This window comes from Lissotriton helveticus, chromosome 8 (genome assembly GCF_964261635.1).
Source record: "Lissotriton helveticus chromosome 8, aLisHel1.1, whole genome shotgun sequence".
In the NCBI taxonomy this organism is placed as follows: Eukaryota; Metazoa; Chordata; class Amphibia; order Caudata; family Salamandridae; genus Lissotriton; species Lissotriton helveticus.
Genome location: NC_136069.1, coordinates 70,504,019 through 70,648,197, shown reverse-complemented (window position 1 = coordinate 70,648,197; position 144,179 = coordinate 70,504,019). Strand labels below are relative to the sequence as shown.

The window sequence follows — 144,179 nt, the reverse complement described above, 5'->3', positions numbered from 1 at the left end:
CTTCTGGGTACAGATGAGGAAGACTCTAGGTGCGGGATACCAGCCCTTGCCCTGCCCCCCATTAGGAGATGGTCCCAAGTGGTGGTCTAAATTAATTCATTAACTATGGAATTTGGTCTTAGGGCTGCCAATGGCAGGACGGCCTCTGATTCCTCTGGAGCCCATACATATAACCGAGTTAACCATACGTCAAGGATAGACTACATCCTTCTTGACGCAAAGTTATGGAGCTTCATGCGGGATATGGAGGTCATCCCACTGTAGAGAGTGACCACAATCCTCTCTCTCTTGCCCTGCTTCCATTATGGACTAGGGACCAGGGGGTGAATATGCCCCGTATTGCACCTCTCCTCCCTGAATCGCACCCCTCCAATTGTGGTAGACGAATGAAGTGGAGTAAGCTTATCCTAGATAAAGAGAAGGTGTCTGCTATTGGGTTATTATTATCCTCAGCCCAGTCCAAAGTGGACCTATTGATTACTTTACCTGGGGAAGTTGCCGAGCTTTTCACTAAAACGACGAATGCCTTGAGTGATCTTCTTACTCTTCCTAGTAAGACTTCTAGAGCAGGCAAGAACAAGAACCAAATGAAACCCCTGGGCTGGTTTACTAAGAAATGTAGGGAAAAGAAGAGTGCCCTAATTAGCGCTGTTAAAAGCAAATCTCCGGCTGCAGTAAGGTTTGCTAGGAAAGAGTATAACCAGACAACTATTGCAGCAAAGAAAGAATGGGAGGATAGTTTCTGGTCGGACCTTATTGAAGCGAGTGTAGGCAGAGATGCTAGAGGGTTCTGGAATCGCATATGCGCAAGGGACAGGCCAGACAGTACTCTGATGACATGCAACATCACTGCCCAGAGCTGGTACAATCATTTTCTGGCCCTTTATACTGCCAATGAGGTGTCGCCACCTTTATCATCTTATGCCACCAACCTACTAGCTGACTGCTTAGGTGATCTAGAGGGAGACCCCTTCACTCCTAAAGAAGTGGAGGGTGTTATTAAGTCTCTAGTGCAATTAAAGGCAGCTGGGCCGGACGGGATTCCGGGTGATTTGATAGGTGCTAATCCGAAAGAGTGGGGAAAATTGGTTTCAGCATTGTTAAATGCCATCCGGAGGGGCGCGTCCGTTCCCGAGTCCTGGAAGGGGGCCGAGGTTGTCCCAATATTCAAAAAAGGGTGTCGGGACAGCCCCACCAACTATAGGCCCATTAGCCTTATAGATTATACCCAGAAGGTGGCGGGGAAGTTGATCCTGGGAAGGGTGCTTCAGTGGGTGGACGATAATAACATTCTATCGGACCTGCAAGCGGGTTTCCGTTCTGGCACTGGGACCATCGAACAGGCCTTTAGATTGGCCCTTCTGTACTGGAAGGTTGTGGTGCTAGGCAAGGGCAGCCTTTATTTAGCATTTATAGATCTTAAGACTGCCTTTGACCTGGTTCCAAGGGAGGGGCTGTGGAAGCTCTTGTCCGAATTAGGGATGCCTCCATACATCCTATCCCTTCTAATGAGACTTCACGCCAGTAATTTTGCGAAGGTGAGATGGGGTATGAACGGGGAAAAACCAGATAAAATCCCGGTGGGAAGAGGTGTCCGCCAGGGTTGTGTGCTAGCTCCCACTCTGTTCTCACTTTATGTGAACGGAGTGGTTGAGCATCTGCTAAGAACTCCTGCAGATGCTCCGTCTCTGGCGGGCAAACGGATCCCCACCCTGCTATTTGCAGACGATACCCTTCTCATCTCAAAAACCCCTATGGGTCTGCAAAGCCTCCTGAACAGCTTTCAGGAGTTTTGCACTCTAAGGGGTTTGGTTATCAATACTGATAAAACCAAGTACCTGATTATGAATCCCCCAAAGAAACCTGGGCGCCCCCCAGCCCTGAATCATGTTCAATTGGAGAGGGTGGCTGAGTTTGACTATTTGGGTATCCGGCTCAATGATACTCTGAGTTGGAATCAAGAAGATGCTCCTAACACACAAAAGGGTGGGGGGTGTTCTTCTTAGGGAACAACGCTCCTCCACAACCAAACCTATTGCCCCAGTAGTAGAAATATACAAAGCTAGAGGAGTAAGTGCAGCGTTGTATGGGGCAGAATTGTGGGGATCCTGTAACCTGGACTTACTAGCAAAAGCGGAGAGCAAATTTCTGAAAGACCTGATGGCTCTCCCATTGAGTACACCTACAGTCCCTGTGCTCCTAGATCTAGGTTGTAGGTCGATTGTGGATCAAGCCCAGTTGCGCCCCCTGCTACTCTGGACACGTCTATGGCGTGTTCCAGAGCTAGCTTCTTATGCAGAGGCGCTCCGAGAGGTTATGGAATTAGAGGGCTGGTCTAAGATCAAATGGCTGAGGGAGGTTAAAAGGTTGTTGGCGGAGCTCGGGCTTGGTGATGCGTGGATCGCGAGATCTGCCCCCCTAAAGCCACCTTAAAAAAACTATATTGGAGTTGGGTTCATACTAAACTTATACCCAAAACCAATCATTGTAACTCCACTGTGGCTTTTGTGAGGGTTAAAGACATGGTAGCCTACGAGCCATATCTGGATATGATTTCCATCCCTTTCGATCAGGCTCTGTACTTTAAGTTCAGATTGGGGATTTTACCAGTAGGCGAACTGACTTCCAGATGGAAATCCTCTCACCAGCTTTCACCCTTTTGTGCACTCTGCCCCAATCGAATTGAGTCTGTAGCCCACATTTTCTTTGAATGTCCCGATTATCAGGCACCTAGGAGGCGTTGACTTAGACCTCTATGCAGACGGCTGGGAACACGCCAGCATACTGTTGCACTTCGTATTTTAATGTCTGACACATCATCCTTGATTGTTTGTGGTGTGTCCAAATTTTATAAGTGGTTCTGGTTGATTCGATTAAGAAGGCTTTCATTGGCAATTTAATCCTTGTTTTATCTAGCCTTATTTTAACATTTGTAATATATTGTGATTGTTGTAAATATTGCTCTTTTTTAGGATCATATATTTGTATTGTGATTGTTGTAAATATTGTGTCTTTTTTAAGTAATATGTAAAGCTTTTATGATATTTTTATATATCGAAATAAAGTCTATCAATCAATCAATCAATCAATCAAATACCCCGCCGCATGGCGCTGGCTTTGCGCTGCCCCTGCGTCACAGAAGTGCTTCTGCAGCCCATTCATGTTTAAATGCCAAAATAGGCAGATAATAGCACAGAACCTGTTGCATAATTTACCTTTTGTTAAATAATATGCGGTATGATTTGCCTTTCCTTGCAGCATAATTTATCCACTGGGGCTGCATAATCTGGTCCTCCCTTGCCGCATAATACCATATCATCAGGTTGACCCTTTCTTGTCCTTCCACATACACCCACATGACGTCATGGCATTCCAACCCCCCCACAATGCCACAGTGTGCCACAAAAATTAATATAACATATAACATAATCAACCCGAAATGGGGTGGTTTTAGGAACTTAGCTTTCATTTTAGACCAGGAGGCTCCTGCGGCTTCCCAAATCCAGCACCAGAAGAAGGACCAGTAGCGTCAAGGTGGAAAAGTATTTTTTAAATTCTTTTTTAATAATGAGACAGAGGGAAGAAAACAAAACGAGTAAAAAGGAATCTGAGAAACCGTATGTAATAACTGACTAGCATATCCACCACTCAAATTTCTTTCATATTTCACTATACTAATTCACCACTAATCATTTATTGGTTCCAGAGTAGCGTGCTACTCTCCGAAAAAGGGCTTCAACACCTCATCAGGGGTACCAAGCGCTAGATAAATGCAAACCTTTTCCCTCTTCTATCCCTCCACTCTCCTTCTGAATCCAAATAACTGACTAACATATCCATCACTCAAATTACTTTTATATTTCTCTATACTAATTCACCTCGAATCCTTTATGGGTTCCGAAGTAGTGTGCTACTCGCCAAAAAATCTCTTTGACGCCTCGTCAGTGGTAGTAAGCGCTATATAAATGCAATTACAGTACAATTCAATTACAATGTCTCAGCAGTGGTGCAGCAAGATGGTAAGTCTTGTTTTCAGTGTGAATAAGTTAGCCGGCAGACCTCAGAGCCATTCACGTGGTAGGATCAGAAATACCAGATCTAGAAAAAAGGACCGTCAAGCACTTGAGTTTAAAGTCATATTTTCTTGTAAATTGGCTAGCCAGGTGGACGTCAAGGCTATTGAGACAGTAAGCTCGGAAATACTGATGGTTCTGAAAACAGGGGGGCGGGGGTTTGGCCTTAAATGTCAAAGCCTTGGTTCCTTTAAGACCAAGCTCGACAGGTGATGCTAAGGTCATTAAACGGGCCGGCTCAAAAACCCCAGTAGATCCAAGAAGAAAGAGGCCATGGATGCTCCAATTTTATGTTTTTTGTGAACAGGCTATCCAGGTGGATGTCAAGGCTGCTGAGACAGAGGGCTGAGAAATACCAGTAGATCTGAAACGATGGACCGACAGGTATTGGATGTCACAGCCTTATTTCTTGTAAGAAAAGGCTAGCCAGGCGGACGTCCAGTTCATTGAATCTATAGGCTAAGAAATATCACCAGACCCCAGAAGAGGACCAGTAGGCCATGGATGTTGAGGCCTTGTTTCCAGTTTCCAGCATGGACAGGATCAGCGGGAAGCCTCAAGGCCATTGAGATGGGAGGTTCTGAACTACTGGTAGCTCATAAAAGGGCTGTAGGCCCCGGATGGCGACGCTTTGTGCCTATTGCAGACAGATCTCTCTTAAGGCTGTGAACATGTTGGGCCAGTAAGTCGTTATAGTAGTAGTAATTGTTTATTTGTTGATTAATTAAAATCATTACAAAAAGAAAAAGTACATATCAAGCACAAAGTCTGATTGAACATATGTGAATACAATGCCAAAAAATAAATTTGTCAACAATTGATTAACCATTTTCCAGTTAGGGATTAAAGTGCATGATGCTAGCAGCAAATATTATCCCATTTTTGATAGCAATCTACAAGATCTAGATAAAGTGCAATAAGCTCACATAGCAAGAACTAAGGTGCAATGTGCTAGCAGCAAATATTCGATAACAGTTAGCAGCAGAGTAAAAGAACAATTTTGCAGATTATCTAAAACTATTAGCGGCAAAAGTACAAAAGCATTTTCAAGATCAATACTAAAGTCACGGTAAGTCACCAAGGATCGGTAGCTCCAGGATTGGAAAGAAATGCAGGTAGGACCAGGAAGAAGGCTGAAGGAGGAACGGTAGGTCCAGGAAAGGAGCGAAGGGCTGGTAGGTCCAGGATGGAGAGGAGGGCCGAGAGGGTCAGGGGATTGGTTTGAAGGAGTTTTCTTCAACCAGTAGATTGAAAAGAAGGATTTGTGTGGAGGTGGGAAAGCAGGCAGGTTTATACCTTCAGGAGGACTGCTCTGGAAGAGGGACGAAGAGGGACTCCTATGCCCATGAGGGTTTGAATTAGGAGGGTCGAGGCTCAGCATTTGTATGCATCATTTTGCCACTGAGGAAAGTTTGGTAAAGGGACAAGAAATCGTAACAATCTTTGTTCCCGTAAAACTGTCAGTTCAGTTCATAAACTTTATTCGGGTACCTTGGTACCCATAAAAGCACAAAGTCATGACAAATACAAACAACAGCCTGGAAGTTTAAGAACACATGACAATATAAGAATATACAACAATATTACATGATATTTAAAATTTGAATCTGCCTATTAAAAGTGATTGCATTGGGAAAAATATAGCTAAAACCATTAAAATGTTTTACAATTATACCAGGAGTCTGTCACTTTTTGAAGGTCCCTTTACACTCACTCTAGGTGCCGGTGTTAATCTGTCGAATTGTGTGACACGCTTCTAATTTTAATTCCTTTGACCTGCATTAAAGTACATTTTGTCAAAATCAATGCCATGTCTGGTCCTGTATTGTTCATTGCCCGTGCAGCGCCCTGACGCCCGTCTGTGTTCACAACACGTAGAGACCTGGGTGTCATCAGTAGGACACAGGACACAGTCCCACTAAAAGAGATTAGTGAGTTAAATGCTCCCACTGATGGAATCTGTATCTTATCTGCTATTGACAAATCAAAATCTAAGTAAAATAGCTCAGTGGGTTAATGCACTCACTTCACAGACCTGTGTGCTGTCACTGGATCACAGGTGAGTTAAATAAACCCAAGCGTGCTCATCCTTTTATCCTTCCAATCAGTCCCTTATATGAGATCTGTCAGCTAATACCTTTAGCAAAGTTTAATTGTTTTCATCGCACTCAGGAGTCTGCCCCGTAAAAGGAATGTTAAATATTGCTTTCACCAAAGGGATGTATTACCCCCTGCACGGAAGGGGCTTTGCGTACTTATGTGATTCGCTTTATGGTTTTATGGTCCATATTTCCATCCATGTGCAGATGGCCCGAGGGCCCACTCCCCTCAGAATTGTCCATAGCTCCGTTTGCAGCGCTCCACTTTTTCTTTTTAATTGCATGGCCAAACCCTGCCTGTTTGACCGACAGGCTCAGCAGGACGCCCAGCCCCGGTTGCCATGGCAGCAGCGGTAGCGTTTTCTTCTGACCTGGATATACACGTGGAACCAGCCTCCCTGGGTACCTTCCTCGTCGCCACTGTAATATACACGCCTGGCCCCACTGGCCCTTCTATGATTCCTGCCCATTGTGCTCCGGGAACCCACGCGCGCCTGGAATGTCACGGGGCCTTCTGTGCCAGCAGGACTCTGGCATCACCGCCGTGCCACCCACTCCATCAACGTCATGAATATCTAACGTATCCGTCTGTGAGGGCCAAAAACAGACCGAGGCAGGGCACAGGGTGGGTCACCTGCCCCGGTATGGCGGCACCGGTGCCCCCTTGGATCAGCAGGTGCCATTGTTACGAATGGGTCACGAGTGGTAATGGCCTGCGATCCATGACCTTGTATGCCATACAGGAGGCAGACGCCATTAGGAGCTCATCCAGGGTTCATTAACAGCCCCCACAGTGGGTGCATTGTAACAGGCACCACGGAGAGCTCTGTATATAACCATAGTGTGCACAGTTTGTTGCCTGGTACGTGTCAACAATTTAGGTATTTGCCTACCTAATGTCAGCAGTATGGATACATGCAGGAGCCTAGATATTGGCCTTATTATACGATGTATTTTCAAGGTCTGGCCTAGAGACGTCTTTAGCTGTCGTTTGTGTGTATATATACATACACACATATATTGTCTCAACTGGGAAGGCATAGTTAGGATTGCTTTTCTATAGAAAATGCGTTTTTTGGTTTGCTAATAACTTTGGCGCCGTTTGACGAATCTTCAAGAAACTTTCCCAAAAAAAAGCAAATTCACTTTAGCTCCTTCTTAGAAAAGGCTCCAGCGTCCCCAAAGGCTCAAGGGAGGCAAATGGAAGAACCAAAAAGTAGGTAAAAATTCAACATTGTCTCATGGAGGGAAGGAATAATACTTGCCACCATGTGTTTTATAAAATCTAGAGAGAAAGATAGGAGAACAATGAAAAAGAGAAAAAGAAGGGATGATAAAGAACCTGCTAGAAGGAGATAAACAGATATGAAGTGTAGGGTGGTGGAATCGATAGCCTAGAGTGGCCGTATCTGTTTCGGGTTTTGAGGGCTTTTGGCTTAGGCGAGGGATTTGTGGCATGGGCGAAGATTCTGTACGCTCGCTCGACAGCCAGGGCCCGGACGAGGGGGGGGGGGGCGATTTCTGCAGCTTGTGACGTCGGCAGGGGGACGAGGCAGGGCTGCCCGCTGTCTCCCCTCCTGTTCGCCCTGGCAATGGAGCCTATGGTGGTTCGCGCACGGACAGGGAGACACTACAGGGGCCTAGAGGGGATGGGACAGGTACACTCCATTGCACTATATGCCGATGATCTGTTAATGTTCCTTGCCAATGCTACTGATGAGCTGTTGGGAGCCCGGGACTTGCTGGAGAGGCTGGGCCGAGTGGCAGGACTCAAAGTTAACTGGGCCAAGACCTGTATCTTTATGGTGCGTGGGGGCGAGGAGATCCTCCAGAGGGGCTTGATGTACGATGGGAAGGTAGATTTCTGCCTTATTTGGGGGTCCGCATCTATCATGAGGCTGCTGACTTGTTTGAGGGTAATGTAGGGCGGGCCCTGAGAACTACCAAGGGCAATCTTGACTTCTTTGGATCGCTACCGTTATCGGTTGCGGGGCGAGTGGCGTTTCTAAAAATGATAACCTTGCCCCGTTTACTTTATTACTTTGTTACGTTGCCGCTATGGGTCCCTGGGAAGTGCTTTGCCCAACTAAATTCAATGGTTTCGAGCTTCCTATGGGGATCAGGGAGGCGTAGAGTAGCGTTGAATACTATGATGCGTCACAGACAAGAAGGGGGCTTTGCAGTGCCTGATTTCGAGGCTTACTACCATGCGGCCCAGTTCCAATGGTTCGCATGGTGGAGAAACTGGGAATCGAAGTGGATCAGAAAGGGAGGGATCTGGGGCTTCGTCATCTGACTCGGATACTGTTCCAGCTCCCGGTGCACGAAAGAGAGGTGCCCAGAGATCTCTGGGTGCTACGACAGTGCTGGAATAGGGCACTGCGACAAACTAAAATGAGCCCTGCATATGCGCCTGAGATTCCGGTGTGGTTCTGCAAGGAGCTGCTTCATGGAGGGGACTGGCAGCGACTGCAGGAATGGGGGGAGCTGGGGATCTCCTCCATTGGGACCTATACGAAGACAGTACACTCTTACCATTTCAGGATCTTATGGAAAGGCACGATCTGCCTCCTCAAGACTTCCTTCTGCATGCGGCAGTGACGGCTGCTGTGTGCAAGCACTGGAAGAAAGGGATGGAGGAACCACTGGTCTTTCTACCATGTCAATACGTGGTCACCTCCGCGGGTAAAATCAAAGCGGTCACGTGTCTATACCGGAGACTGACGCAGGGCATAAGGGCTCCTCTGGAGGAACTGCGCATTAAGTGGGAGGCTGACTTGGGAACGCCTATAGAGGCAAGGCCGTGGGAGATGCTCCAGGAACGTGCTTTGAAATGCTCTCGAAATGCGAGATTCCAGCTCATACAATTTTATTTGTTTCATCGGGCGTACCTCACTCCTTACAAAATCAATGAGTTTTTCGGCTCCCACACAGCCTGCCCGCACTGCAGACTGGAAGACGCAGCGTTTATGCACATGCTTTGGGATTGTCCTGTGCTCCATGGGTACTGGGGGGAGGTCCTCACCAAGTTGACAGAGGTGACGGAAAGGGAGCTGCAGCCCACTCCAGGGGTCTGCCTGTTACACTGGTTCCCTCACACAGCCCGCAACAAAACCACCAGTAAACTCCTGGACCTGGGGTTAGTCCTAGCCAAATGAGAAATTACTAGTCATTGGAAGGCGTTCGCGGCCCCCAGAGTGGAGCGCTGGCTGCGGGAATTTATAAAGTGGGCGAACTGCGAGGGGACGCTCAGACTCCAACTGGCTCGGAGAACTGACAATGACAGAATGTGGGACACGGCGAGAGCCTGGGTGGCGATGGTGGATCTTCTTAAAAACCCGACTGATGACGATGACTGAGCCCCCGGGGTATGGGGGGTCACCCATTCCTACATGAGAACGCAACCATAGGCCGCAGGCTGAGAAGATAGATGAGGAGAAGTCTAATGTGGGTGCATCCCCCTAGGTGGAATATGGACCACTTCCACAGGGATTCCAACGAACTGTGAGGAATAAATAATGGGCAATCAGTGCGCCATTAGAGAAAGCGACATGTCTGAGAGGGGAGGTGGGGTTACTGGGAGAGGGCTAGGGAAGGGGGGTATGAATGGGGGGATGGGGGTAGTGTTCTCTGTTATCTGTTGGGATGAACAAATGTCGGCAGTGCTTATATCCTTTAGGGGTCACACGATTTAGTCCGGCAAGGCCACAAAACGAGTAGGGTGGGGTATGACTCCCGAAATGCTGGACTACTATCCTTATGACGGTGAGGGCGACGTGCTGGAAGAGCTAATGGGACTCGGGGCTATGTCTTGATGGGGACACAATTGTGTGCTGAGTTGCGCGCTTCTAATGTGTTTTACAAGATCACCTGAGTATTGCATTTAAGTGGAATGTGGAAAATGAATAAAGTTTGTTTAAAAATAAAATGAAGGGTAGGGTGGTGGAAGAAAGGGGCATGAGGTGGAAGAAAGACGAGGCAGCCTCGGTATTCATGAGATAAATGGACAGGAAGTGTACGGTGGTGAAAGAAAGGGTCATAAGGTTGAATCAAGACTGAGCAACGTTGATATTCATGAGATAAAGAGAAAGGAAGTGTAGGGTGGGGGATGAAAGAAACATGATGGAATGAAGCTTAGGCAGCCTCGGTGTTTATGAGATAAAGAGACATAGTTGGAGAGTGGTGGATGAAAGAAGTATGGGGTTGAATCAAGACAAGAGACCCTCAATATTCTGCACCCCAGGCATTCAGCAGAGCCAGTAGAAAATCTGTGAGCTCCTGCAAATATGTTTTTTAATTAGGCGCTGGATACCCATACTCAAGGCAGGCATATGGCTTGTTTATTTTATTTTAAGGATGATATTGTAGTATTAGACCAAATGAGCGAAGAAATCAGACCAGGGTCCGACAGGGACAATAAATAGGCCCGGACACCAAATTAAAGGTGGCCCCATTAGCGAACCAAAAAGCTAAAAAAAGTGGGCCACATTTCCAAATGGGGCCAGTTTTGAACTTGTAAAGACATGGTGTATGAGTGTTTTGCAAGGTAGGAGAGACTGCATGTATTTGTGTTTGCCGCAGGCAATATTTGTGGTAAAATCAGGGAAGTCAACAGTAAAAACCGGCCCACCTTTCATTAAAACAGGCCCACAAACTGCAAGAAAACCAGCCCACACACTGAACTGCCAGAGCAGCCCATCGGGCACTGCCTGATTACCCCATAGGCCAGTCCAACCCTTGATCAGATTATATTTGGCAACAGATTCAATCTACTTGAAGAGGGAGTATTTGGGGCGTGAAATGTAATGCTCGTGCAACTGGGGACATCAAAAGAGATCCAAGCTCCAATATGTTACCTGATCTCTGTGCCTATAGACTTAATCATAGTTTTCTGTCTATCAGACTTATCTTTAGACATGTGAGTGCTTATTTTCTATTAAATAAAACAATGTGTTTACATCGTCTTCCATCTTGTTTCAAAGTCATCCTATGTTACGTGATATTATCGATTCCAGTTCTAAAAAAAAAACTTTAATAGTTTAACACAAGTCAGCAGAAAATGTTCTCAGAGAAAGTTTCCTAAATGTACTAAGTGACGGACAAATCTTGCTCATCCTACTTCTGTTAACATTGTATCAGTTAAACTGTATAGCCAAAACTGTGGTATAATCGAACCAAAGTGTATTAGTGGTGGGAAAATCACCAAATATTTTCTATGTAGAAATGTTTCTTTAGACTGTTTCCTATTTGTTTAAACTTAATGAATCATGTATTCCCACCAAATGTATGAAGCCCATTGTCTAAAGCCCTACATAAGAGTATATACGAGTGTGCATTTATCTCATGAGGAGATTCCTCCACTTTCATTCTTAGAATGCGGATCTATGGCGGATTTCATATTGAACTGTACAGAGTTCTTCTATTTGTGATTTATATGCTTTGCTACTAATTTACCAATGGCATATTCTGTATTTTGACTTTAAAACGTACATACAACATTGGAAAAAGATCTATTGTCTGTCCTTCGTATGAGACTGTTTCAGAAGTAGTTCATGGGCCCTTTTGATTAAAGTGACAGTTCCGTTCAGGGAGTACCGAAGTCTGAGCTACAGGGACTACACCGCTCCGAAGATTGAAACACTGGTGCACAAACTTATGAACGCGCAGATGGACACAGACAGAGCTGGGAACAAAGAAACATTGGAATGTTGGAGCTCCAGGCGTATACCAGCCATTATAAGCCCGGGGCACTCCATTGTTTTCAATTGAGCTCCCAACATTCCAATGTTCTAATACTATTTCCAATAGGTACTAATATTTCCAATAGGTACTAATGAGTGCATAATCGGACTATGGGTCCTGTCAAAAAGCAAAGATGTTATTGGAAACCCATGTGATATGTATTTGCTCATTTTCAAGGAAGACGCAGTTAAAACCACCTGTCACGTAAGAGTTTTCAAGAGGCTGCTATTACGTCCTACTGTATTCCCTGCAAGATCAGCCTTTTGGTGTCCTGTGGCCAAACAAAAGTCTTCATGTACAGAGACATATTCGAAATAAAAGGACAGAAGGAAACAGAAAGTTTGAAGTGGAAACTTCTAATTCAATTTTATGACTAAGGCAGAAAGTGGTAGGAGGATGCTCCAAAAAATGTGCCAATGACAGACCTGAGGGATACAGTGCAAAGTTACCAGATAACCCAAACTAAAGGGGGTGGGAGCAGGTAGTGCAGGGCCACCGAGGGCAGATACATGAGATAGAAGGGAGAGGACAGGAGAAGGAGTAAGGAAGAGGGCACTCACTCCAAATGTAAAAAATTACATAAAACATAACAAATCATAATGCAGCTTGAAAAGGGTACCAGGAATGCAACATTTCAAATTAATTGTTTCTGTCAATTCGTTTTTCAGCTTAGTTATTCAGAATGTATACATGCTATTTGCTTGTATGCTGAAGTGCTGTAGAACCATAATGTAAAGGACAGGTTGCCTGGAGCATAGGTAGGTAGGCAGGTGTCTCATCCCTCTGTCTTCACATCACTGCCATGGCCAGTATTCATGTAAGAAACCAATTGGAATCCACTGCTACTCACATAAGAATCAGTAGGGTACAAAAGTGAAGGAAGCCGCAGGTACTTTTCATTTAATCTTGGTGTTTTTTAGAGTGTAAAAGTCACCTTGTCGCTATTAGCGAGAGGTCGTTCACCAGGTGGGAGCTGAGCGTGTGAAGTTGGGTTCTCCCCTTGGCGGGAAAGCTCCCAGTCACACCATCCAGCGAGAGAAGGTTATGTCTCAGTTCACCCGTCTACCTGGTAGTGCTTAGAGGCGGACCCTACTACCAGTATCAGGGTAATAGGAGACAAAGCAGTTTCCTAATTTCAACAGGTAGGTGCTAGATATGCCTTCCCTTCCCTTCCCTTCCCAGTCCTTGCATCATGCTCGCTCTGGCAGATGGAAAGGAGGCCTGGTTAGGGCTCTGGTCAAGTGCAGAAAGATGTTTCCAAACTTCCTAGGTCTAGAAGCCCAACAACGCCCAGGAGCACTTTGGTTTGGCACAAAAACCCAGATGCACTCTTCAGCACAAGCAAAACAGACTGTGAGAAGCACGAGGCCTGCGGAGAAGGAGCCAAGTGCTTGGAGCTCGCTCAATGGAACCATCAAGGCTGGGTGAGGGTCGCCATCTCGGACTCCATGCATTGGCGGTGGAAGGTTGGACATCATGCCATGTCATGCTATGCCATTGCCTTGTCGTCGGTCACAAATTCCCGCCCTCGGTACGAATAACTGTGAATGGTAGGATTACACAGTCTGTGTTCAGGCAGTGGAGCGCGTGCCTTTTGAAAGGAGAGCCTCAAATGTTTGTTAAAAGATGGCCGCCTTCTGTATCCGCTGTCAGCCTCTTGGGTTGCCCGCACAGCAGGTGGCCTGTCCTGCCCCGCCATGAGCAGCATTCGGTTACAGGCTAGTGAATAATTGAACGCGTGCCTGTAAATAAGGCCGGTGACGGCCAGCCTCTTACCTGTGCATCTGAAAGGCGATACGTTGAATGAAGGATTAGCTTTCAGTCGCCACTCGGCCCTGGTCATACTTCAATTATCACTGTACTCCTAATACAAGCCTTCATTTCTTCAAAATAGAGGTAATAGCTACAATGGAGGTAAGGCTGATATCAAATCAAAACACGACCCTTGACCCTTCTTGGTATGTAGATATGGGTAGGTGTAGAGTGCAAACCTACCTGGAGAGCAGCGAAGAGATGCAAGGGGGTAAAGAGCAGGGATGCCATGCAAATATCCTTCACTCGAGGCGAAAAACTAGGTGCACAGCGGTTTCAATCGTTTCCTGATGCCATCTTGAGAGGGCTCTTCAAGTCCCTTCTGAACTCCAGGAGGGTTATTTTTCATATTAAAGGTTTTGCATTTATATCAACCTTAACATGTAACCACACAAATGCAATACTTGTGTATTATTCACCTGTATTTTGACCATAGCTAAGGTAGGCTGGTGTTTACAATGGCCAACATCTGGTTGCCATCTTGTTTCGTATCACGTGTATACTTTCATTTCTAGGAGAGCTGAGCTCCTTATTAACAAACGCAATGGTGATGTTGCTTAGATTCAATGTTAGAACATGGAGTGTTTAGTCCGTAGATTCTATTAGTGTCAGTTGGCTGCAAAAGCCCTGTGTATCTTAAGGACTTTATAAGAAAATAGTTCTTTATGACATTAATTTTTGTATTTTAGTGTTGCTTAGTTATTTAGGAGGGAAAATGGTGTGAGGAAAGTATTTATAGTTTATATTCACCGTATTTTAACCCCTTCCATGCTGCCGTCGACCATTGGCCGACAGCAGCACTACCTACCCAGTGCTGCCGTCGGCCAATGGCCGACGCGGCCCCGCCCGTTTCACAGAAGTGCCGCACTTCCGCAAAATCACGGGCGCAGGAAACGGGTTAATAGTGGTAGTAATTACTTTGTATCATTTATTTTTCATTTTGTTATGTGATGTTGCTTAGATTCCATGTTAGAACATGGAGTGTTTAGCCCGTAGATTCTATTACTGTCAGTTGGCTGAAGTCCTCCTTGGATGGGGTCTTATTAATAAAGACTTGCCATTATCTTAACATTTCCAGTGTTATCTATCCTTACTACACAATGTGTCCTTGTTTTCTTTCTCATGTGAAATGTTTTTGTTTGCATGATAACTGCAGGGTGTTTTAATGGGCTGCTACAGTACACCTGCAGAGCACAGGCTGGTCCCAGGTGTATCATTTGTTGCAGATAACTGGAAGTTTGAAGGCTGCTTAGAGAAGCCTCATTGTGTAGGAGCCTGAGAAACGAATGAGCCTTAGACTGTGTGAGCATGCTTTCACCTGATTGGAGCGTTTTATGGTAACCATATGTAGGTGTAGCAAATGTTAGAATTGTGTGAATTGAGCTAGTGGAATGTTGACGAGAATTCAGAAGCTTACGACTTAACCAGGGCCGGGCAGGCCGTAGCAGGCACCAGGCGTTGCCCCGCTGGGCTGCCAGGGTAGGGGCCGGTTTTGCACCCCTGGGAGGTCGGTTTGCACCCCTGGGGGGCCGTTTGTGTTACCGGGCCGGTTTTGTAGCAGAGCTGCAATATCAGCCCCTGTAACAAAATCGGCTGAAACCTGCCCTGGCACACTGCTCGGCTGTACCCCCAAACTCCTATGGGGGGGGAAGCACTTTGCCAGGGTCGGTTTTGGTTCCCAGTCCAGCCCTGGACTTAACAGAGTAGAATGATATATTAATTTGCCTTCCTGCTCAAATGATTTTGATTGATTTGAATTTCATAACTACTAAATGCATACATGTATCGAATGTTGGTTGACACCAATTAGATGATTTTAAATTTGTAAAACCTTTAATAATCCTTTATGATTTGAAATCTTAACCGCTCTCCGTTCTCCTTGTACAGCCATACGTGTATCATGTTATTTACATGTATTAGTTTGGTGGCTAGCCTCAGTGGTGGATTCCGAATCATCGGATAGTGCTTGATGAGACCTTAATTTGCACAACAAAAGGGCCAACAATGGTCCTTCAGTTGTGATGATAACAGGATGTTGTTCCAGATCCCGGAAGCATAGTTGGAGAATGCCTACCTTATGGCTATTTGTGTTTTGGTTTCAGTCTGATGGTGTCGCGGCTTCTGGTACGGGGCTGTCCTCCTTTGGTGGTTATTATCACAGAGAGAAATCTCCTTTACAGCCATCAGTTCTATTCCCCAGAGACAAAACCCTTGCTTACTCCCTTTCACATTTATGAAGCATAACAACAAACATTGCTAGCATGGAATAATCACAACACCGACGTGCTAACACATTCTCTACAGCACAAAGCACCTTTGACTTTGCATGCTCTGGAAATGTAGGGGCATATTAGCAAGAACCTCGTTAAAATTATCGCCGTTTTAGCGGCAGGAAACTAAACTGCCGCTAAAACGGCGATAATGGGCTTGCTAATATGCGTGATAGAATTCCAATAGAAGCCCAGGTTAGATGTCCTGCACATCAAACATGATCTTCGATTGGAATTCTATAACGCATATTAGCAAGCTTATTATCGCCGTTTTAGCTGCAGTTTCCTGCCGCTAAAACGGCGATAATTTTAACGAGGTTCTTGCTAATATGCCTCGTACTTATCTATTTCTCCTCCACCATGGATGCCAATTCACCAACATTGAACCAACAAGGGGCTTGACCCCTTGCCCCACCCTGGGCCTCTTGACCGCCTCCTAACACCAATGGGTGGACGGCAAGAACAGGGCACTCGTGGGGCCCTGTCAGACAATGTTTGTTGGCGCCCCCATGGGCACCCCCTACAAATTCCCTCACTACCACCCTTTAACAGTGACCCCTCAAGTTCACAAAACCACTCTCTCTCAGATGTATTTAATTCGTTATAAAGCGCCACCTATACTAGTGTAGGGTGTCAGAGCATGTCATCACGCCCACAACACAGAGACAATCAAGCATATGTGTGTAAATCAGTGTATAGGAAACAGTCACTCATCAATAGAACACTATCATATCCACTCATACACCTATACAGACACTCACATGCTGACACTCATCCACAAAGTTACTCAAACACCTAGTCAGTTATGCAAAGAATCAATCACACTCCCATTTCATCAACTACAAAGTTATACACACTAAACCTTATTTATTCAAACATATACTAACACATACTTACTCTCTTTTACATTCACTGATACAAGTACATATTGATCCATACAGTCACTTACGAAATCACAGGCTCTCAGGTTTAGTCATTTATATATGCCAACTCTCACATGCACTGTGTTTTACATATGCACTTACTTGGACATGGAGCACTGAGATAGCTATTCACTCCCCAACACACCCATGCAGACAGTCAACCACCCATACAGTTCTTTCCACATGCACTGTTGAAAACATATACCAAGTGAATCAACTGCTCACACATCTATGCACAGAGTCACACACCTCCCAGCCAATCACACACTCACCCTCACATACAAATACTTGGACAACCAATCAATAACCCATATAGCCACTCATATAGCTACTGATCAACACATGCAGCAGCTTACACAACAACAGACATATTGATGCACACATTCAGACAGTTCAGTCACTAACCCATGCATTCAGTAAGACACATTTAATCTCCAACTCATACAGTCAGTCACGCACCTACTAAATCCATTATCCAAACACTCATACATACACTCATTCTACAATATGTTAAACACATTTTTAATTTTTAATTTACAGGAACACACATTTACTGGATGATGTCATCAGTGATGTCACTGACCATGTCATGAATGATGTAATATGTGACATCATCAGTAGTGAATTGCGGGCGCGCAAGTTATAGTGAGTCCAACTAACTATAACGTGGGAATTTCAATGGTTTTGTATGAGTAAAATGTTCAGCTAACTATAACATGTGTGAAACCTATGGTTTTTTCAGTGAATTTGAAAGGTTTTTTAAATGCTAATTCCTAACTATAACGAGTGTGAAACCTATGGTTTTTTCAGTGAATTTCAATGGTTTTTTAAATGCTAATTCCTAACTATAACGAGTGTGAAACCTATGGTTTTTTCAGTGAATTTCAATGTATTTTTAAATGCTAATTCCGAACTACAACAATTGTGAAACCTATGGTTTTTTCAGTGAATTTCATAGTTTTTTTAAAAGCTAATTCCTTTGTATATCGACTTTGTAACCTACGATGATTTTTTTTTATTAGCTGTTTTTTACAATAATTAATTATATATTTTTTTTAAAAAAATTATTTGTTCAATGTATATATATTTTTTTAACATTTTTTCATGGTGCGCTCAGGGTGCGCGCACCGGTAAGCTCTCCCGAGAGCGCTATTTCTGCGTTCGTAAAAAAAAATACGTATGAAAAGTAAATAATAATGCAAGATATTTAGTACCATACTTATAAAAGCAGTATTTTTGATTTACGAAATGAAAATGATTTTGCATTTCCGTAAAGCTCTCAAAACGTCACTCAGGCGCGCCGAAAAAGCGCCCCCGGAAGCGCCTACATTCGCGCCGCGTAAGCGCCCCCGGAAGCGCTCCGGTGCGCGCAGCGTAAGCGCGTCAAGTCATGTGACCTTAAAATAACTCTTTTCATTGGTTGCTAACAGTTTTTTTTACAAAGAATGAAATCCCCACCCATTTCCTTCACTTCTTCTTTCACTTTTTTTTTTTTTTTTTGGGTTAAAAACTTTTATTGAGCAATCAGATAAAAAGTACAGAGATGGGCCTACAACCACACGGGCTGGCCGCTAGTTCGCAAATCACGTACCATGTAGTAAACATTAATCTCCGTGGCCAGGCTCAAATCACAGATGAAATATTGCACAAAGCATATGACAGGACACAACAGTTTTTTTTCGTAAACAATAAAATAACAAACCAAAACAAGGCGAATGTAGCAATCACGTCAGCTCAGATGAGAGAGGGGAAGTCCACTAATCAGGAAGATAAAGGTAAATCAATGAGACTCGGCAAGGCCGGGGGGGGGGGGCAGCAGGGAGGACAGGAAAATCTTAAAAAAGGAATGAAAGATTTCGGGAACGTCAGCCTAGGGAGACAGGGTAACATCGGCTGTGTCAACCAAGGGAGGGGTACAAATGTCTCCACGATATGCATTCCACTGACCCCAAATTTTAGTCCACGCCCTGGGTCTGCCCCTAGCCACATAGACGGTCTTTTCTCGAAACATGGACCAGTCCATGTTATCCTCCCACACCGAAACGTCCGGAGGTCTGGATGCGCCCCAAAGTTGCGCAATGTCCCGCTTCGCGACCATGTACCCCAAGGTTGCCCATCTGGTCTGGGCCACAGAATAATCGGTGGGTTCCCACACATTAACAGGCATCGTCGGGCCTCAGGCCGCAGGGCAACACCAGTCACGACAGTCATCACATCAAGTACATCAATCCAGTAGGCCGCCACCAACGGACATTCCCAAAGTATATGCATAAAGGTAGCACTCATCCCACAGCCACGCTTACATAAGCCATCCGGGGAAAAACCCATTACAACCAGGCGCGGACCAGTTACGTACACGCGGTGGAGGATCTTAAGTTGCACCAAACGAAGACGGGCGGGAATGGCTACCTCCTTAGGAGAAGAGAGTGCTGACTGCCAATCCTCGTCATCTAATTCCAATCCGTCACCGACCCACAGCTCCCTCAGGCGGACCAACAGGTCGGCGCGACTATGAATCAATTTTTTATAAATAAGGGAGATAGTACTGTCAGGCAGGTGTCCATCCAGTATACGATCTTCAAGGGGGGAAGACTCGGGCAGGGTCACACCAGGAGTTAGAACTGAGGCCAGGGCATGCCGGACCTGCAGATACCGAAAAAACTCTCTATCACTCAAGTCGTATTCTGCCTTAAGGGTCTGGAACGACTTCACGCTACCTTACGCACAGACATCACCCACCTTACATATCCCAATCATATCCCAGCGGTCGAATCCCTTAGTAGACCAGAGACACCCCAAACGTTCAGAGGCATAAAGCGGCGTCGCCAATGTCAATCGATTCTCCCAGCCCAAACTCACATGCGCGGCGCGCCACACAGTGACTGCGATCCTGGACGGGCCCACAAGATGGCGCCCGGCCGATCTAGAATAAAGCGCTCTATTAAAGTCCCCTCCCGGCAGCTGGAGTCTATCCATCTCAAAGGCCGGATCCCGACCCGGTGAATACATCGCGTGGTTGATGGCAGACAGCTGGGCAGCCCAGTAATATCTCGTGATGTCGGGGAGCGCCATGCCCCCGTCATACCAAGGGATGGTGAGTTTCGCAAGGGCAATACGTGGACGCCCGTCCCAGATCAGTTGTCTTTGAAGACTCTTGATCTCTCGGAAATAGGTAGCGGGAACGTCGTCATAAGAATTCTGAAGTGCGTAGAGGAACCGCGGCAGGGACATCATTTTAAAAAGGGCTGCCCTGCCCAGAGGAGACAGGGGCAGCTTACGCCAACGGGTCACATCTAGTCGCAATCTAAGAAGCGGGGGGAGAAGATTGCGCTCAAATCGGAGTGAGGAGTCCAGCGTAATAAAGATCCCCAAATACTGGAAGCCAGACTGGACCACCTGGATAGGAAATCTGTCCGGCAATGGGGGCAAAACACCCGAAAGAACATACACGCAGGACTTAGCCCAATTAATAACTAGGCCCGAATTAGCTCCAAACGAGGTAAGAACATCAAATAAAACATTTAGAGATTTACGCGGGGAAGTAAGATATAAAAGAATGTCATCCGCGTAAAGTGAGACGCGGTCCTCAAAGTCCGGTGACCAACGGATCCCTTTGAGTGAAGGCTCCCATCGAAGCCACGCAGCTAACGGTTCCAGGGCGAGCGCAAAAAGCAACGGAGACAAGGGGCAACCTTGACGGGTCCCCCTACCAAGGCAGAAGGGGACAGAAACTCTACCGTTCACCACTACCTGCGCTAAGGGTTCAGCATATAACAACTTCACCCAACCGATAAACTCAGGACCAAAACCAAATTTTTCAAGAGCAGCCCAAAGATAGGGCCACTCCACAGTATCAAAAGCCATCGAGGCATCCAACGAGGCCAAAATGGCCGGTTCCGTCAGAAGCCCCGCCCTCGCAACAGCACCGTGGAGACGACATAGGTTAAGAGCCGTGTTGCGATGTGGGATAAATCCGGATTGATCCGTATGAACCAAGTCACTAATGACCGTCAAGAGGCGGGTCGCCAGGAGCTTAGCCAGGACCTTGGGCTCAACGTTTAACAAGGAAATGGGCCTATAAGACGAACAAAGGTCCCGCGGTTTACCGTCCTTGGGAATTACGACTATCGTAGCCAGACGCTGATCATATGGGAGAACACCCCGTTCCCGGGACTCCAAAAACATGTCGCGAAGATAGGGCGCCACCTTATCAGGACGTAGCTTGTACAGTTCAATAGGCAACCCGTTCGGGCCTAAGGCTTTGCCCGAACGGAGTGAGCGAATGGCAGTAGCTATCTCGTCAGTAGTAAAAGGGGACTCCAACGATTTACAGTCTAAATCGGAGACACTGGGCAAAGCTATATCGCGCAACAGAAGGCGAGAGTCAGCAACATCCCGTCCAGACACAGGGGTATAAACCACACGAAAATACTCAGCAAAACATGCAACTATTCCAATCGGGTCCGTCACTCTCACACCATTCGACGATTGAATCACGGGCACCACACGATTCGCCCTCTCCTTCTTATCCAACCACGCCAATAATTTGCCCGCTTTGTCCCCCACATCATACAGACGACCCTGTTGCTCCCGGAACATCTGTTTGGCCGCATCCGTGACCAAAGACTTATAAGCAAATTGTTTCAGACCCAGGGCATGGAGTTTATCAGGTGTGACTTCCGACTCTAAGGCAGCTTCCCTTTCAGCAATCTCCCTCTCGAGGTCCACCACCTCCCGATCCCTCGCCCTCTTGGATTCAACAATAAGGGAAAGGGCCTGTCCACGAATCACTGTCTTAAAGGCCTCCCACAGGGATATCGCAGAGGAAACGGATCCCTCGTTGTCTAAAAAATAGGCGTCCAAAGACTTAGTCAAAAGGTTGCGGGTGTCGGGGGAGGTAAGATACCATGGGTTGATAGGAGCAACCCGGCCCGCCGCCTCCACCCCCATCTCAAAACAAAGCCAGAGCGGAGAATGATCGGAAATGCCCCGGGGGAGGTGTCTAATCTCACGCACCGCCGGCGACTGGGCCGCAGGCATCAGGAAATAGTCCAGTCTAGACAAACTCCCATGGGCCCCAGAGTGGAAAGTGTATTGAAGCTGAGTAGGATGCATAAGCCTCCAGCAATCCACCAAGCCAAACGTGTCCAGAAACCCACCCAGCCACTGTTGGGCCGAAGGAGTATCCCTAGGGGGGTGGCGATCGTGTAGACCGGAGAACACAGAATTAAAGTCACCTGCAATGAAGAGAGTACTACTAGGGAGGTCCAACAATACACGGCCCAAATCGGAAAAGGTAGAAGTCTGCAGGCCGGGGGGCACATAAACAGCAAATAAGGAGAGGGTACGACCCTCATAACGACCCACGAGGACAGCATATCGCCCCCGATCATCAAGGATCACATCATCAATAGCTAGGGGGAGGGAAGCCCGAACAAGGATACCCACCCCCCTGGAACCCGTGGTAAACCCCGAATGTGCGGCAAGGCGATAGCCCCACCTATTCATCGCACGACAAGTATTGCCCACCAAATGAGTCTCCTGCAGAAAAACAATATCTGGAGATAAACGTCGTAAACATTTCAACACCACACTCCGCTTAATACGATCCCCCAGACCATTAACATTCCACGAAACAAACCTCAACCCGCTACCCCCCATCCCACACAGCAACGCCGAAACCCCTCCTCCATGAGCATGACATAAAAACCATCAGTAGCAAGATAAAGTCGCCTTGAGAACATAACACACAAACATCAAACTTCCCAACCACCCACCCCCCAACAATCAAGAAAACACCCCCCACCCTGCACCCCTGCAAAATGCTAAAAAGCCACCCCAACATGCAGTGTGCCTGTCGCCCAAGAACCCCCATTCTACAAAAAGACCCCGGAGGAGGAAAGGCTCTGGCCCACCCGCCACCCCGATCAAGACAGATAACGAGGAAAACACACAAACAGTAGAGGCACTTAGGCATGGAATCCCGGAAGAGTTTACTCTATACGAGGGCCCAGGCGTAGAAGAATTGTTCAGCTCTCCACACCACCCTCAGCACCACCCGGGTGGGCGTCGGACTCAGTCGCAGGAGGTCGGCCAGGCAGAGAGTCCAGCCAGTCATTCACAGAATCTGGCCGATCAAAGAAAAAGGTTCGGTCATTGTATTCCACTCGCAGCCTGGTCGGAAACAGCATAGCGTAGCGTAACTCCATGTCCCGAAGATGCTTCTTGACACCACGGAAGCCCATACGCTGTTTCTGGACCTGTTGAGAAAAGTCCGGATAAAAGTTCACTGTGGCGTTCTCAAAGGCCACCGGGCCCTTCACACGTGATGCTTGCAGGATAGCGTCCCGATCCCTATAATGGAAGAGTTTCGCAACAATAGGCCTCGGCGGGGCACCTGGCTTACCCTGGCCCCCCGGAACTCGATGGGCACGCTCTACTGCGAAAAATTTACTCAGTCCAGACGGAGAGAGATAGTTTTGGATCAGGTCCTCAACCAGGAGATCAACAGAGTGAGGTTCTGGATTCTCCGGAACGCCAACCACGCGCACATTACAGCGACGTGCCCTGTTCTCAAAGTCCTCCAGTCGCCGGGTCATGAAATCGTTCACCCTACGGAGATTACCAATCTCCGTCTGTATCTCCGAGACGTCCGCCGTGAGGCTGGATGACTTGAGATCCAATGATTTCACCTTCTCATTGGTTTTCGAGAGGTCGGCTCGAATCAAGTTCACATCAATGGCCACGTGTCGATTTTGTGGGCCAAGGCCTCATATTGTTGGCCTATCGTCTCCCTCATGCCAGAAATGGCGCCCATGATGTCCTGCAAGGACGGCTCCGTTGACGCGTCCACGATGTGATCAGCAGCACTTGGACCGGGCAGGGCGGCTCCGGGGGACCCCTTCGAGTGGGTGTAACGGTCCATAACGTTAGACTGGACCGGGCCCCCGCGCAGGGGTGTCTTGGTCTTCCGTGTCTCACGGTCCCCTCTGCCCGCCATGTTGGAAACTGCGTCACAAAGAGATTCACCAGGCTCGATGGAATGGGCACAGGAAAATAAGGCTTCGGGATCAAGGAGCCGCCGAAAGGGTACCACCAGGATAGAGCCAATCAGATAGGAGAAGAAGCCAGCAAAGGCCCGACAGCCGTCTCGTGCCCCGGACCCAGCCCAGGCCAGACTCCCCTGCCAGATGTCTCAGTCTGCGGCAGAATCGAAACCGAAACTTAAGAGGGGGACCCACAAGTCCAATCCCCCTGCCGCTGTTGTTCAACTCCAAGACGGCCACAGAGCCTCACCCAGTCCCGGGCGTACCTCAAGGGCGGATCCCAAAAGTTCGAATCACCGTAACTCCGGCACCCCGGGTCAGAATCAAATTCCGAAAGTTCCAGGAAGATCAGCCCAGCTTCCTCTACACAAATCCTCGTGAAAAGTCAGGATATGTTCAGGATATCATGCCGGGAGTGGTGGGGGTCCGGAGAGCGCTGTGCTCACGCAGCCATCTCGGATGCCCGCCAAGCTCCTCCTCCCTCTTCTTTCACTTTTGTGACTGCAAGACCTGTCTTTTTGCTCTTGGATCTTTGTTGGATTACCATGGCTGCCAGACCATCCAGCAGCGATGATGACACAGAGGGATTTATTGATGAAGAGGTTCCTCAGCCCAGGATAAAAGAACACTTCATATGGAAGTTTTTTTCCATTCCAGATGATCAAAAAAAAGTAAATGCTCCAAAGGTGGAGTGCAGGATTTGTCACACTGTGCTGTCACGGGGTGACACCACCAAAAAATATTAATTTGGAAACTCCACAATGATTCGCCACGTCGAGAGGAGGCACCCCCAGAACTATCCCCGGGAGAGTGTCAGGGCTCTGGCAAGAGAGGCTCCCAGGGATGGTGCCTCTACTTCAACCAGAGGACCAACTACATCAGTGAGGGGGCGATCGCAAGAGCTGATCCCTAACATTCAGCCTGCTTTTAATGTGTAGGTATGCTCAGATGTGAGTCCCTTGCTCACTGCACCATCAGGATTCAAGCAAGCCGGGCCGAAGACGGCTGTAATGCCAGAAACCGGTCCCCGGAAGCTTGTTTCCTTTCCAGTAAAGAATTGGCTTGGTAGTTTGGTCTGCCTTGTTCCCATGATGCACTGGGCCAGGGTCAGACTAATTTGCATGTAGCCAGGTTCTGAGCTGGGATGGTGCAGTGAGCTAAAAAACGGTGATGGATCAAGCCCTGATCTTTTGACTGGGTAGGAGTGTTCTGCTTAATTCAGATACTCTGTCCATCACCACCCCCTTTATGAATCATGCTTTTAATAGAGGCGTAATTAAATGCAGAGATTGTGATCAGCTACTTTGCTATGGGGAACAAAGTGTTCTGCTCATGGTTCGAGCATTAGACAACCAACGCTGCCGTCCCCAGCCCTAATTTTATTTTTACTTTTTTGCTCCTGTTGAGCAGTTTCCCATTCCCTGTTTTTGTTCAAAAAAAAGGAAAAAAGAAGAAGAAAAAAAAAGTTCTTTTCAGAACTACCTCCAATTCTCATCAAAGAGCTATATTCTTAAAAAAATGAAAAAGAGTAACTGAAGTGGAGTGCAGTGAGAGAGGAGAGGAAAATGAGTGAGAAAGCAAAGAAAGGGACAAGAGGGGATGGGAAGTGAAGTAGGGGGACTGAAAGAAGGTGAGTGTGGGGAAGGAGAGTGAGGAGAAGGAGAGTGAGCATGGGGAATGTGGATGAGTGAAGAAAATGTAGTAAAGGAACGGGGGTGTGTAAGGGTAAGAAAAGAGCAGTGATGTTTAGGAAAGAGTGGAGATACAGACTGGATAAAGACAAGTGAGTGTGAGACAAGGTGAGTAAGGGAGTGAAGAGACAGAGAAAGTGAAAGAAAAAGTAAGAGTAGAAGACTGAAGGCCTCATTTATGCACCTGCCTCACAGCAGGCGTAAGACTGACGCAGGCCCTTTCACATGGGCCTGGTCCCATGTGAAAAGATGCATTGCTGGAGTTGCGTCTCTTTTGTGACACACTCCAGCAATGCGTCACTTTTGCGCTTACAGATACGTCAGAAATACTGACGTATCTGTAACTCCTTGCGACATAATACGTCATACATTAAATATGACCCATGAGTAGAAGACTGAAGGCCTCATTTATGAGGCCATGCGTTACTTTTACGCCACCGGTGCGTCACTTTTTGTGACGCACCAGTGTTGTAAAAAATGCACCTTGTTGAGTCATATTTACAAAATGACGCATCTAGGTAGATGCGTCACTTTGTAAACCCCTGCGCCACATTATACCTGCGTCAGGTATAATGTATGCAAAGGGGGCGTATTGCCGCAAGAAAGGGTCGTAGAGGTGACGCAGTGAAATCTATGAGATTTCACTGCGTCACTTTTAGGACACCATTGCGTCAAAATCTTGTGCCTGCCTCACAGCAGGCATAAGACTGACGCAGGCCCTTTCACATGGGACTGGCCCCATGTGAAAGGATGCATTGCTGGAGTTGCATCATTTTTGTGACACACTCCAGCAATGTATCACTTTCCTCTAAACACTCTAATTTATTTTTTTACTCTATTTTTTTACACTGTTTTTCCCCATGGTGCGCTCAGGGTGCGCTCAGGGTGCGCGTACCGGAGAGCGCACCCAGCGCTTACCCCGTGAAAATTAAAAAAAAAAATTTTTTGCCCTTCAGGGTCCTTCTAGGACCCCCTCAGAAAACCTAGGGGGTCAGAGGGTGTCTACTCTGCCCCCTTTTAATTATTTCCCCCTTTCTTTTTCACCTCTTGTGTCTCGATTCTACCGAGACACAAGATGGCGGACTCTCCGGACTGTTTAGAATGTTGACAGACACCCGACAGCCAATCAGATTTCCGCACGCGCACTCCCGTAGCGCGGCGGGTGCGCTCCCGTAGCGCGGCGGGTGCGCTCCCCGGTACGCGTACCGGTGAGCGCTCGGAGCACGCCTATAGATATATATGTGTTTTTGAAGTTAATTTTAGTAAAAACCACTGGAGCAATTTTCACCAAACATAGCAAAGGCACATCTGCGTACCAGTCCCTACAATTTTGCCAAGTTTGGCGTAATTCCGTTCAGCGGTTCGGGCTGTAGACTTGTCAGACCGTCCTATGGAAATTAACATGGGGAAAACACGTTGTGGGACCCCCCTTTTTTCTCAGCCCCCTCTCCACAAAACCCCCCGAAACTTCCAGGGAAGGAGCAGAGCTGGCCAAACTTTTGGAAAATTACACACAAATTCCTCAACCAGCGCCAGAGTTATTCCCAATAGAATGTTGCGGATTTCCTATGGTAGCCAATCCTAACTATAACTACCTACTGGCGACTGCCAGTAGGTAATAAATAAATAAATAAATATATATATATATATATATATATATATATATATATATATATATATATATATATATTTCAACACGTGCCCGGAAGCTTGGCAGAGCTTACGGCAGGCAGTAGACTATGCAGACTTCATTACTGGCTCTCTTTGGCATCGCGGTAAACTGTAGTCTGACGCGTTTCGATGATTGACATCTTACTCATAGGCTTGCTCTGAAAGACATAACAGAAGAAGCTCTCTTTTATTTTCACTCTTTTGCATACTTGATTAGTTCATTGCCGGGCAATTGTTAGAACCTATTAGGACACGGCAGCCCTGCCGTGGAGGGGTGCACCATCTTGAATGAAAAAGAGGCTGGGGCTTGGAATTATGTCGGAGCCTCATCAGCACAGCGAGCCAAAAAGATTGTTGCCCCGAAACTCGACTTCTACTATGGAATTGAACTATGCTTTTAATGTTGGCGCATTGAACCTACTCAAGGTATTAATTGTTTTTCTCTAAGGCCACATGGCCTCGCAGGCATCCTGTTTGGAAGCACACTCAGCGCGGCCCACTGGGGGCCATCAGCCAATTAAATGTGTGCATGAATAGAGATGTCAAAGCGTCATGTGTATAATAAGCCAGCCCCTGATGAAGAGGCGGCCTGCCTTGAAACACGTTGGGCTAAAGAAACATTTAGAGATGCAGAAAATGAACACTGGGTTACAGGCGAGCTTGTTGAGTACCCCCTCGTAGCTTTGGGCAATTGTTAGAAAAAAAATATATTTAATTTTTTAATTTTTTTGTTATGCGTTCTCCCCCTGCTAAATCCATAGGGATTTTTCATTTTTTGAACACGACAACAGCCTGAACTGCTGGAAGGAATTAGACCAAATTTGGAAAAAAAAAAGCTAGATGTTGGTCCAGAAAACATGCTTTTTGTGCTTTGGTGTAAATCTGTTAAGTAGTTTTTAAGATATCTATCTTAAAAAAATATACATATCTGGGGTCGCGAGCCCTTGCAGTGAACTCGCACATCCTATTAAAATTTGATCGGCTGCCAACACTTCAACCAGGAAGTCAAGTCTCAGAAAAAAAGCTTAAAGAAAAGGGGGCAGGGTAGAAATACACTGACACCCAAATATGGTGGGGGGCAGTCCCTCAGGGACATCGCTAGGAGTAAAAAGCATTTTTCTTTTTAATTTTAAAGCAAATCCGTGGTAATATTAAAAAAAAGCAAGCGCAGACTACTGTGCATACTTTAAAATAACCCCCTGGGTAGGCCAGGTCCCAGGGGCATATATATGCCAATTATTGGAGGGGCGCACGGGCCCCCCCCCCTCCTCCCAGGGTTTATCAAAGCCCCGGGGACCATCATCTCCCCAGGGCTATTTTCATTATGAATGCGGGCTGGCCCACTGGACACTCCCCCACAGCCCCCCCCCCACAGCCCCAGGGACCACCAACTCCCTGATACGTGGGGCCTCGCAGACCCTTCCTGCCCCAGGAACTGCCACCTCCCCGGGGATAAACTCAATAACAACAGGGGGCCCCCCTGAGAACCACCTCCTCCCGGGCGCTAATTTCAATAGTAAGGGTGGGCCTCGCATACAACCCTGCCCTAGGAACCCCCAACTCCCCGGGGCATGCTGTGTCAAGTGGGGAGGCCATTAGGCCTCCCCGCTGCCATGGGAACGGTCACCTCCCCAGGGCACAAATACATTAATGAAAGGGGACCATTGCAGACCCACGGCCCTAGGCACCACCACCGCCGTGGTGCAAATTTGAATATGGGAGGAGGGCCGCATGACCCCCTCCTGGAGCCCTTGATGGCCCTGGTGACAGCCAGCCCCCAGGCCTGCTTCAGCAATGTCCTGGTGTGCCCCCCCACGAGACATTGCAGTTTGCTATGGCATGGCGGGAGATGCCATAGCAAACAGTGTTGTCTCTCTTGGTCAAAGTGGAGCACTTTACTATTACACATAGGAAGCTGTATGTCAGCAGCTCCCTGTGTGTAAAAGCAATACCGGCTTCCGCAAGTGGCGGGAAGCCGGCGGGACTGCAGGGGCCTTAAGGCTCACCCCACAATCTCCAACTAATACACAGGCCACGGGGGATGGGGGCCCGGGCCGAAAATGGCCTGGTAGGGGGCTGCTAGGCCCCCCCTCCCATTAAAGAAAAAAGAAAGGCCTGGCCCCGGGGGATGGTGTGCCCATGGCTGAAATCGATTCGGGAGGAAGGCCGTGAGGCACCCTCCCATAGTTTTTATTTTAAAAAAATCATAAAAGGGTCAGGCCCGGGGGGATGGGGTCTCCGGTTCCCAAAATGGGACCAGGTAAGAGGGGCCAGGCGACCCCCGTTCCTTAAAAAAAAAAAAAAGCCAGCAACTCGCCAGAGGCCCCGCCCCTTCTCCACTACTCTGCAAACACACCTCGTGGCATGCTCCTGGTTGGGGGATCAAGTCCCTTTTACTGCTGAGGGTCCTTAGGGGCTAGCATGACCTCCTATTACCTCCAGTAAGCCCCACACAGTGGGATTTGTTGAGAGGTGGTTGGAGGCCATGCCCCCTTCCTCCACCACTCTGCAAACGCACCTCTCAGCGCACTGCTGGTAGGAAGATGAAGTGCCCCTTGCTCCTGAGAGCCTCAAGACTAAAGTGGACTTCTTATTCCAACGAGTAGTGTGCCTGGAGACGCATTTGCAGAGTGGTAGAGAAAGGGGGCGGGCCACTGTACGTTTGTTCAAGATTATAGATAGATTAAAGGAACTGGGCCACAGTGGACCATCCAGGACGAAACCCATATTGAACGTCCGATAGCATAGCATGTTCCTCTGCCCAATAAGACAGTCTTTCCAGGAGTACTCGACCTACCACCTTTACTACCGAACCCAGCAGTGAGATTGGTCTATAGCAGTGGGAGGTATCTCGTTGCACTTTTTAAAGATAGGCACTATTGTAGAAATAGCCCCTGGTTCAGGGAAACCTGTCCCTACTGCAGCATTCATAACTGCCGTATGGGCTGGTGCCCAAAAGGTTGGGTCTGATTTGTAAAGATCTGGGGGAATACTGTCAGGACCCGGGGCTTTGTAGCTCGACAGCCCAACAATGCCATCTTTAACCTCATCTATGTTAAAAACTAATTTGGTACAGGCTACTCTCAGAACCACTCCAGACGAAGGCCATATCCTGCACTTATCGTAAATTATGCAACAATTTGCCCAACTCATTCCAGGCCATACGGGATAAGTGGGAGGTGGACGTGGGTGACTTAGACGATGACGACTGGAGGTCAGCACTGATGTCCCCCAGGGAAACGGCGATAAACCACCGTTTCAGACGGATGCAATTGAAAATCTTACCCAGAACATATATGTCTGCCCCCCTCTTGGCCAAGTTGGGAAGACGCCCAGATGAGATGGGTCTTCGCGGCTGCGGCTCCTTTTACCATGTTCTATGGGAATGTCCAGTTATCCAACAGTTTTGGGACAGGGCGGTTCGTAAAATGATGGAGGCGGTAGGAAAGCCCATCCCTCTCTCCCCTAGGGAAGGAATTCTTAATGTATGGGGTCCCACAGACCTTACGGAGGTAGAGCTCCAGTGGGTGGCCTTGGGATTCTTGTTGGTTAAGCGCGCAATAGCAATGCATTGGGGCGCCCCCCAGAGGCCTCTCCTGGTGTGCTGGGTGGCTGAAATGGATAGGTGCATGCTAGCCGAGAAATCAGTATTTAAGGTTAGAGGGTGCCCCAAGAAGTGGGATAGAAAGTGGGGACATTGGAACGTGTTTAGAGGAGAGATCTGTACCTCCCCCTCTGTGGAAATGGCATTAGATAAGGCTGGATCAGGACGTTGTGATGGTCCTTAAGTTTTTGTTCCTTGTACTTGCATGACATATGTCATTTTGCTTCGTACTACTTGATCAACTGTATGATGACTCTGCTGTTGTTTTTCTCAATAAAATGTTACATAAAAAAAAAACGAATTTGATGGTATCTACATCGCAACCTGAGAGGTAAATTAAGCCAGGGGAACACTGGAACATAGTTTCAAAATGAAGAACCCAATACTTCTTTCCTCATTATTCAAGAGAGGGTTATTAATTGTTCGCCAGAACCTGGAACTGTCCCTCATCGTACTAGCCTCGAGTAACTCCCTCCAAACTTCCTCCTTTAACATGGACTTTTGTCCTTCCATTTCCCACTTATACTCCCTTCGGCCGATTCGGACTAAAGTCAAATCTCTTGGGCTCTTGTTCAGAGCTTCCCTCAGCCTCCTAGCAGCCCGGGAGCAATTTGAATCAAACCACCTGGGTTTCTGGATAGCTATTCGCCGATCCGGGCACTTAAAAAGTCACTACATTTTGACAGAAATGATATCAAAGGCACTAATCACCTCTCCCGGGTCTGTTGACGGGGTAGTGCACAAGGCTAACTCTTTAGTGAATGTTGAGACTACAGAATCATAAAATGCATCTGGGGATATCTGGGCCCATTTGAGCCACCTCCCACCATCTGTTGGTCTCACCACCCCACTCTGCCCGGCCCCTCCTCTATGTGACAGTGGAGGTCCACAAAGTTGTACGCGCAAAGGGTTATGGTCACTCTATACACTAGCACGAATGTTAAATCCTTAAAAGAATTCAAGTAAAGGTGTCGATACCAATATGAAATCAATAAATGACCCCCCTCCTTGCCCGTTAAAAGATGGTATGGGGCCTTACTGCGGGGACCAATTAAGCACATGAGGGACGATAAATCATAATCATGTAAGACCACATTCAGCGTGTCAACTTGTAATGGAGAAGCGTGGCTCAATGGTTAGAGCGGCAGACCCTGATGCAGAGGTCTGGCTCGGACCAGCGTTCAATTCCCGCCTCGGCGGCTCTTGGACTCAATTTCCCCGCACCTGATAATTCTCGCCTCGGTGCCTATTCTAATCATGGGTCCCACTCTGTGACTCTGGGCAATAGCTTGCTTAATCTCCACAACGGCCCCAGCAGCGCTTGGATGCCTGGCTTCACCTTTGGGGAAGTCAGGATGGGTTCCACAGCGGTATGAATACGAGGCCGCTGGGTAGAAGGTGCGCTATATAAATTCGGAAGCTTCTGGAAACACATCTATTTCCTATGTGATGTGACTGATTTGGTTCTGTGGTTATTGTTGCTGCCTGGACAAGCGCTGGGATGCCCGAGGGTAACGACGCGCTATATAAAATTCCAAATAAAATAAATATTATACATTTACATAATGTGTGTTCAAAATGAATTCCCCTCACACATGGACAACCCAGATCTGCCAGACTAGAGATCCTAGGATCACCACACGGATCAATGTTGCAATCATGAAATTATTAAAGGTAACTTTACAATGTTTTCCTAAAAAAGAGCCCAACAGGGAGATATTACACACACCCTTTGCACAGGACGGTGAATTATAAAAGTTGATAACACCCAGTTTATGGCACCCCTTACTCAATACCAAGGATTGTAAACATGGGTTCTCTGTCAACAGGACCGATATTTTGCACTCTACAGCCAAGGAGATGTAGATAACAAGGCCTCCTCTTGATCTACCTGCGGGCGAGGGAGAAGCCGGAACAGAAGAGCATTTATAACCCTCCAATGGTACGCTGCTTTCAGAAAACCATGTTTCCTGCAAGCAAATCACACTATACTGCTTTATAAATGAAATACACAAGGGGTCCACAGACTTGTTAATTAGACCTGCTATGTTCCATGATATAGGTATAATCAGTATCTCCCATAGTCCCATTATTTTGCCGCATGATTTCATGCTGAGTAATGAATGTCACAGAATCCTTGGAGATAGGCCCTCTAAGTCAATCACACATGTCCATAGTGTCCAGGGGTGCAAAACAGGTTGAAAACTCCATAAGGGGTAAAACTGGCTGCTGCCCATCTTGTGCTGCCCAATGCGTATGTTTGGAATTAAAATTTATGTTTGTATACCTGGGAGATAAATAAGCGGAGTACAGTGAAATCTGCCTGTTCGACATGGCTCTGATATTATAGCAAAAAGGAATACGCCCAAAAATCTCAGGTTTATAGAAGAAACCAACAGATAGAGCCATGATGGACGACTGTTGAGTCTTATAAAAAATAAAATAAAAAGGTACATCGTGTAGGAGAGAAGGGTCTGCTTTCCTATGGTCACCACACTCTTTGCTTTTTGCTTCACTGGTTTTCGACTTAGATGTGGCTGTGGGCCTGCTAATCAGACCCACAGCCCTGCTGTTCTCTCTCTAAATTCACACCATGTACTTTAGGTACATCACCAATTGGGAAATGGGTCACTCTTAGGAGTCCCTGTACAGTGTACCATAGGTACCCAGGGAACAGGTGCACCCAAGGCCTACCAGGGGCTGCAGCATATCTTATGCCACCCCTGGCTGGCCATCCAAACTGACACAACTGGCTGATCACTCAGCTGGGGCAAGGTCGTGTAATCACCCCTTGCTTAGGTATAGTATTCCTATACCTACCATTATATATAGACACATATGCACCTATAAGTCACTCCTATGGCAGGCCTTCACAATCCTGAAGGCAGAGTGCTTGGTTTTATGTGAGATGAGGCTCTAGCATGAGCTGAGCCTGTCTGCAGCTTACGGAACCATGTCCATATAGCTGTTCTAGGATATAGCCATACCATATACTCTTAAGTGCATTATGAACGTCGCGGGTAAATGCTAACTTTGGTTTGGCTTTATCAAAACATGTAGTGTAAGGTGTCATACGCTTTGGAATACTACCCCCTCGCCAGTTCTGGCGACAGGGGTAGCATTCCACCCTTCTAGAGGGAGAAGACATGTTGTTCCTACTAATCCCGGTTAAAGTTAACCAGAGCCTCAGCATCACAAAATGGATGCTGCTGCCACAGACACAAGTCTGACCTCCTGCTGCTGGGAGTCCTTCCAGCGAGGGAGGCTTGGACAATAGGTTTCCTGTCTTGGGAGGTGCTAGCACCACCCCAGACAGGCCATAGTGTATTGGGGCAGAGAGGGCTGAATGAAATGAGACACTGCCTGGGGCACACAAGGTGTCCCATGCATAGTCCAGTTCAAACAGGTGCTGAGGCACTCCAGCCCCAGCTCTGGCGCGAAACTGGACAAAGGGAAAGGGGTGTAACCATCCCCTTCCCTGGTCCCACCCATAGGAGGGACCTAGCAGGTAATCCAGCACCTAAATTTGGTATATAGGTAGGAGCTGAGTCCCAAGACTTTAGATTAATCCTGACTGAAACTTGAAACGAAACCCTGGACCTTCGACGTTCTACTTGAAGATAGAAGACTGAAGAATCTCCCCTGTGGTCAAGGAGTGACCACCCTGTGCAAGCAGGCACCATCAAGCGATCAACGGTTTGCTTTGTCGACTTTCCCGCCGGAGCCTGAGCCCAGAGCCTGACAAGACCCGGACTTCCAGACTTCCAACAGCCCGATCCACAGTCACAGCAGAGCTGAGACCCGTGGAGATGACGAGAGACGTGGGACTGGCCATCTTGGAAAGCCAGCTAATTGCTTTCCGTGCAACTTCTGAGGCAACCTTGAAGTTGTGCATTGGAGATTAAGAAGCCCCAGCCCGAGGCACCAACTGCACCGAAGATCAGCCCTCCACACTCCATGAGTTCTGCGTGGGGCCCTTCTGCATTTTCCTGTTCGACACTTGCCCGTTGGCTAGTGGCCTCTGTGACGACGAACCTTTGAATTTACACCGCTGGTCTGGTTGCTCCGGACTGGCCCCTGCTTCCCTGAAAAGGAGAAGCCCATCAGACCTTGCTGGTCCGATCCGTAAGCCATCTTCGATTCCTGCGTGAGGTGCCTTTGCCAAGGCTTGTTGACTCCAATCCGGAAGCCGACACAGCCGACAGCGAGAGCCTTCGTGGGACAGTTCGTATCTAGCTCCTGGTCGTCGTCGACACCTCCTGGTCCACGTGGCTGCAGAGACAAGCTTCACGACATCACCTGATTGCTTCGCGACATCACCTGGTTCCTTCCTGGTCCCATCCTGGTCACTGGCTAGTGACCCAGACTCTGTCCCCTCTGCTTTCAGGTACTCTTCATCCTCGATCCAACCGGACACTTCCCTCCTGGTCGCCTGCAGCATCCTTCTTCAAGGCTCCATAGGATTCAGGGACGAAACCCGACACACTTTGACACCTATGCACCCGCTTCCTGTGGGTGAGGTAACGCGAGTACTTCGGTGCTCCTGTGGGTATTTACTATCCTAGTGTCTAACTTTCAAGTAGCTTTCTCCTTGTCCATCCAGAAGTGACCTAAAAGAACTAGTTTCCAATTATTTGTTCCCATTCTAACTCTATGGTAACTCGCGTGTGTGTAAAGACACTGCACGCGCATCCCGTGGCCTCCTGCTCTCTATCCTTTGGTAGTACAGCATAGCCCCAGCGATTCTCCAGGCCCTAGGCCTATCCTTTGTTCGTGACGTGGTTCTTATACCACTATTTTAGTATATGGTTCGAAGTGCCCCTAGGGCATTACTGTATTTTGTGCAACTTTTTGTATGTTGATTAAGTATCTTGTTATGTGCTTGTGCCTCTGACCTCATAAAGAGTTCAGAGGATTAATTTAGTAATAAATACATATATATTATATATATATATAACCTGTGTGGTGTCCTTTCATTTGGTATTAAAGGGGTTACATATGGTAAACAGCTGGCTTCACATGCCCTCTTGAGTTTAGCCTAAGACTGCTTTGTCCATGCTACCACTAGGATAGCTGGTCTATAAGGTTGACTTTACAACCATCACCATAAGGGTGTTTGGACTGATACAGGGTGCCCACTAGAATAGTGGACATCACATATCAGGCCAACTTCTCACATTGGTGTGCAGCGGTTGGGATTTGAGCTTGCTGTTGTTTTACCAATTGTAATCTTTGAGATATCATTTGAAAGATCACATTAGATACCATGGGTAAATATAACAAGAATTACAATACTTAAGTTCTACTTAGTTGTTGTAGACCAAAGGGCTTAGCACACCCTGACTACAACTCCTAGAGAGGTTTAGTAGGAAACACTTAGTGTAGGTAGGTGCACACACCACACCTCACTAGATCATGTCTGCCACAGGTGAGCCAAGTGTGCCTCTACCTGTGGGGAGTGACCCTCCAAGGGCACCCCCCAGATATGAAATACCCAACTTCCAAGAGCTGAGACACTTGTGTACCACAAGGAGGTTGAAACAAGGTTCTAACCCTACCCTTCAGCACCTGATAGAACTCCTAGAAGGTTGTGATGTTCATAAGGCCTCTAGCACAGGTCTTACAGGCAATGCAGATGAGGTCCTGCCCTCAGTAGAGGATACCACTGATCCTACGGTCATAGATAATGAGGATGATGTGGGGGCAGAAGACTCTGAAGATGGGGAGGGCAGCCAGGTCCAAGTTAGGAGACTTAGCCAGGCTAAACTAAGCCTACATGGGGCTGGAGAGGGGCAAGACCCATACAGACCTATCAGTAGACTTAACCAGAGGTATAGGAGGGAAAGATCTCACTCAGGTGAATCTCTCCACTCCAATGCCTCAAGAGGTTCTCAGGGGGAATAACTTCCCCTCAAAAGAGAGAACACTAAGCTAGGATGAGGGAAGTCCAAATCAGAATAGAGAGGGAAGAACTTGCCCTAGCCCAAGCAAAACTTGCTTTAGCAAGGGAGCAAAAGTTAGGTGGATTCAATTCCACTGGTGTCAGCAATATCCCTAAGGATAAAAACAGGTCCTATGACAATAGACACCTGAGTAAGATTGTGCCCCCCATACAAAGTTGGGGATGATATCTACAAATGGATAAATGCTTTGGAGAGGGCCTGCAAATTACATCAGGTACCCCAAAGTCAGTGGGCAGCAATATTGTGGCTCTCCTTTTCAGAAAGAGGAAGAGACAAGTTCCTCACAGTTAGTGATGATGATGATGCTAACAATTACACTGTCCTCAAGAGTGCTCTGATTGATGGGTTTGGCCTAACCACTGAACAGTACAGGTTGATGTTCAGAGATACCTAGAAGACACAGACTCAGGACTGGACTGATTGTGTTGATTGTGCCACTAAGGGTCCGGAAGGCTGGTTGCTGGGAAGTAAAGTTAAGGACTATACAGGATTGTATAATTTGATCATGAGAGAACAAATACTTAACAATTGTCAGAATCAGTCGTTGCACCAACACCTGATTGACTCAGATCTGACCTCTCCCCAAGTATTGGGAAAGAAGGCAGACAAATGGGTCAGAACCAGGGTTAAGCAGAAAAACCAGGTCCAAGGTGGTGATCAGAAAAAGGCAGACCAAAAAGGTGGGGATCAGAAACCAAAAGACCAGGGGCCAGATGTAGGTGACCATTACCGGTCGGTAACGGCCGAATTCGGCCGTTACCGACCGGTAAATGGGTCATTGAGATGTAGGGGACCTTTTTTACAGAATCGGTAAATTTACAGATTCTGTAAAATACCGAATCGGTAATTTTACCGATTTGGTAAATCTCACATGTAGGTGGCACTGCAAACAGTGCCACAGGCCTTTAGGAGTCGGTATTTTACCACCCAATCCAATTGGGTGGTGAAATACCGAATCCAGGTGTGCATGCACATCTGTGCATGCACACCTGTGCCATGTGACACACAGACATGCCCTTAGGGCATGTATGTGTGCCACATGGCACACATGCCTGTAATTGGGGTACCAGGGTGTGTCAAAGTGACACCCCCTGCACCCTTGCAAAATTCGGTATTTACCGATGTGGTAAATACCGATTCGGTAATGCCCATTGATTCCTATGGGCTTCAATGCCCATAGGAATCAATGGGTATTTACCGAATCGGTAAATACCGATTCCTTCCGATTCGGTAATTAATTACCTACATCTGCCCTCCTCTTTTTTACCACTTCTTAAATACCGATTCGGTATGAATCGGTATTTAAGAAGTGGTAAAAAAGATTTACCTACATCGGGCCCCAGAAGTCTTCATCAGGCCCCCAAAATTCTAATGAAGGGGGTCCCAAACTTCTAAGAAGAAGAAGAAGAAAGAAGGTTCAAAGAAACCTTGGTGTAATTATTGTAAATCTGCCTCTCACTGGTTTAGTGAGTGCACCAAGAAAGGTACAGCCCCTACCACTGTAGCCCCTAAGGGATCTGCACCCCCTAGTACAGTTAACAGTGGTAGTTCCCAACCCAAGGCTATAGTGGGATTAACCATGGGTACTGAGGTGGATTCTGGCTTAGTCAGGATACCAACCCAGGCTGTTCTTGTCTGTAATGTGGACATGGCTATGTCCTCTACTGGGAGTCCCAGTACTCTGGGCAAGTACAGGCAAACACCTTTGATTAATGACAAAGTGGCTCAGGCCTACAGGGACACATGTGCCAGTGTCACCATGGTGACACCTAACTTTGTGGACAGATTGTACTGGGTGATAATTACCTGGTGACCAATGCAAGCAATGTCACTACTACACATAGTGTGGCAGTTGTTAACTTCTCCTGTGGAGGGGTAACTGGCCTCAAAAGAGTTGTGGTAAGGGCAGATCTCCCAGTTGAATGTCTGTTGGGCAATGATCTTGAATCCTCAGTATGGTCAGAAGTGGAGTATAGGACTCATGCAGAGATGTTAGGCGTATCAGCTCATGTCCTTGCTGTGACCAGGTCACAGGCCAAAAAGTGGCAAACTGAACAGGCCTTGGATCCTGAAACTATGAACCAAGTGCCATCCAAGAGAAAGAGCAGTAGGGTTAAGGCAGTGCCTTCTCCCCTGCCTAAAAGTGAAGATCAGCCTTCTCAGGAAGCTGATTTTGAGACCCCTGAAGGAACTGTCCCAGAAGAGCTTGAACCTGACCAGGTTGAGTTTCTTGGGACAGGGGGACCTTCAAGAGCAGACTTGAGGCAGGCACAGTTAGACTGCCCCTCTCTTGAACCCCCTCAGACAGCAAGCTGCTTCTGAGGCTGCAGGGAATGCTACAGGTACCCATAAAGTTTACTGGGATGAAGGACTCCTTTATTCTGAGGCTAGAGACCCCACGCCTGGTGCTTCCAGGAGGTTGTTCATACCTCAGGCCTTTAGGGGTTTCCTTCTTACCTTAGCCCATGATATTCCCTTAGCAGGACATCTAGGCCAGAACAAGACTTGGGACAGGCTTGTCCCTCACTTTCACTGGCCCCATATGTCAGAAGATACCAAGGAGTTTTGTCGCTCCTGTGTGACCTGCCAAGCCAGTGGCAAACCAGGTGGCACAACAAAGGCCCCCCTTATACCACTGCCTGTGGTGGGGGTACCCTTTGAAAGAGTAGGGACTGACATTGTTGGACCAATGGATCCCCAAACAGCCTCTGGGCACAGATTTATACTAATGGTAGTGGATCATGCCATCAGGTACCCAGAAGCTATTCCCCTAAGGACCAAAACAGCACCTGTTGTGGCAAGAGCCCTCCTGGGAGTTTTCTCAAGAGTGGGCTTTCCAAAGGAGGCGGTCTCAGATAGAGGTGCAAACTTCATGTCTGGGTACTTGACTGCAAAGTGGAAGGAGTGTGGTGTAAATTACAAATTCACTACACCCTACCATCCACAGTGCAATGGGCTTGTTTAAAGATTTAACAAGACCCTGAAGGGTATGATCAAGGGTTTACCTGAAAAGCTTAGACAAAGATGGGACATCCTTCTACCCTGCCTTCTGTTTGCTTACAGAGAGGTCCCACAAAAGGGGGTTTGCTACAGCCCTTTTGAGCTTTTGTTTGGGCATCCTGTAAGGGGACCCCTATGTCTGGTGAAGGAAGGATGGGAGTTACCTCTCAAAAAGCCTAAACAAGACATTGTGGACTATGTACTTGGTCTCCGCTCCAGGATGGCTGAGCATATGAAGAAGGCTTCTAAAAACCTTGAGGCTAGCCAAGAACTTCATAAAGGCTGTGCTGACTGAGTACCAGCCAGGACACAGAAGGTGTGGATGCTGGAGCCAGTGGCCCCAGCAGCACTCCAAGACAAATGGTCTGGACCCCACACAATTGTTGAGAAAAAGGGAGAGGTCACCTACTTGATGGACCTTGGAACTCCCAGGAGCCCCCACAGGGTGCTCCATGTCAACAGACTCAAAGCATATGTTGACAGGGCAGACATGGGCTTGCTCATGGCTACAGATGAGGGACAGGAGGAAGAGAGTGACCCTCTCCCAGACCTGTTGACTCAGAACCCTGGTGATGGTTCATTTGATGGTGTGGCCTTAGCTGGCAGCCTCACTCGCCAGCAGCAACAGGACTGCAGACAAGTTCTACAGTCCTTCAGACATATGTTTTCCTTGACACCTAGTCAGACTAGCTGGTGCACCCATGAGGTGGACACTGGTGACAGTCTGCCTGTGAAGAGTAAGATCTACAGGCAACCTGACCATGTCAGGGACTGTATAAAGACTGAGGTACAGAAAATGCTTGAGTTGGGAGTAATTGAGCCATCAGAGAGCCCCTGGGCCAGCCCAGTAGTCCTTGTACCAAAACCTCACACGCCAAAACTGCTTTCTCAACCCCAGGAGGTCATTACCAATTTGTGGTGATGCCCTTTGGCTTGAAGAACGCACCTGCCACTTTCCAAAGGTTGGTGAACTAAGTCCTCACTGGGTTGGATGACTTTTGTGCAGCTTATCTTGATGACATTGCTGTCTTCAGCTCCACCTGGGAGGATCACCTGATCCACCTGAAGAAGGTTTTAGAGGCCCTGCAGAAGGCAGGCCTAACTATCAAGGCCACAACGTGCCAGATAGGGCAGAGTAAGGTTGTGTACCTGGGCCACCTTGTAGGTGGGGGTCAGGTTCAACCACTGGAGAGTAAGATCCAGACCATCAAGGACTGGGCTCCTCCAACCACCCAGACACAGGTCAGAGCTTTCTTGGGCCTGTCTGGTTATTACAGAAAGTTCGTTAAGAATTATGGGTCCATTGTGACACCACTTAATAACTTGACTTCAAAGAAGATGCCAAAAAAGGTTCAGTGGACAGTAAGCTGTCAAAAGGCATTTGACGACCTGAAGAAGGCCGTGTGCTCTGCACCTATCTTGAAGATACTACTCCAAAGAGTTTGTCGTCCAAACAGATGCTTCTGAGTTGGGGGTGGGAGCTGTGCTTTCACAACTTAATGTAGATGGTCAAGACCAGCCCATTGCTTTTATTAGCAGAAGGTTGACCCCTAGAGAGAAACGTTGGTCAGCCATTGAGAGGGAGGCCTTTGCTGTGGTTTGGGCCCTGAAGTGGAGGCCATACTTGTTTGGCACTCACTTAAAAATTCAGACAGACCATAAGCCCCTCTTGTGGCTAAATCAGATGAAGGGTGAGAATCCCAAACTGCTCAGGTGGTCCATGTCCCTACAGGGGATGGACTTTACAGTAGAGCACAGACCAGGGACTGACCATGGCAATGCAGATGGTCTCTCCAGGTACTTCCACTTAGAACATGAAGACACAACTGGTCAAGGTTAGTCTAATGTCCCTGCGTTGGGGGGTGGGGGGGTTATGTAGGAGAGTAGGGTCTGCTTTCCTATGGTCACCCCACTTTTTGCTTTTTGCTTCACTGGTTTTCGACTTTCATGTGGCTGTGGGCCTGCTAATCAGACCCACAGCCCTGCTGTTCTCTCTCTAAATTCACACCATGTACTTTAGGCACATCACCAATTGGGAAATGGGTCACTCTTACAAGTCCCTGTACAGTGTACCATAGGTACCCAGGGCATAGGTGCACCCAAGGCCTACCAGGGGCTGCAGCATATCTTATGCCACCCCTGGCTGGCCATCCAAACTGACACAACTGGCTGATCACTCAGCTGGGGCAAGGTTGTGTAATCACCCCTTGCTTAGGTATAGTATTCCTATACCTACCATTAAATATAGACACATATGCACCTATAAGTCACTCCTATGGCAGGTCTTAACAATCCTGAAGGCAGAGTGCTTGGTTTTATGTGAGATGAGGCTCTAGCATGAGCTGAGCCTGTCTGCAGCTTTCGGAACCATGTGCTTACAGCTGTTCTAGGATATAGCCATACCATATACTCTTAAGTGCATTATGAACCTCGCGGTTAAATGCTAACTTTGGTTTGGCTTTATCAAAACATGTTGTGTAAGGTGTCATACGCTCTGGAATACTACCCCCTTGCCAGTTCTGGCGACGGGGGTAGAATCCACCCTTCTAGAGGGAGAAGACAAGTTTTTCCTACTAATCCCGGTTAAAGTTAACCAGAGCCTCAGCATCACAAAATGGAAGCTGCTGCCACAGACACAAGTCTGACCTCCTACTGCTGGGAGTCCTTCCAACGAGGGAGGCTTGGACAATAGGTTTCCTGTCTTGGGAGGTGCTAGCACCACCCCAGACAGGCCATAGTGTATTGAGGGAGGGCTGAATGAAATGAGACACTGCCTGGGGCACACAAGGTGTCCCATGCATAGTCCGGTTCAAACCGGTGCTGGGGCACTCCAGCCCCAGCTCTGGCGCGAAACTGGACAAAGGGAAAGAGGTGTAACCACCCCCTTCCCTTATCCCACCCATAGGAGGGACCTAGCAGGTAATCCAGCCCCTAAATTTGGCATATAGGTAGGAGCTGAGTCCCAAGACTTTAGATTTATCCTGACAAACTTGAAACGAAACTCTGGACCTTCGACGTTCAACTTGAAGATAGAGGACTGAAGAATCTCCCTTGTGGTCAAGGAGTGACCACCCTGTGCAAGCAGGCACCATCAAGCGATCAACGGTTTGCTTTGTCGACTCTCCCGCCGGAGCCTGAGCACAGAGCCTGACAAGACCCGGACTTCCAGACTTCCAACAGCCCGATCCACAGTCACAGCAGAGCTGAGACCCGTGGAGACGACGAGAGACGTGGGACTGGCCATCTTGGAAAGCCAGCTAATTGCTTTCCGTGCAACTTCTGAGGCAACCTCGAAGTTGTGCATTGGAGATTAAGAAGCCCCAGCCCGAGGCACCAACTGCACCGAACATCAGCCCTCCACACTCCACGAGTTCTGCGTGGGGCCCTTCTGCATTTTCTTGTTCGACACTTGCCCGTTGGCTAGTGGCCTCTGTGACGATGAACCTTTGAATTTACACTGCTGGTCTGGTTGCTCCAGACTGGCCCCTGCTTCCCTGAAAAGGAGAAGCCCATCAGACCTTGCTGGTCTGATCCGTAAGCCATCTTCGATTCCTGCGTGGGTTTCTTTTGCCAAGGCTTGTTGACTCCAATCCGGAAGCAGACACCGCCGACAGGGAGAGCCTTCGTGGGACAGTCCGTTTCCAGCTCCTGGTCGTCGTCGACACCTCCTCGTCCACGTGGCTGCAGAGACAAGCTTCACGACATCACCTGGTTCCTTCCTGGTCCCATCTGGTCACTGGCTAGTGACCCAGACTCTGTCCCCTCTGCTTTCAGGTACTCTTCATCCTCGATCCGCCCTTGGATCCAACCAGACACTTCCCTCCTGGTCGCCTGCTGCATCTTTCTTCAAGGCTCCATAGGATTCAGCGACGAAACCCGGCACACTTTGACACCTATGCACCCGCTTCCTGTGGGTGAGGTAACGCAAGTACTTCGGTGCTCCTGTGGGTATTTACTATCCTAGTGTCTAACTTTCAAGTAGCTTTCTCCTTGTCCATCCGGAAGTGACCTAAAAGAACTAGTTTCCAATTCTTTCGTTCCCATTCTAACTCTATGGGAACTCGCGTGTGTGTAAAGACACTGCAAGCGCATCCCGTGGGCATCCTGCTCCCTATCCTTTGGTAGTACAGCGTAGCCCCAGCGATTCTCCAGGCCCTAGGCCTATCCTTTGTTCGTGAAGTGGTTCTTATACCACTATTTTAGTATATGGTTCAAAGTGCCCTAGGGCATTACTGTATTTTGTGCAACTTTTTGTATGTTGATTAAGTATCTTGTTATGTGCTTGTGCCTCTGACCTCATAAAAAGTTCAGAGGATTAATTTAGTAATAAATACATATGTATTTTATATATATATATATATATATATATATATATATATAACCTGTGTGGTGTCCTTTCACTTGGTATTAAAGGGGTTACATATGGTAAAAAGGATGGCTTCACATGCCCTCTTGAGTTTAGCCTAAGACTGCTTTGTCCATGCTACCACTAGGATAGCTGGTCTATAAGGTTGACTTCACAACCATCACCATAAGGGTTGTTTGGACTGATCCAGGGTGCCCACTAGAATAGTGGATGTTGGACAGGCCTCGTGGCTGGGCCGTCCCCCCTCCGCACAACGGGGCCCGGACCCCGGCTCTCCCTGAATCCCCAGCAAGAGCCACCCCGGCAACCCCCCCGAGGCAACCCACAACCCGTCCACAACGGGACGCCCGCTCCTGAACCCTCCCGTACCGGCTGGCCCTGGTCCCCGTCAGCACCATGGCCCCGGCCCAGCCGCCATCTTTGGACACTACAGCACGAGGCCGCGTGGCCTCGACTCGACCCCAACCCTGGGCCTGGCCTGGCCCCGACATCGAGGCACCAACCTCCACACAGGGGGTAAAGAGACCACTTGGCAGGTCAATGGAAGGAGGAGTCGTCAACGGCTCTCCTCCGCCAGGTGTCGATCACCCCCGGCCTCCCTGGCCGCTGGCTCCACCCCCCTGCTGGGTGTCTGGACTCCCTCATTCCGGACCTCCCGACCTCCAGGCGCGAGGGTCCGGACATCAAAGGGGACCAGACCTATAACTGGGGCAGCCCCAGACCAGGAAGGCAGTTGTATCCTGGAGTCGAGAGACACCGAGAAGAACTCATCCTTGACGGACTGCTGGCGCTGCCGCAGCCCTGCCCTGTGAACCCTTCGTCTTGGCCTGCTGGCGCTGCCGCGGCCTACCCTCGTGAAACCACCGCCTTGGCCTGCTGGCGCTGCCGCGGCCCTCCACCTCGTGCAACCATCATCTTGGCCTGCCGGCGCTGCCGCGGCCTTCTGCCACGTGAACTATCGCCTTGGCCTGCTGGCGCTGCCGCGGCCCTCTGCAACGGGGACCATCGCCTTGGCCTGCTGGCGCTGCCGCGGCCCCTTCGTTGTAGACCTCTATCCTAGCCGGCTGGCGCTGCCGCGGCCCGACCTTGCAGACTTCTAAGCTCGAGGATTGTGAGCTTCCCTCTTGCCACCCCCGGTGCCGATCCGGTACCCAGACTGTCCCGCTACCCCCTTTTCCTACAGAGACTAGAATTGAGGGGACCCGCGAGTCCTGAATCTCCTGTATCGCTGATAACCTTGCCGCAAGAACCCTATATAAAGAGTGTTGATCTCATCCTGGTGTGGTGTCTATCTTTGGGGGGAGGAGTGACTTGTCTGTACGATCGCCGGAGACGGCCCTCATCGGAGGCCTCTCCCCCAGTACTCGGCCGACCCTCCGGGTCCCCGTCTAACATTGGTGGCCAGCGGCGCGATCCGAACCAACGCATAATCGTACAGAGGGTAACTCGCCCCACGACACACAACCACCATGACAACAAAAGAGAGCGGAACAACGGAAAAATTCCAGATGGAAAAGCTAGAAGAATACAACCACAGAGAACTGAAACAATTCTGCATAGAACTAGGCATTTCAACCACAGGACTGAGCACGAAAGAGGACTTCAAACAAGCCCTGGAATCTTGGGCGGAGAGGGGTACGACCGTACCCCAAACACGAAGCCACGAGACACCCGAAACAAGCCCCACGCCGACGGAAGAAAGAAGATCGGGTCTCTCCCCAGAGGAGGTCCGAGAACGGGAAAAAAGCAGGCTCCATGAATTAGAACTGGCGCGACTTCGCTTAGATGGAGAGCTCAAATTGGCGGAACAAAAAATAACATTGGAACACTTACGGCTCCGAGAGAAGCGGGAAGAGAAACAAAGGCAGAGAGAGCTAGAAGAGAAGAAGCTAGCCTACGAACATGAGCGCAACCTCAAAGAACTAGAGATTCGGAAGCAGAACAAGGAGCTCGGGACCCCCGAGCGCACGAACACCCCTGCCACTACAGACCCCAAGGTCCACATCCCCAAAGATGTCGTCAGAGAGTACTACAAGAACGATGATATCCAGCAATGGTTCAAAGCGTACGAGGTAGCCATGACCTCCCACCGGATTCCCCGGAGCGACTGGGGAGCCGGGTTATGGGGGAGGTTTGTCAACGAAGGGCGAGACGCCCTGCTGAAACTCCCGGACCATCTGATGACATCCTACGACCACATGAAAGCCGCCCTCCTCCCTCGATACGGACTCACACCCGAGATGTACCGCCAGCGGTACCGCGACTGCAAACGGATCCCGGGTACAACTTGGGTGAGTACGTGAACTTTTTTAGCCGGGCCTTCGAGGGGTGGATCAAGGGCAGCAAAGTGACCACCTACGAGCAACTCTTTGACCTTATTGTGTGGGAGCACCTTTCTAACAACTGCTTCATCGAACTCAGGCAGCACCTCCTGGACAGTAAACTAACGGAACCTCGGCAACTCGCCGCCGAAGCTGACCGATGGGAAAGCACCAGAGTTGGCCGAAACGGGCCCAGCGAACCGAACAGAACTGCCCAAGGGCCCCATCGCCCCCGTGGGGGAGGAGGAGGCCAGGGTCGGGGTAGAGACCCCGGCCCGGTGACTCCCGCAAGCAACCCCCCGCCCCTGGCCAGCCGGGGAAACCCTCCGATGCGACCAGGCTTCCGAGCCAACATTACTTGCCACCGATGCCAGCGACCCGGCCACTACGCCAATGATCCCAACTGCCCAAAGAACCTGAACACTATACCCCGCCAGGTCGCTGCTGCCGCCCTGGGGGAAGAGCCAACCCCGGAAGACCAAGAAGAGTACGAGACCGACCAGCCGGAATGGGAACCGGCCGGCATGTCCCTGGTTTGCTTAGGGGAACGGGACCTGATCCCTCGGACCCCCCTTCCCGCCAACACGCAGAAGTACAGCCAGTGGGTCAACATTAATGGCCACCGGGCTGAAGCCCTCCGCGACACCGGGACCAGTGTGACCGCAGTCCGCTGTCATCTGGTGGCCCCGGACCAGATCTTGCCGAACATTCTTTGCCCTGTCCGGTCGGCCGACAACTCAGAAAGTCTATGTCAAATGGCCTACGTCCCCTTCGAATGGGGAGGAGTATCCGGGATGCTGAAAGTGACTGTCCGCGATGATGCCCCGGTGGATTGCCTCCTGGGGAACGATCTCGAAAGTTCTCCCTGGGCAGCAGTCGAACGGAGAGAGCACCTGGGGATGCTGGGCCTCCCCGAATGGGTCTGTGTCACGACCCGGTCCCTGACCGCCCGGGCCGTCCCCCGTCCAGAGGAACCAGAGTGGCCGGAGCCTCCTCCCGCGATTGCCCCAGAGGAGGCCACCCCAGAAGCAAGTCCTCCGGCCTGAACCGAAGAAGGACTCGGTCGGCTCCAGGACCTCCCCGACCTGGCCCAGTGGCGTCAAGAGGGGGGTCCCACCCAGGAACAGTTCCGACAAGAACAAAGAACCTGTCCCTCCCTCGAGGGACTCCGGCAGCAAGCCCTTACCCAGAGCGCAGGGGACACCTCGGGGGCCCACTGGATCTACTGGGACAATGACCTGCTCTACAGTGAGCAAAGGATTGCAGAACTAGGGGCCAGTCGGGTGCTGGTGGTGCCCCTTCGCTTCAGGGATTTCCTCTTGAACTTAGCCCACGATGTACCCCTGGCCGGACACCTGGGACAAGACAAAACGTCCGACCGCCTGGTGACCCACTTTTACTGGCCCCGAATGCGAAAAGATGTCACCAACCACTGCAGGGCCTGCCCCACCTGCCAGGCCAGTGGAAAAAGTGGCCGAAAAACCAAAGCACCCTTACAGCCCTTTCCCGTCGTCACCACCCCGTTCGAACGGGTGGGAATAGACATTGTGGGGCCCCTGGACCCCCGGACAGCCCAAGGACACCGGTTCATCCTGGTCCTGGTGGACCACGCCACCCGCTATCCCGAGGCCATCCCTCTTCGAACCGTGACAGCACCCGTGGTAGGCCGAGCCCTGATGGGGATTTTCTCCCGGGTGGGCTTCCCCCGGGAGGTCGTCAGCGACAGGGGCACGAACTTCATCTCGAAATACATGAAGTCTCTCTGGCAACAGTGCGGGGTCACCTACAAATTCACGACCCCCTATCACCCGCAGGGAAATGGATTGGTCGAGCGGTTTAACCGCACTCTCAAAGGAATGATCATGGGCCTAGAAGAACCCCTCCGTCGCCAGTGGGACGTGCTACTCCCATGCCTCCTGTTCGCCTACCGAGAGGTCCCTCAAAAATCCCTAGGCTTCAGCCCATTTGAACTCCTGTACGGACACCCCGTCCGGGGTCCCCTCAGCCTAGTCAAAGAAGGTTGGGAGAGGCCCCCCCAGAAAACTCCCCCTGACATATACAAGTATCTCTTGGCCCTTCGCAACCAGACCCGGCGATTCAGGGAGATCGCCAAAGCCAACCTTGAAGCCAGTCAGGAAGACATGAAGAAATGGTATGATCAACACGCTTCCTCCATCGAGTTCGAGCCGGGACAGCAGGTCTGGGTGATGTCCCCGGTCGAACCCTGTGCCCTACAGGACAAATGGTCCGGACCCTTCAAGGTGATCGAACGCAAGGGGCCCGTCACCTACTTAATCGACATGGAAACCTCCCGGAACCCCCTACGAGTCCTCCATGCCAACAGACTCAAGCCCCATTTTGTACGCTCAGAACTCAGCCTCCTGATGGCTACTGATAATGGGACGGAAGAGGACTCCGAGCCCCTTCCTGACCTGCTGAGGACCCTCGAGTAGGATGGCTCAGTGGAAGGGGTCAGACTCTCCGAGGCCTTGTCCCCAGAGCAACGCCAAGACTGTCAAGCTCTCCTGACACGATTCGCATCCTTGTTCTCTCTCACCCCCGGGGTCACCCCCTGGTGCCTTCACGATGTGGACACCGGGGACAGCCCCCCTATTCGACACAGAGCGTACCGCGTACCAGATCGGGTGCGCGCCTGCATCCAGACCGAGGTATCCAAGATGCTGGCCCTGGGAGTGATAGAACCCTCTGACAGCCCCTGGGCCAGCCCAGTCGTCCTGGTCCCTAAGGCTGCCGCCCCGGGCGTTGCCCCTGAGCTCCGGTTCTGTGTGGACTACCGGGGACTGAATGCCGTTACCAGGACCGACGCTCACCCTATCCCCCGGGCAGATGAGCTAATTGACCGTATGGGGGCCGCCCGCTACCTGAGCATCTTCGATTTGACAGCGGGCTACTGGCAAATCGGCCTCACCCCCAGGGCCCAAGAGCGATCCGCCTTCTCTACCCCGGACGGTCACTACCACTTCAAGGTGATGCCATTCGGCATGAAAAACGCTCCGGCAACATTTCAACGACTCGTGAACCAGGTACTGGCGGGCCTCGAAGAATTCAGCGCCGCCTACCTGGACGACATCGCTGTGTACAGTCACCACTGGACCGACCACCTCCGCCACCTGCGGGAAGTTCTACATGCCCTCCGGCAGGCCGGGCTCACCGTCAAGGCCAGAAAATGTCAGGTTGGCCAAGGGTCCGTGACCTACCTAGGACACCAAGTGGGAAGCGGTCTGGTGGCCCCCCTCCAGCTCAAGGTCGCTGCCATCCAGGCCTGGCAACCCCCTATGACCCAAACCGAGGTCCGGGCCTTCCTGGGACTCACCGGGTACTACCGGCGGTTTGTGAAGGACTATGGCAGCATCGTGGGGCCCCTCACGGAGCTCACATCCAAGAAGAACCCCCAGACAGTCAACTGGACTCCGGACTGCCAATCGGCCTTCGAGAAGCTGAAGGCCGCCATGTGCACTGCCCCCGTGCTCCAGGCTCCCGACTACGGCCGGGAATTCATTGTACAGACGGACGCCTCCGATCAGGGCGTGGGGGCCGTCCTCTCCCAACTCAACACCGAGGGAGTCGATCAGCCAGTGGCAATCATCAGCCGACGCCTGCTGGCCCGGGAACAGCGCTGGAGCACCATCGAGAGGGAGGCCTTCGCCGTAGTATGGGCCCTCAAGAAACTCCGGCCCTACCTCTTCGGCACCCCCTTTAGGGTACAGACAGACCACCGACCCCTGCAATGGCTGATGCAGATGCGGGGGGAAAACCCGAAACTGTTGCGCTGGTCCATCTCCCTGCAGGGGATGGACTTCACTGTGGAGCATCGTCCAGGCCAGGACCACGCCAACGCAGACTGCCTGTCACGCTTCTTCCGCCTCGGCGGGGAGAGTCCCCAAGAGGATGGCGGACTCTCCCAGCCTTCCGCTGGGGGGGACGCATGTTGGACAGGCCTCGTGGCTGGGCCGTCCCCCCTCCGCACAACGGGGCCCGGACCCCGGCTCTCCCTGAATCCCCAGCAAGAGCCACCCCGGCAACCCCCCGAGGCAACCCACAACCCGTCCACAACGGGACGCCCGCTCCTGAACCCTCCCGTACCGGCTGGCCCTGGTCCCCGTCAGCACCATGGCCCCGGCCCAGCCGCCATCTTTGGACACTACAGCACGAGGCCGCGTGGCCTCGACTCGACCCCAACCCTGGGCCTGGCCTGGCCCCGACATCGAGGCACCAACCTCCACACAGGGGGTAAAGAGACCACTTGGCAGGTCAATGGAAGAAGGAGTCGTCAACGGCTCTCCTCCGCCAGGTGTCGATCACCCCTGGCCGCTGGCTCCACCCCCCTGCTGGGTGTCTGGACTCCCTCATTCCGGACCTCCCGACCTCCAGGCGCGAGGGTCCGGACATCAAAGGGGACCAGACCTATAACTGGGGCAGCCCCAGACCAGGAAGGCAGTTGTATCCTGGAGTCGAGAGACACCGAGAAGAACTCATCCTTGACGGACTGCTGGCGCTGCCGCAGCCCTGCCCTGTGAACCCTTCGTCTTGGCCTGCTGGCGCTGCCGCGGCCTACCCTCGTGAAACCACCGCCTTGGCCTGCTGGCGCTGCCGCGGCCCTCCACCTCGTGCAACCATCATCTTGGCCTGCCGGCGCTGCCGCGGCCTTCTGCCACGTGAACTATCGCCTTGGCCTGCTGGCGCTGCCGCGGCCCTCTGCAACGGGAACCATCGCCTTGGCCTGCTGGCGCTGCCGCGGCCCCTTCGTTGTAGACCTCTATCCTAGCCGGCTGGCGCTGCCGCGGCCCGACCTTGCAGACTTCTAAGCTTGAGGATTGTGAGCTTCCCTCTTGCCACCCCTGGTGCCGATCCGGTACCCAGACTGTCCCGCTACCCCCTTTTCCTACAGAGACTAGAATTGAGGGGACCCGCGAGTCCTGAATCTCCTGTATCGCTGATAACCTTGACGCAAGAACCCTATATAAAGAGTGTTGATCTCATCCTGGTGTGGTGTCTATCTTTGGGGGGAGGAGTGACTTGTCTGTACGATCGCCGGAGACGGCCCTCATCGGAGGCCTCTCCCCCAGTACTCGGCCGACCCTCCGGGTCCCCGTCTAACAGTGGACATCACATATCAGGCCAACTTCTCACATTGGTGTGCAGCGGTTGGGATTTGAGCTTGCTGTTGTTTTACCAATTGTAATCTTTGAGATATCACATAGATCCCTGCTAGGCCAGTAATGATCTCTACATTTCAAGAAACACTAGTTAGTCACAGTGGTGAACATACCGTCCTCCGCCATCATAACAGACTCTACTTAGAGCCAGATTTAACCCCTTCCGTACTCGCATCGGCCAATGGCCGACACAAGCACTACCTGCTGGGTGCTGCGCACGACTTTTGGCCGACGCAGCCCCGCCCACTCCGATGAACGCCCGCACCGCAGCGGAATGTTCACCGCAGTAAACGGGTTAAAGTTTGACAGGCAGAGTTGTGCAATGTGTGCATCATAAGCTATAATAGTATTGTAGGTGAGTAACCACCACTTTGCATTGCCACCAGGCCCTCTCTTTTACTTCTTTATTTTTACATTATGTATGGTTTACGGACCGTAATCAAGGGTTAGCAAACCCTATCAGAGTCCTGGTCCATTGTTGTACCTCAAAGGAATTAAGTTTCATGGTTCAACTTTAGGGTCTGATAATTACACAAGAGGACCAAGGGACCAGGACCTCTTACCACAGGTTTGCAAGCATGTGGCTAGTTTTTTTGCAGACCACAAGCTCTCCAATAATACCTGTGAATCCTGGTGTGAGGTCCAGAAGACCCTGACAAAACATACTTTTTTTAAATTGTGTTCTTTGGTGGGACTGAGATCCCGAGTCCTGTAGTGGCAGCTGCAGCAGATTTTTCTCTGTTGTGGCCAGACAGTCAGCGAGCTTTGGGTCAGCAAACCCAGCTTTGGATTTGCAGAATTGAAATGGCCATTTGGAGAATAAGCTCCCTCATCCAATCAGCTGCAAATATTTTTGCAATTTTGGTCTTGCAGGAGTTCTCTGAACCAAGGATCATGGATCTTCCCACATTAATAGTCCATATATGGCCATAATTTAACCTCTTCGTGCCAGACAAAAAAAAAAACACACAGACATACCCTAAACCAAGCAAAGGCACTACCTTGAAAATGTTCTATTTTTGTGACTAATTTGATGTAATTCAGTTCAGCGATTTTTTTTCTGTATCAAAGAGCGAAGAATCAATCGTAAGTTAAAAAGGGAAATTTTTGATCCCCTCCACTTTTGGTCCCCACTTCACGGATGAATACAAAACATGCCATTCCGAACCCAAATTGGATGATCTTTTTTATTGAAAAGTTTCATGCAGATTGGTCGAACAGTGCCAAAGTTATTAAGAAACCAAAAAATACCTTTTTAATAGAAACTATGAACAAACCGTTTGCCAAATCTGCACAAACTTTGGCAGACATTTGGCATGCTTGGCTCTTAGTATTTTCAAATTTGTGCTAATTCATCCAGGGGGCACAGTTAAAAGTGGGGGCTAAAAAGTGATCATTTACTTATAACTGGGATAATGTTTCACAAATCAGCATTACATTTGGAAAATCTTTAGCATGTGTAGTTTCTGTTGATATTTAGTCCAAAAAGGGATTTACCTTTGGGTACAAATCAAACCTGACACTCAATGTGCAACTTCACTGACCACAAACATACCAACCAAACATTCACTAAGACCAATATCGCCAAAATCACCCAGATATTGATATGATACAATACAGATGGAATGCAAATTAAATATGTGTATTCTAATACATAGTGTTTCTTTTAAAACCAGTGAATGTTATGATAAATATGTGCAGAATAAAATGTTAAAGTCGTATAATTCTAATTATATATACTTCTATTCAAAATTTCATATCGAAAAAACTGTTAATTACTAGTCTCAATTTATCAAAGTAAACTTATAAATAGTTTTAAAACACAAAAACATTTGCTACATTTGTCAACGACCTAGTCACAACAATATTAAAAAAATAATTTCACTAAAAGGGAGAGTACATTAGAAACTCATGACTGTCATTAGAAGTACACTAATCGTGAGCCAAATCATCGATCAGAAAGCACATAGCATGTGAGGTTTTCTTATTTCCATCAATATTTGAGTCGGCTGCAGACGCGTTTCAGTGGGTTTATGTAGATCCAAACCAACTTCTTCAGGAAAGTGTTAGATGTCTCACACAAAGATTTCTGCGAGGTGCTCAACGTGCACTACTCCTAATTATTGGCACCCAAGGTTATTCCGTCTAGATGGCTTCACAATGATCTGCTACGTGTGGATCCTTATATACTCTGATCACTTGGCTGATTATTCAAATAAGTCAAAGAGGAACTCAACAGTTTCACCGCAATTCTCCTAATACGAAGAGACTTCTCAGGGCCCACAGGATACCAGTGCCGGTTGTAACACTTGGTCTGTCTTGCTGTCTTTAGGAACAGCATACTTTCTGTATCATTGCTAGAATCTCACACAAGAAATTTCTGTTGATATGCCAAGTTTTATGCAGATCAATCAAGAGGTAGCAAATATAAGCAAAGGGAATCAATTGATTTGCCAATAACGCGGGTGCCTTATCACAGATCTGTGCGCAATTTGCAGATTCGCATTACGTTTAAGTTTAAACAAGTGAGTTTCAAGCAAATTTGTCAAGAGGGGGGACAGTCATGGGGGGAGGAAGGCAAAAAATTGTTAATTTCCTAATACCTTTGGCTTTCTTTAAGAAAGGTAAATGGTATTGGACAGGCTGAAAGCAAGTTAAGCCCAAAGAAGGGGTCCCAGGTTTCAACAAGATCTGACAAGGGGTGAAAAGGTAAAGAAAGTCACTCGCAGCAGAGGCTGGCTAAAGTCCGTGCAAGCAGACGTGAGCAAGTCCCCGTGGCACGCGTGTGGAGCTGAGGACCTTGCGCCAGACCCTGTGATCAGCCATTGGCTTTAAACCCCCGCTGCGCACAGCCTTCAGCACTATTTGATTATATTTCTAATGTATTGTGGAACCTATTTTGCAGTTCAGAGACCCAACTATGGTACCATGGACCTAAAATGGACAATGGGTGTTTAACTGCTTAACCGCGGCGGCAATTCCGCTGCGGTGCAGCACTTTAGCGGAGTTGGCGGGCTGCGTCGGCCAACAGACGTTCGCAGCACTACGGAGGTAGTGCTCACGACGGCCGTTGGCTGACAGAAGCATCGAAGGGGTTAATAGGGGCTTTTCGTTTCAAAGTTAGGTCTTCAGACAGTCTGAAAACTTTGGTTCAAGGACTGTTTACAGACAAATGGTCCAGATTTTGCTTACTTTTAACCCTTCCAAACCATTTTTATTAATAATGCCAATTTATTGACAAGTACTGAGTGGATTTACACCAAATCAAGTGAAGGCACTTCCCTAAATAAAGTTCTAGTTTTTTGCCAAGTTTGGTTTAATTACATTCATAGTTTTTTTTTCTGTAGGACGGAGAGAATATTCCTATGGAGTCACAGTGGGAAATGCTGCTTCTTTGATCAGTCGCTTAGGTGTTCCCCTTCGACAGATTTGCATGAAACTCAAAATATCAAGAGTAAACTAAACATGGTAAGTTTCTGCCAAGTGTTGTACAGACTCGTAAAACTTATTAGCAAATATTTTTTTCAACCACCCATGAAACTTTGCCCACCCGCTTATCGGAACTCCCTGAAACCCAAGAATACTGCAGGGAGCTTGACAGGCTAACAGCCCCTCAAGTTTTATGCAACTTTATTAAAGAATACCAAAGTTATTAGCACATGAAAACGTATTAGTCCTCCACCTTTAACTGTGCCTCCCCCGCCCCTCAATGAATCAGCACAAAACTTGCCTCGCCCACAGAAGACTAAACATGCTAAACGCCTATTAACTCCAATATGGATTTGTTAAATGGTGCCAAAATCAGGTTTGGATTGGGATTAAAAAAAATCAGCCCGGGCAAGCTAAAAAAAAAAAAAAAAAAAAAAAAAAAAAAAGAAAAAAAAAAGAAAGTGTCCCACATTTGCATATCGCCTTTCCGCAAAACACTGCTTTGCAGAAATTTTATAAAAAGGGGGGGGGTAAAACAATACATGCACGGATTAGTTTACACTGGTGAAACACCTGAAAACAAGTGAGGCCACTTTTGCTCAGGTCCACTGCCCCTGCTCACTGTGTATACATTAATGGGCCGGCCTAGCGAGAGAAAGGGAGTGACAACTCTGCCCGTTGATAAAAGGGAGGTAATGGACTCCCATCAGCCTCCAGATGGGCCACTCGGGCACCCACTGGGTCGCTGGTGGTATCCAGACAACGCAGAAACCACTCAAATTGGCGCCCCAGTCTGCTCAAAAAAGCAGCCCACAGCTGGAACTGGACACTGGCCCCTCGGGCTTTGCCAGAGTGCCTGTGTTACCAATCCGACCCTGGCCACAATTATCAACAAATGAGCACTGTTTTGACTCTATTTTAACTTGCCCCGTGGGACAAATCTGCACAAACCTTAAAATACCAAGTATAATCAAAAGATCGTAAACACCAAATTCTGTCCAAATTCATCAAACGGAGCTAAAGTTATAGGTGAATCAAAAATACACCTTTTCAACATTCAAGATATCTCTAGAATTTAACCTTTTCACGCCCATACTGCAACAATATTACATGCTAATTTTGCAAAAAACTACTGAACGGATTTACACCAAACCAAGCACAGGAACTTCCAGGAGTAAAGTGCCTGCCATTAGACAGAGCTGCCATTCAAATAATGTAAAGGTGTTTCCAGACAGGGCTGTTATGCTTGTGAGATAAAAAGTATTACCTGGCGAAATACACGTCGCAATGGTGTAATCTCCCGTAATTTAGTTAATTTTGCATTACGCTTATTACATGAAACACCCGAAAATAAGCTATTGTGGTGTGCTGCATAACTACATGCTGTTCTCAGTAAAAACTTAGCGTGAGTGCACAGGAATAACGCGAATGACCAGAGCCTGGGCAGTTGCTGTCTGCGGTGATTGTGGGTTTTTTTGCTTTATTTTTTTTGTTGTTGCATGAAATGTGTCCTCGTGACCAAAGTGGATACCAGGATGCATTTGGCACTAAAATATTGTGCCAAATGCAGGTTTTGCTTTCATGTGATGACATTTTATGTAATATTTCTTGAATTTTTCTAGAACTAAGCAAATCCAAAATGCAGGACTTTTGCATACCCCTATAAAAAGGACATGTACAGCTGACAGTCTGACCCCAGGCTATGCTGTCGCTCTTGCGAGATAAAGGGACCATGGACTGCTGGCTGTCCCCATAGAGGGCTGTCACTGGTCCAATCAGCAGGAAACACCCCTTTGCTATGTTGTGTGGTTCATCCTTCTGAGGTCGATAAAATGAGTACCATGAGTTGGGTAACAATAAACATCTGTTATTCAGCGCCAAGAGGCCATCGCCCCCCACCTGAGAACCCTGCACTGGCTCCCCGTCAACAAGAGGATATCCTTCAAGCTCCTCGTCTACGCACACAAGCCACTTCACAAGACCGGCCCAGCCTACCTCAACAGATGGCTCTCCTTCTACACCCCCAACCGCCAACTACGCTCCGCCGACTTTTGACTCACGCCACCGTCCCGCGCATCCGAAGAACAACCACGGGCGGGAGATCCTTCTCCCACCTCGCCGCCAAGACATGGAACACCCTCCCGCTGAGCTTACGACAGACCCAAGACCTGCTGACCTTCAGGAGGATACTCAAGACCTGGCTGTTCGATCAGTGGCAGTTCCCACCTCCCTCCCTCCCCCACCAGCGCCTTGAGACCCTCGTAGGTATGTAGTGCGCTTAACAAATGACTGATTGATTGATTAATTGATTGATTGCGGGTGAACGTGCGCTTTACAAATACACACTATGCTAGGGCTGTGGCTGGTGTGCAGTAAAGGCGTGCAGGGCCAGTGTTGGCTCTGGTGTGAAGGGCACGTGCTGCCGTCAGTCTGTCATGAGACACCTCCATGCAGGAAGATTGATGAGCCATTGTCCCCTTGCGTGTTGTTGTCTCTGTAACCGTGGCGCCTGAAACCAAACCCAGGGAGACACACAGGCCCGCGTAGGCCTCTGCCAGGTCTCACATATGGGCACCAGTCCAGTTCCACTCACAACTGCCCCCACTAGACCTGTGGCTCAAAGGCACCAACGCAGACAGTGCCAGGACACGGATTCAGGATCACACGGACCGGTCACCGCAAACAGACACAGTGCCAAGACAGGAGTACAAGATCACACTGAATGATCGCTTGCTTTACTGGACCCTTCACCTCAAGGACACGGCCACAGAGGCCGCTTCCTTCACCGTGCATTCCACAGAGACCGCTTCCTTCACTGTGCATTTCACCTCAAGGACACGGCCACAGAGGCTGCTTCCTTCACTGTGCATTTCACCTCAAGGACACGGCCACAGAGGCCGCTTCCTTCACTGTGCATTCCCCAGAGACCGCTTCCTTCACTGTGCATTTCACCTCAAGGACACGGCCACAGAGACCGCTTCCTTCACTGTGCATTTCACCTCAAGGACACGGCCACAGAGGCTGCTTCCTTCACTGTGCATTTCACCTCAAGGACACGGCCACAGAGGCCGCTTCCTTCACTGTGCATTCCACAGACACCGCTTCCTTCACTGTGCATTTCACCTCAAGGACACGGCCACAGAGACCGCTTCCTTCACTGTGCATTCCCCAGAGACCGCTTCCTTCACTGTGCATTTCACCTCAAGGACACGGGCACAGAGGCCGCTTCCTTCACTGTGCATTCCACAGACACCGCTTCCTTCACTGTGCATTTCACCTCAAGGACACGGCCACAGAGACCGCTTCCTTCACTGTGCATTCCCCAGAGACCGCTTCCTTCACTGTGCATTTCACCTCAAGGACACGGCCACAGAGACCGCTTCCTTCACTGTGCATTTCACCTCAAGGACACGGCCACAGAGGCCGCTTCCTTCACTGTGCATTCCACAGACACCGCTTCCTTCACTGTGCATTTCACCTCAAGGACACGGCCACAGAGACCGCTTCCTTCACTGTGCATTCCCCAGAGACTGCTTCCTTCACTGTGCATTTCACCTCAAGGACACGGCCACAGAGACCGCTTCCTTCACTGTGCCTTTCACCACAAGGACACGGCCACAGAGGCCGCTTCCTTCACTGTGCATTTCACCACAAGGACACGGCCACAGAGGCCGCTTCCTTCACTGTGCATTCCACAGAGACCACTTCCTTCACTGTGCATTTCACCTCAAGGACACGGCCAGAGAGGCCGCTTCCTTCACTGTGCATTCCACAGAGACCGCTTCCTTCACTGTGCATTTCACCTCAAGGACACGGCCACAGAGACCGCTTCCTTCACTGTGCCTTTCACCACAAGGACACGGCCACAGAGGCCGCTTCCTTCACTGTGCATTTCACCACAAGGACACGGCCACAGAGGCCGCTTCCTTCACTGTGCATTCCACAGAGACCGCTTCCTTCACTGTGCATTTCACCTCAAGGACACGGCCAGAGAGGCCGCTTCCTTCACTGTGCATTCCACAGAGACCGTTTCCTTCACTGTGCATTTCACCTCAAGGACACGGCCACAGAGGCCGCTTCCTTCACTGTGCATTTCACCTAAAGGACACGGCCACAGAGGCCGCTTCCTTCACTGTGCATTTCACCTAAAGGACACGGCCACAGAGGCCGCTTCCTTCACTGTGCACTTCAGCTCAAGGACACGGCCACAGAGGCCGCTTCCTTCACTGTGCATTTCACCTCAAGGACACGGCCACAGAGGCCGCTTCCTTCACTGTGCACTTCAGCTCAAGGACATGGCCACAGAGACCGCTTCCTTCACTGTGCATTTCACCTCAAGGACACGGCCACAGAGACCGCTTCCTTCACTATGCATATCACCTCAACAACACCCACACCGACAGTGCCAGGACTAAGGACACAGCCACAGTGACCACTTCCTTCACTGTGCCTTTCACCTCAAGGACACGGCCACAGAGGCCGCTTCCTTCACTGTGCATTTCAGCTCAAGGACACGGCCACAGAGACCGCTTCCTTCACTGTGCATTTCACCTCAAGGACACGGCCACAGAGACCGCTTCCTTCACTGTGCCTTTCACCACAAGGACACGGCCACAGAGACCGCTTCCTTCACTATGCATATCACCTCAACAACAACCACACCGACAGTGCCAGGACTAAGGACACAGCCACAGTGACCGCTTCCTTCACTGTGCCTTTCACCACAAGGACACGGCCACAGAGACCGCTTCCTTCACTATGCATTTCACCTCAAGGACACGGCCACAGAGACCGCTTCCTTCACTGTGCCTTTCACCACAAGGGCACGGCCACAGAGACCGCTTCCTTCACTGGACCGTTCACCTCAAGGGCGCGGCCACAGGGAGTGACCGCTTCCTTCACTGTGCCTTTCACCTCAAGGACACGTCCACAGAGACCGCTTCCTTCACTGGACCGTTCATCTCAAGGGCGCGGCCACAGAGACCGCTTCCTTCACTGTGCCTTTCACCTCAAGGACACGGCCACAGAGACCGCTTCCTTCACTGGACCGTTCATCTCAAGGGCGCGGCCACAGAGACCGCTTCCTTCACTGTGCCTTTCACCTCAAGGACACGGCCACAGAGACCGCTTCCTTCACTGGACCGTTCACCTCAAGGGCGCGGCCACAGGGAGTGACCGCTTCCTTCACTGTGCCTTTCACCTCAAGGACACGGCCACAGAGACCGCTTCCTTCACTGGACCGTTCATCTCAAGGGCGCGGCCACAGAGACCGCTTCCTTCACTGTGCATTTCACCTCAAGGACACGGCCACAGAGGCCGCTTCCTTCACTGTGCCTTTCACCACAAGGACACGGCCACAGAGACCGCTTCCTTCACTGTGCATTTCACCTCAACAACACCCACACCGACAGTGCCAGGACTGAGGACACAGCCACAGAGACCGCTTCCTTCACTGTGCCTTTCACCGCAACAACACCCACACCGACAGTGCCAGGACTGAGGACACAGCCACAGTGACCGCTTCCTTCACTGTGCCTTTCACTGTAACAACACCAACAGTGCCAGGACACGTGCACATATTGGCAGTGACAGCTTCCTTCACTGTGCCTTTCACCTCAAAGACACCAACATCTGCCATGGCAGCAGACAGGCTCACGGTCATAAGACATAACATGTGTATTTGTAAAACGCACGCTCACCCAGATGGGTATCTTGGCGCTGAACAACAGATGTTTGTTACCCAACAAAAAGGCACTCATTTCATCAGCTTCAAAAGGATGAAAGGCCGAGTGGACCCACCGGGATTTAAACCTATGACCATGAGGTCAAACACAGGCCCCTACAGTGGACGCATTTGTCCACTGAGCCACCAAACCCGGAATAAGTGCGAGAGCTTGTTTCAATGTACCTCTCACCTTAACACAGTCACACTCGTGGATGGCCTCCCCATAGCGGTCAAGACTACCCTCTCTACTGCCAGCATACGGCACACTGCCACGCTGCCAGCTGCACCTCACCATGAAGGCGGCTACTCCGCCACTGCGATCACACAAATGCAATGGCGGGCAGCCCCACCGTGCTGGTTACTTCAATCAATCATTCAGGGATTTGTGAAGCGTGTTATTCACCCGTGAGGGTCTCAAGGCGCTAAGGGGGTGGGGGCGACGGCGTGCCGCTCCGATTCAGCTGAATAGCCAGGCCTTGAGGCTCTTCCTGAAGTTGTGCAGAGGGGGGGGGGCAGCATCTGATGTTGAGCGGGAGTTCGGTACAAGTCTTTGCTCCGGTGTAGGAATAGGCTCTACCACCCGTTTTGGATCTGTGTATGCACGGGGTTTCGGCCAGGGCGAGGTCGGCCAAGTGGAGGTTTCTCTTGGGTGAGTGGAAGGAGAGTTTTTCATTGAGGTATTGGGGTTCGATATTGTGGAGGGATTTGTAGGAGTGAGTGAGTAGCTTGAATGTTACTCTTTTCTCGACGAGGAGCCAGTTGAGGTGTTGTAAGTGCTGGGTGAAGTGTTCATGTCATGGGTTGCAGAGGACGAGTCTGGCAGCGGTGTTCTGGATGGTCCGGAGTTTCCAGAGCAATGATTTGTTGATTCCGGCATAGAGAGCGTTTTCGTAGTCCAGTCTGCTAGTTATGAGTGCATGGGCGACAGACTTTCTGGATTCGGTGGGGATCCATTGAAGGTCTTGCGAAGGATGATGGGGGTGTTGTAGCACAAGAAGACTGCATTGATCTGTCGGGTCATGGAGAGGGAGGAGTAGAGTATGTTGCAGAGGTTGCGGGCATGGTCTGTGGGAGTAGGGGGGCTGCCGTGTGCCACCAGGTGTTGTCCCATGCTGAGGGGGTGGATCCGAGGATATGGACTTCTGTCTTCTCTGAGTTGAGCTTCAGACAGCTGCAGCTCTTCCAGGTTGCTACGTCTTTCATTCCTTTCTGGAAAAGGAGTACGTTGATGTTAGGTTGCCTCATGAGAGAGAGGATGAGCTGAGTGTTGTTGACGTAGGATACTATGCTGAGTCCATGTTGTCGGACGATGGCGGCGAGGGGGGCCATGTAGATGTTGAAGAGCGTGGGGCTGAGCAACGATCCTTGAGGTACTCAGCAGTTGATCTTTGTGGGTTTGGAGAGGCGGGAGTCTGATTCTTTGGGTTCAGCTGGTGATGAAAGAGCGGATGCAGTCTAAGGCAGTCCCCTGTATGCCTGCATCGTGGAGTCTTATATATTAGGAAGTGGTTCTATCGGGAATAGGACAATTTCTTTGTTCAAATGTAATTAATATATCCAAAACATTAAATTTTTTGTGAAAAATATTTATCACATTAAGGGAAGACAAAGGTTCAAGATCACGTTTAAAGAACCAATTAAGTACAAGCAGAACACACCACAAGGACAAAATACTTTTTGGTCAAAAATGGCAATTCTATTGAGTATTATACACAAAAAGTAATGCAAATGGCGGTCAATAAAACAATACAATGCAAGGCGATCAAGTGATTGAAGTGCAGGAAAAGTGACTTGCGGCGATACATGAAAAAAGTGCTATACATATATTATACAAATAGATAACACATAAGGACAAGAATAGTTATGTTGTACTGTCCATTTCTCAATGCATGAATACACGGCCCAAGGTAGACTTGGTGTTGGGGTCAGGGAAGCTGCATGGATTAGTGTGACGTGCGTCACGTGATCGGTAATCCGGCATTAGAACAACAGCAGTGGGATGTTAAAATGCGCTCTGATCCAACTCCATACCACCAGCCTAGGGAGCGGTTCGGTCACATAGGTTCACCTATGTGACCGAACCGCTCCCTAGGCTGGGACCCTTGTAGTAGTAAGTATGGCTTCCCCAGCCCCTCTAATATGAGTGAAGCCGACCTGAGAAACACGGCTGCTCAGAACAGAGTAACGATCAGTAAGGCTCTATGGCTCACTTAAGTGTATGCATCTGAAGACACTCAACATCGTAAAAATTTTAAGATAAAAAAATCTAGAAAAACGTGTATGTTATAAGTCTTAATGAGTATATTGCTGCTATATTTCTGCACAAAACCTTTATATTTCACTTTGGTGCCACGTTTTTATAAAGCCTGAGACACTAAAGAAAAACCTGTCTGTCTAGGCACAAATCCTGAAATAGGGACATGAAAGCATGTTTATGAAACATGCTATAATCACAAAAAGCATTGTGACATTGTAATTGCAAAAATACATGTTAAAAATATATACACCTAGCATGGGTGTTGCGAGTGTGGCAGAGAATGATTGAGTGAAGTGAGATATTAATTATGATATTGTCCCTACTGTGTTTTCATTCTACAGGAAAATCCAGAAAACGCAGAAAGTACTTTTTCTTTCTTTGTTGATTTGGTTGCCACAGTAATCCTTTGGCACCACATGTTCACTTTGGTAATAATCACAAGGTGACGTTACTGGGGGATCTCTTCTAAGGTACCGCCCTGACGAATGCCCCGGACTCAATGGGTCAGTAGAATAGGGCAGAAACATGTTGACGATGTAAGGATAAGGGTCATAGGACCACACCATCCAATATTGCCTCTTCCCATAGTTTTTAATTTCCCCACTTGCCCCACTAATAAAGGGATACCTAGGGGTGGACAAGGGCCTTTTACTGTAAATGTAAAAAAAAAAAGGAAATACATCACTAATGGTCTTATAAGTGGTCCATGGAATACGGTTGAGCCCACCCTGACCTTTAGGAGTAAGGGTGAACCCGATGATTAAGCATAACACTACTGGGTGAGGCTTGTAAATAAAGATGTTTTTCCTCTTCCCACCTCTGAGTGAAGCGAAGTATAGGGCTTATCTCCTTTTCTATTCGATCCTCTTCTTTTTGTAAGCTGGGAGGGTACAAAATTATTTCAGCGGGTGTGTGTATCCCCTCGCCTTTCTTTTTTGAAAGGATCTCTCCACACTCTTTCTGGGTTTCTGAGGTACGCCTTGGATTGTGCAATTGCCAGAAGTATTGAAACCAATAAAGGAAGGGCACAGAGTTTCACCTGAGTGGATGTAGGGATCAAACTTGTAGGTAAGACACAGTAGTTGAGATGGTTCCTGGTAATGTCAAACGCGATGCAGCATTATTCGCTATTCGCCAAAGATACACTGCTACTCCACACATCAGAAGGAGGTGGAGCTGTCAAAAATATTATTTCAAGTTTGTCTCTGTAGGGAACGACACCTTAGGAGTGAGTCCACAGAGACCTCCATAAAGCGCACACCTAGTAAGTTACGCAGCCGCTGGTAGTATGCTCATGCGTCATGTCACCGTGCATTTTTAGGGGCTACCAAGAACATACAGGGGCTTGCAGCCTGGCCTGTGCGTACCATTGGCTAGCTTTCTGTCACACGTGTGCCTGCTCTTTACTAGTGTCCCAGCTTGTCAGTCTGTTTGTTCTTCTGTTAAATATTGGACGGATTTGTTAGCATGAGCTGAAAGCCATTTTGTATTTCTGGCAGCCATTTTGTTTGCCATGTGCTCTGTCCTACCTTTCTGTTAACTGCTCTTGAAGTCTGCCTAGAGACAAACTAGATTCAGCATCCTCCACCTTTGCAAATGCCCAGAAGGGCCTAGCCAGTAGAATGCACCTGCTTCTCTAGTATAACGTCAGGCTATTTTTGCTGCTGTATGGAGAAGTAACTCTCCTCCCACTTTGTTGAGCAAGCAGATCTTGTATGCCCATCTTAGTCATTTTGCATGCTTACATGAGCCAGGACTGCCCCTTGGTCTTACGCGGACTATGTAACCTTAAGCATATATAAAGTCCCAGTTTTCTGTACTCCTTAGACTGCCTCATTCAGTTGCTAAGGCTTCTGTGTGACGTAGTCTCACTCATTTGAGATTATTAAAGATGTACTTTTATATTTCAGCTTCTGTGTCAATTTCTTCTTTGTGGTTTAAAACCACTTGGATGCTAAGCTACTTGCAGTGCTTCCATGTAATTTCCATTGAAATCAATGGAAACTCCATGACGAGCTGGGCTCGTCATGAGCGTCCAAGGGGTTAAAAGGACTAAGTATCAGTGGGACCCCTGTTTCAGGTTTCAATGTTCATCACTTCCATGGTGCATAGCCTCAATACTATCTCTTGATTGGCTGGATTCTATGCGTCCTCTGCTTGCCTTTCAGGCACTGCCTTTTTCAGTTTGCTTCAGCACTCCAGGAGAGTGCATGTATTTTGCAGCGGTCTACCTCATAAACTTACCTTTCCCTACACTACTTGTTAGTCACCTGTGGGGTTCTCCTCTACCCCTTCCATGTTGCGTCTCACTCTTGTGACGTCCTCCTTTGCTTTCTCACCCATGTGCTGCTTTCCCACCGAGTCCATGTTGATATCTCATCAGTTTCCGCCCCCCAACATCACCTCGAGATCCTCGAAGCACCCGTGCTCCTCCAATCCAGATTGATCGAGCGCACGTCTACAAAATGACCCAGCCCTCTTATTTTATTATTGAGGATGCTGCACAGCGCTGAGGATGCTGCACGGCACTGAGGATGCTGCACGGCACTGAGGATGCTGCACGGCACTGAGGATGCTGCACGGCACTGAGGATGCTGCACGGCACTGAGGATGCTGCACGGCACTGAGGATGCTGCACGGCACTGAGGATGCTGCACGGCACTGAGGATGCTGCACAGCGCTGAGGATGCTGCACAGCATGGCTAAACGCCATTGACAAAGCGAAAACGTTGCAAAGGCAAGATATTTGCCAATGCTTGTAATTTTCTTTGCTGATGCTGCAGAGCATTAGCAAACAGCATCTTGCTGATGAACCACGCTGCGCCATAGGCAAAATGCACTGGCAAAGACAATAGATCACAAAGGCGAGTGTGGTTGTTGGTGTCAATTAGTCATGAGTGAGCGCTCCACATATAACGAACGTGTACCTCATGGAGGGGGAATGGTGGTGGCTGCCATAGGGTAACTTTCCACTCCAATCCTGGCAAAGAAGGACCTAAATTAGATAGAAAAATAAAATGAATGGATGATTCTCAGATTTTGTATTGTAAGACTTCCCTCCGCTAAAAAGTGTCAGTTTGCAGCTTTAAACACACCGCCTAAAGCTGCGCAGCAGTAATAAATAAAACAAACCATGAAATCAACTTCTCGCAGTTACAAAGCATGAACCATACTTGCTACCCATGGATGCCTAGCAGTCTCTTCCTTGAGGCAGGCAGCATTCAAAACGTGGAGGTTATTTGAACGTTTTTTTCTGGAAACTAACATCAAAGATCCACTCTGATATTAACAAAAAAACCAATCGAAAGCAGTTGATAAATACCTTATTCTTTATTTATATACATAGTATATTTTAAAATAGCATTTAAGATTAAAATTTTCTGCAGAAAAAAAACCTACTTCAAATGACATTTAGAACTTACTGAACTGAAAAGCAAGCGCTTCCTTCGACACCATGGAAGGTGGCTGAATTTCGAGACACAAGCCTTAAGTTAGAGGGTGCACGTCTCAATTCTAAATGAAATGCAAGGGACTGTGCTACTGTGAACACCTCGAGGCCCCCAGGAGGACCCGGTAGGCTCTGGTACCTATGAGATTACAAAGCAGACTGCTGTAAGACGACACAAACAAAAAAAGAATTTAAAAAAACACGCAGACCTGCAGCAAGAGGTAGGCTAAGAAGGTGCATGGTGCATAAGGCCTACCCTGCATAACAAGACAAATAGGTATATACATTTTACACTACAGGGCATGTGAAACAAGCTGCAGGGCGGAAGACCCTAGGGTCTGCTGTACAAGATAGATGTGTCTTGTGCAATTGTGAGTGAACACATTTGCAAGTACAAAAGGCACAAAGATGAGCTTTGTTATCAACAACCATCAGGCAAACAAGTCAATGGGAGAGGAGGTATTGCTGAGGAAAACTACACATATTCAGGCAATACAAAGTCAGCTCTAGATTACCAACCTCTACGTGGTTTGGCCATTTAACTTGGTTTTGGTTATTCAGTTAGACTCTAAAGCCACGTACCACTTCCTTTTAATTAGGTAGCAAAAAGGATAGGTTTTCCATTACTTAAAACAATCTCTACTTAAGTACAACTGGTTTTGAAGCTATTATCCCATATTTAATGATAAGGAAAGCAGAACAAACCAAGTAGTCCTGATTCGAGAGTTCAAGTGAATACTGTTCGTCAACCCAGCCTCCCCTTCTAACAAGTTGGCATGACCTGGAAGCATAGATGCAAGTACTGTTTGTAGCTAACTGCATGCGTCACTCTACAGGAGCCATTTTATATCCTAGGCACCAACTCCACCCACCACTCTAGATGGCAACTGGTGGCGTTAGACAATGCACTAGCATGGAAAGCAATTCTGAATTAAGGCATCTGGGCAGAAAATCCAACAAATGAGGCCAGACTAAATATCTAGGCATTTACACTATAGACGTGAAGCATGTTTCACAATAAAAAATATATACCTGAATGCTGAATGGCCAACTGTGTCTGAAAGTTTACATAGTGCTACCAAATGTGTTCTGAATTAGGAAACATAAGTGTAGACACAGAACCAGACATGGTGACCATTTGGAAGAAAGTCTGGAGTTCTGTAGCAACATATTGCCTGAACATGTATATAAGGAAGCCAGAATGCTGTTTCAATAGCTCGATGACTGTGTATTCCCTGGAAATATAAGAAAACAGTCTGGTTACAACTACTCTGAAAGGATTAAGTTATGTAAAACAACTTGATTCAGACCTGCGAAATGTGTCTAATGAGCGGTCTCAATTGATAACTTAACTGTGTCAGACAGCATAGCAAGCAAGTTTTGTATAGTCGCGAGTGAAAAAGTAGTATTGTTTTCCATGCCACCTCTTATCGCACTTGGGACACAGACCTACATTCAGAATTCAACAACAAACAATACTTGATATGGTCTGCAAAGTTGTGCTCAAACAGGAGGCCCAACTTAAGCCATTGACCACCATATGCTGGTATGCAAAAAGCATAAATGAATGCAGGGTCTTCATTGTATCGACATAACGTGCACCTCCAACTCGTTGCAATAACACAAAACAGGATAATTGCATCACACAGAGCCACTTACACAAGACTACATGAACTCACATAGCAATTATTAACATAAAGGACTAACTCAAATATTTTTGGTAATTACATTTTAAGCTCAGTTTCAACAGTTTGGCACAAGTGAGCTAATATGCATGTTAGGAGTAGGCGTAGTGTAATCCCAGACTTCCATTTGAAATATGACAAACTATCCCTCTGCACTTACAAACAGGGTATGGTTATAGATTCAGATATAAAACTGGTATTACTAGACAGAAACAGCAACAATTGGGGTATAAAAGTCTCAAACCTCACAAAGCATCTGTCCATGATACGATCAGAGGTGTAATAACGTTTGAGGCGGATTACTGAGTGAACATTCACAAAGAAACATTGAAGTGAGTATCAGTGGAAACCAACGGAGGGATTTTAAAGGTCCACTACCCATCAAAATGATGATTTTAAGCTCAGAGGGATTCAGGAGGATATAATATTAAATAAGACCTACAGACTATGCAAAGCTGAGTGTACAGCTCAAACAGGAGTGAAAATGGCAAATCACTTTGCATAAGATTGTGGCCAGTGCACAAAAAACACCACACAACCCAGTACTCAAAACAACGACAATAGGAAACTCCGAAGCTGTGGGGCGGATGGTTGAAAGCAGGGGAACAAACAATGCTAGCAAATGTGAAGGGACAAAGGGCAACACGAGAGAAAACCTGAATTAGGGTTCTATACATTATGTGCTGCCAATATTCTTCAGTCTAGCAGAAAGTCTCCAATCTACCAAAGTGCACCCCACTTTGGGTCTTTGGCAGATGACTGTGCTCGTACTGCATCACCAGAGAAGAGGTCTTTGATAGTCCAGCAGAAGGTCTCCATGCTACCAACGGGGCCCTAGTTGAATTCTAAGTCAGACGGCTGTGCTCGTACTACATTAACACGGAAGGGAACACGGAAAGTCCAGCAGAAGCTACCAACAGGGCCCCCAGTCTGATTCTAAGGCAGATGGCTGTGCCGGTGCTACATTACCACGGAAGGCAGCATGGGGCACTGTGAGACCTACGGGTGATACATGCGCCTAACAAATATCAAATACATACAATACATACATGGGCAGTCCAGCAGAAGGTCTTCATGCTACCAACGGGCCCCCCTAGTTTAATTCTAAGGCTGTGCTAGTGCGGCATCAACACGGAAGGTAGCATGGACAGTCCAGCAGAAGGTCTTCCAGCTACCAATGGGGCCCCACCAGTTGAATTCTACGGCAGACGGCTGTACTCGTGCTGTATTATCAGGGAAGGCAGCATGGACAGTCCAGCAGACGGTCTTCCACCTACCAATGTGGCCCCACCAGTTTAATTCTAAGACAGAACAGACAGCCGTGCACGTATTGCATTCCTACGGAAGGGAGCATGGATAGTTCAGTAGAAGTCTCCACGCTACCAACGGGTCCGCAAATCAATTCTAGTGCAGATGGCAGTGCTTGTACTGCATGACGGGGAAGGGAGCGTTGCACTACACAATAAAAGATGGTAGCAAATGAGACCAGGCTTATGTCTTGAGGAGACTTTTCAGACGGCTGCCTGTGTCAAAATATATCAAATGCAGCGAATTGTCTCCTTGTGAAATACATGACAATGAAGAACATTTACAAGTAGAAGAATTGTGGAGAACGTGGACTGAACATGCCTAGTGTAAGGTATTAGTCACACTACCAGATGTCATCTCCTCTGTGCAGAATCACTACCTCATCCTCTGGAGATTCAAAGGATGGCAGTGTCAGTCTTTCTTCTGAATGCCTGCACCTTTGGAAGTCAATTCAGACAACGTCGAAGGGCGCTCGTTCGCTTTCATTCAAAAGATCAAAAGGAGCGGAGGAGACATTCTGAGGATAAAACACCCAACTATACTGTAAAAAAAACTCTTGGTGGAAGGAATGAGGCCGAATGCAGAAGGCATTACACAGGAGGGGATCTAGTCCTCTACAAAAATAGGCTGACGAGTGGTGTTGAGGTTTAATGTGAATATGTGCATCCTGATGCATTCACATCACAGTAACAGACTGATAGACCGAGAAACATATCTGGGGGCGGGGGGTACATGGACGACATAAGAATACAAGGAGTCACAGTATAGCTTGGACAGAAGGTGTGCCATATTAAAATGAAGCATGGCTGAAGAAGCCACTTCGCCAAAGAGCAATGTTCATTTAGACAGTTGTGAGAAGAAGCAGACAAACTCCCACAAGGTGATATTTTCCTTAAAAACAGGCAAATGAGATACAAATTTTCCTGTAGGAGTTCGTTAACACCATTGCTCAGGAAGTTCATACATGGGTCACCAAAGAATTTGTCTGTGCTGATTCACACAACAGAACTGTCAAATGGCCCCGCTTTATGGGAAGACCAGCAGAGGTTACCTAGCCATAGGAAAGGTTCATTTACAGGCAGAACTGTGCCCGCCAGCAGGATCACAGGCGGTCCTCGTAGGCACAGCCAATAATGCTAAGTAGGGTGGGCTGCGTTTTTAGAGTAGCATGACGCTGGAGCGAATACACATTTAGTTATTGCTAGAATTACTGGAGTGGGACTGACCCAAGGCTTGTTCCGATTGAAATATGCAGGACAGTAAGCAATGTGTCAGTCTTCCTTCGTTGGAAGGAAGCAACTCTTTTTTGCCACTCTCTGGTTCACCAATAGGAAGGCGAGCTGAATCTGCAGCCCTTCTGTCCTTCACAAGTAAGGTTCAAGTCTTTGCCAGTGGGGGAAATGTTCTTTAGGATCAGCAGTGGGGAAAAAAAGAAGAAGCATGTTAGACATACATGCAAACAAATGCATAATATAATAAGGTGTGGGTAATCATAAAAAAAACGTTAATAGTTTCCATATTTTCAAGGTGCACATGGTCTCTGTCACTTGGGGGGAGAGAGAGGGAGATTCATTAGCACATTCTACTCCAGCCAAACTACCCGGGTCTTACTCCAGAGTAGGTTTATTTGATGCAGTCAGTCAGATATTTATGGTTAGTGGACTTCTTTTCGACACTGGTTATTGCAAACCCCACATATTAAAGTGAATAAAGCCAAGTAAAATCTTCTGTCAATAAGATTTTTTTATACAAAGAAAAAACGTTCTTTCTTGATCTATTGTGGAACTACAAAAACGCAAAAGGCAGCATGGTGACTTAGACAATAAATAGGAATCCATCACTTAGCCAGGACCATAGAACACGTCATGCTTTACACCCTTGAGTTCAGGGCGCAGAGTACTCCAACCTCGCACCTCAATTTATGGAACGGCGATGGATTTACATCAGAGCGTTCAAAGTAAAGTAAAACATTATCTATAGTTAGCAACATGGTGGCCATATTTTTTTGAGGCTGTCTCACCCAATCAAGAAAAGCATTATAAGGAGTCACATAAGAGGTGTGTCAGCTTGTGCAGTATCCGATCAATGCTTTTGTCATTTCCCTAACAGCTGTATCGCTGGAAGTGAAGTGCTCTCCTCGAGTGTCTGCTCCTTGCTTCAGCAGATGGAGCTCAAGATAGGTTCTTGCCTTTCAGCAGTTCTCCACTTGCTTGGCTCGACTCTGCCGTTCATCTCCTTGGCTTGGGTCGTCTCAACCCAGAAGAACCTTCTGCATGCGGCGAGCTGCCTTGCTAGTCTCGTCCTCTGAGTCCGACTCGCTCTGCGAGGTTGAGCTGTTGCTGCAGGGAGAAGAGCACTCCGGGGAGCACAGGTAGTGCATCAGGGGGAGCCGATACTTCCCACAGAAATCCACAAACTTGATCTGTCGGACACAACTGTCGAAGTAGACCCCTGCAGGATGAAAGGGACAGGCATTTAGTGAGAAGAAAGTTCATTTTACTAAGACAACGCCCTGTGTCTTGGTTCCATCCCCATTAGTACCCTCTAACGCAACAAAGAACCAGAGATGGAACATCACTGCTAACAGAGTAGCATCGGACAGAGGATCGCAATGCATTCTTGCATGCAAAAGTCTGTTGTGCTCTGCAGCATGGAAGGTGCTAGTCAACACGCACTTTCAGTTTAAAACCGGGTTAATGAACTTGTACCCAGCAACTATCTGTATATATATATATATATATATATATATATATATATATATATATATCCCAGCTCCCAGAAAGTCCTCTTTTAAAACAACCCTGCACACTGTTCATCTATGTTCTACTATGACCAACTAGAGTTTGAGCTTAATGGACAACTTGTATGGATTAAACCCGACAGCAATGAACATCAAAAACTGTAAAGATGATGCATGTATGGTGCTTGTTATTGTACTTCTGGAAGATGGCTAATAAGACCCTTGGAGGAGGATGCATGTTCAATGTCAACAAGAACATCTGCAAATAAAAGGTTAGTACCCATTAACAACGGTGTATCTAAGGGCACCATTTGAACATCTCCTGTGATTAGGCAAAAGTACTTTGCTAAGAAGCCTTTAAGTGTGTTTGTAACAAACAAAATTTCTCATAAAGTTTGATCAGCCGGCGCATTCAATCCTGAACTTCGTTACAGCATATAGTGCTGACATAAGGGATATTAGGCAGTCAACACGTAAAGCATTAACTAGTGTAAGGTAACAATTGTTATTTACAACACTTTGGTGTGGTTTGAAGTGCTGTATAAAAAACAATCCGTAATCTACAGGGACAAGATGCAGGAAAGCTGCAAGCCTCCTTGGCTCCAATAGCGCATGCTTACAGAGGCCTTTCATCATTCTGTTGCTGGACGTGCTGATGATAATTCATATCAGTTATGTTAGGTTAATCCAGTTTATATAGCGCATGGCGACCCCAGCAACGGGGCGTCCCAGCGCTTGCAGACATGCCAGAAGGCAGAACAACGCAGCCAGTGAGGGTATGTTAAATGGAAGAGAACAACCAGGTTTTAATTTGTTTTAAAAAAAGCATGTGATTAGTGGTGGCCCGTGCCCTTAGGGTGATCGAGTTCCAGAGCTTCTGGGCCAGACACCTGAAGGAGCGGCCGCCGGCTCTACTCCTCCGGATCTTGATTGTGCGGGCAAGAAAGAGGTCCGCCGAGCGGAGGGCACGCGTGGGGGCGTAGAGGGAACAAAGTCCCTGCAAGGTTTGGGGGCCAGCGCAGTACAGGATTTTATGGGTTAGGCAGAGAGTTTTAAATTGAATGCGTTGTTTGATCGGCAGCCAATGCAGGCGTCGAAGGATCGGGGATGTGTGGCAGGTTTTTGGTAGTGCAAACAAAATACGGGTGGCGGCATTCTGAGCTCTTTGTAGCCTATTTTACACTGTCAAGTTGGAGCCAAGCATAAGAACATTACAGTAGTCTAGATGGGATAAGACTAGGGCCTGGACTATGATCTGACGAGTGAGGCTCAAAGAAGCCAAGAATGGGTTTGAGGGAGCGTAGGCGACCGTAACAGGTGCCTGCCACTCTTTTAGCATGGATCTCTAAAGCAAGTGAGTTATCCAACATCACACCCAAATTTTTGACTACCTCCTTAGGAGTGGGAGGTGGTCCTAATGTGGGGGGCCACCAGTGCTTGTCCCATTTCTGTGTATCGCTGCCTATTAGGAGTACCTCAGTTTTAGATGAATTTAACTGGAGACAGTTTTGAGACAACCAGTTGGATACGGCCAGGATATCTTCTTGGAATGTAATTTGGTCCGCCACAGTGTTTTTGGAAAAGGTGAAAATAAGTTGCTTGTCGTCCGCGTACGATATAATTTGATCTTACGTTCCGTCAATACATTACAGCTTTACAGTGCTAAGGAATATGCTACTTACCAGTATGCATCTGTTCTTGGCATAGAGGGCTGCAGAGTGGTACATTTATGAATAGATCGCCATCTGGTGTTGGGCTCGGATGATTGCACTTTGTTTTTCTTCTGGAGAAGTCTTTGTCGTCATAGGTGACTCCTCCTCTCGGTGTTAGTGCGCATGGGCATCAGCTCCATCCTTAGATTGTTTTGCCATAGTAGGGTTAGATGGAGTAGTGTAGTATAGTACATAAAGATATGCCCATGTAAATGTATCTAAATAAGATAATGTTGGGACAGACACAGGTTTCCGGGGAGGCAGGGAGGGCATGTACCACTCTGCAGCCCTCTATGCCAAGAACAGATGCATACTGGTAAGTAGCATATTCCGTTCGAGGCATATGGGCTGCAGATGGTACATTTATGAATAGATTGTACAGCAGTTACCTCCCTAGCGGTGGTCACCAGTGTCTGTCGCAACTGTCTGAAATAGAGTTTTTAATACAGCTTGGCCCACTCTGGCTTGTTGTGCAGCCTGTACATCAACACAGTAGTGCTTTGTGAATGTATGTGGTGTAGACCAAGTTGCTGCTCTACATATGTCATCTAGGGGAATGTTCCCTAAGAATGCCATAGATGCTCCTAGTTTTCTTGTGGAATGAGCTCTAGGAGGAACAGTTAATGTTCTCTTTGCTTTAATGTAACATATTTGTATACATCTTACAATCCATCTTGCGATGCCTGCTTTAGAGATAGGATTGCCCTTATGTGTTGGGGAAAATGCTACAAATAGTTGTTTAGTTTTCCTGAAGTCTTGTGTTCTTTCTATGTAGTACAAAATGGCTCTTTTAACATCTAGTGTATGTAGAGCCCTTTCTGCCACCGTCTGTGGCTTTGGAAAGAAGACTGGTAATTCCACTGGCTGATTGATGTGGAATGCTGAAATTACTTTAGGCAAGAACTTTGGGTTTGTTCTAAGAACCACTTTATTCTGGTGTAACTGTAGGAATGGTTCTTGTATTGTTAATGCCTGTAATTCGCTTACTCTTCTGAGTGAGGTAATAGCTATAAGGAATGCCACCTTCCATGTAAGGAATTGTATTTCGCACCTATGCATAGGTTCGAAGGGTGGCCCCATTAGTCTGGTGAGTACTACGTTGAGGTTCCAGACTGGGGAAGGTGGTAATCTTGGTGGAATGACTCTTTTAAGACCTTCCATGAATGCTTTTATCGCTGGTACTCTGAACAGTGATGTGCGCTGCCTGTTTTGCAGGTATGCTGCTATAGCTGCTAGATGTACTCTGATAGATGTGTACGCTAGATTACATTGCTGTAAGTGTAATAAGTAGCAAATAATCTCCCTTGTTGATACGTCTAGAGGGTTGATATTGTTATTAGTACAGTGTATAGCAAACCTCTTCCACTTAGCTGCATAGCATGCTCTGGTGGTTGGACGTCTCGCTTGTTTAATTATTTCCATGCAATTTGGGGGGAGATCTAAGTACCCAAATTCTAGGATTTCAGGAGCCAGATCGCTAAGTTCATCTGAGTTGGATCTGGGTGCATTATTTCTCCATGGTTCTGTGTAAGGTGCATGGGTAGAATTCGTAGCTTTTGATGTGGCACTTGTGAGAGTTGCAAGAGCGTGGTGAACCACGGCTGTCTTGCCCACGTGGGTGCTACTAGTATCATGGTCATTGAATGTTGTTGCAGTTTCCTGACCACTAATGGGATTAGTGGGAGAGGGGGGAAAAGCGTATGCAAATTTGTTGGACCAATTTATCCATAACGCATTGCCCTGCGACAGGTGATGTGGGTACCTGGACGCGAAGCTTTGGCATTTTGCGTTCTGATGAGTGGCAAATAGGTCTATCTCTGGTTGTCCCCATCTTTGGAAGAATGGCTGCAGTATTTGTTGGTGCAGTTCCCATTCGTGTATTTGTTCCGACTGTCTGCTTAAGATGTCTGCTATCTGGTTTTGAACTCCTGGTAGGTGTTCGGCTAACAGATAGATGTTTTGAGGAATGGCCCATCTCCAAATTTCCTGCGCTAATCTGGATAATTGGAGTGAGTGCGTCCCCCCCTGTTTTTGAATATAATACATTGCTGTCATGTTGTCTGTTCTGATCAGGACTGCTTTGTGGATAACATGTATCTGAAAGGCTTTCAATGCTAGAAACACTGCCAGTAGTTCTAGGTAGTTGATGTGTAGTGTTCTTTCCTGCACACTCCACCTTCCTTGTACTGTGTACTTGTCCATATGTGCTCCCCATCCGGTGAGCGATGCGTCTGCTGTTATTGTCACCTGTGGAATTGGCTCTAGGAACGACCGCCCCTTGGTAATGTTTGTTCTGTTCCACCACTTCAGAGAGCGGTGTGTGCGGTCGTCTACCAACACCAGATCCGTAATCTGCCCTTGAGCCTGATTCCACTGTGTCGCTAAGCATTCTTGTAGCGGACGCATTTGTAGTTTTGCATATGGTATTAGCAGTATGCAGGATGACATCATGCCTAATAGCTGCATGAACACTCTTGCTGTTAGTGAGTGTTGTGGCTGAAATCTCTGAATGATTGTAAGCATTGCTTGGACCCTGACTGGGTTGGGGTACACTTTGGCTTTTTCTGTGTCTATAGTAGCCCCCAGATATTGTTGAACCTTGTTTGGTTGTAGGTGTGACTTTGTGTAGTTCACCGTGAACCCTAGCTGGTGTAGTAGCTGAATTGTCTTTTGTGTGTGTTGCAGACACTCCTCTTGCGACCTGGCTTTTATTAGCCAGTCGTCCAAGTATGGGAAGACATGAATTTGTTGTCTTCTTAGGTGAGCTGCTACCACTGCCAGGCATTTTGTGAACACCCTTGGTGCCGTCGTGACACCAAATGGAAGGACTTTGAACTGATAATGTTGTCCTTCTACTACAAACCTGAGGTATTTCCTGTGGGCTTTGTGAATAGGTATATGAAAGTAAGCGTCTTTTAGATCCAGTGTAGAAAGAAAGTCCCCTTTCTTCAGTAAAGGAAGTACTTGTTGGAGCGTGACCATGTGGAAATGTTCCGAATTTATGTATGCGTTGAGAGGTCTTAGGTCCAGTATTGGCCTTAGAGACCCGTCCTTTTTGGGGATTAGGAAGTATAGGGAGTATACTCCTGTTCCCTGTTGGTGCTGTGGAACCTTCTCTATGGCATGCTTTTCTAGCAGTGATATTACTTCTTGTTTTAATAGTGTCAGGTGATCTTGTTTCATTGGACGCTGTTTGGGGGGGATGTTTGGTGGGGTAGCTGTGAGTTCTAGGCAATAACCATGTTGGATAATTTGTCTTACCCACTTGTCTGATGTGATGTTTTCCCAGACAGGTAGGAACTGTGATAGGCGTCCCCCTACCGGTGTTATATGGTCTGGGGGAAGCTCTATGAAGTCACTGTTTTGGGGTTGGAGAGTTGCGGTTGTTGTTGTTTCCGCGACCTCTACCCTTGTTGTTGTTACCCCTGTATCCACCTCTAGAATTACCTCTGGGTGATGTAGGTGTAAAAGAGGTTTGCTGTTGGGTTTGTGCCTGTACTTTTGGATCCTCCTCTATAGGTGGATCTACGAAAGGAACCTCTTTGTGTCGGCTGTTGCAATGCTCCCATTGATTTAGCCGTTTCTGTATCCTTTTTCATCTTTTCTAGGGCCTCATCTGTCCCTGTGCCGAAAAGTGTTTTCCCATCAAAAGGTTGGTTCAGTAACGATGTTTGTACCTCTTGTTTGAACCCCGATACTCTGAGCCATGCATGTCTCATTAACATGATGCTTGTATTTGTCGACCTTGCCGCAGTTTCTGCCGCGTCTAGGGCGCACTTTATTGAAGTGTTAGTAATTAACTTCCCTTCTTGTATAAGTTGATCTGCTTTCTTTTGATGTTCTTTAGGGAGATGTTTGATGAGTGTTTCTAACTCATCATAATGCGCTCTGTCATACCTTGCAAGTAGTGCTTGCGTATTAGCTATGCGCCAACTGTTTGCCGCTTGAGATGCTACTCTCTTGCCAGAGGCATCTATTAGTTTGGACTCTTTGTCAGGAGGTGGAGCTTCTCCTGTAGATAAAGAGTTTGCTCTCTTGCGAGCGTTTGTGACCACTAGTGAGTCTAGAGGAATTTGTCCCTTAATGTATATTGGGTCTTTTGGAGCTGCCCTATATTTTTTATCAATTCTTGGGTTCAATACCCTAGCCCTCACTGGGTCTTTGAATATCTCTGATGTATGACTGAGAAGGCCCTTTAGCATTGGTAGTGTTCCTGATGTTCTTTGTGCAGTAGGTAGTGTTTCTAATAAGAAGTCCTGTACTAGAGGTTCTGTATGTAGGTCTACCTTATGAAATGTTGCTGCTCTAGTAATGAGTTGTGCAAACCCAGTATTGTCATCAGGAGGTGAAGGTTTTGAGGGATATGACTCAAGGTCGGTATCATTACCTGATCCCACATTATACTCCTCCCATGGGTCTGCCTCCTCTGGGATTGTGTCCTCATCATCCCCAGGGTGTCCCCCCTCCCCTGTGTCACTCTCTCCATCTGTTGTAGGTGTAGATGGACGTGTGGGAGGGATATCTGGCCTATTGTGAGGAAGAGGTGAAGATGGTGTGTGAGGTTTGGGAGAAGGGGGAGGAGTTGTATTCGTCCCCATTGTTCTCTTCTTTGGATGAGCCTTGTCGTCCAAATGTTCATGTTTCCTCTTCTCTTTTTAGGTAGTTCTGTGGCTACCTTGCCAGTCTTTGGGTCAATAAACAAAGTCTTTTGTTTAGGATCCGTTCCGTGTTCCTGTGTCGGTACCGCAGTTTTCGGTTCCGAAAGGTGTTTTTTCTTTGAACTGTCCATTTGTATTTTCGGTGCCGAAGTTTTGTTCGGATCCGACTTCTTCGGTATCGAAGATGTCCCCGGTGTCGGGGGTGTTTTCGGCGCCGAAGCGTGCTTCGGTGTCGACATGGACTGCTTCGACTTCGAGCTTTCCTTGACCTGGTGCTTCGGTGTCGATGTGGTCGGTTTATCGGAACCGGAACCACTATGATGTGGGACCGAGTGTTTCGGTTTCTGTTTCGTTGCCGGGCTCGAAGGCGGGGCGTTGGAAACTTTTTTCGGTTGTCTGACCGGGCTCGAGGGCGGGGTCGACACCGTGCGGGGTCTGTTTTTCGGTAAAGGGACGTCGTCACTCACGGTTTGTTGGACGTCGATTTCCTCGACGTCGGACTCGTCCGCTTCTGACCCCGCCTCGTCGGCCTCTTCTTCCTCCTCTTCTGGGTGCTGGTCCTCGAACAGCTCCGGGATTGCTTGTGACTGCATTCTCGATACCTCGTGTCTTCGGGCTCGACGGTTTCTAATCGTCGATTTTGACGAGAACGCTGCACAGGCCTCACAGTCCCTGGATTCGTGTTCAGGGGACAAGCAGAGGTTGCACACCTCGTGTAGGTCCTTGTGTGGGAACTTAGCACCACACGTTGGACATATTTTTAATGGAGTCCTTTCCATGGACCCCGGGCTGGACTACGTCGAGTTTCTCGTAGTCGTCGTCCTTCGAACCGCGTCGGTATGGAGTGAAGTCGCGTTCGATAACGATACCGTCGATTTGGAAAGGAATACGCGCCGGTTATAACCTTCTTTGTTGAAGTCGGTCCGGAGCGCTTCGATCCTCATCCGAACCCGATGGCGGAAAAAAACAATCTAAGGATGGAGCCGATGCCCGTGCGCACTAACACCGAGAGGAGGAGTCACCTATGACGACAAAGACTTCTCCAGAAGAAAAACAAAGTGCAATCATCCGAGCCCAACACCAGATGGCGATCTATTCATAAATGTACCATCTGCAGCCCATATGCCTCGAACATAATATTATGTATGACCCATCTTTTTATATAGCACTTCACACTGAACTTCTGTCATTTCTGCGCTCACTAAATAAGGATTATGTTACTTGCCCTGTAGGCATCGGTTCTATAGTGCTATAGATTCACATGCGTTGCATACTCCTGCCATCTAGTTTTGGATCTGGATGCGTGGAAGTTTTGTCTTTAACTTGTGACTCGAAAGCTGTTCAGAGTGGCTCCTCCTCCTGGTGATAATGTGTAAGGGCATTGATGCCATTGTTAGATTGCTTTTTCGCAGGCAGGTGAGAATGGAGTTTAGTAAGTCTAGTAAGGAGATGTCCAATCATGGCAAAAAACAGAAGGTAAAGGTAACTACAACAGCCACAGGTGTCCGGGGAAGAGGGTGCACGCATTTGAATGTACTGCAGTACATGCCACAAACAGATGCTTATAGGGTAACAATTTGTTTAAGGGATGTGTAGCTGTGCAACACATGCTTTGCAAAGACTGTTAAGAAGTGCTACTCAAAGCGGTGGCTATCCTGTGGGAGTTCCAGTTGTTTGAAAGTGTGTACATAGCACTGCCTGTCCTACATAGTTTGTGCAGTTATGTGGTGTAGACCATGTAGCTGCTTTGCATATGTCAGCTAGTAGGATGTTCCAAGGAAAGCCATAGAAGCCCCCATTTTCTGAATATTGTGTGCTCTCGGGGGTGATGGTAAAGTTCTTTTGGCTTTAACGTAACATGTTTGAATGCACTTAACTATCCATCGGGCTATGCCGGATTTAGATATTGGCTTTCCTTGTGAGGAAGCAAAAATGCAACAAAACGGTGCTTTGCTTTTCTAAAAGTTTTAGTTCTTTCAATGAAGTACATGGTGGCTCTTTTGACCTCTAATATATGGAGACCCTTTCTGCAATAGAGTCTGGTTGTGGAAAGAAAACTGTCAACTCAATTGATTGGTTGAGATGAAAGTGGGAAGACGACCTTTGGAAGTTTGGTTTGGTGTGAAGGACCACCAAGTCCCTATGAAGTTGGAAGAAAGGTTCTTCTAAGGTTAAAGCTTAGGAGATCACTAGCACGTCGTAGTGATAAAACGGCATTAGAAATGCCACCTTACAAGAGACAAATTGGAGGGGGCAGGTATGTAGGTGTTCGAATGGAGGACCAATGAGTCTTGTGAAGAAAATGTTAAGATTGCAGGAGGGTGCAGGTGGAACCCGGAGTGGAATCACTCTTAAGAACCTTCATGAAGGCTTTAATAACTGGTACTTTGAATAAAGACAGGTGTTGTCTATTTTCCAGATAGGCAGCTACTGCTGCAAGATGTAATCTAAAGGATGCAAGCCCAGAGAGCTGTAAATGCATCAGGTAAGTAATAATGTTTTGTACTGTGGCATTAAATGGATTCATTTGTTTAGTGTGACAGTAACAAACAAATCTTTTCCATTTAGCTGAATAGCATGCCCGTGTGGTAGGTCTACAATCTTCTTTGAGAATGGTCATACACTCAGGTGGGAGATTGAGCTGACCTCAGGAGCCATATCGCTAGGTTCAGTGTCTTGGGATCTGGGGGCCAGATTTCCCCGTGGTTCAGCGCAAGAAGGTCTGGCCTGTTGGGGAGCTTCTGGTGGGGTACTACTGTCTAGTAGTGTGGCTGTCTGGCCCATGAGGGAGCTATTAGTACGTGTGTGAGAGATGTTTGCCCGAGTTTCAGAACCAGAAACGGAAGGAAAGAGAGGTGGTAAAGCTTAAGCAAATACCTTTCACCAACTCATCCATACAACATTGCCCTTGGATAGTGGGTGTAGGAGCCTGGAGGCAAAGTTTGGGCATTTTGCGTTGTTTGCGGCTGCAAACAGATCTATTTGTGGAAACCTCCATTTGTAAAAGTAGGGGGAGGAGGACTTGGAGGTGGAGTTCCCATTCGTGGACTTTTTGCCGTATCCTGAGGACATCCGCAAAGTCATGGTCTGTTCACAGGAGGTGTTCAGCTAACAGATGAATTTTGTGATGTAGAGCCCAGCGTCAAATGGTCCGAGATATGAGAGCTGTGGAGAGTGTGTGTCTCCCTGTTTATGTAGATAGTCCATGGTTGTATTGTCCATCCGAACTAGGACAACATTGCCGATTAGGTATGGTAGGAATGCTTTCAATGCTGAGTGAACAACTTGAAGCTCTAGGTAGTTGATGTGAAGAGCTTGATTGTGTAATCCCAAAGACTCTGGACTGTGAGGTCTTGTAAGTGTTAACCACAGAATGTGAGGGATGCGTCAGTGTGATGTGGGGAACAGGGTCTAGAAAAGGCCTCCCCTTTAATAAGTTATTGGTGTTCCACCATTGCAGAGAGTGACGAGTGCGGCTGTTTATCAACTCTAGATCTTGTAACTGACCCAGTGATTGAGACCACTGTTGCGCTAGGCATTCCTGCAACAGGTGCGTGCGTAGCCATGCCTGGGGTAATATGGCAGTGCAGGAATCCATAATGTCCAAGAGCCACATGATTGTTCTGTGACCTGCTGATTGGGTAGAAATTGGGATTTGAAGATTTTGAATTCTTGCTGTATTGGTATAAGCTAATCCTATTAGTGAATTGAGGATAGCTCCAGCTGAATCTATTGAGGTTGAAGGTGAGGTTTTGTTAAATTGACGCTGAAGCCTAACTGATGAAGCTGTTCTGTGGTGGCATGAGGGTGTTGTTGGCATAGACGATGAGTACTGGCCTTGATGAGCCAGCTGTCTAGATAGGAGAAGACATGGATGTTTTGTCTCCACAGATGTGTTGCTACAACTGCAACTTGGTGAATTACAGAGGGGCAGGAATTGGTAGTGTTTTCCAGCTATCACAAATCATAGGTATTTGCGACAGGCTGGGTGTATTGGAACGTGGAAACAGGCGTCTTTCAGATCAGGGGCTATGAGAAAGTCGCCGTGTTGGAGAAGTGGGATCATGTCTTTGAGTGTGACCATATGAAAGCGATCTGACAGGATGTAGTGGCTTAGTGGCCCTAGAGTTAAAATGGGCCGTAAAGATTCATCCTTTTTGGGGATTAGAGAGAATACTCCTGACCCATGATGGTGTAGACAGACTGGTTCTATAGCTCCTTTGGGAAGTAGAGCTTGAACTGCCCGTTTGAGCAGTGTTTGATGTTCCAGTGATAGCCTGTGGGTGTGAGGTGGAATGTTTGGAGGTTGGTGATGATGAGCTCTAGACAATAGCCTCCTGGGGTGGCATCACCGCTAGCTTGCGAGTTTGCTCTTTTACAAGCGCTAGTGACTACTAGCGAGTTCGGTGGTACCTGTCCTCTGATATAAATGGGATCTGAGAGAGAGGGTTTGTATTTTTTTGCCCTCTTTTAAAATTAACCCTGGGTGGTATTATAGGAGCCGTAACAGGGTGTTTGAAAATGTCCTCCGTATGACGTAACATACGCTTCAACATAGTTGATTTTGGGTGCCTCTATGTGTAGATGATAACATTTTGAAAAGGAAATCCTCTTCTAAAGGTACTTTGTGTAGTAGGACGTCATGAAAAGCCCTGCCTATTAACTCCTAATATATGGTGGAATCATAAGGAAGTGATGGACGTGCGGGATATAGGTCAGGATCAGTGTCCCCTGGAGGGTCGACATGTGGAAAAGTAAATTTTGCCATGTTCTGTGTCCCTACGTGTCATCCATCATATGTTATGTGTGCATGACCAATATGCATATGTATTCCCCATGTCCGATTCATGACGCAATTATAGTTGTGTCCTCCTCTAGTATGCCAGTTTCCAGTCCTCGTGAATACTACGAATATCAGGCCTATGTAAAGTTATGTTGCCACGTTTCTCAGTGTGCACGTTATTCCATTATAAAGTCCCCGTTTCCAGGCCTCAACAGGGCCCGGACATCAGATTCAGCTCCTGTCTCCAGAAGCCTCGCTGAGGAGCGATACAGCCCCCACCTGTATCCTCGACCTTTCACTTACTTCCTGCCTCGCAGTGCCCGGTGCAGCTTGGCTCTGCCTCTGAGTCTGCCAAGACTATGTTATGATTCCAGCTATCAGTTCAGTCTTCCTTCTCTGCATTCCTAAGCTACTGAACTGCATCAATAGTTTCCGTCATTGTCTAGCCTATGCGGCTCCATGTTAAGAGAAATACTGTATTTAATGGTCATTTAATATTCTTCATCACGCACTACATGTAGAATAAATGCATGCTCTAGTCTTAGAGTCAGTTAGCTTTTCCCCTCATGACTTCTAGTTTATATCAACATGTTCCCTAAACATTAGATACCAGATAGGGTTTAGGTACATGTCGCTCCGACCCTCCAGACTTTAGTCTCTGCTCCTAGCACAGAGTTCATAGCCCCCAGCTTCTCCTAGTAACACGTCATTGCCAGTTTGCGCGCACCACCAGGTTAGAGGTCCCGGCTCCTTAGGTAGCCCCCTCCTATGTTTCCGCCCATTCATGACATATTCTGTTACGTTTGCACCACATGTCTATGTATACGCCCAGTTACACCTCTTTTTACTCTTATCTTTCGCGACTGCTACGCGTCACGCCTTCTGTTCCACCCACTGCTACGCCTACTGCAATGTAATGCTATGTGTTTGCGCTATGTATATATGCTCGTGTATTGTTATCAAAAGTTAGCGCGCTCATCCCAGACCCAGCCCCAGCAGCTGCTGGGCCCTGTCATCCTATTCCTATGCAGGTTGTCCTGTTCCTGTCCTTATGCTGTATTAAACCTGCAGAACTCCCACTACCTCGAATCTTGACTCTTATTTATTGAGCTATCTGTTATGATATATGTCTAGTCAAAAATAGGGTATTATTTATTTATTTACCACATAATGGCGCCCGAACAGGGACTTGCCCTTTCCCCACGCGTCGGTGAAGCCACGCCGACCCCCTGACCCTCTGCAGTCGTGACGGAACTCTTCTGCGCAGTGGCAGATATTTCTGCTCAAGTATCCCTCAGGCCCACGGAGGAGACGGAGGAGGCGGTCCAGCATCCAAACTAGACGGTGGAGGAACGCGGCGAGTCCCGACCAGAGCCCAAGCCAAGAGTCCAAGGTCCGAGGTATCCGGAGGCCCACCCGTAACTGAAGTCCGAAGTTCGTCGTCCGTCGTCGTAGCAGTCCAGTCCAGTCCAAGGCCTTTCCGTTCTTGCTGCCCGGTGAGTACCATTGCTGGGGTAGTATCTAGACAGGGTCAATCTAAATTGACTCTGGTCCGTGGGTTGGTGGTACCCAGGCCCACAAACGAAGTGTTCACCTAGGTGGATACGGGTCTTGATGCGTCCCTTTATGGGACCGGTATGTTCCGTACTGTTCCAGCAGCGCATCCAGTAACTCTAGTCTGTTCCGTTCTCGAGAAATTCTTGTGTTTCTGTTCTCAGTATTCCAGGTAATATTTCTGTCCGAACTGTAATGTTATGATGTTGTTCAATGTATTTCCAATGTCGTGGTATGCCTGAATTGTTTTCCCAATTGTTATTGTTCCTCGTCTATTGTATTGTGTTCCGATTCAAGTTTACAATGTCTCTCTTTTCGAGATTACGTCAGTTAAAAACTAGAAAGGGTTTGTTAGAAGAAGCAGTTCCTGTTCCGCCTAGGGACAGTCCAGGTCACTTTATGTATCAGAAACATGGCATAAGTGCCATATTGTATCTAGATTTATGGGTAGATTATACCAAACAGTTAGAAGAAAAGTATAGATGGCCCGTATCGGGTACATGGGATGCCGAATGCATCATGCGAGTAGAAGAAGCATTATGGAAAAAGAAAGCCAGACAGTCACAGAAAGATGCCATCGAGTTATGGCGCAAAGAAGCTCATAAAAGAACCGAAAAAGAAATCAGAAAGTCAGAACTAAGTAGAGAATCCCAAGAACGAGCCCAAGAAAGAGAATTAATCGAGATAGGTGAACGAGTTAGAACTGAGCAATCAGACAGACAGAGGCATGCCCTTAATAAGGGTATGTATCCTCTTCTTGCTGAGGGCTTGCCAAAAGCGACCCCAGAGGCATCCAGTAATTTCCCGCCACCATTAGTCCCGACCAAGCTACGTCACAAACCGACCGCAGCTGATATTTTTATTTCGTCCTATCTGGACGACACAGTCCCCGAATATGCAAATCCTGTTCACGCTCCGCCAGTCCCTGTAAATCAGGTAATTCCTGCTCCTCCAGACACCGGGGTGCCCTTAACAGCCCCCCTGGGTCAGCCCGCCATACAAGTCCAGCCCACGTTACAATTACCGACCCTGCCAGGACGAAAAGCATCAGTTGATGATTCTAGTTTAGGGGCCGTAGGGGGAGGTCTTCCTCAAACCCCGCCGCCATACAAACGTTTATCAGCACTCGAATTACATGCTCAAGCATCACAGCGTACTCCCAAGAGTAATAAGTCTGTTGCAGAAATCAGGCAAACCCTTGGCGAATGTGTCTATGACCCAGTTCCAGGCGAGTTTAATATGGTTTTATATTCCGTACGCGTAAGGAGAGTGACCGAGTATCTAGTCACCCTGCCGAATATGAAAGAAGATCTAGACAGGATATATCGTTTCATCCGTACAGGGGATGACCCACAAAGTATTAGTGATGCCATGTCTCAAAGGAAAGCCGAGATTCAGCGCATGATATTAAAGTTCTTAATTAACTGTCTAATAAGAGAACAAGATTACCCGTCTAAAGACCCGGAAGAAATGAAAACTCTAACAAAGTGGAGTGATAATATAGCCGAAGGAAAGCACAATACCATTGGTGCCATGGAAAGTATGTACAAGAAAATCCGTAGAGAAATAATAAAGATACACGAACAGCGTAAAGCAGCACAAGTAAGCGAGAAAGAAAGTACCTCCGATCCTGAAGAGGAAGACGATGAGAATACTGCCAGAATAGCGTATGTAGGAAAACCTAGATTTCCAGATCGCCATTTACGTCTAGAACACAAGTCTATTTTCCATCATCCAGCACCAGAACAAGGTTCCCTAGAACAAGTATTCCAAGCTACCGATCATATTCTGAAATCACGAATCGGTTATAGTGAGTTAAGTACTATGCATGAACAGGAACTAGTCCGATCAGCAGTCAGATGGATTACTGATTCTACCACTTTTCCAGACGAAATAGTGGCACAAATGTTTCTGAAAATGCCCCCAGCCGAGCAGCGACTGGTGGGTATGTATATGATTCAGTACCTCATTACTCTGTATGAGGGTCAACATTCTGATCCAGGCCCGTTACATGATATCTTGAACGAGTTACTCCAGTACAGATGGAGAGGTCTAGGTACCGATTTAATTAGTGTCATTCTAGAACAGCGCCATAAATATAGAACATTCTTGAACCCGCATTTTGTTCATGTCTCACCCCCAGAAAGTAAATCATTCTACATAGACAGACAGAATCCGTTACGAGAAGTCCACCCAGTCAGAGGAACGGGTGGCGAAATGCAACGAGTGTTTGTATACACTCCGATCACAAAGATGGAACTCCTCGAAATGAAGAAATTAATTCCCTGTCATGACAAAGATCCAGCAGGGTTCCATAGAGAATTAAAAGACATGCTCCGTATGGGAGAATACACTTACCCAGATATCATTAAAATGTTAAAGGTTCTGCTGCCCGCAGGGGTGTATGAAAAGCTAAAGGAAAAAGAATGGGAGGTGGGAGAGAAAAAGATCGATTGGGCAGTCCTAGAAGCAGAAGATAAGATACGTGTACCAGGTACTGGTCTTGGAGAGAAATGTAAAGAATTACCAGAATTATTAATTCAAGTTTTACCCAGATTATTAACAACGAGAAAGGAAGACTGGGATGCAATCTCAGCCTGTAAACAGAAACAAGATGAAGATATTAGTGATTTTTATTCTAGGTTTGAAAAGTGCTTTAGTATCAACAGTGGCCTCAAGACAAGTAGTGAGTCATACCCTCACCTTTTCGTTACTAAATTAGTCGAGAATTCAAGCCCACCAATTAAAAACCGAGTTTTGAAAGTCGAAAGCACCTGGCAAGCAAATACTCCGTCCCAGATGCTCCAGTATCACCAGAATAGAATCAGGGAAGAGCAAGAACACGAGAGAAAACGTATGAAAGACACGAAAATGAAAGTACTAGTTGCACAATCTGTTCCTCAAGACAGTCAGAAGAGGGGTCCGAATCAAGCCAGTCATCCTGCAGCTCCCGTTAAAGGGAACTGCAATTATTGTAAACAGCCAGGTCATTTTATAAATGAGTGTGCAGTTCTGAAACATAACATAGCTACTGGTAAGACTAAAGAAAGACCACGTCCGCCTAGACAAGAACAAGTTTCACAGATTCCTCAGTCACAGAATGCACCACAGACAGTTACAGCACCGCAGCCTACCGCTGCAACACAGCATGTTACATCGCAGATGTACCAGTATGCACAGTCTGAGTATCCAGAGTACCAGCCATATTCATGAAACAGCCTAGAGAGGGAGGTAGGCTTGCCTCTCATCGAGATACCTGTAGATCAAGAAGGTCCCTATGTTCACAGTCAAGTATTAGGGAAAGACAGAAAGTTTTTGATTGATACAGGGGCAAGTAGGACCACAATTAGTCATGCCGAAGTTCCAGGGGCTCCGCTCTCAGGCTCAAGAAATGTTTCCCTTGGATTTTCAGGAAAGCCTATCGTTAATGAGATTTCAAAGCCAGTCACTCTAGAAGTAGGTCCATTGTCCCGCACTACTGATCTGTTACTTACTAAGTCATGTCCAGAAAATCTATTAGGCATTAAAACACTGAAAGAGTTAGGTGCAGTTATATGTTGTTCCCCAGAGGGAATACGTCTGTTCCTACGTGACTTTAAGGGTCACTATGTATTACGAGATTTTGATTCAAGACTGTCTAAAGTTCCGCAGCATTTATGGGCGCAAGGTCCAACTGATGTAGGTTACATGCAAATCACACCCCATCGTGTGACTCTCAAACCAGGTGTAGTGTTACCACGAATCAGGCAGTATAGATTGCCACCTGAGGCTGTAGCAGCCTTATCCAAAATTATAGACGAGCTCATGGCTCAAGGAGTAGTTGTAGAAACTGACTCCAATGTATGTAACTCTCCGATCATTCCAGTTATGAAACGTACTGATCCAAATGCACCCCCAGTATATCGATTAGTGATTGATTTACGAGAGCTTAACAAATGTATTATTCCTCAGTACCCAGTTGTCCCAGATATCTCTTCCCTGTTAACTGCTATTGATTCCGAAGCCATGTTCTTCACTGTCATAGACCTCAAGAATGCATTTTTTAGTGTTCCCATCCATCCAGACAGCCAGTTTCTTTTCGGATTTTGTTTAAATGGAAGGAGCTATATGTTCACACGCGCTCCTCAAGGTTTCACAGAAAGCCCTAGTATTTACAGCCAAGCACTTAAGAGACAACTAGACAATATTCACATGCCAACTGACACTGCCCTGCTCCAGTATGTCGATGATCTATTGATCACAGCCCGTTCTGAACGTGCTTGCGAGCGAGCGTCACTGACGGTTCTGTATTTCCTAGCCGAGATGGGGCACAAGGTGTCCCCTTCGAAGCTTCAATTCTGTGTCCAGCAAGTGGTTTACTTAGGACACTTACTGTCCAAGAGGGGTAGGCAGTTGACACCAGACCGTATCCAGTTAATAGCGAGTCTTCCTCAGCCCAAAACCCAGAAGGAGGTACGTGCCTTTATCGGCCTTACTTCTTATTGCCGACAATGGATTCCTCAGTATGCATTTCTAGCCAAGCCACTGATACAGTTAACGACACAGGAGGCAGCCGTATCGACTGTCCTCCCTTGGACATCTGAACATATACTTAGTTTCAACGAGTTAAAGAAAGCTTTATGCCAAGCTCCAGTTCTAGCTACACCGAACTACAGTAAGCCTTTTACACTTTTCGTCACTGAACGTGAAGGTACAGCATTATCTGTTCTCACACAAGACCAAGCAGGACAATACAAGCCGTGTGCTTATTTTTCTAGCACACTAGATCCAGTCGCCCAGGCGTTGCCTGCGTGCCTCAAGTCAGTTGCAGCCACAGCACTAGCTATCAGACAAAGTGATTCCATAGTTTTAGGACATACCTTGACAGTACAAGTTCCACATTCCGTGGAAGTTCTTCTAAACCGAACACAAACTCAGCACTTGACAATTGCACGTTTAACAGGTTATGAATTGACACTGTTCCAACCACACATAGATATTAGACGCTGCAACATCCTGAATCCTGCTACACTGTTACCATCAGTTAATTCAAATCCAGCCACACATGATTGCGTGGAAGTAGTTAACATTACGACAAAGCCAAGACAAGATCTGACAGACATTCCGTTACCAGACCCTGACCTGACACTTTATGTGGATGGTTCATGTATGAGAACTAGTACAGGAGAACTAGTCGCCGCGTATGCAGTGACTACTGACACCGAAGTTATTAAAACACACCGTATTGATACCCTGTCCGCTCAAGCAGCAGAGCTAGTTGCTCTGACACAAGCCTGCATACACGCCAAGAACCTGAAAGTTAATGTTTACACAGATTCACGCTACGCATTTGGAGTTGTACACGACTTTGGAGTGCTCTGGCAGGAGAGAGGTTTCATGACTTCTCATGGAACCAAGATTCAGCATGGTCTCCTCATTCAAGCTCTGTTAGATGCCATACACTTACCGACATCTATTGCTATCATGAAGTGCAAAGCACATACGAAAGTTACTGACATTATTTCCCAAGGTAATGATCTAGCAGATCGCACAGCCAAGCTTACAGCACAGATTCTAGACATTCCAGTTAACATGACACACACTCCAGATCCGATTACATGTATGACAGTTAAGGACCCTACCCAAGATGTCATAGATATCCAGTTACATGCTACTCCCGATGAAATCAAGAAATGGTCTGAACAAGGAGGGGTCCAGACAGATCAAGGATGGTTAACAAAGGGTAGGACCGCATGGTTTCTCCCCGACTCTATGGTTCAAGTCATTATTAATACCGCACATAGTCCAGCACATTTAGGAGAAAAAGCTATGTTAGACAGTATCCAGAACATCTGGTTTAACAAGCATTTACGAGCTGCAGCCAAGCAGAAAGTCCGTACCTGTATGATATGTTGTCAGTTTAATCCAGGTAAAAGTGTCCCGGTGGAACAAGGGGGATTCCAGCCTCCTGACCACCCTTTTGAGGTCCTCCAGATGGATTATATTCAGATGGAGCGATGTCGAGGTTTCAAGTATGTCCTTGTAGTTGTATGCGCTTTGTCCAGATGGACAGAAGCATATCCAGTCCCAGATTACACAGCCGCGACCACTGCCAAACAGTTGGTTCGTGAATTCTTCCCTCGATATGGACTCCCTAGAGTCGTATATTCTGATAACGGTCAGCCATTCTCATCTGAACTGATGAAGCACGTTTCCCTGTTGTTAGGGTACCAGTGGAAGTTTCATTGTGTACGCCATCCTGAAGCAGCTGGTCTAGTCGAGAGACATAATCAGACTCTGAAAATTCGAATTGCCAAAGTATGTAAAGATAAGGGTGTGGACTGGCTAGTAGCTCTGCCAGTCGCTTTGTTTTATATGCGCATGGTCGCACATTCCAGATCAGGTCTGTCCCCGTATGAGGTCGTATTCGGCCGCCCCCCTAACATGTGGGGTACTCCTAGACCCCGAAGTATTACTGATGTTTCATGTAATATGCTGACAGATTACCTAGCTTCCTTGATGTCTGCCCTCAACTCATGTCGTTCACAGGTTGCTGCCGCATTTCCAGACAATACCGAGGTGGCACCGCATGAAATCGTTCCAGGTTCCATGGTGATGGTCCGTAACTTTGACAGATCAAGTCCGCTGGAGCCTCGATGGAAAGAGCCCCGTCAGGTCCTCCTCACCACCCGTACAGCCGTGAAGTTGGAAGGCCGAAAAGGATGGATACACCTTTCTCACGTTAAACTTTTAAAAGGACTGAAACCCGTCTTTAAAAACATTTCCCAGGATATCAAGACTTGTCAAAACATTGTTCCTAAGGACTGTCCCGCAAAAGACATTGATACAACCCCTCCCTTGGTAGAGAAAACTCCGCAGCAGGAGTATAAGCAAAAACTCCGGTCTAGTAAAATAAGTCAGTCAGTTTGATTGTATAAGTCCTCCCCTAGGTGAAACGGTTAGACTGTTTCTGACATGTATAAAATAGACCCCCATAGTGAGAGAGTTAGTAAAAACTCAATTCAATGTATCGTTTTTCTAAGTTTCATATTATTCATCAGCATTATGATTTCCTGCACCAGTTATGCCTTTTTCCTATATTTCCCAGTTCTTCATGTAAATAAGCATTCTAATGTTACAGCAGAGCACACGTTTAGTGATCTGCCTCCTCACGAATATTCATACCGCCTCGCTATGCGTAATAACTCATTTATCCGTATGTTACATTATTCACACCAGACCAGCAATGCCACTAATTGTTGGGTGTGTGGTCGACTCCCCCCTTTCCAGACGTCAGAGGGAGTTCTGCCACTCTTTCCTTATCCTTTTTCACATAATGGTTCGTGTGGAGCATGGTCCACGTTAACGTCATCCTTAACAGATATGTCTTTTCTTAACAGCACATGTTTCCCAGACAAGCAAGGTTTCCCCCACAGAACAGGTTTAGATCTAGAAAATGAAGTGTATAATTTAGGTAACTATTCTTCGAATTTTATGGTCCTGAATGTCCAGTCTGATACTACTCCAGACTCACCTGCTATTTCAGTACTACCAGTCAAAGGCGAATTATGTGTCCGTAATTATGGTTCTGTACATGTAGGACATAGTGATTGTACTACTATTGTCAAGTATAGTGACAGTGGGAAATCTATTTTTAAAGCTTCACGTCATTCTTATTTTGTTTGTGGTCAAACTGCATATGTTCGTCTGCCCCTCGATTGGGAGGGAACCTGTTACATTGCCTTCCTACTGCCACCTGTTTTTCTAGCCCCACCTGACTACCATAGGAATTCCTTCCTAGTACATACTAGACACAAGAGAAACCTCCCGATTGTCGATTATACTGAAACTGCTGCAGAACAATTCATTGATATTGACAAAGGTGTTTTCCCTTATTTAGGTACAGTTGTAAACAGTAAGCTAATCCGTAGGTTAACAAGAACCCTTGAAGCAGTAGTAGATGAGACTGCCTCCGCTCTGGGTAACTTAACCGAAGAGCAATCCTTTATGAGAATTGTTGTGCTCCAGAATCGTCTCGTCCTTGACGTCATACTGGCCGATAGGGGCGGGGCCTGTAGAGTCATCGGATCCAGTTGTTGCATTTTTATTCCAAATAACGCGCCGTCTGTTTATTCAGCTATAACCAGACTTCATAAAATTGCCCATCTGTTACACCAAGATCCAGGCACCTGGACATGGTCCGGTTGGTTCTGGAATATAATTTCCGCCTGGGGATGGAAAGTCCTGTCCTTTCTAGGTATCGCAGTAGCGATCATATTCAGCTGCTGCCTCTGTATACAGTGTGGCCCTGCGATTTGCGGCATGTGTGCTACCTCTTGTATTCCTAGTCCCAAGCCCCGTTCTAAATCCCGTTCCAAGACAATTCGAGATGAACAAATGGTACTGTATGAAATGATAGATGGTATCATGAATATTGATGTTTCCTGATGGGAACGTAGTGACAAGGAGGGAATGTGGAAAAGTAAATTTTGCCATGTTCTGTGTCCCTACGTGTCATCCATCATATGTTATGTGTGCATGACCAATATGCATATGTATTCCCCATGTCCGATTCATGACGCAATTATAGTTGTGTCCTCCTCTAGTATGCCAGTTTCCAGTCCTCGTGAATACTACGAATATCAGGCCTATGTAAAGTTATGTTGCCACGTTTCTCAGTGTGCACGTTATTCCATTATAAAGTCCCCGTTTCCAGGCCTCAACAGGGCCCGGACATCAGATTCAGCTCCTGTCTCCAGAAGCCTCGCTGAGGAGCGATACAGCCCCCACCTGTATCCTCGACCTTTCACTTACTTCCTGCCTCGCAGTGCCCGGTGCAGCTTGGCTCTGCCTCTGAGTCTGCCAAGACTATGTTATGATTCCAGCTATCAGTTCAGTCTTCCTTCTCTGCATTCCTAAGCTACTGAACTGCATCAATAGTTTCCGTCATTGTCTAGCCTATGCGGCTCCATGTTAAGAGAAATACTGTATTTAATGGTCATTTAATATTCTTCATCACGCACTACATGTAGAATAAATGCATGCTCTAGTCTTAGAGTCAGTTAGCTTTTCCCCTCATGACTTCTAGTTTATATCAACATGTTCCCTAAACATTAGATACCAGATAGGGTTTAGGTACATGTCGCTCCGACCCTCCAGACTTTAGTCTCTGCTCCTAGCACAGAGTTCATAGCCCCCAGCTTCTCCTAGTAACACGTCATTGCCAGTTTGCGCGCACCACCAGGTTAGAGGTCCCGGCTCCTTAGGTAGCCCCCTCCTATGTTTCCGCCCATTCATGACATATTCTGTTACGTTTGCACCACATGTCTATGTATACGCCCAGTTACACCTCTTTTTACTCTTATCTTTCGCGACTGCTACGCGTCACGCCTTCTGTTCCACCCACTGCTACGCCTACTGCAATGTAATGCTATGTGTTTGCGCTATGTATATATGCTCGTGTATTGTTATCAAAAGTTAGCGCGCTCATCCCAGACCCAGCCCCAGCAGCTGCTGGGCCCTGTCATCCTATTCCTATGCAGGTTGTCCTGTTCCTGTCCTTATGCTGTATTAAACCTGCAGAACTCCCACTACCTCGAATCTTGACTCTTATTTATTGAGCTATCTGTTATGATATATGTCTAGTCAAAAATAGGGTATTATTTATTTATTTACCACAGACATAGTATGCGTTCCAGGTGTAATCATGTGTTGGTGTTCCAAATAGGTCATCCCCTGCATCGAGTCCACCTATGTCATCTAAGGGGGAACCCTGAGGTGAGAAGTCTTGGAGATCCTCAACAAACTGTGGTTGAGATGGTGAATCTGGTGGAGGTGGTGATGGGAATGGTAGAGGACTAGTTGCTTTGTCCTTTGTTGGTGGAGTAGGTAAATCAATTGCCTTTTGAAAAGGCAGCAGTGTTTTTGATGATGGTGGTGTTGTAGTTGGAGGCCTCATGAGGATCCATCCAGTCGGAGGCTGGATCTTCCTTTGTTTAGCGCCCAATTTCTCCTGTAGTTTATGGAGAATTGCTCTGGTTGGACTTTCGGCAGTCGTTTTTGGAGTCAGTCTGGAAGATTTTGGATCTGAGCCATCTTTGTGTTTCGGTGCCGAAGATCTGCTTGGTGCCGAAGCGGTAGATGTGGAAGGTCAGCTCAGCACCGATGGGTGGGTAGGTGCCAGAGTTGTCTGTGCCGAGCCGGAGGGCAGGGCTTCTGAACCAGACGCCCGATACCGACCATGTCCATGAGGCAGTGATAGTCCGAAGGTCTCTTGTTCTAGAGGTGCTGTGTGTCTTTTTAAGTGTTCAACACGGGGTTGAGGGGCAGGGGCTACACTTCTCACTGCTTCGGCCTCCAGTGGGATGTCAATTACCTCGAAGTAGAGTTTGTGTTCTGATTGAGAACTGTATTCGATAGAGAACGACTCTTCTTCCGCTACAGAAGATTGTGGGTGGTGTTCTTCTGCACTGATGTCTCCATGGCCCAAGAGGTCAGAAGTGTCTTCGGTGCTCCTCCGCTGCATCCCAGGCTGGCGGTGCTCGACGGCCTCGCAATCCGCCTCCCTATGTACCGGTGACAAACAGGTTAAGACCAGATGTGAGCCAGACTGTGGGTATTTGTGTGGCAGTGGGGGAGGGGGGGGGGGAGAAATGGAAAGGCATCCGTTCCATTACCAGCAGGGCCTTTTATGGAGGATGTGGTGGAGACAGAGTTCAAAGGCCCTGAAGGGGCCAACGAAGAAGCATGTCGACTCAAGTGATTGCCCCTCGATACGCAGAGTAGTAAAGTGCGATCGAACAAAATACAGGCGCAGGTAAGAGTGGATTGGGAACCGAAGAGCGATCCAGAACGGTATCGATCTGGAGTGCAAGTACACATGTCCGAACCAGTCAGCGGAAAGAAAACAATCTAACAATGGAGTCGATGCCCATGCGTATTATCACCAAGGGGAGGATTCCCTCAAACTCGTGACTCGAAAGACTTCTTCAAAGAAAAATACCTTGCACACATCCGGGTCCAACACTAGATTGCAGGAGAATGTGTATCAACTGATGCACATGCCTCGAACCAGATGTTATTTCCCAATATAAGAAAATCACTGGGCCCAGTCTTTCTTTCCATATTTCAGCACTATGGCCTTTAAATCACAAGTTAACAGCGAAGAATATTCAGCTAACTGAGACATGCCCTGGCATATTTGGTAGTATAGGGGCTTGAAGGAGGGAACTTCCCAAATTAAGATCATACAATAGAAGAAACCACCCTTTCAACTATGGGTTGTTCCTCAGCCAGTTTCCTGAGCAAGGCACTCCAATGCCAAATATAGCCTATGAGTGGAGGAGACATGTTTATACACTGCAGGGAAAGCAAAGATCCACCCAAATTTCAAAAGTGCGAACTATAGGCTCGGTAAAGAAGGCTACATGGAGCTCAGTGATTTACATTCTCAAAGTTCTTTTGGACTTCAACATTTGTGCAAAGTACTATCAGCAGAGTCAATCAGTTAATGAGTTTATAAAAGGAAACTAGCCTCCATGCACCAGAATCAGGAGTGGAACAAAAACTTCTCCTGTCGCTTTATTTTCCAGCGTGATCCAGCAGAAGTATTCCTACTTCGATGTCCAGCCTGCCCATTAACTATGTGCCCCCTAAACTAGTACCCATGTGTAGTTTCTGCCAATTGTGGCAAAGAGCATGGAAAAGCATAACCACGTGAATGCTTGGTTGGGTGTTGGGAGGGAGAAACTGAACTAAAAACTTAGCACAAGGTTATTCTTCTATGTGGTTGTTTGCACTATAGAAGTTGTTAGAATGCAACAAAATAGAATATGAATGACAGAAGCCAGAATCACCATAAAGGTAATTATTCCATACCCTTGAGTTCAGGTGCCATGTCACAGTCTCACTATGCCTGAAGGGGGAGACAGCATTAGTAAGGCAAGCCATCAAGGAAACAGGTTAAGAAGAAGATCCGATTTCCAAACGACAGTCACTCTTTCAAGGTACAACTTGAAGGTCATGAAAATATTCAAGCTGCCAACAGTCACATTCAGCAATAAAACATGGTGCTGTCTGGGGAAAATAATGGCTTAGAGGGCAAGCCAAAGTCATAAGAGAATCTTAAGAACGAAAGAGTGGCTGTTCTCTGCTACTCTGTGTCTTTATGGAAAAGACCAGGTCTTCCAAGGAAAGAGTTTGAAGCTCTGCCATCATTCTGAATGTTATGGCAACTTGAAAAGGGAGCTATCCTATTCAACGGGTGAACAGATCCCAACAGAAAATGATCTTTACTTGAAAAATTACTCTGTTAAGAGTCTTTGTATATGTACATCCTCCAAAGGAAAAAATGTCTCCTGATTTATGAAGAGAGGCAGCAAAAGCAGAGATTGTGGTGGTAGGAAGCAGCCAGGTATGTCACTAATGTTAAGGCACCATTTAAATGTGCCTACAAAACGTTACGGCTATGACCTGGGGCCCAAAAGCAAATGAAGAACCATCTGCATTATACTGCCACTAGTGGAGTCTTTTGGGGCAGTATGCATGACAGTACTGACTGGGTCTGAGAAACCTAGGTTTGTAAATACTATTTCTCAAGCCAAGCAGTATTAGGATGTCTGTAGAGCCATCTGCTCAAGGGGTTCAAGGACCCAATGAAGCTCCAAGAATGTGTTAGTGGAGAGGCAGGATCAGGTCTTTACTTTCTAGACATTTCTGTGGAATAGGTGGGGAAAGGTAGAGAGGAATTTGTTTTGATCAATTGAGATGAAGAGCATACACTAGGCAATTCGCTCTTTTACCCAGGCAAGTTTCAAGTCAGAGGTGGTGGTGGTGGGGGAACAGATCAATCTGAGGAAGCCCTCTCTTGTTTTAGCCTGACCACACAATTCGCTGATTTATATGCTATTCATGAGGAACTAGGTATCCTCGTCTCAAGTTCTCCACTTGCATACTGCTTTTCTCCTTTAGATGAAAAGCCGAAGGAAAATCCTGCCACGCATCATTTTGTTCCACAGCTGTACACTCAGTTGAAAAAGAGAGTGCATTTGCTCAACTTGCAAAATTACTGAAGTTGACTTGCAAGGACTGACAACTTTTCCCTGCAGAAGGGAAAGAAATTACCTTAGCCCCAGAAATGCAGCTTTTATCGGGGTTTTATTTCCTAAACTGACCACAGTCCCCAGGTGTTCGACCTCAGCAGGGTGCATCCCAGCGATACTGACGGGAGTCAGATATCAATTATTTGTTTGACTGAAGGCTGAAAGGACTGGACTTAAACATTTGACTCCTGAAGACACTATGATCTAGAATATTGTTAGAAATGTTGATGTTCTTGTGCTGCAAGTTTTAGAGTTGGTCGCAATGAAGCATTCGAAGGAGTTTTAATGGTCTTGCATGAAGTCACGAGACCCTAGAACTCTGAAACTACCAAGGGCAAATCTGGGATTGAGCACAAGCGGGTGACTGTTTTAGTTTATCCCCCTCCCCCCTCCTTGGCAAAGGAGAGGTTTTTATACAGCAGGGCCCTGAATAAACTAAAGTTTTCGGCAAAGACTAGCTCTGAACCTCTCCCGGTTTATGAAGAGTCACTGATAGGGCAGCAGGTCGCACATCAACTGAATATTCTAGCAGCGAATAATAAATTATTAGTCAGTTGTCAAAGTAAGGGTACTGGTCTTTGCCTGAACTTTGAGGAGGCTGTGTCATAAGAGATTAAGCCACATTTCACAAAAAGGACATCAGTAGGTGTCAAAATATGTGACATGAAAAGTGACCTTATGCCAGTTGCGGAGATGATAGGAAATACAGAATCATCTAGAGTCAAGACATACATATGAGTGGGCTCTTGGTGGAGGAAGGTTTTTAATTGTAAACAGTTTGCATCACAGCCGCTAAAGGGAAAACCACAGGAGTGAGTGTCCTAGTTTTTCTGGACCTTTTTGACCGCAGTCAACAGGAAGTGGTAAGGAACCCCACTGGAGATCGGCAGTAATGATGGAACAAAACTGTAGTGACTAATGGACAAGAAGGTCAAAGCCAAACAGAAAAATCAATGCTCAATATGCTGGCATCGAGGACAGGACTCACTTCGCTGTGGTGTAATAGAGGCGCCTTCCAGGCACTGTACACAATGGTGGTGGTTGTGTCTTCTTCAAGACCTAAGAACAAGTCCTAGTACCTAGAGCAGCTCTAGTCTGTGTTCCAGGAGAATGAGCTGGGCTGCTCAGTTCAAGCACAAGAGCTACCATCTGAAGATTAGGATCAACAAGCAGTCCTGCTAACTAAAAGCCTTGGAGGAAGGCGTGAGAAAACGAGACACATAGGGAGTTACTTGGATTCTGCAACCCAGCTGGCAAGAACCAACCAATAACCCGAACAAAAGCACATGAGGCAAGAAGCCACAGACGACTGTAGGGATTTTGAGAATGCACAGTAACCAGCATCTCCTGCACTAAGAGGACTATTGGAGTTGCATTCCTCCACACTAGAGCCCAGAAGAATTAGAAGGCTTCCCCGTTCCCCATGAGGTGGCTCATGCATGCTGCTCAGGTTCTTTCTGTTGTCTCAAAACTGGCTGGTGAGTGTATTTCTTTTTTCAACTGCTTGAAATGATCTAATAGAAAGATCAGTTTAAAACAGAGAACTGGTGCCTGAAGAAACAGGGTAACCTGAGAGATGAGCAGAGCTTCTTCAATTTACAAGACTGACTAGAGATTTAGAAGGGTTAGAAACTAACCCAGATGCAGTCTCAAAAGACATTTGAACACTTAAATTTATAGTACTATAAATTACATAAGTACACATCATAAAAGAGTGCTCGCAATAAGCCCTTACGGCATACATTTTCTGAAAGGTCCCGTGCCACAAATCTAATGACTTGTCTCATATGTATATACAAGGTCAGTGCAGGCATATGGAAAGAACACCCCAGAAGTGAAAATGTAAAAAAAAAAAAAAAAGATTTAATAGTTTTCCACCCAACAACGTATGTGACTATGGTGATAAAACTTGAGTTAGGTTCTATCGTAAACATATGATCATAAAGGTGGAAACTCACGCATTCAGCCTCCATTATAATTAAATTCTTTGAGGGAAACTGGAGAACAACGGACTAAAGTGCTTGACATTTGTGGCTGAAAATAACATGAAAATAAATGTGCCTCAGTTCCCAAAAACATAACCTTGTGTATCTGAGGTACCTTTGCTATAGACCACAAATCTGAAATTTAAACTGTTAGGATGTGGACACCCAAAGCCATTAACATGGCCAACTCTCATGAGTGCAAGAGGAGACCTCAAGTCCAACCATGGCGAAAAGACAACGTGCAAGGCACTAGTTCAGACTGCAGGCTGAAAAATATTGGAAAGACGCTTCCTTTGAGACATAGGTTAGTTGCCTACAACAATGTTCAAACCACGGGGCAGGCTACCTAAGCAACAAAGGTCCTGGAAGGTAAACTATCCACCCACTGGAAGCCACATTTCATAAAAAGGACATCAGTAGGTGACAAAACATGTGACATAAAAAGTGACCTTATACCAGATACGGAGATGATAGGAGAGACCGCATCAACTCAGAATCTAGAGCAAAGACATACATATGAGTGGGCTCTTGGTGGAGGCAGGGTTTTAATTGGAAACAACAGTTTGCATCACAGCGGCTAAAGGGAAAACCACAGGAGTGAGTGTCCTAGTTTTTCTGGACCTTTTTGACCGCAGTCAACAGGAGGTGGTAAGGAACCCCACTGGAGATCGGCAGTAATGATGGAACAAAACAATAGTGACTAATGGACAAGAAGGTCAAAGCCAAACAGAAAAATCAATTCTCAATATCCTGGCAGCGAGGACAGGACTCACTTCGCTGTGGTGTAATAAAGGGCTATGTAGACAAGAGAGATACAAATCCTCCAGTCTGTCCTCTGAAGTTCAAATTTTACAAGCGTGATGCAGCCTAAGCACTTGCAACACGGGTTAGACAATTCCAAGAAAAACAAAGTCACACATGTACGTAGGAAAATGGAGCTGGGGCAGGACTGTGCAGCAGGCCTGCAAGGAGTTTCATCCTCCTTATTAGTGGATTCTCACGGATTCCATTGGGGGGGTGTAATATTTCTCACCGATTCCATCAGGGGGAGCGCCCTAATACTAATAATTCTCACCGATTCCATCGGCCATCGGGGAAGCGCCCCGATACTAACAATTCTCACTGACTCCATAAAGAGCAGCGCCCTAATATTAATACTTCTGATTCCATTGCGAGGCGCCCAAATATAAATTCTCACGGATTCCTTCAAGAGCGGTGCCCTAATATTAATAATTCTCACTGATTCCTTCAAGAGCGGCGCCCCAATACTAATAATTCTCAGAGTCCATCAACAGCAGCGCCCCATAACTAATAATTATCACTGACTCCATCAAGACCAGCGCCTTAATATTAATACTTCTGATTCCATCGCGAGGCGCCTAAATATAAATTCTCACGGATTCCTTCAAGAGCGGTGCCCTAATATTAATAATTCTCACTGATTCCTTCAAGAGCGGTGCCCCAATACTAATAATTCTCAGAGTCCATCAACAGCAGCGCCCCATAACTAATAATTATCACTGACTCCATCAAGACCAGCGCCTTAATATTACTCACTGATTCCCATCAAGAGCAGCGCCTTAATAATTCATCAATGTTTACAGTTCCTTGGCCTTTGGGTACGTTTTCCTACAGTTTGATACTTTGTGCAAGAATCTAGCAAGCTGTCGTTCGTTAGGAAGTGCTATCAAGGAAATCAATAAGTCACAGTCTATTTGATTACTTGAGAAAGCATTAATGGAGCAGACCATTCTGTCTGCAAGGATAGTTAACTGTCTGCAGTATGTTTTGAATTGGGAGTTGGATGTGCAGAATACGCGAGGCATCGAAAGAGGACACTAGTGGACCGGGGCTGCCCGGACTCCCCTACCCTTCCTGTCTCCATCTCACTCTCAGAGGTGCTTTTTCATTCCTACTTTCATCCTTTGTCACTGTTTTCCCTTCTTTCGCTTCCTCCTCCTTTCTCCATCTTTCTTTTTCCTGTACAGGGATAAAATCTGATGATGAAAAATAAGTCATTGGTGCCAAAAATGAATGTTTGTGTCGCCTAACTGCAGCTGCACTGGAACAAGTTTGGCATTGAACTAGGGCAAGGTGCAGGTCATTAAAGGTCTTCAGTTTACTCTGGACAAGGATGAACAATTGAAGGACTTGCTCTACTCCCCTCGTTATGAGACGCTTTGCATGGCAACCATAGAGTGCATTTAGATAGCCTAATCGTTTGTCTTTGAGGTAAGTACGAAAGTGAGCACTTTCCGTCTAAATCCCACGACTTAAGCGGAATCCAACATGCTGAAGGGAAATGACAGCCACCAAAAGCAGTCTTTAAGTGACAGACAACGATGGACTCGCACAGAAAGAGGAGACAAAGGAAGGCACTCACCTGCACACCTAGGGTTGGGACATTTACTGGCGAGCTTCAGATAATGTCTGAGGTTATCCGGAAGGTCACAGGGTGTATAGGGAACGTTCCGGCTCTTGATGGTGCGTCCCGCCAGCTCAAGAAGGCTTGGTGGTGCATAGACGAGGTCTCTAACAAAGCGCACAACAAGCGGGTTCCCACGAAGACTTAGCTCCTGCAATTGCACTAGGCTGAGGATCTCCCGGGGCAAATAGGTGAGTAAGTTATTGTGCAGACTTAGTGAACGCAGTGAATGCACCCTGAGGAAATATAAAGGTAAGAAAAAGTCAATCAAATTAAAAAAAAAAATACCCAAGAACAAAAGCAAAACAGTCACAGAAAATATCAAGGTGCATTAGCAGATTATATTAATGGAGAGATCATATTTTAATTTTGTCTTTGCTACAGAAAAATTGCATGTTTAAAGATCTAAAACAGAAGGCAGAAAGACCTTAAGATACAAAGATGCTCGCCTGACTCTGGCTGCAAGAGTAAACATCATGTTAGGACATCAAAGGGTTTCCAGGGTAATAATCCTTGGCAGCAGCCAAGTGAAATCCCCTCCATTGCATTTCAGAAAAGGTTATCAAACCACCCTGGCCCTACTCTTGAAACTAGCCACCCCCGCTTCTTCCCTTGTGGGCCTCCTCCTTTTCCCCATGCCCCACTGGCTTTCCCCACTAGCCACCCTTCCCTCCTAGGGCCATATTACAGATAGTGCCCTGGAGGGGAAGGGAGCTTTACAGGGGGCAGTACAATATGCACTTGTGCCTCCTTTTTGCACTCCAGACGCACTATGGTATTAAAGAATGGGCCGTAGACACTTGTGCGGATAATACGGATACATATGCGTAAGTGCTATCTTGAGAGGGTTCTCTCGTTTAATGAGGGGAGTGGTCAAATACAAATGCAGGAATCACTGACTTTGCCCGTGCTATATAATGGTTGGGGGTGCACGGGCAAACATTCCCCTGAGGCAACCCATTTTTAGGCTGAAAAGGGGTCCGATGGTCACTTACTTAAACAACCTGCAGAGGGATCTCTCCCCCCTCTTCAAAGTGCTGGACGGTAGCCACCTGCACTCTGAAACACAGAGCACCTTTGAAGCACCCACTCTGTATTTCAATGAACGTGCTGCGCATGTTCGCAGATGCCCTGGGGGCAGCGTTTTCACTGTAAAAGGGCACACTATCCCGGTTTGCGCCCAACGCACCTGTTTAAAATCAAAAATACAGTGCACCCTATCGCTATTACGGGTCTTGGCGGATTGCCATTAGGCCTGCTGGGACTGTGATCCTTTCATTTGCTAATAACAAAACGACTGTCTATACTGAAGACTCCCTGCCTTTAATGCAGTCCTCTTTTTCTTTCCATGCCAAAGGAAGGCGGGGTAGCAAGAACGTTTTCATTACAGTCCTTCCTTTAGGTCATAGTAATGAAAGTATGATTATAATGAAAGCATCCTTTTGCGGGACACAAACCTGAAAGTAAAATCCATCTCCAGAGGCATTTGCAAAGGAGGGACCGGCAGTTCGCCCTTCTTGAGTGGATGGTTACCTGAAATGCCAATTAAGTCTCGACAAGTAGAACCTCCCCTCACACTACAACCCACCCAGCGCTGCTCCGCGACAAGTATTTTACAAGGTTTCTTTTCTGCACTGTACCTCCTCTTATTTAGCCTGGAGACACTGCTTTCTGAATAGCGCTGAACTGGCCGCCACTGCTAGAAAGGAATAGTGGCCATCATCTTGCTAATCTGTGGACGGGGACATCTCTGCTGATTTTGGATATTTTGGCAGAGGCTTCACTACCACACATCGGCAAAAAAAATAGAGGCAGCCAATTTATAGTTTTATGGACATGACTGGCACAACTAGTGCCAAGTCTCAAGGTCCATTAGGGAGAAAAGAAAAGCTTTTGTGTAACTAGCCCCCAGTCCTACTGCCTCTCAAATCTAGAAACTAAAAGGGACCTACTTTGGTGGTGGTGTCACTGTGCTGCCCCAGTCTGGGAACAGGATTCGCCAAGTGACCATGTTCTTTTCTGGTGTGCGTTTATCATTGGAAGTGGATTTTTGCAGTGGCCAGCCATGTACACCCCACTGCAATATACTTTGTGAGTAGGCATCTTAGGTCAAATGAGTAGGAAGTACAGAGGACAACTAATATGGTAGCAAACTTCTTTGGCACAAGACACACTGGTTGTTGCATGCAAGTCTGAATCTTCCTTGGAGCACATTTGTAACACCCATCAGCTACTCTTTGCTTAGTAGGTCAGCCTACCTCTGGGTCTCTATTTACAACAAGGGGTGGTGAGGGACAGAGTCTCTGAATTAAGCAGAATACTCTCACCCAGTCAAGAGATCAGGGCTAGATCCAACACCGTTTTTTAGCTCACTGCACCATCCCAGTTTCAGAACCTGGCTGTATGCAAATTAGTCTGTTCCTGTCCCAGTGCATGATGGGAACAGGGCAAACCAAACTACAAAAGCCAATTCTTACACTGGGAAGGAAACAAGCTTCCGGGGACCGGTTTCTGGCATTGGCATTTATACCTCTGGGTCTCATCAGCCCCGTGTGCACTTCTACCTTTGTTGCTTGTTCCTTTTCACTCTGTATCAGTTCACGGCATGCTGCTCATCAGCCCTGTATGTGACTTCTAGATCAAGGGCAAATTGCTCTCTGCTGTTTGTTCCACAATGATTTAGGTATGTCCTGTAAGGAGCACTGAAGTCTGCAACCCTTCGAGGACATAGGCCCTCGGTCACTGTAAAGGAACTGCTGTCTGCCCAAACCAACCAGAAGACGCTACAAACTGTAAGGCCTCAAGGCCCAGTCTACATAATACGTTTTCAATGCCATCTTTAGAAGGATGGAAGGCTGTGCTGGCCTTTCCAGAATCCAAACCAGTGACCAGCAGATCACCCAGAGGGCAGTGGTTTTCATTCAACTCACTGAACAAACCTCTAGCTTTTATATTTTATTTGTATGCCTTGTGACAGACGTGGCAAGAAACACTCAATAATAAACAAGATAGAGTGTCTGTGGGCCCACCTCGCTCTAAAAATATTTTCACAATTCAAAAATGGTCATCTAAAATTAAATTTTTGAAGTCTAAACTCAATCAGCTTCTCATCTTTTTTAATTTTGACACTCATCTAACACTCTGATTTCGCTAGTTAATATTTTATAGTGTCTAAAACTAGCAAACTGCTTTAGACATTTACCAAGATATTGTAAAGTTTGATAAGTACAGCGGCTCGCTCTGGTTATTCAGTGCTGCAGCCGCCCTTTGTGAGATTTAAAAAAAATAGCAGCTCAGACCTAGTCAGCTGTACTCCGTAACTTGGGGCGATACTGAAGATCAATCTCTAAAATCAGGAGCTTTAAAAACTGCATGCATAAGTGTCCTGATAAAGTGATAGAAGGAGGCCGTCACTTACTGTGCCAACTGTGGGGGTACGCTCTGAATCTTGTTATCACACAGGACCAGGTAGCTGAGGTGAGCCAGATTCGCCAGCTCAGGTGGGATGGAGGAGATGAAATTACCGCCAAGGTACAGAAATTCCAAGCTGCAAGAGCAGAGAAAAGGAGTTAATGTTCACATGAACCCATGCTTAGATTGTATCAAAAAAGTAATTACTAGAAATTGCATAACTCTTGGAAGGTACAGTAGTGGTTATAAACCTCGTGATCATGTGTGGACTTTGTGCCGCGCCATTCTTGTCGGCGGACATTTCTCCGCCTGCACTGCAGTGCCCAATTAAACAGTGCTCCTGTGTTAGGTGGTGAAATGCTAGTCGTCAGTATGGGAAGGGTCGCGGGCCACTGGGGATGTGGGCCACATTCTGGTGGGTGGGGTGGAGTACCTGTCCATATTTTTAAAAAAAAAAACTGAATCACAGAGGGGCAAACATCGGCATCAGTCAGTGTTAGCCTTGTGCTGAAATGTCTGCAAATCCTTGCAATCCACTTGCAACCCCAATTATACAGGTGTAGAACCAGAAGCAGTGGGAAAGCAGACTGAATAACAAGAAATGTATGTGATATGATGTGGCCTTCAGGGGTCATATTGCATGAAACTGTACACTATCCCAGCCTGTGCCTAGCTCGGTGGGCTTGGGGCACACAGGGACAAGGCAACATGCCACATAAAAAATAAAAAAAATACACAGCCCCTGGTACAAGTGTGAATTTACGTCTACACCTAGTCCAATAGTACTGCTTTCAAAGTCAGACCAATTATATGAAACCACTGTTCTAGGGGCAAACGGACTGTTCCACATCATATATGGTGAGCAAAGACTATGCACCGGGGTGGCCCATGTGCTTTCACACCTGTGACTGATACAGGGCAGGGGCAAAAGAGTTACCTCATTTGCACTGGGAAGCCTCCGTGAAAATCAGGGGATGACCCCTTGGTTTTCACTGATGCAAAGTGTGCACCAGCAGTCCTACAATCACAGCATTGGTCTTCAAACTTCTTAATGCCGCGCCTTGCGTGGAGGGAAAAAAAAACACCCTTCTCCCAAGTTCACAATTAATCTGTTTATTTGGCAATGTAAAAAAGTGTCTAAACATATTTAAACATTGCAATTAAGTTCTGTTACTCCCTTTACGCATAGTTCTAATCAGGCTATAGATGACAAAAAAGGTTCGTGGTGGCCCGTTACAAAGTGGCTTACTGCCGCTCGGTTTTTATCACTTAAAACAAAGCATGATGCTTCTTTTGGCCAGAGCCGGGCGCCCCCTGGGATCGGTTAAGTCCTCTCACCCACAATGGGGTCCACCCCCCAGTTTGAGGACCTACGATGTAGAGTAAGGGAAGTCCACATGCTACAGGAGAACAAAAGCTGATACTACTTTGCAAACGTGATCTGGGGACGCAACAGGCATTTGATTCCGTTTTTGTGCCTGCCCACCTCTCCGGGGGACTGCGATACTACAGAAGGGACCGCAGATGCACTTATGGCTGCTTCTGCAATACAGATGGCGCTGGCACACACTCTGCAGCCGGGTCTTCATTCGCACTGTGGCTTGAACCATTTAAACGAGGGGACACTCTCCCTGCGCCATGAAGGAGAAAGGCTATACAAGCCTTAGGGAGGTGCCCTGATTGTGCATCACATTGGGGGTGCACACGGTCAGCCTGACCCAGTGTTCTAGGGAGTCACACACGGAAGACAGCCGTGCGCCCATCCTGAACTTCAGACCACATCCGCTGTGTCTCTGCAGTGCGGGCACCAGCGCCTGGTGCTCCTATAGTGCTGTGAATGTTCACGGCCTGCCCAAGGCACCCCGATGAAGACGCGGTATAACATGTCATGGGCGGGGAGGCAGGGGTTTGCACTGACCTTAGGAGGCGCTGTGTTTTGCAATAACTTAAGATTTAAAAGCACCTGCAAGCAGTTCCTTGCGGTCCAGTTTCAAGCAACAATAAAAATGTCGAGATAATTCGGGATTAATGTTGCCGCTGGAGAGAGAGATAGGAGTTTTGTCTTTGACTCGCCATAAGTTAGTGCAGAGGGTTGATCTGCCTGCTGCAAAGAACAGATCTGTATTTTATGTGGATAGCGGAGTGGATTAGACAGGCCCGGTTCTAGAGGGTGGGCCGGGTGGGCCAGGCCCACCCAAACATGAGCCTGGCCCACCCAAACGTGAGCCTTGGCCCTCGCAGCGAATCTGCCCCCGATGTACAACAGCAATGAAAACTGTTCAGATAACTTGTGATTTACGATCCTGCTGCAGAGCAACCATTTGTATGTTGGTAGTTTTTAAATACAGATAAACTGATTTTTATGTGGATAGCTCAGTGGGTTACTACCTCTGTCACAGATATCGTTTCACTTGCAGTTCAGAAGTTACTATCCTAACATAGGACAGTGACCTATGAACTGTCATCAAAGAGCTGCATACAAACTTTGCTTTTTTGTGTTGTGATATAGTTAGAACTTCTCTATTCTTTCATTATTCTAATATTACTAAAAAGAGATGAGGGGCGCTGGTGGAGGGTGGCAGTGAGGGAAGCCGAGGGGAGGTCATGGGTTGGGGGGGAACTACAGAGAGATGAGGGGCACTAGTGGAGGATGGCAGTGAGGGAGTCCGAGGAGAAGGTCATGGGGTGTGGGGAAGCTATGGAGAGATAAGGGGCACTGGTGGAGGGTGATAGGGAGTCTGAGGGGGAGACCATGAAGGGGAGTGGCTACGGAGAGATGAAGAGCACTGTTGGTTGTTAAGCTATCTACAGAGAAGGAGGTCAAAAAGGGGGGTCAACAAAACTTTTGCACCAGCACCAAAGCGGCCCTGTCATGGCCTTTCTGTTTTTGTTTATTTAATCACCAGTCAGTTGATTAGGACAACTGTGGAGCATACTTTAACATGCATGCTAATTACATTTACTGCTATATTCAATGTTTCAAATTTGAAGGTAATTTTACTATTGTTTTTTACTGGGAATAATGAAAGTGGAACTGAATGGTGGCTGATATGGGGCTGGGCCCACGATCAACTGTGAGATAAAGTGTAATGGAAGGGGGTATAGAAAAGCGGATAATCAAGCCTGTAAGGGAGTGCGCTGCAGAGTCAGGGATCAGGTGGAGGTAGTAATAAAGATGTTTTCTCCCTGAATGCTCATATAGAGGGAGCCCGAGTAAAGTCACTTGCTCGATGCTCCCACCTTAGAAACCTCCTCCTCCCATCAAAGGGACATTACATTACATGGAAGAAAAACACTTTTTGAGAGTGATAACATTTAGAAAGAGACTTGGAAAAGAGTGTGTTTTACTGGGCCTTGTAAGTCTAAGGAGAGATAAAAGGAGGGCCCAGAAGCAGGCCTGGCTAGATATATAAGCAATAAATCGGGCCAGCGGTGGCCCACCCGAATGTACCCTTGGCCCACCCAAACAAAAATTCCTGGAGCCGGGCCTGGGATTAGAATAGTCTGTCTTTATCAGCGCTTTGAAAGAAATCAAATGTATGGGTGAGATGAGGGGCACTTGTTGTCCGGTGGTCGTGAGGGAATCCTAGAAAGTCAAGGGGGATGAGGGGTGGGGAGGGGGGCCCAAAATGACTAAACCCAGCTCTGGATCCGACACCTCGTGTCCATCGGTTGGCGATGTCCACCAGAGACCCATGCGGGCCCGATCCATGCCGTGTTTTCAGGATATCCATAGAGTAGGTTTACAGACAATGACTCAATTACACGCATTGACAGGCCGCGGTTCTCCCTGGCCCCCAGGCCCTACGGTGGCCAGTCCGGATGTAAACAAGCCGTGCACGATAAAAGCCGAGCCTTGCCAGCCGCTCCAGGGACGGGCACAGGCAGACTGTGCAAAGGGCACCCGTCCACGCCAGGCGGGCGGGCGGGGGCGCCGGCGAGCACCGCTGCGGATGAAATCCGAGAGGTTGTTGCCTGGGGCTCTGAGGAGCCCGCTCTTATGTGACCCAGAGCTGCGAGCCCAGCAGGCAGGCTCTGGAGCCGCACCCATGAGAGGCAGCTTAGGTGTGCAGGGGGGTCCGTCCTGTCGGGTCAGTAGACTTCCTAAAGAACCCCCTTGGTCCCAGAGACATCTTAAGGCATGTGACAAGGGGGCCCTGGCCCAGGGACCCCGCCTTCCCGCCTTTCGGGTGGCCGGGGGGGCTGATAGAGCCAGCTCTGTTCTGCAGTCTCTTGCTCTGATAACCTTACATTATTTGTAAATCGATTTCAAATATCGTTTTCCCAGAATTTATTTTTAATTTGGGTGATGCGTTAGAGTCTATTACGGACATTTTGCAGACAAATGTAGGCTTGCCAACACCTTGCAACATCCATCAAACAAGCATTTACAATGCAATGGTTTTGCCTTTGTTAAAGTTAGAGCTATTGGCATTGCTCTTGACACTCTGAAGCTCCACTCTGAAGCTCCACTCTGAAGCTCCACTCTGCACTCTGAAGCTCCACTCTGCACTCTGAAGCTCCACTCTGCACTCTGAAGCTCCACTCTGCACTCTGAAGCTCCACTCTGCACTCTGAAGCTCCACTCTGCACTCTGAAGCTCCACTCTGAAGCTCCACTCTGCACTCTGAAGCTCCACTCTGCACTCTGAAGCTCCACTCTGCACTCTGAAGCTCCACTCTGCACTCTGAAGCTCCACTCTGCACTCTGAAGCTCCACTCTGCACTCTGAAGCTCCACTCTGCACTCTGAAGCTCCACTCTGCACTCTGAAGCTCCACTCTGCACTCTGAAGCTCCACTCTGAAGCTCCACTCTGAAGCTCCACTCTGCACTCTGAAGCTCCACTCTGAAGCTCCACTCTGCACTCTGAAGCTCCACTCTGAAGCTCCACTCTGCACTCTGAAGCTCCACTCTGAAGCTCCACTCTGAAGCTCCACTCTGCAGCTCCACTCTGCAGCTCCACTCTGAAGCTCCACTCTGAAGCTCCACTCTGAAGCTCCACTCTGAAGCTCCACTCTGAAGCTCCACTCTGAAGCTCCACTCTGAAGCTCCACTCTGAAGCTCCACTCTGAAGCTCCACTCTGAAGCTCCACTCTGAAGCTCCACTCTGAAGCTCCACTCTGAAGCTCCACTCTGAAGCTCCACTCTGAAGCTCCACTCTGAAGCTCCACTCTGAAGCTCCACTCTGAAGCTCCACTCTGAAGCTCCACTCTGAAGCTCCACTCTGAAGCTCCACTCTGAAGCTCCACTCTGAAGCTCCACTCTGAAGCTCCACTCTGAAGCTCCACTCTGAAGCTCCACTCTGAAGCTCCACTCTGAAGCTCCACTCTGAAGCTCCACTCTGAAGCTCCACTCTGAAGCTCCACTCTGAAGCTCCACTCTGAAGCTCCACTCTGAAGCTCCACTCTGAAGCTCCACTCTGAAGCTCCACTCTGAAGCTCCACTCTGAAGCTCCACTCTGAAGCTCCACTCTGAAGCTCCACTCTGAAGCTCCACTCTGAAGCTCCACTCTGAAGCTCCACTCTGAAGCTCCACTCTGAAGCTCCACTCTGAAGCTCCACTCTGAAGCTCCACTCTGAAGCTCCACTCTGAAGCTCCACTCTGAAGCTCCACTCTGAAGCTCCACTCTGAAGCTCCACTCTGAAGCTCCACTCTGAAGCTCCACTCTGAAGCTCCACTCTGAAGCTCCACTCTGAAGCTCCACTCTGAAGCTCCACTCTGAAGCTCCACTCTGAAGCTCCACTCTGAAGCTCCACTCTGAAGCTCCACTCTGAAGCTCCACTCTGAAGCTCCACTCTGAAGCTCCACTCTGAAGCTCCACTCTGAAGCTCCACTCTGAAGCTCCACTCTGAAGCTCCACTCTGAAGCTCCACTCTGAAGCTCCACTCTGAAGCTCCACTCTGAAGCTCCACTCTGAAGCTCCACTCTGAAGCTCCACTCTGAAGCTCCACTCTGAAGCTCCACTCTGAAGCTCCACTCTGCACTCTGAAGCTCCACTCTGCACTCTGAAGCTCCACTCTGCACTCTGAAGCTCCACTCTGCACTCTGAAGCTCCACTCTGAAGCTCCACTCTGGCTGAACATAACAGTCTGCAGTTTCACACGTTACATTTGTGTTAGCTGCATTACGTCATAATTTATTGTCAAAGGCTGGTTCAAATATGTTCTTTCAATGTTTCAAGTCACTAGTCAGCCCACTACCGAGCAGACTGACCCGGACCCAGCCCAGTCCATCCAGGGCTTTCAGTGGCATTCATCACAGTGTCTCACCGGAAGGCGGGCATCAGAGAGAAGCGGGAGGGGGCGGGAAAGGGGGAGGAGAGAGCTGACGACGGCCGGCCGGAGCACGAAGGCGGGCACCAGGAAACAAGCGGGAGGGGGAGCAAGGGAGGTGCCGGCAATGCCGGAACAGACTCGGGGGCGTTCCCGGCGTCCCGTGACGTCGGCAAAAGCCAAAGAATGTCGGGAACGCCCCCGTGTCTGGTCCGGCATTGACGGACAGGCCCCTCGTCCAATGGCAAGGCTCCGTTTACGGAGCCAGCCAATCAATGACGAGGGCCGAACCAAAGCCACACTACTGTTCTCATCAGGTTTTCGCCTGCGCCGAAAAAGATGCGCAGAGCGCATCTTTTTGGCGAGGCAAAACCTAAAAAGCTTTTTCAAGATCAAAACAGGACCTCACATATGAGAAATGGGAGGGAGGGTGACAAGGGGGTCACAAACATTTTTAATAATATTAGTGAGCTCCTGTTGAATTATAATATTGAAAACATACGTCACTAACCCTGAATATTAGGTGCAAACCTATTTAGAATTTGGACCAGTGCACCAGCGCATTGTCACTGACCTACCCAAAGAGGGCATGAAAAAGCTGAAATTAAATCAAATATAAAGCTGTTACAAACAGGGGCCACAAAACATGTTTAACCCAGGGCACAAAACATCCTGCTGGACTCGGCGGTCCCCGAAAACAAGCGCCAAAATCTGCTGCCCCTCCGACAACGCAGCTGGGAGCAGGCAAGAGGCCGCCATACCGGTCACAACAAGTAGGTCACACACTCAAGAGTTAAAGGCCTTTGTCTGCGTCCATCAATGGTTAAACAATTGGTAGGAACCTCTGTGGAGGCCACTGTAAATCTTACATCATCAAGTTAGACTCTACAAATACCTGCCAGGGAGCTCAAATTAGGTATTCCGCCTTTAATATACGTTTAATCGATTTGAAGGTGGTAAGGATGCCAGGCAACAAAAATATATACACTGACAAGAAGGATTAGCAATCTCTTAACAGTTAAACAGTCCACGTACACACATATACTCAAACACACCATCTCTGGCATTAAGGTATTGCACAATAAAAACCATAAAAAAAATACAAATTAGAATCACAAATTATAAATGAAATCAGAGTTAACATGTTAAGGAAAGTGTATATTCAAACCGATATTCCCACCTGTTGGTTTACAGTGCTTAGAAACAGTGAGTGTGCCAGTAAACGCATGTTATGTTATGTTATGTTAATTGGGCTCTTCTAGAGCGCAGCGGCTACTCGCAATGGAGTGTCCCGGCGCTTTGGCGAAGAGGGCCTTTATTGGAAAAGAAGACATAACTGAGAATAAAAGACATCACAATTCCTAAATAAAAAGCCAAGTTTTTAATGTTTTTCTAAAAGACAACAGACTAGGGGCCTGTCTAAGAGCAATCGGGAGTTCATTCCAAGCACGTGGGGCCAGGTAATGAAACGAGCGCCCCCCTTGTCTAGCTCGTTTGATGGATGGAACGAGCATTTTGGACAAGGAGGCGGAGCGAAGAGCTCTGCTCGGTTGGTACAATGCAAGGCGCTTTCTGATGTACCTAGGGCCTACATCATGGAGGGCCTTGTAGGTTAGCGTCAAGCTCTTAAACAGCACCCTTTTGGCTATAGGAAGCCAATGCAATTCCTTCAGCAGGTTTGAAGCGCTAGCTCGTCTTGGAAGCCCATAAATAGCCCGCGCAGCTGAATTTTGCACAACCTGGAGTCTCCTTACAAGATATTTAGGAAGACCTAAATAAAGGGCATTAGCATAGTCCAGGCGCGACCCTACCAATGCCTGGACAATAACCCTTCGATGGTTCACGGAAATCAAAGGGAGAAATTTTCTGAGCATTCGCAGAATGCCAAAGCACTTTCCTGCAAGACAGGCTATTTGAGGTCCAAACGTCAACTCATTGTCAACAATAATACCAAGATTTTTAGCCTTGGTACTAGCATTGGCAGGAGGAAAGAGATCCTCAGGCCACCAACTTTTCCAGTTAGGTTCAGAGACACACCCGAAAAAAAGCAGCTCCGATTTGTCGGAGTTGCATTTCAGGCCGTGTCTCTTGAACCAATCAAAGACTGCTTCTAAGCAGCCTCTGATACGGGTCCCATCGAACACCTCGTTCTTATTCTGAGTGAACAAGAGCTGGGTGTCGTCAGCGTAGGACACGATCTGGGCACCAAACAACTCCGCAACCTCTGCAAGGGGGGCCATAAAGATGTTAAAAAGCAGGGGGCTAAGAATAGACCCCTGCGGGACCCCCACTTCCAAAGCTGACATAGCTGCGGAGTGAGGTGGCGCCCAGATCGTTTGTCGACGGTTGGCTAGAAATGATTTAAGCCATTTCCACACCGTCCCCCTAAGACCACAATCCCAGAGTCGAATTAGGAGAGTGTCATGGGGAACGGTGTCGAACGCCGCCGACAAGTCTAGCATAACCAATATGGCCTTTCCTCCCGAGTCTAAGACCTCTCTGATGGCAGTGGTGACTTCCAGTAATGCGGTCTCTGTGCTATAATTCGCACGCATTGTAGACAAAGCATGCTAATTTCAAAATTGCTAAATGTTAAATGTTAGGGAACACGGGATGGTGCAGCTCTTGGCCCCCCCAGGACAAAGAGCTTGATTTTTTTTAGGAACAGGTAAAATGCCCCGACTACCAAATGTCGGCCCGACACCAAAGATGGGGAGAGTCGTGAGAACTGACGACAATCAATCCTTGTTGCCCAGAGTCCTCATCTCAAGGGCTTACACTCTTGGTGTAAATTCTAGGGTCAGTGCGCTCGAGGACTTCGGCCTTGCATTTGCTTCGCTATTGGATGTTGCCTAGTATCTCTTCCACACCTCAGATCCCAATTCCTCTGTAATCCAATTCTAGATCTATGATGACCTCTCCAGTGTAAACAATGGATCTAGAGACGACATCTCTGCATTTAATGTGCTTAGTCGATTGAAGATGGATGTTCCACTTGTGGTCTGTCAGAACTCCCAAAGCCATAGTCCAGGTTGCTCACATTAATGTGAAACATTGTTTTTTGAGCTTTCTAGGGCAGGATACATGGACCGCTGGTCACGGTCTTCCATGTTAAAACATGCAGACTGCCAAGCCTCTCTTGCAGAATTCCGCCCACGTTTAATAAGAACAGTACAATACACAACACAAGCGATCACTGGATGAAGGACCTGCAGCGTGGGAGGCTGGAGTATGAACTTGTGAAAAAAGCCTTCAGGATGCACACGAAGATGTGCTATCCTGGGGATATTCCAAGGGCCACAAGAGAACCTACAGGTGGCATCTGCCAGGGAACAGCACCGTGGCCCTCCTCCCAACATGTGTGGTTGGATTAGGACCAATCTTTTCACTATTCAACACCTCAGTGCCGCTGTCTCTCATAACCCCGCCCAGCTGCAGGTGCTATTTCTCTGCATCGCTTCCATCCGTGCAGTGGGATTGCTTACTCCGAATGCAGTAGTACTGTCACGAAGCAGCATCCAGTGGTCCAGCTCCCATATACCTTACAGAACCCAGCCGCCCCACTTCTGCTTTACTCTCTCAGATCTTCTCACACTCTCGGTGAACATAGGCTTAGTAAAACTGAGCACTCTACAAATTAATGCCATTATGCCAGGGCTTTGCAAAGAACCCATCAGCATAAACAGAATGCATACTAATGATATATTTGAACGCAGCAGAAATACGTCTTATCCTTTATAGGTGTAGCACACACGATGCGCCTCCACTCTGTCCCTTAGTAAGAGCCGGAGTTAATAGACAGTTACCACTGGTCCTAACGCCTAAAGTCATTCACCTTGTCAAAGAACTAATGTTCAAGCCATATAGATGCAACACATTCTATTTATGTTAAACCGAACTATGTACATGAAAGGTTATCCAAACCTTAGACCTTTCCTAGGATCAGAATATCGGCCGATTTCACCCGTATTTAACGCTCTCACCAAAATAGCCTCCTTTGCTAAAGCAATGCTACAATGAAAATGCTTGTCTCTGTGACAAAATAAACGATTAAATATAGAATTATAGATGCGTAATGTTACTGATACCAAGGTTAAATATGTGCAGAACAAGAGTCATACACGTCCTCTTGATTTGTGCCAGTTTTCAGCAAACGCTAGCACAATTATGTACTAGATAGTTAGCAAAATAGATTATTAGACTAGATTTGAATTGAGCAGGGGGTGTTTTGTCATCTTTCACAAACCACTGTCCTATTTAGTGAATAATGAAAGGTCTTATTCTTTATTTTCATATTGCACCTCAAGCGATTTAATATTTATATAAATGTATATTTTTTTAGGTGAGCTTTAGAGTTCTATTTAGTGGTAATGATCCGACTAACGACAGACTGGTTATTTGGATTGTTGAACTGGAAGCTGGTTTTAGAAAAATCACTTAGTATATGGGACGGGCATGGTCCACATTTTTCGTTTCTAGTAAGTGCAGCAGCGATTATATATTGTGTATCAGAATTTTAGGTGGGTCTAGCAAGGGTGTACACTAAAGGGAAAGACAACAAAAGGCAGAAGCTGCGAGGCACACTGTTGGATTATTTGTGACAGAGAAACCTGACAGGAACAGAATCAGGCTGTATCAGGGCATAGTTTACCTGCATCCGAGACTCTGGTGTATGCACTGGCACTGGTATCTTGTCTGTTGCAATGATCCGTGTGCTCTCCCTCAGGGGTTTATTCTAGAGCTAGAGCGGCAGTTATCTCACCATGGAATATCGAGGCTGGTTTGACGAGTCTCGTCTGTGGTCTACTGGCTGGGGTGCAGGGTGAGAAGAGCTAACCCCAGGTATCCTGAGAAGCCTTTATGGAGGTAGTCCCCACGAAGCTTGAGTGTCTTCGCTCTACAATGCACCAGGAGCACCAGAGATGAGTCTTCAACCTATGATGCATCAAGAGCACCAGAGTGGATTCTGTGCTAGAGTGTCTTCAACCTATGATGCATAAAGAGCATCAGAGTGGAAGCTGTGCTAGAGTGTCTTCAACCTATGATGCATCAAGAGCACCAGAGTGGAATCTGTGCTAGAGGGTCTTCAATCTACGATGTATCAGGAGACGCACCAGAGTTGAAGCTGTGCTAGAGGGTCTTCAATCTACGATGCATCAGGAGACGCACCAGAGTTGAAGCTGTGCTAGAGTGTCTTCAATCTACGATGCATCAGGAGACGCACCAGAGTTGAAGCTGTGCTAGAGTGCCTTCAACCTATGATGCATCAAGAGCACCAGAGTTGAAGCTGTGCTAGAGGGTCTTCAATCTACGATGCATCAGGAGACGCATCAGAGTGGAAGCTGTGCTAGAGTGTCTTCAATCTACGATGCATCAGGAGACGCACCAGAGTTGAAGCTGTGCTAGAGTGTCTTCAACCTATGATGCATCAAGAGCACCAGAGTGGAAGCTGTGCTAGTGTCTTCAATCTACGATGCATCAGGAGACGCACCAGAGTTGAAGCTGTGCTAGAGGGTCTTCAATCTACGATGCATCAGGAGACGCACCAGAGTTGAAGCTGTGCTAGAGTGTCTTCAACCTATGATGCATCAAGAGCACCAGAGTGGAAGCTGTGCTAGTGTCTTCAATCTACGATGCATCAGGAGACGCACCAGAGTTGAAGCCGTGCTAGAGGGTCTTCAATCTACGATGCATCAGGAGACGCACCAGAGTTGAAGCTGTGCTAGAGTGTCTTCAACCTATGATGCATCAAGAGCACCAGAGTGGAAGATGTGCTAGTGTCTTCAATCTACGATGCATCAGGAGACGCACCAGAGTTGAAGCTGTGCTAGAGGGTCTTCAATCTACGATGCATCAGGAGACGCACCAGAGTTGAAGCTGTGCTAGAGTGTCTTCAACCTATGATGCATCAAGAGCACCAGAGTGGAATCTGTGCTAGAGGGTCTTCAATCTACGATGCATCAGGAGACGCACCAGAGTTGAAGCTGTGCTAGAGTGTCTTCAACCTATGATGCATAAAGAGCATCAGAGTGGAATCTGTGCTAGAGTGTCTTCAACCTATGATGCATCAAGAGCATCAGAGTGGAATCTGTGCTAGAGGGTCTTCAACCTATGATGCATCAAGAGCACCAGAGTGGAATCTGTGCTAGAGGGTCTTCAATCTACGCTGCATCAGGAGACGCACCAGAGTTGAAGCTGTGCAAGAGTGTCTTCAACCTATGATGCATAAAGAGCATCAGAGTGGAAGCTGTGCTAGAGTGTCTTCAACCTATGATGCATCAAGAGCATCAGAGTGGCAGCTGTGCTAGAGGGTCTTCAATCTACGATGCATCAGGAGACGCACCAGAGTTGAAGCTGTGCTAGAGTGTCTTCAACCTATGATGCATCAAGAGCATCAGAGTGGAATCTGTGCTAGAGGGTCTTCAACCTATGATGCATCAAGAGCACCAGAGTGGAATCTGTGCTAGAGGGTCTTCAACCTATGATGCATCAAGAGCACCAGAGTGGAAGCTGTGCTAGAGGGTCTTCAACCTATGATGCATCAGGAGACGCACCAGAGTGGAATCTGTGCTAGAGGGTCTTCAACCTATGATGCATCAAGAGCATCAGAGTAGAATCTGTGCTAGAGGGTCTTAAACCTATGATGCATCAAGAGCACCAGAGTGGAATCTGTGCTAGAGGGTCTTCAACCTATGATGCATCAAGAGCACCAGAGTGGAATCTGTGCTAGAGGGTCTTCAATCTACGATGCATCAGGAGACGCACCAGAGTTGAAGCTGTGCTAGAGTGTCTTCAACCTATGATGCATCAAGAGCATCAGAGTGGAAGCTGTGCTAGTGTCTTCAACCTATGATGCATCAAGAGCACCAGAGTGGAATCTGTGCTAGAGTATCTTCTCTCTACGATGCATCAAGAGCACAAGAGTGGAATCTGTGCTAGAGTGTCTTCAACCTAGAATGCATCAAGAGCACCAGAGTGGAATCTGTGCTAGAGTGTCATCGCTCTATGATGCATCAGGAACACCAGATTGGAAGCTGTGCTAGAGTGTCTTCAACCTATGATGCATCAAGAGCACCAGAGTGGAAGCTGTGCCAGAGTGTCTTCAATCTATGATGGATCAGGAGGCGCACCAGAGTAGAAGCTGTGCTAGAGGGTCTTCAACCTATGATGCATCAAGAGCACCAGAGTGGAATCTGTGCTAGAGGGTCTTCAATCTACGATGCATCAGGAGACGCACCAGAGTTGAAGCTGTGCTAGAGTGTCTTCAACCTATGATGCATCAAGAGCACCAGAGTGGATTCTGTGCTAGAGTGTCTTCAACCTATGATGCATAAAGAGCATCAGAGTGGAAGCTGTGCTAGAGTGTCTTCAACCTATGATGCATCAAGAGCACCAGAGTGGAATCTGTGCTAGAGGGTCTTCAATCTACGATGTATCAGGAGACGCACCAGAGTTGAAGCTGTGCTAGAGGGTCTTCAATCTACGATACATCAGGAGACGCACCAGAGTTGAAGCTGTGCTAGAGTGCCTTCAACCTATGATGCATCAAGAGCACCAGAGTTGAAGCTGTGCTAGAGGGTCTTCAATCTACGATGCATCAGGAGACGCATCAGAGTGGAAGCTGTGCTAGAGTGTCTTCAATCTACGATGCATCAGGAGACGCACCAGAGTTGAAGCTGTGCTAGAGTGTCTTCAACCTATGATGCATCAAGAGCACCAGAGTGGAAGCTGTGCTAGTGTCTTCAATCTACGATGCATCAGGAGACGCACCAGAGTTGAAGCCGTGCTAGAGGGTCTTCAATCTACGATGCATCAGGAGACGCACCAGAGTTGAAGCTGTGCTAGAGTGTCTTCAACCTATGATGCATCAAGAGCACCAGAGTGGAAGATGTGCTAGTGTCTTCAATCTACGATGCATCAGGAGACGCACCAGAGTTGAAGCTGTGCTAGAGGGTCTTCAATCTACGATGCATCAGGAGACGCACCAGAGTTGAAGCTGTGCTAGAGTGTCTTCAACCTATGATGCATAAAGAGCATCAGAGTGGAAGCTGTGCTAGTGTCTTCAATCTACGATGCATCAGGAGACGCACCAGAGTTTAAGCTGTGCTAGAGGGTCTTCAATCTACGATGCATCAGGAGACGCACCAGAGTTGAAGCTGTGCTAGAGTGTCTTCAACCTATGATGCATCAAGAGCATCAGAGTGGAATCTGTGCTAGAGGGTCTTCAACCTATGATGCATCAAGAGCACCAGAGTGGAATCTGTGCTAGAGGGTCTTCAATCTACGATGCATCAGGAGACGCACCAGAGTTGAAGCTGTGCAAGAGTGTCTTCAACCTATGATGCATAAAGAGCATCAGAGTGGAAGCTGTGCTAGAGTGTCTTCAACCTATGATGCATCAAGAGCATCAGAGTGGCAGCTGTGCTAGAGGGTCTTCAATCTACGATGCATCAGGAGACGCACCAGAGTTGAAGCTGTGCTAGAGTGTCTTCAACCTATGATGCATCAAGAGCATCAGAGTGGAATCTGTGCTAGAGTGTCTTCAACCTATGATGCATCAAGAGCACCAGAGTGGAATCTGTGCTAGAGGGTCTTCAACCTATGATGCATCAAGAGCACCAGAGTGGAAGCTGTGCTAGAGGGTCTTCAACCTATGATGCATCAGGAGACGCACCAGAGTGGAATCTGTGCTAGAGGGTCTTCAACCTATGATACATCAAGAGCATCAGAGTAGAATCTGTGCTAGAGGGTCTTAAACCTATGATGCATCAAGAGCACCAGAGTGGAATCTGTGCTAGAGGGTCTTCAACCTATGATGCATCAAGAGCACCAGAGTGGAATCTGTGCTAGAGGGTCTTCAATCTACGATGCATCAGGAGACGCACCAGAGTTGAAGCTGTGCTAGAGTGTCTTCAACCTATGATGCATCAAGAGCATCAGAGTGGAAGCTGTGCTAGTGTCTTCAACCTATGATGCATCAAGAGCACCAGAGTGGAATCTGTGCTAGAGTATCTTCTCTCTACGATGCATCAAGAGCACAAGAGTGGAATCTGTGCTAGAGTGTCTTCAACCTAGAATGCATCAAGAGCACCAGAGTGGAATCTGTGCTAGAGTGTCATCGCTCTATGATGCATCAGGAACACCAGATTGGAAGCTGTGCTAGAGTGTCTTCAACCTATGATGCATCAAGAGCACCAGAGTGGAAGCTGTGCCAGAGTGTCTTCAATCTATGATGGATCAGGAGGCGCACCAGAGTAGAAGCTGTGCTAGAGTGTCTTCGCTCTACGTTGCATCAGGAGTACCAGAGTGGAATCTACGCTAGTGTCTCTTCGCTCTATGATGCATCAAGAGCACCAGAGTGGAATCTGTGCTAGAGGGTCTTCGCTCTACGATGCATCAGGAGACGCACCAGAGTAGAAGCTGTGCTAGAGTGTCTTCGCTCTACGTTGCATCAGGAGTACCAGAGTGGAATCTACGCTAGTGTCTCTTCGCTCTATGATGCATCAAGAGCACCAGAGTGGAATCTGTGCTAGAGGGTCTTCGCTCTACGATGCATCAGGAGACGCACCAGCGTAGAAGCTGTGCTAGAGTGTCTTCAACCTATGATGCATCAAGAGCACCAGAGTGGAAGCGGTGCCAGAGTGTCTTCAATCTATGATGGATCAGGAGGCGCACCAGAGTAGAAGCTGTGGTAGAGTGTCTTCGCTCTACGATGCATCAGGAACACCAGAGTGGAAGTTGTGCTAGAGTGTCTTCGCTCTATGATGCATCAGGAACACCAGATTGGAAGCTGTGCTAGAGTGTCTTCGCTCTATGATGCATCAGGAGTACCAGAGCGGAATCTACGCTAGTGTCTCTTCGCTCTACGACGCATCAAGAGCACCAGAGTGGAAGCTGTGCTAGAGGGTCTTCGCTCTACGATGCATCAGGAGACTCACCAGTGTGGAAGCTGTGCTAGAGTGTCTTCGCTCTAGGATGCATCATGAGCACCAGAGTGGAAGCTGTGCTAGAGGGTCTTCGCTCTACGATGCATCAGGAACACCAGAGTGGAAGTTGTGCTAGAGTGTCTTCGCTCTATGATGCATCAGGAACACCAGATTGGAAGCTGTGCTAGAGTGTCTTCGCTCTATGATGCATCAGGAGTACCAGAGCGGAATCTACGCTAGTGTCTCTTCGCTCTACGACGCATCAAGAGCACCAGAGTGGAAGCTGTGCTAGAGGGTCTTCGCTCTACGATGCATCAGGAGACTCACCAGTGTGGAAGCTGTGCTAGAGTGTCTTCGCTCTAGGATGCATCATGAGCACCAGAGTGGCTAGCAGATAAAAGGGACATCATAAACAGTGGGGCAGGGTAAAGCCCACTGCTCATGAATGGGGAAGGAGAGAATACATATAACACAGTGTGGCAGCGCTCCTCAACTAGTTCCAGACCCCCCCCCCCCCCACTGCCTATCGACTGAAGTGGCTATGAACTGCTAGTGCAGTTTTCTTGGCGACTCCTTTCCATGGAGCTCCAACACCTCCCTTTTCATGGATTTCTGCAGATTAATAACCTCAAACTTGGGTTGCTTTGGATAAGAGTAACGCAGTCGCACAAACATTGTAATCCAACACGGCATGAAAGACTTAAAATCTGGTGCCCGCTGGGTGTCACTTAAATCAGCTTTTCACCTTGCATGAAGAGAAAATTTAGCATCATTTTTAAGAAGGTGCATATAATGTTAAACTGAGTAGGAGTACGCGCTTCCAACCAAAGGAAGCTCTTTTTTAATACAGCTACCACAGTTTAAATCATAACCCTCAATCCTCACGGATCCAGCTTCTTCATGCCATGCGGGTGTCTGATCATTTTAATATCTGTGCTACTTCATGACATAACACAGCGAGACAGGGCTGCTGCTTCCAGGGCATGAAGGGATGTGGATGAATGTTGATGTGCCTGCATCTTCAAGGAGAGGATTCCACTGGATGGCACCTAAAAGACGACCTGCATCAGGAAACGACAAGGACTGGAACGTCGCAGGCTTTCAACAGAGGATGCCAATTCGAACCTTCGACACATACCTTTTGATCACTCTTACTGCGTGCCAAGAAAAGTGCTCTACTTGATGTGGAATTGCTTTTAATATCAATAAGGTAACCACAACATTGCTTTTCTGATGCCATTTCATTCTGCCTCCAGCTAATAAACAACTGCCAATGAGCAGCCAACATGGTAAAATTAAGCAACGGTATATGAATCTTAGAAATTAATAAAAATGGCAGGCAGTGCGCAAGTCCAGCAGGATCTCTTCCACCAAACATGGGCAGGGTGACAGACAAATGTTGGCTGTAATACGATTGAAGAGTTCTTATAAGTAGATATGAATTTTACTGGTAAGAGGCAGCAAAGACCACGAGGCGCTGCAAGCAACAGCAGAGCAAACTAAATCTCAATAGGCTGTAACTGCTTGCTGGGGTCTAGTGGAAGGGCTGCATGGGCCGACAAGGCTAGCAGGAGAATGGGCACTAGGTCACTTCACCCAGGCCATCAAAGACCATTGTACTAGCTAAGGAAAGACAAAGCGGTTACCCGGGATATGACACTGCAATGGAGACCTAAGCAGTGCAGAAGTCCTTCAGCACTCCCAGCGTTTATTGCTTTGGCAACTGAATGAAAAAAAAGACAAGAAATGTTGCATTATGCAATTTGTCCTGGAGTGATCCACTTGTGATTCAGAGTCGCAGGTACTCTCCCGCCAGGTCGCCAATCACAGACCAGAATAGTGTAATGTTTCCAAACGATCAGTGGGGCGGTTCGCCCCCACCACTGAGATAAATAAAGTCCTCAATATTAACTGAAGCGCTGAAGGAACCACACATGCAACCAATTCAAAGCGCGGCGTGGACCACTGCAGACAATGCTTCTCACTTGGCAGGTCTTCAGATTGGGCAGGCTACAGCGAGAGTGTAAACAAAAGAACCCCCTTGAGCTGCCATCATTTCAAGGGCATGCCAGGATCAGACACGCATGGACGGTGCCAGGGGACACAATATCCATTGGCACAGCTCTGGACAGCTCTCCCTTCTCCACACAGACAACTCTCCCCAGCCGATTCCCAGCAGTGGGAGAGGACTGGGACACCAGCCATGCAAATCTATCAATGTTGTCTTTTTCATTCAGGTTTAATCTTTGCTTTAAAAAACGTTCGGTCAACTTTTTTTAATCTGTTCTTTCAGTATAGAAAGAGTGACATGTCTTCACATCCCCTGCGGGTATAGGGATAGAGCATAGAGACGGGTCCACCTCAAGTTTACATGGAGATATCTCAAAGACAAGAGTCCTGAATGCTGGCTTTAGAAGCCTACGAAGCAAAGCAGCAGCATTCTTCCATAAAAAAGAGCAGCTTAACTGCTGGCCACACTTTAAACACAGCAAGAGAAAGAACAGTTATATTAGACACTCGGAATGGTGTGATGGATAAAAACTTTGCATGCATACTTAGAATGGACCTTTGAATCCTGGGAGTAAAAAAAGATTAAGGAGTTCTGGCTGCCGAGAACACATGAGAAGCTCCTGGGATGAAGACGCTGAGATTTGACAAGATGAGAGTGTGACTGTGACCAGACTTGAGAGCACATTAGCTCTGGGCCCAGAAACAATCTGAAGCCTGTCCCAGACGGTTATGTCAGGATAAGGGAGGATGGAGTGGAGAAATGTGCACCCAGAGTCCAAGAGACTCCGAGATAACGACGTTCCTACACAGCTAAGCATGATGCCAGGCCACTGGAAATAGCAACTGAGACAAAGTCAGCAGGTCTGATCTCGGCGAGCTGATGTAATGTTTCATTTTGTTTCTAATTTCTATTGCAAGCAAGAGCATTAGAAATAAAAAAATGATAAAACATGACATCCTCAAAAGATCATTCATGTTCTTGCAATCAAAATTTTAATAAAAAAACAAATAAAAAATAAAATAAACAGTTGCATAGTTTGAATGAGAAAGGGGGCTTTTTAGCAGCCGGGTGTACTTTGAACACTTCAAAAAAAGTGACACAATGGCCGCGTAAGAAGGTGCAAGGGGCTTGCAAATCTGCCCCCAAGTCTTTTGTACTCTGCTAGTGCGGATGGTGGGGGGAGGATGTAAGGGGAAACCTCCTGCTATGCTATTTTTTCCTGTTTGTTATGTTTCTCCTTGTCTCTGCGCCGGGACGCTCCTTGGCTGGAGTTGCTGTTGCGCATAATAAATTAATATAACATAACATAACATAACATGCAGCTCCATTTCTTAGTTGTAGTCGGAAATTCAGGTGGTGGCAGGCATTTAGAGATCAGGCTGGGTGGGGATCACCCACATTCAACAGTGATCTCCAGGCAAGTGGAGGCCAACCTAACGGATCATCACTAAGCTTGAGAATTCAGAGAATGCAGATGCACTGTCGCTGGGTAATATTCCGGCTGAAATGTGGCCTTTAGATGTAGTCAACATATCATACTCAAATGCGCAGAATTCTCAGTCAAGCGCTAAGTCACAGTCGCAGGCCAAATACAGTCACTCTTAATCTCTCACTTGATGCAAAGCGCCGATTATGCACATTCTCTCACACCTAATCCTGCCTAATGTCACAAAACCTCTCATTCATACCCTGTGGGTCTAGTCAGGGGCACACTTTCAGAAAATTCAATCTGTATCGTGTCCACAAAAAGCATTTATTTTAACGATATTATGTCATCAAATATGAAGGCGGACTCAGAGGCCGATCGAGACTTCAGATTTACCTCTTCAATGGAGTAACATATAATGCAATGTAAGACGCACGCCATTCTGAAAGCAACAGCCCCCCACACAAACACACAAAAAAGTAGGTGTTTAACTCTTGGTAGAAAGCCTCTGCTATGCGAAGACGTTTCTCTTGATATAATGGCTAAATTGTGGCAGAAACATGGCCTGCCATGTAAGTCAAAGTACTGAAATGTTAAGATGCTCCGCCCCCTTTCAAATAAAATAAATGTTACCTGATCCAATTGACTTTTACTCTTCTACTTAAGGCAGACTCTTAGAAAAGTGTCTATGTAGCGTGCAGACCATGTCCAGCTCGGTGATATGACCATGACTAGCTCTGTGATGCACATGTGATCTAAATGCACTTACTTTGCAGAGACATCCTTTCAAAAGGCAAGCACGACATTTCACACCTAGCCATTGCTTTCAAACTACAGGGTTCTCCTTGAAACGGCAATGTAGTAGATATGCTCACGAGAAAAAGCAGGCCGATCTCACCTGCGCTAATTGCATTGTAGTTGTGCAGATTACTGTATAAATGTATGTCTTTCTTACGGCAGAATTACACATACTGCTGATTTCTAGCCCAATGCGTATCTATGTTAAAAGCACAACAGTCATGAAACTACGATGAATCCGCTTCCGGGACACATCCTCTCAAGGACCAGCCGAATCACCTAAAGGGCCATCAGAAATAGCACCTCTACATAGCTGACCGAGAGGGTAACCACCCCAGCAAACAACGCAATTGCACTGCTAGGCTGGAAACAACGAAACAGCATATAACAGGATGAAAGAAGAAGACAGATTTCTGTCAATGCTCCCAGGATCCGGAACAATATTGCAGATACCATCAAACTACCTCCATCCTACTAAGTCACTGCACTTTATCACTCACTCCACAAACACCCAGTGCCCACATTCATTATAAAGGCGCTCACTCCCAGGGCCCTGCCCATGGTCAGCACCCCTCTGCGACTAGGTCTGCGCTTCACAAGTCCACTTACACATGTGTGAACTAATGGCACTATACTGCCGCCGAAGTCCTTGGATTGTAGAGTGCGCAAACATTCTGGAAGTGGCACAAAACATTAAAAAAAAGCATTGCTTACGCGATCACATTCCCCAAATATTTGGCAGAAATATGTGAGCCTCGTACTTACACTACACTTACAAAGTTCTTTTGACAAACCTGCCTATCAGCAACAGACTTGGTCACTAATTCAAACGTTCACGTAAATGAGAGCAACGCCTGGTAAACACATCAGTCATTTCCAGGAATACAGGAACACGAGCTATTTGGCTGAAATCCCAGAGTGCTACGATATCTTCCAAGAAGGAGTCCAAAATAAGCATGCAAGCTCACTGTACACACGAGCGTTGCCCAATACACATGGTGGTATAACAAACAAGCATTGGCAAAGCCAATAGCTGTACCCTATGCTAGAGCTACTGGATTTAGCTTTGATGTGTTCTAGCCATTATGTACACCAGTGTGGCTGCTGTTTAGCATGGCAAAACATTGGTGGGGTGGGGTGGAGTAGGATGGGGTAGAGTAGGATGGGGTAGAGTGGATTGGGGTAGAGTAGATTGGGTAGATTAGAGTGTGGAGTGGGAAATATTGGGGTTGGGTAGATTTGGGCAGAGTGGAGTCGGATAGATCAGAGTGAGGTAGATTTGGTGGATTATAGTAGGGTAGTTTGGAGGTGGATTGTAGTACATTGGAATGAAGTAGATTGAAGAGTGGAGTGGAATATATTGGGGTAGAGTGGGATGGTGTAGATTGGAAACAGTGGAGATGGGGGAAGAGTGGAGGGTGGGTGCAGTCGATTGGAGAAGGGTAAATAAATGCCAGTATTTGTAAAGCGCACAGCTACCTCCATGGAGGTGTCCCGGCGCTGGGGGCCGTCAGGAAGATTAAGCAAGCTATTGCCCAAAGCCACATGGTGCTGGGCTAACCTGCCACCGGAGTTCGATCCGTGAACCATGTGGTCCGGAGTCAGGCACCCTGGCCGCTGCGCTACACCTCTTCAGAGTGGGGTAGAGTGAGTGGATAGGAATGAGGTAGTTTGGAGTAGAGTGCATTAGATTGGGGTGGGCGGGGTGGTAGATTTGAGTGGGTAAGTTGGGGTGGGGTAGATTTGAGTGGGGTAGATTGTAGTAGGGTGGGATACAATGGTGTAGGGTGGATTGGGGGGGTGTAGAGTGGAGTTGTGTGTGTCGTGGAGCGAGTGGCCTGGAGTCATATGGTGTGGAGTGGAGTATGCATGGTGCTGTAATGCACTGCCATAACAGACAATACATTTTCAATTGAAATGACCATTACATTTGCACTGAAAAAAAGGTTTTACTGCATACAAATGATAATGTGTGCAAATGTCATCACAGTGTACTGATGGGTTTTGATCCTATTCAAATATTTGTTTCGATCATACTTGAGAATTACACAAAAAGAGAGCTTTACTTGTACTAATTCTGATATATTCTGAAACATCAGCACAGTTTTTTGGTGTGGTAAAAAAAATAAACATTTTACACCCTTTCCTCTTAAATGGATACTCAGCAGGACTGCCACATAAATTCTTCCACTTTGAAGTCAGAAAAACAAAAAAAGACACCAAGCTCCGTCTGAACAGAGCTTGGCAGTTGACCTCTGTCTTTAAATGCACAGCAAAGGTGACAAGATAAGAACAAGATGTAAGGGCCTGTTTACAGAAAGCAAGGTCATGGAAGAATACAGGAAACAGGGTTTGGCCAACTGGAGAACGAACTACAGCTGGACAGCCTTAAGCAAATAAAGCCAGCAAATAGAAAGTCAGAAAATATGAGTTACAAACCACAAAGCCAATGGTAAGAAACGGGTGGAACGCGTTCCAATGTAAGCTTTCTGAATGCCCCAAGATGTCTTTAGCAAACCAGACTGTTGCGCTACCTGGTAGGATTCGACCTAATAAAAGATCACAGGGCTTGACCAGGTTCTACTGAATCCCTACAGCCTAGGGTTTATGATGGGCCTCTTTATGATACCTTCGGGTATGTGATAAGCACACCAGGTAATCCGCTTGGATACCATAAAATTGGTATTGGAAATAGGGAGTCTTGAGACAAACGTAATTTTATTTTCGGATACAAGCCCAATGAAGTTTTGGAGCTACACACATTTAATGAACCAGCAGCAGGGGAGAGCGATGTAAACATGGTTGCACACCCCACCTGCAGGGGGTTCTTCTTAAGATGCCTTGTGAATAGGATCCGGCATCTTAAAATGTTGGCTGTGCTGGTCCCAGCCTGTACTTAGAAAAGATGTTCGAGTAATGTAAACAGCGAAAAATCCATGGAGGAGTTTTCAAGCTGGATGCTATTTCTGGGGTCCTGTGTGTCACAGAGGACTGCGACTTTAGTCCCCCGTATAGACAAGAGAGAATCAGAGTGAAGTTTAGTATAATACCAGGGCTAACAAGCTGGATAACTACTGGGAAAGATTCAGAGGGAAAGGTAGTTCTAATTAGTTATCAGTGCAAAGGGTGTTTCAGTTATTTGTATGGCCCATAGCTTACAATGGACTAGTACCGTGAATAATTGACTCAACCTAACTGTAGTGAACTTGACCCCTAAACTGGTAGCAAAGTTTCAGCCTGGGCAAATATTTTATTCATCCCTTAGTAGCAACTGTGCCCCCTGGGGAGCCCTTCACACTCCTTACTACCACGTGTGCCCTCTGTACCTGCTCAGAGGCTCTATCCCGCCGAGGGTGCACTCCAGATATTGCTTACAGCCACCTGGGCCTCCTGTACCCACTCAAAGCCTTTCTTCCGTCCAGGATGCTCTTCAGACACTCTTTACTACCACTTGTGCCCAGCCCGTATCTGCTCAGGGTCTCTCTCTTCACGTCGAGATGCTCTTCAGATGCATCTGTGTCTCACTGTGTGCCGTTCACACACTCCTCCCTACCACTTGCTCCCCTGGGATGCCCTTCACACACTCCTCCCTACCACCTATGTCCACAAAGGTGCTCTACAGATACTACTCACGATCACCTGTCCCCCACGTAACTGCTCAAATCAGGGCCTGTCTCCAAGTTGAGATGCCCTTCTGACACTCTTCACTACCACCTGAATCCATCCTGGGGGCCCTTCATACACTTGTCACCATCACCTGAATCCATCGTGGGTGCCCTTCATACACTTCTCACTATCACCTGAGCCCCCCCGGGTGCCCTTCGTACACTTCTCACTATCACCTGAGCCCCCCGGGTGCCCTTCATACACTTCTCACTATCACCTGAGCCCCCCCGGGTGCCCTTCGTACACTTCTCACTCCCACCTGATCCCCCTGGGGTGCCCTTCGTACACTTCTCACTATCACCTGAGCCCCCCCCGGGTGCCCTTCATACACTTCTCACTATCACCTGAGCCCCCCGGGTGCCCTTCGTACACTTCTCACTATCACCTGAGCCCCCCCGGGTGCCCTTCGTACACTTCTCACTATCACCTGAGCCCCCCCGGGTGCCCTTCGTACACTTCTCACTCCCACCTGATCCCCCTGGGGTGCCCTTCGTACACTCCTCACTCCCACCTGATCCCCTGGGGTGCCCTTCGTACACTCCTCACTGCTACCTGATCCCCGTGGGGTGCCCTTCGTACACTTCTCACTATCACCTGAGCCCCCGGGGTGCCCTTCATACACTTGTCACTATCACCTGAGCCCCCCGGGATGCCCTTCATACACTTCTCACTATCACCTGAATCCATCGTGGGTGCCCTTCGTACACTCCTCACTCCCACCTGAGCCCCCCGGGGTGCCCTTCGTACACTCCTCACTCCCACCTGAGAACCCCGGGGTGCCCTTCATACACTCCTCACTCCCCCCTGAGCCCCCCGGGGTGCCCTTCATACACTCCTCACTCCCACCTGAGCCCCCCGGGGTGCCCTTCATACACTCCTCACTCCCACCTGATCCCCCCCCCCCCCGGGTGCCCTTCATACACTCCTCACTCCCACCTGATCCCCCCGGGGTACCCTTCATACACTCCTCACTCCCACCTGAGCCCCCCGGGGTGCCCTTCATACACTTCTCACTCCCACCTGAGCCCCCCGAGGTGCCCTTCACTCCCACCTGATCCCCCCGGGGTACCCTTCATACACTCCTCACTCCCACCTGAGCCCCCCGGGGTGCCGTTCGTACCTGATCAGAGCCTCGATCTCGGCCGGGATGCTCTTCAGCCGGTTGCCCCCCAGGCTCAGGGAGCGCAGCCCCCGCAGCTGCAGCAGGGAGCCCGGGATGCAGGTGAAGCGGTTGCCGCTCAGGTTGAGCACCTCCAGGCGCTGCAGGCGGCCCAGCTCCTTGGGCAGCGAGCCCTCGTGCAGCCGGTTGTTCTTGGCCAGCAGGGTGCGGAGGTGCGGCAGGCCCAGCAGCTCGGGGCCCAGCAGGGACAGCGCGTTCCCGCTCACGTCCAGCAGCCGCAGGTCCCGCAGCCCGCCCACCGCCGGCGGCAGCGCCGGGAGCCGGTTGTAGGGCAGCAGCAGCCGCCGCAGGGCCCGCCGCCTCTCCACGGGGCCCAGGAGCTCCGGGGTCAGCGCGCGCAGGCCGAGGCGAGAGAAGTCCAGTACCGGCCCCTCCGAGGACTCGGGGCCCCCGTCTTCCGGCTCCGCGACACCCGTGGGGAGCCGCGCCGCCTCGGCTCCGGGGGTCTCCTCCTCAAAGACCTCGGTGGACTCCTGTTCCCCCTCTGCCGGGGCCCCCTCGGGCTCCTGCTCCGGTGACTCTCCGGGAGCGCCGCTCTCGGGATCCTCCATGGCCGGTGACAGGACGGCACTGTTAGTCTCTCTTTTGTGTCTATGCCCTCTCAGCTGCAGGACCAAAGTACAATACTCTAGTCCCTCATCTGTGTTTACGCTTGTACGCCGATTGGTGGCTGTAGTCTGCTCTTCATACCACGTCGTTTCCTATTGGCGGTCGTAGCTAGCTTACAGTCAATAACGCTTGCCATTGGTAGTTGTAATATGCCTTTGCGCCTATCGACTTGGCAGCAATGTTCTGTTATTGTCCGGTTTCTATGTCGTTAGTTAATGAGCCACTTATACAACTTTCCAACCCCGGAAACTGTATGGAGTATAACATAACATCCTGAGGTAGAGCAGTGCGTCGCAGATGCATTATATATTATGCAGCTTACCAGGCCTCTCCATCCCATAATTGGATGTCTACCCGCTGGTTCCCTTTGTCGGCTGTGACGTCAGGAGGGGGAGTCCAACCCCCGCATTTTGCTGAGTCATCCCGTCCCAGAGCGCTGCAGGGTTCGCAGAGGACACTTTGTTAATCACAATGACGCGGCGGGTTCTGGCTGTACTCTGGCCCGGTCACGCTCGGTGGATTTCTGCACGAAAAAGAACAGCATGTCCTGGCTGCTCATCCAAGTTGCATTTTTTAACATTTTTGAAAACTGTACACCAAGTTTCTGTATGTTTCATTGTGTGCGCTCACCTCATTTTAAAGTGCGTTTTATTACTTTATTGTTACTTTGGTACATATTGAGTTCCATTTATTATGGTCATCTTTTACAACTTATCTAATCATAATCTTTACCGCTTAACATTATCCTATTTCTCCTGTCTCGTCTTCTTTTTGATTAAAAAATGAGTTTATTTTCATCATTGAGTTTGTTATTCCTTCACGGCATAACATATCTTATGAACTATGAAATGTTACCCCATATACTTATGATGCAAATATTCTTATCTACATCTTTATGTAAATCAACTGCATTATTTTTTTCTTAGCCTGATCAAAATCTTTTTAAACTGAAAAGTGCGTTTTATTGTATACTTCCAAAAACTTTATTCAAATTTACATAAACGCAGTTGAAGACATTTGTGGAGTTGCAAAGTTTGCTGAAAAACGTTTCCATTGTGAGGGTGGTAGTTTTAGTACTCGAGCAAGTGGCACACAAGAGGTTTACGCTGGGGCACCGTGTTTATTTAGGTTGGTGCAGCTCTGTGTAGTACTATATAATTTTCTCAAACAAAGATTATTTTTCTCTGTTAGTGAAGGAGATGTGGCCTAACGCCAGAACTAGTGACTTTCGAACAGGGGAACCAGTCCTGGCATTAAACTAACTTCCTATGATTGTGTGAAATCACTTAATCTCCCAGTGCTTAAAAAAATGAATCTGAATTTATGTTATTTAATCTAGTGCTCATTGTTATAATGTGCTGTGTTTGCAATGCCCTCCTTGCTCTGCTCAGCCAAGCTTATGATGTCATAGAATGTTGGTGAGTGACTATAAGGATAGACGGCTGTTAAAGAGTGGGTTGGGCAGAGAGGATGCTGCTCCTAGTACGGTGTTCCACTAAGTAACCAATAAGCCTACAAACTGTTAGTCTACATGAACTGACTACCTACTCTACTCCTGCTTACCAAGTAGGCTTCATCAATTATAGCACTGGTGACAACCAGAAAGCAAACCTACACGAGGAGCTAATTAAAACAAAGAAGAGACGGCGATTGAAGGTGCAGGAAGAGAAAAGGAGAAGCCCTGAACGCCCCACCAGTGTCTTCCAACAGACAGCATGCCCACATTAAATCCAAGCACTGGCAGCTAAAGAGTGTGACCTTCTGAGCTCTGAATGTACTCTTAATGACAATGATGATCGTTTAACCAGTGTCAACATTGCAGCTTTAAAGGTTCAATCTGGTATCAAATGCTGGCTGACATCTTAGAGACTGAGGTGCTCTGACAGGCAGCCATTCTTTTTGGGTCAGACCTGCTGTGCATGGTGCGAACCACTCCAAATGGATATTTATTTGGCAGCAAGGAAGGGAGGTCAGAGGTTGATTAGCGATAAGGATTTATAGCAGTGAAATGACATCACAACGGTGCCTTGTTGGCGCTGTTTGTAAATGAAGTTCAAACAGCTGTGGAGTTATGTGACCAGCAAAAGAGAGAAGACCTAGGAGCTGATTCAGGAATTTATATTTAACATGGTAAATGGGGATGTGGTGTGTTTCTCTTTCTTAGACTTTATGTGTCAACCACCATTGCATATTTGTCCTGTTAACAAATATGTTAAAACATGGAACAAGTTACCTGTCGAACTAAAAAACAGCCCTTCCCTGTGGTCCTTCTGTAAGAACTTAAAGACCTGGCTTTTCTCAGCCTAGCCAGGGGGTGCACCAGATTCATCGGCAGCAGTTTCAAGCTATGACTTCCCTGCCGAGCCCACATGCCCTTTCATCCCTTGCACACGAACAGGCCCTTCGATAGTCTCCTCCTCTGCACCTGGCTGTTCGATCCGATCCCAGGCCATAACCAACCCCTGCGGATACAGTTTATTACCCCCCCCCCGTACAGTAGGATCTCACCTCCCATCAAATGAGCCGGAATGAATCAATGCCGCAACCCCATGAGACCCGACCGATTGCGCGTATTTCAGCTCCTGCCGGAATGCCCAGCTGCACGATAGCAATCACCTACTGAGACCGGGGTGGGTACAGTACTGTTGATATGTGTGGGAACGGGCCTGAAGCGGGGATTCCAAAGATGGTTTACAATACATCAAAGTAATGTCAGGAATGTGTTACACTGCTACAAAGAGATAAAAATGTGTATAAAAGGCCAGGCCACAGAGATGCAGTTAGAGCACCTTGAGACGACACCCAGCTTGTCTGACCTGACGTGTCTTCCTTCGAAGAAATAAGTCAGTTTCCTGCTTTCCTGATTTCAGCGCGCGCCTCTTTATTTGATAAATACCGAGTGAATTAGAGGCGACTAACGCCAAGCAGTGCTTGAGGATATCTGGGGAAAATCTGCTTCGTCAACAATTGGTGTCCCAACGCGGGGCCCATCAGCGACACGTGGGTCCAGTGAGAGAGGTCCTAACGACAGAGTGAACGACTGCAACGATCGGGAAGAGCTCCTGCCCGATAGACCCTCGTCTGGCAGCCGATCATCCGACCATCACCGGTTCCGAACGGACCTCTCTCTCGAGTGATCTATGGTCCTGACTGGGATCCCACAACAGTGCCGCGGCAATAACGGAGAATAGAGGACGATCGGGCGCTGGAAGTGGAAGACAAGAAACAGTCCATACGGTCCGGGTAAGATCGTGCAGCATGACTGTTTTTGATTGATTGATTAATTGATTGTTTGGAAAATGCTAGTATTACTTATATTTATTGGTTCGTTTAGCCTTCGTTGCTACTCGACATATTGGCATATTGGTTCTCTTTGAGATATTCTCTGTTTGAAAACAACGAAGAATAGAAATATTCTGTCTAGTCTTTGCAGGTAGTGAAGGATAGGTAGTGCGGACCTTTGTCCACCATTATTTCAGATCTTCACTTGTCCGATATACATCATGTCTATCTTCTCCCCACGGTTTGGTAATTGGTTCAACCCGGACCGTTTATTAGAGGTAGATCATCCAGCTCCACTGGAAGGCACCCCTAATAAGGACATGTATGTTAGATATGGACTAGTCGCCGTAGCTTACAGTAAACTATGGCATAAAAATACAAAGAAAGATCGGGAAAGTCAGTGGCCACTGATGGGATCTTTTGACCTCGCTAAAATAGAAGCGTTAGAGATAGCCCTTCGCAAAAATAAAACCACGCCAACCATGCTTGACAGTCTTGGCATGTGGCGCAAAGAAGCAATGCAATGTAATAAGAGAGACGAAGCAAAGATCGATAAAGAGCTGCGAAAAGCAGCTCACTTAGCTGGTAGAAAGTTGGAAGAAGAAATAAAGGAAAGAGAAAAAGCTAGAAAAGAACGAGAATCAGAAACCTCAGGCCAGTGCCCTGTCGGAACACCCTCAGCGCTTTACCCTGAGCTCCCATCAAAGCAAAGGACGGCTGATGATTTACTCTTAGGTCCCCCAATCATTTATATGCCTCCTCCTTATGCCCCTACCCATCCCTTAGTACAGCACCTGGAACCCCAGAACTTAACCGAAGGCAGTGCCAGGGCCTCGGTACCCACGGCCTCTGCGCCGAACAAGCCTCTCGTACTAAACACCTCGTCAAAAGGCACCTCAGAAAAGATCTAAACCAAAGAGAAAGAACCGGCGAGAATTCCCCGTTTAAACAAAATTGAACCGGCCGGCATCGAGAAAATAGTTAAGACCTTAGTTGACAGGAAAGAAACCGAAGAACATATCACAGACACGTGTAACTCTTACGCTGGCAATTACAGACGACATTTCATCGTGCGTTTTTGTTATCACACCCTCACAGCGTACAAAGAAAAATACAAGAATATAGGACCTGATCGACTCATGACTCTATATAGAAAGGTGGACAATGGAGACGAGAGCGAATGTGACGTAGCAGAACTCTTCTCCTACACCCTAGAAGTCTTCCGCCACCTGATAGACCAAGGGCGAATAGTCAAGAGTGCCACAGCTGTAATAGCAGAACCCCCGATAGAGAGAGTTGACATTATGATGCCCATAAAGGAAGCTGCCCCCTATTGGGTTCCCCCTAGAGGACCGGGAACTCACGATGACATAAATCACCAGGACGCAAAAGGTAGAGTTGTTTACAACTGGGTTTATCAGCCCTGGGATAGACAAGACATCCTGACGTTCCGCAAATCCTTGCCGGACTTGGGAAAGAATCCCACCGTGTTCTATACGGAATTAGGTACCGCTTTAGGATCGACAATCATGACCCTTGCCGACATCGACTTGTTCTTTAGACTATGTCTGCCAGCTGACGTGTGGAAGCAAATCCGGACAGTCAACCACACTGACCTGTTCGGACATACCTGGGAACAACTCGACAATCTAGATAAGCAACGAACCCCTGGACAGAAACTCCTGAAAGCCATACCAGACGCATCCAGGGGCCCCGGACACGATATCAAACCTGGAGAGTATGTCTTAATCCGGAATTTTCAGAGATCGAAGAGTCTGGAACCAGGTGGACGGGCCCCTGGCAAGTCCTGATCACCACCCGAACTGCACTTCGAGTGGAAGCGAAGAAAAATTGGCTCCATGCGCACCATTGCAAAAGAATATCCCCGACCCTGTCGACGAACGAAAACGTGGACACCCAAGAAGAGCTCCTGACCAAAGACAGACCAGCCCTGAGTTGTTACCCAGAATCAGAGACACTCGAATTGGCAGAATTTCCCGACCCCACTGTGCCATCCAGAAAAGGGTACAACTTGCGACGAAAGGAGAGTGCATCGGCAAAGCAGACCACTAACTGAGTCAAAAATCTCAGAACGGTAGCTAACACTACAAAGGCTACCAGGAGAGACGCCAGACAAAGTATGTGGTCCTGCCAGTCACCGAACCTCTTGAAGGTGATGGAAGATCCCGGACGACCGAAGACCCACAGCAAAGACCCCAAGACTGCCGAGCTGCATACCACAAAGACAATTGTACTTTTCATTGCATGCCTCATCTGCCTCTTACTAATGGTCACAGTTTGGATCATAGAAGAGAGTGCTCCTGCTCACCGGACAATATCACCCACTATGCAGCCCACCACCAAGAAAGAACATTATCTGGTCTCACTGTCATCCCATCTCCGAGAACGACGCAAAGAATTTTGGAACAATTCCTTTGTACAACTGCTGCATCAACACAACCTTGCTGCCAATACCACGAACTGTTGGCTCTGTGGACTGCTACCACATGCAACTGAACATTCTATTCCCTTCATCCCTTCACCCTTCTGTGTTCATGGGTCCTACCTTGCCTGGCTAATGCTCCTGCAGGAGAGCTACAAAGACAACAATACATTTGAAGAAATACATCCGTTTCCTGCTTTCCAGATTCCAGCACCCGCCTCTTTATTTGATAAATACCGAGTGAATTAGAGGCGACTAACGCCAAGCAGTGCTTGAGGATATCTGGGGAAAATCTGCTTCGTCAACACTGGTACTGCACATGAGGGAGGTTTTGTTAGGATGGGTCTGTGTAACATGTGCACGGTTCTGCTTCAGTTTCGTGTTTCGTGTAGATGGGGTTGGATGCAAGCATATTGTGAGCAGTTCATCAGGTTTATCCAAGCTGGAGTCTATAACAGTTCTCTTTGTATTTTTAATAATTTCCATAGAAAGAAGATGTGTTATAATCTGTTGTGGTTGTAAGGCCTTCCCTGCTCTACTCCCCCTGCTCTGCTCAGCCAAGCTTATGATGTCATGGAATGTTGGTGAGCGACTGGATGGTTAGACGGCTGTTAAAGAGAGCAGGTTGGGCAGAGAGGATTATTCTCCTGGTGAAGTGTTCCACTAAGTAACCTGTACACGAACTGACAACCTGACCGCGTCTAACCAAGAAGAACTCTTCAATTATAACACTCATGTAAAGCACTCTAATGCCCAAGGGCCAAGTTTGCACTGTATAAAAAGAGCAAAAATAAAATATGGGCCACATGAACAATCGTTATTAGCGGTCGCAAACGTAAGTTCGGGCCGTTTGCGACCGCTAAAAGGGTTGTAGCATGTATCAACCCTTTTTTGTGAGTCGGTAACCTGTTACCGACTCTCAAAATAGGGTTTGCGAGTTGCTGTTAGGAAGGGGTGTGCTAAGCGCGTCCCTTCTTAATAGCGAGTCACAAGGTCATGTACGATTGTTTTGCGACCAGACTGCAGTCGCAAAATATTTACCGTTTACCACCTACTTCAAGTAGGTGATCAGCCACTCACAACAGGGCGGGGTTTCTAGGGGACCCCATTCCCTTTGTGACTGGAACCAAAATCGATTTTAAGAGCAGGCAGTGGTCCCACTGACCACTGCCTACCCTTAAAAAATTAAACAGAAATGTTTCATTTTTGTTTTTGAAACACATCTCGTTTTCCTTTAAGGAAAATTTGCTGCATTTAAAAAAAAAATGTTGGTTTATTTAAAAAGCAAACTCAGACATGGGGGTCTGCCGTACCAACCTTGTATTGAGGGCTATTGTAAACCGGCTGACACATGCTGACAAACATGCAGTAAGGAGGGGTGAAAGGTTACTAACAATCTTTTTCACCACCATTCTATTATCTTTGAACTCTGGCCGGGTAATCCAGGAATAAAGCGTAGCAGCTGATATACCCGTGCTAGTTTTAATGATCATTAACTGCACATTTATTACTTTTTTATCCCATTATTTGTTTGTTTTGTCTTCCCCTCCACTTTTCTCCATACCAGGCATTGGCATGCGCGTAGGTGTTAGTTAGCAAGCCCAATGATGAAACATGTCACAATTTGTAAGTGAGGACAGTTTTTTCGCACTAAGCACATGCAACTTGCACAAGATTATATAGTTACATCCTTCACTCCTACCTCTCCTTAATGTGGACACATACATAGAAATGAAACAAATAATATTGGTTCCTAATCCTTTTATGTATACACTAAACAGTATTTATGATCTCAATATGAAAACAATGTTTACCGCTCCAGTTTAAGACACATTTCCACAGTTCACTGTATTTATTTGTTTTGACAAAGGCTTGTTGTACATTTTCAGAATGTTGAACAGTAGAGCATATTGCACTGCTGCTGTCACCCGGCCTGCTCATTATGTTAGGGAAGCTTGCCCCACTGCTGTTGCTGCCACTTGTCCTGCCCTTTGTGTTAGGGGAGCTTGCCACACTGCTGTTGCTGCCACTTGTCCTGCCCTTTGTGTTAGGGGAGCTTGCCCCATTGCTGTTGCTGCCATCTGCCCTGCTCATTTTGTTAGGGAAGCTTGCACTGCTGCTGCCACCTGTCCAGCTCCTTGTGTTAGGGAATCTTACCCCACTGCCGTTGCTGCTAGCTGTCCTTCTCCTTGTGTTAGGGAAGCTTTTCCAGACTCTGAAAAAAGATTTTACTTCATCACCTATTTTTGGGCATCCTGACATAAGTAGACCCTTCATAGTATAGACTGATGTCTACTCTCACAAAACAACCCCTTCTTACTAAGGCCCTGCATCATGTAGCTTTTCATTCTAAAACTGTCAACAAAACTGAATACAGTTATACTGCCTGTAACAGAGAGTTACTAGCAATCAAGCAGGGGGTCCCTTACACAGCACCACTATCTGGGGCACAATATCCGGGCACAGTTTGGGGAGATCACAAAAATCTTTATTATCATCCCAGTAGGTTCTTGGAGGAATTAGCTAAAGCTATGGATGCTCAGATGGGAGACTGTGGTTGTCTAAATATTCTCATAAACATTAACAGAAAGGTGAATTATTATTTAGAAATAGGTCTGTAGCCTTCCTCATGTACATTTGCAAAAACAGGCTCTGCAGTGGTGTCATAAATAAGCCCTCGTGAAATTTTATTTATGCAGACATAAACTTGTGTAATTTTTGACATTTCATGTTTTCATTATTATACAAATACCCAAGTTTACTTTGCTAACACTATATTGTGCAAATAACATTTTATTTGGGTAAAAATCCTATTGTGAAAACAGGAACAATGCAAACGAACCAAACCCGTGCAGCTGTTTCTTAAGACACACACGATTTGTGACCTTGTACACAAAGTGGATAATAGGATGCATTGCACGCTAAACAAAAAGTAGCAGGAAATGACTGACTTGTGTTTCACATAATTTCGTGTCATTTTGGGAGCAAGTTCTGCAACGTCTGTAAAAGGATTTACACATATTTTACCCACGCTAGTCAGGAGTCTAATGCTGCTGGTCACCCAGGACAAAAGAAAACCAAAAAACTAGTAGAAAGACATTTTTAATGGCGTCAAGGGATATAGTCTGTTCAGGCTTATAAGCCTGAAACTGCCATCTATGGACAGGCCAAGACCTAACATATCAAAACTGCTGGTTTGTTGTTTCCCCTTTCAACTCCCAGTCAACCATGGACAGTGATATCAATGGACTTTGTTGTAAAACGTGTTTCCTCAGATGTCAACACAACTTTCATAGTGGCAGTGGACTATTTCACTAAGCTAGGGCATTTGTCCTATGGAAATGGCTTCCCACAGCTGTGTCACCTGTTTTCCAACAGATCTTCATATTGCATGGCATTACTGAGATTATAATATCTGATAGGGGCTTCCAGTTTACTGGCGGTTTTCGTATGAATTGATGAAATGCATTGGCACAATACATTTCAAATTAACAAGAGATCACACACAGAGAGATGGTAAAACAGAACCTTTAAATCAGTCTATTAGACAGTACTTAAGATGCTTTCTTGTTAACCATCAGACAGAATGGAGCAGATGGATCACCTTGGCCGATGATAACCTTTAATAACTAATTTTATAGATCCACAGGTATCTCTCTATTCTATTGGACCTTGGGAATACATATTGAATGTTCCCACTCACAAGACAGGAATATGCCAAACCATCTGGGACACATTTGTTATGCAAGATGCGATCCGTCCCGCAAACTGTTCTACAACATTTGGCCTAAACAAGGGCAGGGTATACGCGTTTTGCAGATGCTCTTACATCTGCCCCAGTATCTTTTTACCAAGTTCTTGACTATTCCTAGACCTTATCCTAAATTTGCACTTAGACTTGTGGGACCCTTTCAGGTAGAAGAATTACGCATTGTCTATAGTACCCTTGAAGTTACCTATCCACTGGTGAATCCATCCTGTGGGTCATGTCTCTAGGCTTAGCCAGACTGCAGGACTAGTTGCTAAAATTCAGAGAGCTGGGATAGTTTGAGTTAGAGACCATATAAGCAACACCGATGCAGCCAGGCCAAAGGGAGGAAGTGGTGGTGGCATAAAGGGCCCAAAATTATATTATTAATGTGGAGATTGATTCTCAGATTCAGGGTGGGAGGAGGGCAGGAGCAAATAGTTGAGACGTTGCTCTTAGTCTTAACCCAACATACGGACAACTGGCAAATTAGCGTATGGAGGATGACCCCCCCTCCCCCACATGATGTTGTAGCATATGCTTCTGGTCAACTTTGCTATGAGTGACTGTCTAATATGTGATGTCTTTTATAACTTTTGAAGATGTGATACTTTGACTGAGTATGTGTTTTTATGGTCTCCCACTTTGATTGATGGTTTCCTTGAGTCTTATGTAGAGGTGATTATAGACTCTTGATGCAGACATGGCCGATTGGAGTATTTGCTTGCCTGGGAAGGGATTTGATGCCTTAGAACGTTCTTGGAAAACAGCTTCTTACGTAAATGCTCTTAAATCGGTATCATCCTTTCATAAAAACATGTCCCTCTCAAGACCGCACTCACCAATGTTTCCACCTCAAAAATGTTTGCCCCAGTTATTGAACTCAACAATTTCTCATCTACTTTGTGCAGTGAGATTAAAGCTTGCTGATCTTCACTACTATAGATTATCAATAAGTGTTGGGCCCATTCTACTTCAGAGTTAACACGGTCCACCTTGGTTGGACCCCAGAAGAGCCATCCTTAACCGTTCTCTAAAATGTTCAACTTTACTTTTTACTACATAAATATAAACTTCCATCTTTTATTCCACAGGGCCCTTTTGCTGCTAAGTGTGTGTAGTATAAATGTATCACTTTCAATAGAGACATCACTATAAAATGTGCATCAAGGTCTCTTGTTTCCATGAGCACACCCTTCAAAGGTATATTTCAGAATACATTTAAATTTACATAGGAGATTCCTCCCCCACCAGATCTACTGCGCTGGAGTGACTGCTCCAAAATTCATGTTGTAATAGGATTTATAGTTATGGGGTCAGGAGCAGGAACTGGATGGGTAATGACAGAATCTTAAATGCTGACTGCTTGCTCCAGTTGTGAGGCAACAGATGTCTCTAGGCCTTGCCTCATCTTCTATGCTACATGTACCGTGGGTGGGTCCAGCCACCTTGGATGTACATCAGCTTTAGCCAGATGTTTTTCCTTTACGTTGTGTTCATTCGAATGATGGTGTCATACTCTGCGGCATCAAGGGCTGGCGGTGTAGGTGTGGTGGTTCTTTCGGGGAGAACAGTGCCACATTGATGCACAAATGTTGTGAAAGGCAGGACTTGCCTTTTCTTGCCTTATAGTTGCAAAGGGTTTTGTACATTAGCAGAAGAGATGAGTCATCCCACTCATGCTGGCTGGAGGATAGAACTGGTTCAAGTGCTTCACACACATTCCCTTCCTCATTCAGCCCCTTTACACTTTGTGTATTCTGATGATTCACTTCCTAGGAGGGGTTGATGGATCCCTCTTTCATGCCTGTGCATGCTATCTCAGCCTGGCTAATGATTGCTGTTCACTGCTTCAGAAGTTGACATGTGTCTTTCCACTGTCTAGGCTTTACAGAGATTTTAGCCTCTGAAGATTCAATTGCAATCAAGCTGTTCTCTCTTTTGTTGCTATTTGGCTTTATCTTGTAGAAGTTTGTTGGGTTTAATTTGCAGTTGCCTTGTTTTCCTTCCCATTTGTTCTGCCTTTTTGATTCTATGTGCCCTATGTGACAATAGGCAACTCGTCCTTCTGGTGTTGTGGTTGCTAATGTCAGTACCTGTGCTGTGAAATATGTCAGGAACAGGATATACCATTGTTCTTTTTGTCCTTGGGTCCAGAAGCAAAAGCTGAAGTCAATTGGCCTGTGAGGACAAGCACTTCCTCTGACCAAGAGTGGTGCGAGGCGTGCATCGAGACTGCCGCAAGCGCAGGAGCCACAAGGCTCGGCCGCGCAGTCCGTCTGGACCAAACATGGAGGACAAAGACCTTATCAACTGGATCACAAGAGGGCTAAGGGTGTAGATGACACACAGAAGGATTGTGCCTGCTAGTGACCTTGCACTTACCCAGTACACCTACCCTCTCACAGTGGTGAACAGATGGTGTGGCTTTGTGAGGGGTCTACGACTGTGTGTGACTTTGAGGATAGCTGGATCATCTGCTTCATACCATGATCAGCCACGGCTCTTTCATTCAGGCCCGCGGGAGACTCTCCAGCACGGATGTTTTACAGAACCCCACATGCATTTACCACGCATGCCTTTAAACGGGGAAACATCCTTTACAACGCAACTTTTACCACGCAGTGCCTTTACGACGCAACTTTTACCACGCAGTGCCTTTACGACGCAACTATTACAACGAAAACCATTACAACGGATTGCACTGGGGGGCGCTCTAGGATAGGGAATAGATTTAATTTACTATCCAACACCTTCCCTAGTGTCCACGGGGACTGGAGTTAGAATAGTAAATCAAACTATTCACTATCCAGCACCCCTAAGCACTATGCGTTGTAATGGTTTGCGTTGTAAAAGTTGCG

General features: G+C 47.4%; 1 protein-coding gene across 2 annotated transcripts; it reads right to left on the bottom strand.

Moving 5' to 3' along the window:
- Window positions 1-66,480: 66,480 nt before the first annotated feature.
- On the bottom strand, window positions 66,481-131,857 carry LRRC58 (leucine rich repeat containing 58). Of its 2 annotated transcripts, XR_013599730.1 has the most exons (5): window positions 131,177-131,857; window positions 105,965-106,093; window positions 102,505-102,782; window positions 69,352-72,061; window positions 66,481-69,292 (listed from the first exon to the last, which is right to left on the bottom strand). XR_013599730.1 is itself a non-coding variant. In XM_078656647.1 (4 exons), exons 1-4 carry the CDS (start codon window positions 131,785-131,787, stop codon window positions 71,862-71,864), a joined length of 1,218 nt encoding a protein of 405 aa, XP_078512773.1. In that variant the 5' UTR covers window positions 131,788-131,857; the 3' UTR covers window positions 66,481-71,861. The 2 variants fall into 2 exon arrangements, 1 of the variants encoding a protein (XP_078512773.1); XM_078656647.1 differs by having other exon boundaries at window positions 66,481-72,061.
- Window positions 131,858-144,179: the final 12,322 nt, after the last annotated feature.

Coding starts and splice junctions, on each gene's coding strand:
- LRRC58 (XM_078656647.1), bottom strand. CDS start 131,787: ATGGAGGATCCCGAGAGCGGCGCTCCCGGAGAGTCACCGGAGCAGGAG. Junction 106,094..131,176: donor GAGATCGAGGCTCTGATCAG/GTACGAACGGCA, acceptor CTGCTCTTGCAG/CTTGGAATTTCTGTACCTTG. Junction 102,783..105,964: donor GTACCCCCACAGTTGGCACA/GTAAGTGACGGC, acceptor ATATTTCCTCAG/GGTGCATTCACTGCGTTCAC.